At 45.6% G+C, this 139937-nt stretch overlaps 10 protein-coding genes across 17 annotated transcripts in view; 3 read left to right on the forward strand and 7 right to left on the reverse strand.

Moving 5' to 3' along the window:
- Positions 1–12577: 12577 nt before the first annotated feature.
- LOC131702928 (radiation-inducible immediate-early gene IEX-1-like) lies at positions 12578–13831 on the reverse strand. The gene has a single exon (XM_059005625.1). It carries the CDS (start codon positions 13727–13729, stop codon positions 13115–13117), a length of 615 nt encoding a protein of 204 aa, XP_058861608.1. The 5' UTR covers positions 13730–13831; the 3' UTR covers positions 12578–13114.
- An 11768-nt stretch (positions 13832–25599) lies between these two features.
- On the reverse strand, positions 25600–34220 carry LOC117964692 (torsin-4A-like). Of its 3 annotated transcripts, none has more exons than XM_059005624.1 (2): positions 34026–34220; positions 25600–27720 (listed from the first exon to the last, which is right to left on the reverse strand). In XM_059005624.1, the coding sequence occupies exon 2, from the start codon at positions 27654–27656 to the stop codon at positions 26460–26462; it is 1197 nt and encodes a 398-aa protein (XP_058861607.1). In that variant the 5' UTR covers positions 27657–27720; positions 34026–34220; the 3' UTR covers positions 25600–26459. The 3 variants fall into 3 exon arrangements, with proteins under 3 accessions (XP_058861607.1, XP_058861606.1, XP_034764947.1); XM_059005623.1 differs by lacking the exon at positions 34026–34220 and adding an exon at positions 33432–33783; XM_034909056.2 differs by lacking the exon at positions 34026–34220 and adding an exon at positions 31112–32132.
- An 8253-nt stretch (positions 34221–42473) lies between these two features.
- Positions 42474–51462, reverse strand: LOC117964666 (E3 ubiquitin-protein ligase RNF183-like). Its single transcript, XM_059005192.1, has 3 exons — positions 51402–51462; positions 45904–46102; positions 42474–43908 (listed from the first exon to the last, which is right to left on the reverse strand). Exons 2-3 carry the CDS (start codon positions 46093–46095, stop codon positions 43312–43314), a joined length of 789 nt encoding a protein of 262 aa, XP_058861175.1. The 5' UTR covers positions 46096–46102; positions 51402–51462; the 3' UTR covers positions 42474–43311.
- Positions 47760–49196, forward strand: LOC117396855 (RING finger protein 223-like). Its single transcript, XM_033995104.3, has one exon. The coding sequence runs from the start codon at positions 48600–48602 to the stop codon at positions 49188–49190; it is 591 nt and encodes a 196-aa protein (XP_033850995.1). The 5' UTR covers positions 47760–48599; the 3' UTR covers positions 49191–49196.
- LOC117396844 (WD repeat-containing protein 31) lies at positions 50182–55568 on the reverse strand. Its single transcript, XM_059005191.1, has 10 exons — positions 55105–55568; positions 54794–54995; positions 54547–54676; positions 53849–53923; positions 53408–53552; positions 52892–52992; positions 52491–52558; positions 52253–52394; positions 51915–52077; positions 50182–51514 (listed from the first exon to the last, which is right to left on the reverse strand). The coding sequence occupies exons 2-10, from the start codon at positions 54838–54840 to the stop codon at positions 51354–51356; spliced, it is 1032 nt and encodes a 343-aa protein (XP_058861174.1). The 5' UTR covers positions 54841–54995; positions 55105–55568; the 3' UTR covers positions 50182–51353.
- A 76-nt stretch (positions 55569–55644) lies between these two features.
- Positions 55645–105471, forward strand: LOC117964689 (exonuclease mut-7 homolog). 4 transcript variants are annotated; one of them, XM_034909044.2, is made up of 20 exons: positions 55741–55828; positions 60563–60646; positions 63895–63959; positions 64523–64873; positions 65166–65219; positions 65486–65625; positions 65734–65840; positions 66444–66517; positions 66994–67032; positions 67375–67541; positions 68370–68523; positions 69017–69218; positions 69776–69885; positions 70294–70477; positions 70718–70872; positions 71114–71311; positions 72103–72156; positions 72725–72856; positions 101299–101365; positions 104155–105471. In XM_034909044.2, exons 2-20 carry the CDS (start codon positions 60622–60624, stop codon positions 104481–104483), a joined length of 2607 nt encoding a protein of 868 aa, XP_034764935.2. In that variant the 5' UTR covers positions 55741–55828; positions 60563–60621; the 3' UTR covers positions 104484–105471. The 4 variants fall into 4 exon arrangements, with proteins under 4 accessions (XP_058861171.1, XP_058861172.1, XP_058861173.1 ...); XM_059005188.1 differs by lacking the exon at positions 60563–60646 and having other exon boundaries at positions 55645–55828; XM_059005189.1 differs by lacking the exon at positions 60563–60646 and having other exon boundaries at positions 55645–55828; positions 67375–67535.
- A 6434-nt stretch (positions 105472–111905) lies between these two features.
- On the forward strand, positions 111906–115676 carry LOC117973863 (notch-regulated ankyrin repeat-containing protein A). Its single transcript, XM_059005471.1, has one exon. The coding sequence runs from the start codon at positions 112490–112492 to the stop codon at positions 112826–112828; it is 339 nt and encodes a 112-aa protein (XP_058861454.1). The 5' UTR covers positions 111906–112489; the 3' UTR covers positions 112829–115676.
- Positions 115677–124635: 8959 nt separating this feature from the next.
- LOC117396862 (protein AMBP) lies at positions 124636–129350 on the reverse strand. Its single transcript, XM_059005524.1, has 10 exons — positions 129177–129350; positions 128802–128944; positions 128228–128304; positions 127850–127963; positions 127443–127544; positions 127283–127326; positions 126638–126713; positions 126037–126204; positions 125505–125678; positions 124636–124816 (listed from the first exon to the last, which is right to left on the reverse strand). Exons 1-10 carry the CDS (start codon positions 129279–129281, stop codon positions 124779–124781), a joined length of 1041 nt encoding a protein of 346 aa, XP_058861507.1. The 5' UTR covers positions 129282–129350; the 3' UTR covers positions 124636–124778.
- A 1718-nt stretch (positions 129351–131068) lies between these two features.
- Positions 131069–134254, reverse strand: LOC117396857 (prostaglandin-H2 D-isomerase). 2 transcript variants are annotated; one of them, XM_059005525.1, is made up of 7 exons: positions 134099–134254; positions 132794–132933; positions 132622–132698; positions 132379–132483; positions 132171–132272; positions 131776–131801; positions 131069–131319 (listed from the first exon to the last, which is right to left on the reverse strand). In XM_059005525.1, the coding sequence occupies exons 1-6, from the start codon at positions 134192–134194 to the stop codon at positions 131788–131790; spliced, it is 534 nt and encodes a 177-aa protein (XP_058861508.1). In that variant the 5' UTR covers positions 134195–134254; the 3' UTR covers positions 131069–131319; positions 131776–131787. The 2 variants fall into 2 exon arrangements, with proteins under 2 accessions (XP_058861508.1, XP_033850998.2); XM_033995107.3 differs by having other exon boundaries at positions 131069–131359.
- A 1080-nt stretch (positions 134255–135334) lies between these two features.
- LOC117396833 (solute carrier family 2, facilitated glucose transporter member 8) overlaps positions 135335–139937 on the reverse strand; it is a 7092-nt gene continuing 2489 nt past the window's right edge. For both annotated transcript variants that reach the window (XM_059005217.1, XM_059005218.1), the window contains exons 3-11: positions 139798–139937; positions 139513–139719; positions 139119–139218; positions 138767–138978; positions 138353–138502; positions 137995–138103; positions 137501–137677; positions 136843–136988; positions 135335–136191 (exon numbers count right to left, since the gene is read on the reverse strand). The exon at positions 139798–139937 is cut by the window's right edge and continues 23 nt beyond it. In XM_059005217.1, the coding sequence (XP_058861200.1) occupies positions 136051–136191; positions 136843–136988; positions 137501–137677; positions 137995–138103; positions 138353–138502; positions 138767–138978; positions 139119–139218; positions 139513–139719; positions 139798–139937 (1382 nt within the window). In that variant the 3' untranslated portion in view covers positions 135335–136050. The remainder of the gene's footprint in view (positions 136192–136842; positions 136989–137500; positions 137678–137994; positions 138104–138352; positions 138503–138766; positions 138979–139118; positions 139219–139512; positions 139720–139797) is intronic.

Consider the following 139937-nt stretch of genomic DNA (forward strand, 5'->3'; position numbering starts at 1 on the left):
CCTCCCATCGTTTAAACGGCGCGTTTAGTTTACTGACGGTAGTTTACACGTTTACAAATGTTTTTTTAAGCCTTACTCTTAATTGTACAATGCGTTCCTTGGTTTATTCCCAGAGATCAATCAGCAACAGCGGTTTCAACCTAAATGATAAGCCGTGTTTTATATGGGTCGAAATCTTTACCATAAGAATGTGAAAACAATACAAGGCCGTTCATGTACTGTACCCACCTACATTCTGAATTGCTTATACAGTACCAGGAGGAATGGTCCCAGATCATACACAGCTGCGCAAACTCTCAGTGTTCCTAGACTGCCCCGCCATCTGGTGGTACTGCTCCGGTATTACATTCAAGCCTCAACGCAGTCTGTTTAGTTTTATTTAATGTTTTAAATTATAGTTATACTATCACTAATCCAAACCAGCTGGGACAGAATCGTGATTTGTTTATAATCTAGTGTTTTTATTTATGTTTTTGATACTCAACTTTTATATGATTAAATAAAACAGTGATACAGGTTTGGAAAAGAAAACGTGACTATCCTTTGCAGACAGAGAAAACAATTTCAGAAAAAAAAAAGTTACTGTACTGTGTATCCCAAAACACACACACAGACCCTCACGCATTGAAACAGCGCTGTGGCAATGACAGAGAGTGGACAGCAGGTGGCGGCATCGCACCACAGCAGCGCTGCGGCTGAAGACGCTTTCAAACACAGGAAAGAGGATGTCGCTTCAAATTCATTTGGATAACTGATTTAGTGGTTCCTATCGCAATTATTCAGCTGCTATATTTTCTGTTTGTTTAGGATGGTGACGCCTTTTAGTTCGTCAAACAACTGCAAATGTGTCTTATCCGTGGTTAATTCATATATAGTGACTTGTTTAGCAATACCAGACAACTTGATCGCATTAGCACACGTTGTAATATAATACACAGACTGCAGATTACCCGTTGCACCGGCAGTGCTGTCAGACTGACGTTTACTGGACATGCAGTTAGTTTAAGTGCAGGTAGTATCCATTGAGGTAGCACATTGTGAAAGGGGTCTAGCCTCATGTATATCACAAACAGAGGCAGAGAAACCTGAATTGCAGATTTCAGGGTTGAGGATGTGAGAGGTCTAGAGATCCTCTTATGAGCATCCTGTGCAAACCACACTGTGAGCACATCATCCACTGCTCCGTGCGGCTCCCTGTCTCCCCATCAGGGTGACAGCTAGGGCTGCTTGAGCTGACAAGACAGCCCTTAAAGGCATCGCAGCAAAAGGTTTTCAAAATCCTTCCATTCGCTCCCGCTGAGCTGTCTTCACGAAGCGGCTCTCCTTTGTGTCATTTTGTGTTTTTATTACCCAGCAGAGCTCTCTGGATCATGTCTAAGTGCATCTGCAACACCAGAGTGTGACCGTTAACCTGTCCCCACTGCATTAGGGACAGGTTCATGGTTACACTCTGGTGTGCCAGATGTACTTGGGGGTTAGATATGGTTCTGAGAGCTCTGTTAGGCAACAGGGGTACATTAGATTTTTAAAAAAGTAAATTAAACAGAAATTCAATCTAAACAACAAGAACAACAGAACTGTAAAGATAACTCAGAAATACCATGTGCCTGTCCCTGTCTAAGTCAGTGTGTCTCTGCTGATATGATTATCCTCGCGTGCTGCATGTCCAGGCCTGCAGCACTGCCTGCTTGGAGAGTGGGTGTTGATACTCTGTACACAGGCACTCCGGGTTAGGGTGTGAGTCAGCGTGAGCTCAGGGAGCCCCAAAGGACTCGGCCTCTCCCCCATGTAGAGATTCTCTTTCCTCCAAGTAATTACCGCTCCAGAGGATCCAAACAAAGTGCTATTTAAAGTTTCCTAACAAGCTCAGACACCCTGTAATTGAAAGGCTTCTAGATAAAAGAGTCCCCTCCGACAAGAGGAGAGGCAGAGACATCTCACACAGGCTATCAGATCTACACTGCAGCCAGGCTTGAGAAAGAGGAGAGGCAGAGACATCTCACACCATCTACCAGATCTACTCTGCAGCCAGGCTTGAGAAAGAGGAGAGGCAGAGACATCTCACACAGGCTACCAGATCTACACTGCAGCCAGGCTTGACAAAGAGAAGGGGTAGAGACATCTCACACCATCTACCAGATCTACACTGCAGCCAGGCTTGACAAAGAGAAGGGGCAGAGACATCTCACACAGGCTATCAGATCTACACTGCAGCCAGGCTTGAGAAAGAGAAGGGGCAGAGACATCTCACACCATCTACCAGATCTACACTGCAGCCAGGCTTGAGAAAGTGAAGGGGCAGAGACATCTCACACAGGCTATCAGATCTACACTGCAGCCAGGCTTGAGAAAGAGAAGGGGCAGAGACATCTCACACCATCTACCAGATCTACTCTGCAGCCAGGCTTGAGAAAGTGAAGGGGCAGAGACATCTCACACAGGCTATCAGATCTACACTGCAGCCAGGCTTGAGAAAGAGAAGGGGCAGAGACATCTCACACCATCTACCAGATCTACACTGCAGCCAGGCTTGAGAAAGAGGAGAGGCAGAAACATCTCACACCATCTACCAGATCTACACTGCAGCCAGGCTTGAGAAAGAGGAGAGGCAGAAACATCTCACACCATCTACCAGATCTACTCTGCAGCCAGGCTTGAGAAAGTGAAGGGGCAGAGACATCTCACACAGGCTATCAGATCTACACTGCAGCCAGGCTAGAGAAAGAGAAGGGGCAGAGACATCTCACACCATCTACCAGATCTACACTGCAGCCAGGCTTGACAAAGAGAAGGGGCAGAGACATCTCACACCATCTACCAGATCTACACTGCAGCCAGGCTTGACAAAGAGAAGGGGCAGAGACATCTCACACCATCTACCAGATCTACACTGCAGCCAGGCTTGACAAAGAGAAGGGGCAGAGACATCTCACACCATCTACCAGATCTACACTGCAGCCAGGCTAGAGAAAGAGAAGGGGCAGAGACATCTCACACCATCTACCAGATCTACACTGCAGCCAGGCTTGAGAAAGAGGAGAGGCAGAAACATCTCACACCATCTACCAGATCTACTCTGCAGCCAGGCTTGAGAAAGTGAAGGGGCAGAGACATCTCACACCATCTACCAGATCTACACTGCAGCCAGGCTTGAGAAAGAGGAGAGGCAGAAACATCTCACACCATCTACCAGATCTACACTGCAGCCAGGCTTGAGAAAGAGGAGAGGCAGAAACATCTCACACCATCTACCAGATCTACACTGCAGCCAGGCTTGAGAAAGAGAAGAGGCAGAAACATCTCACACCATCTACCAGATCTACACTGCAGCCAGGCTAGAGAAAGAGAAGGGGCAGAGACATCTCACACCATCTACCAGATCTACACTGCAGCCAGGCTTGAGAAAGAGGAGAGGCAGAAACATCTCACACCATCTACCAGATCTACACTGCAGCCAGGCTTGAGAAAGAGGAGAGGCAGAAACATCTCACACCATCTACCAGATCTACACTGCAGCCAGGCTTGAGAAAGAGAAGAGGCAGAAACATCTCACACCATCTACCAGATCTACACTGCAGCCAGGCTTGACAAAGAGAAGAGGCAGAAACATCTCACACCATCTACCAGATCTACACTGCAGCCAGGCTTGACAAAGAATTTCGAATAGGACTTAGAACAGACTAGGGCTCATTATTAAAATGCAGGGTAGAGTCAGCGCTGCAGAGCTGAGAGTGGAGTGTGTAGACTCGTGTTCATTATTATTAAGGTGTTGGTAATGACAGCGCTGGAGAGCTGAGAGTGGAGTGTGTAGACTCGTGTTCATTATTATTAAGGTGTTGGTAATGACAGCGCTGCAGAGCTGAGAGTGGAGTGTGTAGACTCGTGTTCATTATTATTAAGGTGTTGGTAATGACAGCGCTGCAGAGCTGAGAGTGGAGTGTGTAGACTCGTGTTCATTATTATTAAGGTGTTGGTAATGACAGCGCTGGAGAGCTGAGAGTGGAGTGTGTAGACTTGTGTTCATTATTATTAAGGTGCTGGTAATGACAGCGCTGCAGAGCTGAGAGTGGAGTGTGTAGACTCGTGTTCATTATTATTAAGGTGTTGGTAATGACAGCGCTGCAGAGCTGAGAGTGGAGTGTGTAGACTCGTGTTCATTATTATTAAGGTGTTGGTAATGACAGCGCTGGAGAGCTGAGAGTGGAGTGTGTAGACTTGTGTTCATTATTATTAAGGTGCTGGTAATGACAGCGCTGCAGAGCTGAGAGTGGAGTGTGTAGACTTGTGTTCATTATTATTAAGGTGTTGGTAATGACAGCGCTGCAGAGCTGAGAGTGGAGTGTGTAGACTCGTGTTCATTATTATTAAGGTGTTGGTAATGACAGCGCTGCAGAGCTGAGAGTGGAGTGTGTAGACTCGTGTTCATTATTATAAGGTGTTGGTAATGACAGCGCTGCAGAGCTGAGAGTGGAGTGTGTAGACTTGTGTTCATTATTATTAAGGTGTTGGTAATGACAGCGCTGGAGAGCTGAGAGTGGAGTGTGTAGACTTGTGTTCATTATTATTAAGGTGTTGGTAATGACAGCGCTGCAGAGCTGAGAGTGGAGTGTGTAGACTCGTGTTCATTATTATTAAGGTGTTGGTAATGACAGCGCTGCAGAGCTGAGAGCGGAGTGTGTAGACTCGTGTTCATTATTATTAAGGTGCTGGTAATGACAGCGCTGCAGAGCTGAGAGCGGAGTGTGTAGACTCGTGTTCATTATTATTAAGGTGCTGGTAATGACAGCGCTGCAGAGCTGAGAGTGGAGTGTGTAGACTCGTGTTCATTATTATTAAGGTGCTGGTAATGACCGTGCTGGTGTTCAACTCAATCACCTGTTTATTTGTAGCAGTGAAAGATCGAAATCTGTGTTGCACTATAATTGTTTCAAGGACAGATGTGTGCTTGCGCAACCTGACTCAAAACCACAAACAGAAGCAGAGTGATCTCATTTCCTATTTCCTGGGTAAATTTGGTGCCATTAACCTTGAAAACAAAAATACCTCCACAAATCAGCTGAGAAAGTATTTCTGTTCCAAACCATTACTGGTACAGGAGAACAAATAAGCCCCTCCCTCCCTCCCCGCACACAAGATATCATTTATAAAGACTTTATTAACAAACAGATGAACTGTGTGAAGATGTGATGGACCCATCTGTACGTTCTAGTACTCAACATACATGTGTTTGTGTGCACTTATAAACTTCACCTATTCAAAATAAATATACGCTTCTAAATGTGTGTTTATGCCAGAAAATAACCCATCCACCCCCAAACTAGAAACAAGGTTACAGTAAACGGATGTGGTTACAGTAATTAAGCAATGAGGCCACTGGTCTCATTCCCTTCTTGCAGGAGTGACGCAGCACTCATAGGACTAGCTGTCAGAAATGACAAATCAAAAGTCATTAAAAGTGTTTTAAGTTGATAAAACCCCTTGCAGTTGCAAAATGAAAAACATACATACAGCCTACCAGCACTTAAAGTCATTTGCACGTTGCAGTATTAAGAGCCTCCCCGCACAGCGTTATCTGCGTCATCTGTGGCTGGCTAGCAAAATGTTTCTGCAGATTTCCTGCTGCTAGTGTTCTCATCATAGGAGTTTCAAATCAGCTGCAGCCTGCACAGTGTCTCATCAGAAGACCCTTCAAATTCCACTGTGCGTCACTGAGCCAGCTGAATCATGATTGGGATCCTGTAAGACCCGACTTGACAACGTTTTGGGAGCAACCAGCGGCTAGGAACCGGACGCGCACTGATGGCCTGGACGACCTCCTATTGTTCTTTCATTTTATTTTGTACTAAGTTACCAATAGGAAAGAGAAATGGAGACCTTACAGACCTTTACTACACTATGCAACCGCATACCACCCTGTTTTTTTAAATTATTATTCTGCTGAGTATATTAGGATCTCCAGTCTTGCAAAAGCATTGGTTAAAGCGGTGAAGTCCGATTTCACTGCATTGCATCACTTCACAGATGAAATGGGGAAATCACAAATTCATTGGCATGTCCTATTGCGACTTTAGCGGTTTTGAAAGCGGGCATATCAGGGTCAGATTTTACTGGAACACAGGACAGGAAGTGGGTTATCCTGATACAGTATGTGCTTTACAATGGAGGGAATGCTGCTCTTAAATAGTGACACTCTGTGGATTCCGATTCTCAATCCACCGTTTGATTGTTTGAATGCAGTGCTCATTAAAAACTTACAATGAAATACAATCATTTCTTTTTAACATTAGTCCAAACACAAAATGAACAGTAATATTTGTAGCAAACAAAGTTTTATATGTAGCATTTCTGATTTTAGGGTTTATCAGATAAAAATGAGTACTTCAGTGTTTATCCTGTGTTTACCCTAAATTGCTTCTAATTGTGTAATCACACACACGTTCCTGAATGAGGGACTGTACAGTACACTGGGATTCTCTGTTTTTTGGTTTGAGCAGTTCTGAATACCTCAACACATCTAAACGCTAGAACCTTACTTTTTGGCAGTAGAACTTTCATCCACCAATCAGGAAGCTCCATTGCAGGCCACTATTGCGGAACTTTCAGAGAGAACGTCAAGCGAGACTGGAAAGGTACAGGAACCTGTAAATCAGGGATTTGAAACGTGGAACACTGAAAAGCACTGAACTGTGGCCATTTACAAACAGCCTGGACATTTCTAAAAATAAACGCTGAAAAACAGAAGCCCTGTGTTTATACAAGCACAGGTTCTCTTGAGAAAAATGCAAGACACGCATACCAAAATGTGAAGATCTATGTCATATACACTCAGCACATGGGCGTCCACGGAATTAATTCTAGGGTGTGTGGGGGGGGGGGGGGCAAGGTGTTTAAAAGTAGTCAGGTAACATGGTTTTGTATTGCATAATAGTCCTTCTAAGCCTCATTTACATTAACAACTCAGACTTAAGCTAAAATCCGATGAAAACCAATACTGTAAATGTGCCTCCATTAGGGTTTTTTTTGTGGATTCTGGGGGAGGGGGAGGCCCTTGCACCTATCTGCGGACTCCCATGCTCAGGCATGTATGAAAAGTACACATCACCCATTCAAGAAATAGTTGTCAGAAATATCACTGTCGCTCTCACACCCTGAACCAATACCATATAACTCATGGCTGGCATTTTTATCTAGTGGTGTTGCACAGGTAGGTAAATTTGATTGCCTCATGACTGATCAGAGTGACACAATCAAATCAAATACAGAACATTTTTCAATGCTTGTCTGACACTGATATGCAGGGTGCGAATGACTTTGAAACCAGGAATGCCCTTGCTGGCCGTTAGCCCGGAGTCGGGGCTGCGTTGAGCGAGAGCTTGTCCGATAACGATCAATATTTCATCAGCACAGTGAGGGAAGGCTGTTGCACGAATCTCGGATGCGGTTTTGATTCATTTCTTTTGAAGGTTGAGAACATCTCGGGTTGTTTTTTTTTCTATTTAAAAACAACAGATAAAGTCCAGGGTTGCTGTTTGGTCTCGCCCTCGCGCTCAGTGAATTTCCACTGGAGAGTTGATCCGGTCACACCCTGTTTCGCTCCCCCTCAGGTTATTGCGTTTACTCACAGTACACCTGCATGGCCTCGCCCCACTTCACTGCTGCCACTTCAAAATACCCAGCATTTCTCCAGGCAACGGATTCCTTTGTGTCGGTTTTGAAAAGACTCGCCCTCCTTGACCCCCGTCTTTCGCTGCCATTGTGCAAGCCGAACAGTGGAAAGGTCACAGAGGTTTTGGGTATCTCGCTCGCTCGTAATTCTGTTGGATCTTTTCCATTTCAATGTCAAAGCAGATTAAGGTCATTGCCAATGCAAGGCACACAAGAGCTACATTTCTTAAAGCTGCTGAACTCAATGAATAGAAGTAATTAGGAAAATAGTAACCTGGGGAGCAGACACATCTGTTGTAATTACGATGAATCTGAAGTAATTCAAAGTTATTTCAAGTAATAATAATAATTACTACAAGCAATTAGTAAGTGGTTTTCAAGTAATTCTAAGTTATTTCTTTGCTTGATTTTAATACCAATCTACAAAACTAAGGCTGGATGCTTCTGTACCCTGAACTGTGTCAAAATGAAAAGCTGGACCATTCTGGAGAACAGACTTTATCTCCCTCAACTTGAGCTGTAGGCTGTAATCATTGAGGAATGATCGCGTATTCCTCCAGAAGAATTCCAGCACCTTGACGCCCTGGTTGTCCGTCTCATTGACACTGCTATGGCAGGTCTTTCTATATTGCTGTCCGACTCCTTTGTGTAATTATTTGTATAGCGTCCTGTGTGCTTTTCTTTGTGTCAGAACTAAACCAAAAAACTAAACAGAGTTTCGTTTCAGAACTGAGTGTGACTGAGCACTGGGCCTGGCACGCCACCCAGTCCTCTCCCTGTTCATTCCCAGTTTGCTGAGTGCCAGAGGTAAGGGAGGAAGGGAGGATAAGGGATATTATTTAATGACTGGCCTCCTCCCCTCCACACCCTGGTCCCTGCAAGACAGGACAGGTCCTCTCTCTCTCTCTCACGCTCTCTCTCTCTCTCTCTTTCTCTCTCTCTTTCTCTCTCTAACTCCCTCCCTCTCTCTCTCTCTCTTTGTTTTGGTGGTTTCCCAAGGCTCAGAGCTGGATTTCTGCGGTCTTCAGAATGCCGAGTCATTCCTTGGAATGTGAGACACTGGAATTCAGAAGAAAAAATGAGTGAGAGAGAGAGAGAGAGAGAGAGAGAGAGAGAAGGGGAAGAGAAAAGACATGAAGGGATTCCCAAACTTTCTTGAATCTATTTCTGTATGTGCTGCGCCCCCTCTGAAACGATCCTGAGCCCCCCTCCCAGGGATCCCCGTGACCCAGTTTGGAAACCCCTCACTGACTCCACTTCCGACAGCGCTGCCATTACAATATCATTGTACAAAGAAGAGTTCATCACTAGGACACATTGCCAGTACCAGGCATGGCAGTATCTAAATACCTTCTGCATGCTGAACCGATACTGCTGATACAAGGGCACATGGAGGGTCATGTTTACAAAGCATTCACTCCAAGATGCTCTTAAAGTTAAAAAAAGAGAGAGAGAAGAAAGGGAGCTCCTGTAACATTTGGAAAATCTGAGACAGGATTTTAATAAGAGAAAAAAAAACACATGACATGATGAGGTCCGTTCCTCTATGCTGGTAACGTCTCTCCCATTTACACCATACATTATCGTGGGGGACTTCTGATTATCACAAGGCTGTTTCACATTCATTTTGTGAGATTCTGAGGTGTTGTTATATACAGTTGCCTAGGTTTCAGGACCCTGCTGTTATCTAAAAGGAAGCCCAAGGTACAACCATTGGTATGAATGAAAAGCTAAAGCTTTCATGTATCACAGAAATTTTGTAGTCTTTGCTTAGTAGAGAAACCGGCCTCATATTTCTTGAATGAAGCTGATGGCTTAGACTGGATTTATTTCTTCTCCTCTCTCTTCCAGTACTCAAGGTAATTAATCATTTAAAGATTCTATTTAATCTGAAATAAATAAAGGAGAGAGAGTTTATTCTGATATAATATAATGTAATATCATGTAATCAAAGAAACTACAAAATGGTATCACAAAAGTCTACCGGAAGCCATAATAGCAGTGGAGTATTTCATGTGAGATTTCGAAATGTCAAAGCGGTGTGTAATTCAATATGATAATGTAACATTAAGTCATTCTATAGGGTGATCCAAACCTTTTGGCCAGAGCTGTGTAATCGTTAGCAGTGCTTCTCTCAGGCACATGTTAAGGCATGTTCCAGTGGCATTACATTGGTGTGATTTTAGCACAAGGATGACGTGTCTGTTCTGATTCTGCAGTTTTTCTGAGAATGGGTCGGTAGCAGTCCAGGGTTCACACAAAAGGAATCCGGCACTTTCAGGGAAGAATTAATCCCAAGGTGTGTCCCGTAGCCTTGAAATCAATGAAATGGCATCACAATTTATATAAAACCACACAGCTAGAATAGTTTACATTGCGTTACTGTCGGTGTGCTAGTATTGGTTTTGATGTTGGCAGATGAGATACATTCTTCCGCCCTGATTTTAAATGTATTTATTTAATAGGTGACCGTGACTAGGTGGAACTCCTTATAGGCAAACATTTGTTCAACAAAAAGAAAGTTTTAAGTTGCCTACTTAAATGCATTACATGATTAAGATTTCTTATAACGTACAGACACACACACACACAAACACTCTCAATCACAGGAACACACATTGTATATGTACTGTGATCTACCCACTCAATAATAATAATAATAATAATAATAATAATAATAATAATAATAATAATAATAATAACAAGAAGATTTTGTCTGTCCCTTTTGTGTTATAAGACATTATGAATAATGTATGAGAAATCAACTAATTGCCGCTAAGCGGTTATCTGAATTCCAGCACATCTTGTCCTGTGTACAGATATCATTGTGTGCACAGAACATACATCACAATTCTAGTTAATAAACAGCAACACTGAGAGACATTCTTTCACACAGTTAGAACTGCTTTGCTTTTTGATGCTCTCGCCCAAACTGCCCGACATCTCTTTAACAATAACCCCCAACCCAACCCACAACAGAACTCTTTAACAATAACCCCCAACCCGACCCACAACGGATCTCTTTAACAATAACCCCCAACCCGACCCACAACGGATCTCTTTAACAATAACCCCCAACCCGACCCACAACAGAACTCTTTAACAATAACCCCCAACCCGACCCACAACGGATCTCTTTAACAATAACCCCCAACCCGACCCACAACGGATCTCTTTAACAATAACCCCCAACCCGACCCACAACGGATCTCTTTAACAATAACCCCCAACCCGACCCACAACGGATCTCTTTAACAATAACCCCCAACCCGACCCACAACAGAACTCTTTAACAATAACCCCCAACCCGACCCACAACGGATCTCTTTAACAATAACCCCCAACCCGACCCACAACAGAACTCTTTAACAATAACCCCCAACCCGACCCACAACAGAACTGTTTAACAAGAACCCCCAACCCGACCCACAACAGAACTCTTTAACAATAACCCCCAACCCGACCCACAACGGATCTCTTTAACAATAACCCCCAACCCGACCCACAACAGAACTCTTTAACAATAACCCCCAACCCGACCCACAACAGAACTCTTTAACAATAACCCCAAACCCGACCCACAACGGATCTCTTTAACAAGAACCCCCAACCCGACCCACAACAGAACTCTTTAACAATAACCCCCAACCCGACCCACAACAGAACTCTTTAACAATAACCCCCAACCCGACCCACAACGGATCTCTTTAACAATAACCCCCAACCCGACCCACAACGGATCTCTTTTTAAATTCAGTTTTCTTTTAGTGCTACTGAATGTCCTATGACTGATTGCTAATAGTACTTAATCCTTTTACATTTTATCACAGACCCACCCACAGAAACAGCGATTTAAATATTAGAAAGCACTTGTATTAGTGAGCAAGCTATCCAGTGTAGGACTTTCTGAAGCTGAGTTCAGTATCGCATTTGGAGCAGCTACACCTGGGCAATCTTCATTGTTTATTTTACATACCGCGCGCAATTCCTGCACGGACTCCCACTGGTCATACTGGGAAGCTGGTCGGAAGAGCTGATCATGCTGGTTTTCAGCTGGTCATACTGGGTAGACCATGAGAAAAGTCAGGCCCTAAAGTAAGGACGTAAGAAAATGTTCGGACCAGAGGAAGCCATTCTAGTCATAAGAGCTCGTCCGTGTCCTAGCAGCTGACTGTCTCAAAACTAGAAAGCGGACGGTCAGGTACTGGTTTTAAACCTGGACTTGAACTTTACTGTGGGGTTGAACAGCATGCCGCATCAGGTCCAGCTTGGTATTTTCTCGCTCTTTCTTTCCGTGTCTGTGCTGCTTGGATGACTGGGTTATCGTGACTGCAGAGTCCACAGCCCCGGTGTGTGAGCCACCCCACTCTCGCAGCTCTGAGCCCCGCAGCACAACGTCACTCCAGCCTGGGGAGCTCCCCCTGCGCTTCCAGCTAGCTGAGATCTGAACCGGGGGTTTCGGGGACTCAAACCCAGATTTCACTTAATGTTTCCAAGCTGCAGAGGCTACATGCTAAGATTTAATTAGATGGTACTTTTTTATTTAAGGAAGCAGTTCTTCTTTGTTTTTTGTTTTTTTTAATTTAAAGCCAAACCCTTTATTATTTACTAAAGTTTGCACCATTTTTGGAAGGCTGAAAATATGCAAGATCCTTTAACTAGAGGGTTGCAGGCTGGCACTTGGGGAAGCTGTGTCTAAGCCAAGGGGCTAAACAGATGGATAAGACCTATACATACAGTGCATTCCACACGTGTGTATACCTGCTTGATATACATTATTAAGATTTCTTATAGTGTACAGACGCACGCACACACACTATATATAGATATATATGTAACTCGATCTAACTACTCAAGGTTGAGAAGTGAAACTTATGGAAAGAAAAAAAGAAAAGAAACCAGAAGATATATTTAAACATGTTTTATTCATCAGCATTTTCATTTCTTTCAGGTTGGAAATGCACAAACACAAAATCATTATCATCTCAATCAATATTATTATAATAAATATGAATAAATAACACAGTGACGACAACAACAGTAGATGCAGTTTGTATCGTTAAATAAATATACAATTAATAATAAATAGAACAATGAGGATTCCCCTGAATGAATGAACGTCAGCAGGGAGTCTTGCTCCTACACAGTAAAACAGCAACACCAGTCACACCAGTGCTCAGCAAGCAGTGTTGACTTCAAGTATGTGTGTCTCTAGAATAAGAGAAATTAAACAAAGCCACCTGAAGCTCTTTTTCAAGGCTCTTTGCTTTAACAGTTCGAGTCAGTTGAGGTTCTGTCTTCAGCTTTTTGTCTCTGAACAGTTCTGATTATGCATGCAGGAGCTTCCGCCTCTGCTCTGAGGGTCTAGCTGCTCTCAGCTCGTTTCTGCAGGTTCTTTGTTTTGCTCTCAGGCAGTAGCAGGACCGTGCACGTCCAGGCTTCCTGTTTTTCACAGCCTGCTGTAGACCAGGAGAACCATCATGCTCCTGCTCTGGGAGCTCAAGGGAAGGGCCCCAGTGTAAGGGTTCAGGCTTGGACACGTGGTCTTGGCAGAGTTTTGCAGCTTTGGGGCACTCTCTGCCTGCTGCTGCTGCTGCTGCTGCTTAGCCTGCCTGTCTGAACCTTGTTGTTGCCCCGTGGGGTAGATTTTCATCTCGGGGACCTCAGCGGAGAAGAAGGGCAGGAGCTGGTACTCGGAGAAGGAGAGGTCTTCGGAAAGTGGGGCGCCGGTCTGGGCGGCCTCCACAGTGCCCGTCGGGGTCTCCAGGGTGGGATCCTCGGTGTAGATCTGCAGGAAGAGCACGGCGCAGAGGACCAAGAACAGGCGCTTGGCCGGGCTCTTCTCCGCTGGGGGCAGATACTTGCGCACCTTGGAAGGGTACATCACCCGGGCCGGTCTCCGCCTCGGCTTCCCCAGGGAGCTCCGGCGCACCTGCGGTGGAAGCTCCTCAAAGGTGAAGATTTCAGGCTCTGTCCTCCGGTTCACGAGCCTGTAGGGAAGTGAATCAGGGTGAGCGGCCTGTGCAGGAATGGACAGGATCATGCTGTTGGATCTGGAGTACATTCTGTAGCTTGTGTTGGGTTGTTGTCTAGCAGTAGCAGTGACAGTGTTGGAGATCTCTTTTCAGTCCGTGCTCTCTTTGCAGTTCTCTCTGTGCTTCTAGTGAATCTGCTCTCCCTCTCGCTCTACCTCTTCTATATATATGCAGCTCCCAGGGGGAGGGAACGGTGACTCGTTAAACTGGATCTGTCTGCTCTCTCTCTCTCTCTCTCTCTCTCTCTCTCTGTTTATTATGTTAACTCTTTGCATGTCCAGGGTTGCTTAAAACAGGAAAGTTGCTGCTTCTGTTTTTTTTTTTTTAAATCACAGCATAACAATTTCCTCTGGTTTCAACATTGTTTATCTTTGAATTTTTCCACTGACAAGTTGTTTTATAACAGCTGTATCAAGTGAGTGTACAGATATGGGGGCAACCCTGGTCCTGGAGAGCCATAGTCCAGCAGGTTTTATAGATAACCCTTAATCATGAATTTCTAAAGACCTGGAACAGTTTCATTTGGACTAGTTAAGCAGTCATTTTTTTTTTTCAATTTAAGTAGTAATTTGTTCTATTAAGAAATTTAGAGATAATTTGAAACAAAAACCTGAACACCCTGCAGCTCTCATTGAACTAATTAACCAATCAAAAACTTGCATTCTTCAGAAATGGATGATTTAAGGGTGACCCATAAAAGCTGCTGGCTGGATTGTGGCTCTCCAGGACCACGGTTGGCCACCCCTGCCTTAGATGAATCCCTCGACCACACAGATGAAGAAGGCACGTCTGCTTGACTGCATTCACTTTTATCTTTTCAGTTCGTGTAGCGTGCTTTTAGTTTGAAATAAAACCCTCACCCACTCAAACACAATCTCACGCACATGGGAGATATCAAAGCTTGCAGAGTTTTTAAGTAAGTCTGGATAATTGAAGATGTATAACTCCTCAGGACACAGATAAGCTCAAATTATCAGTAATAACCGTTGGTACAGACATGATAATTGTCAGAAGGTTCTTTGGTAGAGGAAGCAGTGAAAACAACCCTCCCCCAAAAACTGCCCACGGGCAGAAAGTCATTTTCTACTTCAGCCTTTTATTTCTACGTTCACACAATACACTTTTAATTGCATACCAAGTCATAGACTTCTGGTCTGTCGCCTCTATATTATCTACTGTAGAACTGCCAGCCTTGCAATTGATCTCTCACGCTTTTAGCCACAAGGGATGCCAGGTAGAAAATAAAAGGTATACAAGTCTCAAACTCTGCTATACCAATTCCAACTTCAAGCCTTATCTTGACTATGCAAGTCCGACGTCTAGTCCACGCCCCACGCTTTAAAATATCTTCTGAACCGATTTTGATGTGGCTTAATTAGATTATCAGGTTTAGTACTCGATAGCAGATTTATAATAATAATAATAATAATAATAATAATAATAATAATACAGGAAGATGTGGAACAAGTTTGGTTTATTTTTTCATTGATTTATGTATTTATTTATTTATGAATTTGTTCGTTAACGTTACCTACAGTCGTTAGACATCACTCAATACTGTACACAAAATCACTTTCAAGACCTTCATTCAGAACGGCAAAGACTTGATGAGCTGTCCAGACAATCTGTTAACTCACACAACAGTAAGAACAGACACTGGATAGGACTGACAAAGCTAGTTCTGCTTTTACCCAAAAAAGGAAAAACAATCACACGCAGCACAGCAGCAAACCCGCTGTGCGCTGAGCACCGTCTGGCATCAAGCTGTGAAGGGCCTGTGAGCTCATGTCGGGGTCCCTTTCACAGCGCTTTGTTATTTGAATATTAAACCTTTGAAGGAATGTCCACTAGGCGGCACTAGCGTGCTGGTTTCGTAGCGCAGTGTCAAAGCTCTTTGGAGCAGGGGAAGCTGAGGTGAGGGGATGGAGATTTCTCATCGCTGTGATATCAGACCTCGTGTTGTGCTTGGCTTGTGCTAGTTAACAAGGCAGCCGTCAGTTCCACATATCCTTGATAGCAGGGCCTCAATGAAAAGAAACGCAGCGTTAAAAACTGGCCTGAAACAACTGGAGGCTGTTAGGGAACTTCAGCTTGCACTAAACTAATATCATCCATTGGGTTTCTTTTCACTTTTAGAAAACTTGGCAGAGGAGCAAAAGCTTTTAACCGCTGTGCAACCCACCTACGCACGAAACACACTCGTCAAAAAAAAAAAAAACTAAAAACAAATGCTCCAGGTATCAGATGCTTGGTAATGCGACCCGGTTGTTTTGTTCAGCATGACTTTCTAAATTCTGCATTACTCGGTCCTAACCTTTAAAAGAATGTTAAAGTACATATTTAGACACCTAATCTGGGTTGAAGAGACTGATAGCCATACTTCTGGACCAGTGACTAAAAAAAGATTGTTTCAACGCTGACGTCGTCTCTGACATTTCGCTGATGGCGTGGTCAGGTTGCTGTTTACACCTTTTGTTGTTCTTTAATATTTGCAGTCTCCATTGTCACCAAGTCCTTCTCAGCCAATCACAGGAGCCCTAAACTTGTCACGAACATTCCAAGAGGCTGTCATTACATCTCACTCAGCGCCACAAACACCCACGACTCTCAGGTTTCAGTCAAAGCTGTCAAGTACCAGGTTTGAAAAATGTAATGTTTTAAAGCTGCCACAATAACTCAGGTTGTTCATGGGTTAGGGCCCATCTCCAAGAACTACTGACTCTGTATATTCCTCTTTGTTCTTTGAGATCACAAAATTCAGAACTCTTAGTGGTTCCAAAATCTTAAATCATCTGGAGCCGGAGCTTTGTGCTGGTGTGCTCCTCATTTGTGGAACTCTAGTCCGGTTGACTTTAGACAGGTTGAAACATTGGATTCTTTTAAGTCTAAATTGAAAACATCCTTTTTTGAACGTGCTTTTATTATTATTTGTTTATTTAGCAGACGCCTTTATCCAAGGCGGCTTACAGAGACAAGGGTGTGTGAAATATGCATCAGCTGCAGAGTCACTTACAATTACGTCTCACCCAAAAGACGGAGCACAAGGAGGTTAAGTGACTTGCTTCAGGGTCACACAATGAGTCAGTGGCTGAGGTGGGATTTGAACCGGGGACCTCCTGGTTACAAGCCCTTTTCTTTAACCACTGGACCACACAGCCTCCTTTATCTAATTGGTTGTAGCTGGAGTGTGGTGGACACATGAGCCTCTGTACAGCGCTCTGGGATGCCACAGCGTGAAAGAAGGGCGATATATAAAAATAAATAAAGTATTGTATTGTATTGTATTGTATTGTATTGTATTGTATTGTGTTGTATTGTGTTGTATTGTGTTGTATACGATTCTCAGGTGTTTTCTCTTACATCTCTTACACCTTTTCAACCCAATTCTCCAATAACAGCTTTCTGATTCTCTATCAATCAGGGAGCCCCCAAGGTCCTCACAGGAGAATTGTGCCACGAAGCAGGACATGACATGTGACTCACACCCTACACGCACGCACTCAGCATTGTTTAACCTGCCCACTCAAACAGGCACAGTTTAATTCTGCTATTCATACACAAGGACATTGAAAGTCATCCCCATAAGCTGAAGTTGCGTAATCAGCAGGTTACGAAATGTCAAGAAATCAACTACAGATGGTGTATTCTGGTGGTGTGATCAGGATATAAAACATTACTGTATGCTACATGACAGCCTGAGTCCTGTTCTCAGCAATCACAGCGCATTGGTCTAGACTCTGCGATCAATAGAACAGTGTTCGGCCTCACCTGTTTTATTTTCTTAACACCCCAAGAGGAATTCAAGCTATGTGCGCTATTGCAGATGAAACTCACTTTATGAATGAACCAGAGAAGCATGCCACCTGCATGATGAGCATTCTTAATCTTGGGAACCGAATGAATCATTGGCATCCTCCACTGTCCGTCATTGTCTCTCGTCCTTTCATCATTGACACATGTCACTTCTGTCTCCGGCTGATGTCATGAGCTACAGGGGCACGGCCAGGGCAGCTCCAAGCACACAGGAATTGGTGTTTTATTCATAGGGTTACCAGGACGTCCCGGGAAAACTGGGGTTGATGATACAAAAAATACAGACCACACATAGTATTGGTTTCGAACCATGATTTTTATTGCATATACATTAAAGATCAATATAAAATTAAACGCAATTAAAAAACAAAACAAATTATAATGACGTTTCTTTGAGGATTCCCAGACGTTTATAAATACTGTAAATCTCCAAATGAATACCCACTACTAAAATAAACATGCATGTTTTTAAATAATACATTCCATGATCCGGTAGAAATTTAATATTTAATATGTACAGTAGCTTGGCCGAAGAAAAAACAACATCATATCTTCAACATAATCAACCCATTTGTTCTGTCATTCACTTGCACTCATTATTATTATTATTATTATTATTATTATTATTATTATTATTATTATTATTATTATTATTATTATTATTATTATTATTATTATTATTATTATTATTATTATTATGTGTGGGGGGTTGTTATGTAACTTAAATTCTACATTTAAATCACATAGAAATATTTTCTTTTTTTTGTTCACTATTGACTCTGTTATCAATGCATTCATTCATAAAAAAAGAAATCTGTAGAAATGACCTGAATCCTATCCTAGTGCACGGTTACAGAATAAATAAATAAAAACAACAGCTGCTTTTCAGAGTGTGTGGGAGTTTAAACAAGTGCTTTGAAATGTTTCCTGTTTGTCAAGGAATCAATACACATAGAAATGATCAAACTGCACGCTGGCACGCTAGCCTGACTGATTCACAGATTGAAATAATATTTACAAGCGCTAAACACACACACACACACACACACACACACACACACGTACGTGAGAGTCAGTGACGCTTTGCGTTTGCTTTCAAGGGTGGCAGGTTATCGCACAGTCATGGTGGTGACTGAGTGAGTTTCAGTGAAGGTTTCTCAATGACTGTCGCTTTTCATTTTCTAATGGGACACAATCAACCCGGCACATGCAGATCTTTTTCTGTGATTTAGTCTGCAGTTGTTCTGTAGTGGACAACCGTGTCCAGTTCAACCCTCTTGGAAACAGGGGTCTCAATTGGCTGTAACGCACCTGGTCGACACCTATCCAGTTAAGCCAGTCCAGATCTCCACTTGTAGGACAGACTGGTCAGAAGATCAGAGGGGTAGCTGGAAGAGTTTGAAATGTCTCTGTGTGGGCGTCTTACTTGGGAAGAGGCAAACATTTCTTGTGTATGAAACCTTTGAATCGTCATCTGCTGCTGCTGCTGGACTGGGATCCAAAACAAAGTTGGGTGAAGCTGGCAGCTATCCGGCACGCCCCTCCTGTCTGGGACAAAGCTCATCAGTCCACGGCTCTCCAAAGCCTCAAAGCTGGGCAGCCGCTCTTCCTCCAGGCCGTCCTCGGTGCAGATCTGCAGGAAGACCACAGCGCACAGAGCCAGGAGCCAGCGCTTGGCGAGGCTGCCCTTCTCTGTGCGGGGCAGGTACTTCCTCACCAGGCGGGGGTACATCACCTTCTGCGTCCTCCGACTCCTCAGCCTGGGGCTCCGGTGACCTGTAACCGCTGAGCTTGCTGGATGGGTGGCTGCAGGATTGGGCTGCACCCCTCCATCCCAGTCCTTCATCTCCTCCCCCTTGGACTGGATGAGTCCGGCACAGTGAATGCTCATGGTAGCAGAATAAAAACCAAACCCTCCTGAAACCAAAATCAACTAGCAAGCCCACCTTGCACACTCGGACAGGTTGGGTTCTTGTTTTTCCGCTTCTCAGTTGCAAAGAAACAGCCGCTTACACTGCCCTGAGTTTGCAGGTAACCTGTTTGCTCAGTGGATCAGAGCTATCAGCTTTCTCCTTCTGCACACAATGGATGAATTCAGTTTAGCTGCAGGTCTTGCTTCTCTTCTAGATTCTGCAGTTCTGCCTCTCTCTCTCTCTCTCTCTCTCTCTCTCTCTGTGCAGTTATTTTGCTGTCTCGCCTCCACCTGCCTCTCTCTGTCTGCTCTCCCCATCTTTAAATAGGTTGAGCTGAAAGCTGGGAGGGACTCCCTAGCCTGTGGGGTCACACCCTCTCTTTCTCAGTACACCTCTCTGCCTTCCTGCCTGCTATAGCACGCTTTGCAGTCCTGCACAGAACTTCTCAGTAAAGGAGATCTAAATGACCTACTGGTCACCCATTAGAGATCTAGCCCTCAACATTACTGCTTGTCTACATGAGCGGTGGTCTTAAAACTCTCCAGCACTGCCATTACCCTGAACCTTAATAACGAGCACTCATAAAACCCATTTTAGCTTACCTGCACTGCTGCCCAACTATCTTAATTAGCAATAACATTCTCTCTCCAAACTGAAGTCTTTATTACAACTCAGTGATTTCAAAGAGATGATTTCTTGATTCGATGCTCTACAGGTCTCGCTAACTGGCGGGTATTTTGAAAGAGGTGTTTTAGCAATGACATCGTCTGTTTCTGTTGTTCCCCTCTGATTGACAGTGATATACATCAGGGCGCCTTCTAATCATCTCCCACAGTTCCTTTTTTTAAATATCATGTGTTGATGTTAAATACGGGGTTCGTGAAGACAAGATAATTGGATCCTTAGATTTGTGGGCTTGCTCAATAAATGACATCACCTGCAGCTGACCCTGTAAACTACGCAGGCTAAGAATATACCTTGTGTACCTGGAAGCAGAGTCACGTTCATTGTCTCACATATGGCCCTCTCACAAGCCAAAGGCAAGCCTTGATCCCAGGTAATCTCTGAAATTAGCCTGCTTTCTACAGTGAAGTAATTTAGAGAAGAGAGTTAATTACAGGAGTTAAAACCAAATGAAGAGGTGCAAACCAAATCAGAATGCTGACTCATTACTTTGTATGTTTGATCTGCCTTTTAAAAACAGATTTGCATTGCTGTTTAATTCTTCTAAGTTGTCTTGCCTCAACTTGCCCTGCGAGCAACTCACGGAAAATGAATGTGTTGTATCCTAATGGGATAAATATTTATTTAAAATAACATATGTTATAAATGAATGATATATGAGTTGGCAGTGCAGTCATTTGATCATTGAGCATATGCTTCTGGAGTATCATAATGATCTGGTCCAGATCCACAGAGGTACCATTACAGGCACTGCTGTGTTTTCCCATGGTTCTGGTTTTCTCCAAGAGAGGACCAGCGACTTCGCTCACGTCAAGCGAGCGTCTTAACCGCGGTGCAGAAGAGCCGTGCTCGCCTGCGTTCGTCGTTACTGAGCTTTTAACCTCATCTCATGTCACCAACAGGGGGCAGAATCCGAAACGCCAGCGTATCCCACAACACTGTCCTTTACACTCCAGCATTGCAGTGGAATCGTTCCAATTTAAAAAAAAAAAGAAATCTCCCGAGGGGTAAACACACAACATTGTCAGAACCTTCGGAGGGCGTTCTGGAAGCAGCAGCATTCTTATTTCAAGGTTCCATGGCAACCCCTGCTTTTCCCACTAAATATTTACACTAATGGAGAGGCTTGTAGAGTCTGAATGAGTCCTAAATCCTTCTGTGCAGTTAAATATAGCGTGTAAGCATGTGCAAGGACACATTAGTGAGGTGTTCACATAACCACACGTTTCAGACACAGAGAGCTTTGTCCAGCCTAGTTTCCATTCTTTGTTTTGGCCTGAAGTGCTGTGCGCCATTAAAATACTGCCGAGTTCATGGATTTATTACTCTGAAGAGCTTGAAATCTGTTTTTTTTTCCTACTTTTTATTGGGAAGGTCTTGATTTATGGTACATCTGCAGAATTTCAGATCAGCTAAAAATGACTTGGCTGCAGAGATAATGCATTGGTTTTTTGGGGGGATTCAATCTACCTGGTTGATGGATCTGCTGGTTAATTTAGGTCAGAAAGGGAGCAGAGACTAACATTAACATTAACATCTTCTTGACAGTCATTGTATCTCTGAGAGCCCCCCCCCCTCCCCCCCACCCTGTACAGCTCTGGGAATCATGTCTAAGTACATCTGGTATTGATTACTGATGTAGTTCTTCCAATAGAGCCACAGTTCTGCAGGGCCAAGGGCATGTTTATGCTTCCACAGATCTACTTAGACATGATTTCGAGAGCTCTGCTGAGGCAACAGGGGCGCTTTAAACAGATCGCTCAAAAAGGGGCTCAAAAACAACAACAATAATAATTTGGCAAGTTAGCTAGTTGTTAAGAGATCATAAAAAAAGTGAAAATACAGTAATGGGTGACCTAATGCACAATTAGTGTGGTAATGACTGAGCTAAACCCGAGATCTTTTTTTTAATTAATTAATTAATTTATTTATTTTAACCAATAAAGTATGCAAGCTGCGGGGTTTCCTTTAATGTATTAAGACTGTGGTACTTTGCCACTAAACCCAAATTCGGCAGAACGAAGCTCAAGCAGAAGCCTGGCCAATCAGAGTGCTTTCTGCGGTCACAGGAGACTCTTCAAACTCTCAGTACCTAGCCAGCAGGTCCCTGAGGAGTCATGGCAGACGGATCAGCGCAGAGGGATGTTTGATGGCTTTTTAAACATGCATTACAGAGCGCTTACCTGCATGAAAACAAACCGTATCTATACCAACAGCACGATGTTTCTGCTCAGTATTTACAGTAATTAACCATCACAGTGGCTTAGAGCTGGCTGTATCCACTGCAGGTGAAGATGACAGCAGAGCCCCAGGCCAGCGCACACCACCACCCTGGCAACTTAATAATAAAAGACAGGAAACACTGTTTTAACAAGGGGGCTCCTGGGTTTTACAGGAGCAGGATAGATCGAGGATTAGCCAGCAAATGAAAAGCAGCAAAAATATATTCGAAGCTTGAAACCAGTAAGGGTGTGTTAGTGGAGGAGGAAGGAGGGCTATAACAAAGACGGACTGCATAATTTGTATCCTGGATACGCAGTTGGTTTTGAGAAATATTTAAAGTAGCCTTAATTATATGAGTATCTCTTTCCACCATCCTGATCGCGGCTTCAGGATGTTTGCGTTGAATTTCTTAACTGAGCCCCTGGAAAAGTTGTCAATGTTTAGTTCTTACCACTGACTCATTCCTAATGCATTGTGGGTGGAAAATGATACACAGTGGGGCTAATCACATTCTCCATGCTGTTATATAATATATAAGCATGTGTGTGTGTCTATCTATCTAACTATCTATCTATCTATCTATCTATCTATCTATCTATCTATCTATCTATCTAACTATCTATCTATCTATCTAACTATCTATCTATCTATCTATACATATCTCTCTCTCTCTCTCTCTCTCTCTCTCTCTCTCTCTCTCTCTATATATATATATATATATATATATATATATATATATATATATATAATAAAATAAAATATGTAGGACAGACAGGTACAGCATTATATAAAGTAATACAGAATCACCTGTCAAACATACATAATTAAACATTGAACCAGCGGTTCACGACTTCACAAAATAAATGTAGATAATGTGAATGACCTCCAATTTGTAGTTTGTAAAAGAAATAACATCGTAGCCAATGACATCACAAGCACATTAACAGATTTAAATAGAAAGAAGTGAGTGTGGTTACCATGGCATCAAAAGCCTATAAGCACCTCCACTGTTTGTTTTCAAACACGCGTTCCCTTGACGAAGGTGTATTCAGTTTAGGAAAGTTGGCTCTTTTGAGCTAAAACTTTCTATACATAATGAAGAAGAAAAGCAGCTGCAACGTTTCGGCATCCGCCTTCAGCAGTTTAGCTCTAGCGTTTCAAATCAGATTTAAAGGAAATTATATAAAAGCTTCATGCAAGTTTGACCATGTGCCGCTGCACCGCTTCCACAAAGACGTTGCACAGAGGTGAAGAGAATGAAATACAGGAGCTTTGAAAGGAGTTTGGTTTGAGACGACCACGTCCGCCTTCTTGGACAAGTTAAAGCATGCTGCAGGAGCACATTCACCTGGAGAGGGAGTCTGGAATGTGGGAGGAATGCTGCTCTCTCTGCAGAGCTAAAAATAGCCTTGTTAATTAAAAAGGGCTGCCTTCAGGGGGCCGTGCCATTCTGAGTCTGATCTGTTGGCTTAACGGAGGAGAGTCTTAGTTGAACATGCAAAGGTTGGGTGGGGAGCATGCTTCAGAGGGAGTGAGTCACCATGGACTCACAAAGCCTTTTATAACACTGCAATTCCACCTTTCAGTGCTTCGAAGGGTGATATCGTTAAATAACCCTGATTAGGGCATTACCTCCCTGCCAGTTGACCACGTTGGGGAGTTCCGAGGTAGGCTACCCTACAGACCAGTTTAACTACCAAGGGAATGCCCAGTAATCCGGGTTTAAACTGGTAAACAGTGAGCTTATTATTATCTGAAACATTTAAAATCTCGAATTTAAAGAATTTAAAGTTGTGTTTTCCTTTGCAATGTTTGGCCCCTCCTGCTGTTTCGCTAGACGTTCTGTCTCAACGTTCCGTGGTCAGCTACAGTGTGGTCGTGCCCTGCAGCGAAGCGTCCTGATTGGTGGATGAAAGTTCTGAAGTTTTTAGTTCTAATTCTATCTGCCTGACGCAGTGCGGACTTTTTTCGTGAATGAAGTTGGAGTGTGTGTGAGACAGTGCAATGTGTATCATTGACATCTCATATTTACCCTCACCAAATGAGAACAAGCTCTGCAATGGAAATGCATTGAATCCGTGCTTAGGGGCAGCTACAAAGACAAGGAAGTTGCCATTGGTAGAATATGATTGCTTGCTAATTATAATGATTATTATTCATCACGCTACTTTATAATTAGTACCCTGCTGTATTAAGCGGATGAATGACATGATAAATGGTGAAAAACTGCATGACTCACCCTGACGCATGGTTTATTTGAATTAGAAAGTATTCAGATAAAATTCATTCTTTTTGTCGGTGGATTTGTTTATAAAACGGAGTCATCTCTCTCTCTCTCATGTTACATATTTTTAAATATACTATTAAACTACACTATTTTATATATTGCTGTGCAGTGTCGCCTGGGCTGCACCAGGGGGCGCTGTGACAGTGGTCATGTGCCAGGAAAGAATGCAGAGCAAATGGAACTGCTTCACGCTCAGCTTCAGATTCCAGAACATTCCAAACAACTGTAAGCTGGAGTACAGTAATATTCAAGCAGCAGCTGCTTCTGAAAAGACTCCCGAAGGCTGACTGCGGGTGGAGAGGTATTTACAGCGCACAGCACGACGGTACTAATCTCCCCCAATTCCCCAAAGTGAGTTTTTACAAAGCATTTCTTACTGTAATAGTTAGTAAGCATAGCTGATAATGATCTAAGCAGGAAAAGTGACAGAGAACCATACTGCACACACATACTAGGATTACAACGAAATGCTAGGTCCCTATATATATATATATATATATATATATATATATATATATATATATATATGCATACATATACACACATATGATATTAGTGTTCTTGATAGAACCATCTGACTCGGAATCATCTTGTATTATACCATAAAAGACCAGGGATCTAAAATCAGAGTTTTATAGCTATACTTGGTAATGTGTGGCTGTTTAACCCTGTCTGCTGAATATATGGAGTAATAAAGTATTGTGTGCATGTGGGCTGCAGTACAGTGTTCAGTCTCAGCGGTGTCCTGTTTTGACATGTTGTTTAAATGCCTGTCCAGTTCTGTCGTTCGCGAGGTGGTAACAGTATACATGGGTGTATGGCAATGTGAAACGCCAGCGCTGTTCTGCACTGCGTTCCTCAGACACAGGAGTCTTCACTCAATTCAAGCGGACGCCTCGTATGAGTTTTTGTTCCTGTTGCGTTCGCCGTGCAAGGTGCTTGTTTGTGGGAGAACTCTCTGAAAAAAAACATTCCACAGTTTTTGATTTCATTTATTTATTTAAATATTAGAACAATCATTTTTTTAAAAAAGCCACACTTATTTATTTACACTCGTCAAAAAAAAAAAAAAAAGTTAGTATATATTTCAAATCGTATTACATGAAATATCCCTAAATCTTTTTCTTTAGCTGGTTTGTGCATATATAAATAATGCTGAACATTATGAACAGAGGAAGTGGCTAGGAAGGAGATACTGTAGCTGTCTTAAGACCTTGATTTAATCAGGAATGAGACTTGCGTGCCATTACACACCATGTCACTGTTGCAGCTCAAAGGCTATGGCAGTGCTGTAATTATGAATGACTATAAACTGGATCTCCACTCCACAGGCTGGGCACCATCTCACTGTTCACATTGCAACACAGAACCAGACTGCAACTCTCTGCATAGAAATGTCTGCCTCTGGAGATGTAACCTCTGGTACTAGCTTTGGGAATGGTTCTGGTAAAGACAGTTAAAGCAAAAACACATTCATGTTGGTCTATATCTTCCACTGCGTCCAATTAGATGTTTTAATGCAGTTATTTTAAGAGTGATGGGGATGGTGAGGGGAAAGCACCCCCCCATGCATTCTCTGCTCTTTTCCTTTTAGAATTGCCCCTTTTTGTTCCCGAAACCTCCAGCGTGTCCATCCGCTTCAGCAAGATTCCCGAGAATGGACTGGTCCCACTGCAACCAGCGCAAGACGTCCTGTGAATCTGTGCAAGCAGGATGCAGGCGGGAGGAGGCACGATCATGTGGTTAAGGAATCTCCTGTTTCAAAGGGTCTGATTTTTTGGTGGTTTTTTTGGCACTCCTTTCTGTACAGAAACTAAAACCCCTTGTCTCTTTACTCAATCATAAGAGGTTGACCTTGGCCACCACTTGCTTGCATCCATTCATGGAGTACTCTTTGTCCCCGGCCGTGTAGTAGGATATCTCCCCAGCCAGATGCTCAATGTGTGAGCTGTCGGGGTAGAAACCTTCTTGAGTCATCTCGTCCAGAAAGCAGTCCATGATGTGGGCCTTCTCCAGCAGGGAGAAGGGCACGATGTCTGCCTCCTTCCAGACAGGGTGGTACTTGGACAGGGAGGCCTTGAGCTGCTTCACCAGCTCGTGGCTCCCCCTCTGCCTCCCGAAGGGGGCGCTGCTGGAGGAGTTCTGCAGGACGAACTTGGTGATCTCTCCTTGGCCGATGTTGCTGATGAGCACGTAGACCGCGTTGAGGAACTCGTTGGTCTGGTTGGCCTGGAAGCAGCTGTGGAGGAAGTCCAGGATCTCCTTGTGCATGAACTCCACCTCGTCGAAGATGAAGACCGGGATCCTCTCCTCCGATTCTCCCCGGTTCACCATCTCCGTGATCCTGCTGGCCAAGTCCTGGACGCACATCGTGGCCTTCTCCTCCAGGGGGCAGTGGTGCAGCATGAAGTACTGCAGCACCAGCTGGTCACGCGTGACCGAACGGAAGTGACGTGCCAGGATGCGTCCCAAGTGGCTCTTCCCCACCCCGATGGGCCCGTTTAAGGAGAGCACCAGCGGCTTGTTGTGGACGTAGGTGGAGAGGTAATCAGTCAGGAGATCTATGATATTCTCCATGGCCGCCTTCTGCCCGAAGACCTCCCGTTTCAGAGTCTTCTCCAAGCCTTCGAGGTCGTACTTCTGGAGGTGGTCGTCCAGGTTCTCTATAGCGTTGTAGACCTGGAGGAAGACTATGATGCTAAGCAAGAAGAGGCAGCTCTTGGCTCGGTTGCGCTCTTGGACTGGCAGGTACTTCCGCCCGCTGTTGGGGAACATGACACGGGATTTCCTCTTCTTCTTTCTCCTGCAGACGCAGGGGCTGGCCACGGTGCCGGCTGCGGTGGTCTCGAAGGTGAAGATCTCGGGTCCGGTGCTGCCGTGGTGCAGCATGGCAGTCCTGGACTGCTCCCTGGCGAGCTCGGCCCGGCGCGCCTTGAAGGCCTGGTACTTGCGTCGAATCCGGATCATGGCCTGCAGCTTGGAGGTGAGGCTGGACATCCGCGCCGGGGCCTCGTCCGTCTGGCTCTCGCCCTCCATCTCACTTCCAGCAGCATCCAGCTCCGCAGATAAGAATGCCACCCCCGCTGGGCAGCTGCAAGACCTGCAAGACAAGGCCACTCCGTTAGACCGCTGCGGTCTGGACAGTGCATCACTTAGGAATGCTTTTTATTTTGTTTAATGATTCTCTTCTGTACAGATAAATACAAGGAACTGAGTTACATTTCAGTGCATTTTTCTAAGGGTGAACATATGGCTTTCTCCACTCTGTGCACCTCACTTCTCACACACACCTGCTCTCACTGTACATCCGCCTACACATTTGGAAGTGCTTGTGACGGCTTCACACGGCCACTGCGTTGAAGCCACAAAGCTTTCTCCCTTCGTTCTACAGTTAGAACTCAATGAACTCACCACAAATTCCCAGCCCTTCCAATGTGTGTGTGTGTGTGTGTGTCCTGTATTTGTGTGTGTTCTTACAATAAAACCTGTATCTTACTATATGATGGCATCCTAAAAGGCAACAGGAAAACAAATGCAAATCTCTCATGCAAATCCCTCCACTGTGGCTACAGACAAACATAGCCCCCTGGCACAGACAAATAGCATACAGACAGACATATATTGTGTTTAATAGGAATAGAATTATAGAATGAACACACCACAGCAGCCCACCGGTACATTACCAGCCCAAGGACAAAGAGAGACATCAAAGATTGTGTGATAATAATTATTTTGATACAGTAGTAAGTCATGACAGCTAAAGCTTAAATCAGAAACAGCACCAGTGGATCATTCAGAACTGGGTATTAAAGAAACAGCAGATGAGATACAACCCAACACAGCTCTGGCCAAATGTTTCGCATCTCCCTATTGAATGAACTAATTGTGCTTCATAAAGTCCAATGAAAACTTTGTAGTTTTCCATATACTTAACTAAAAACACTGAAAAATGTGACATTTCGAAATCTAACATGAAATACTGTACAACCTGTGTACAAACTGCCCCTTTCATACATTGACAAACAACGAAACTTAAAACCGTATAAAGACCAAAAACTTAAGAGTTTATTAATACCCCTATACACACACACCAAAAATATTGCTGGAAAAATACCTTTTTAACAACTCCGAATCCTTTTCTCTGGCACGCCCAGTGTGTTTGCTGTACCAACTGCCTAACACCACACACACACACATGCACACACACGCATGCACACACACACACACACCCCGTGAAACAAACAGAGCTGTGAAAGTGGTTCTAGGAAACAAAGCACGCCGCTCATTTGCATAGATACACACTTCAGGTCACACGTTACTTTTTTTGCATTTTTGGGCAGAAAAAGAAAAGTCCCCTGACAGTTTGGAGATTGCAGCTCTCTTGCTGGTCGCTGTGGGCTTGTTCAGAGGGCAGAATCAGCCTCTCTCAGAGCGCTCCTGTGGGTTTTCATTGAGGAGAGCTGAGGTGACTGCAGCATCGAAAGTGGTTAAAAAGGACTTTAGTCCGTAAACCCTGGTGGGCCCTTAAACACAAACGAATCACAGTTTCTCTTAGGGGGTGAGGGAGCAGTTCAGTCTACCCTGGACTGGAGGAAGCACCCTTTCTCTTAGGGGTGAGGGAGCAGTTCAGTCTACCCTGGACTGGAGGAAGCACCCTTTCTCTTAGGGGGTGTGGGAGCAGTTCAGTCTACCCTGGACTGGAGGAAGCACCCTTTCTCTTAGGGGGTGAGGGAGCAGTTCAGTCTACCCTGGACTGGAGGAAGCACCCTTTCTCTTAGGGGGTGAGGGAGCAGTTCAGTCTACCCTGGACAGGAGGAAGCACCCTTTCTCTAAGGGAATGAGGGGCCAGTTATTGACCATACTCTCTTTTTGAGGCTGTTGCTCACCATTGGAGAGCAATAAACAGCCCACGATCACTGTGCTTTTCCGCTGACATCGCACGACGTTGCGAACACGTTCTCTGGGTCATGGTAAAACGCTGATTGTGCCAGGGTATTTTTGCACAGTCATTAGCTTTGTCAAGCAGCTCAGAAATATACGTAGATGTCCAGTCACATCAGGAGAAATTCTGTGTTATTTACAGGATGAATCATTTGAACTCGGTGACAGTATTGGAAACTCAAAGCAATATCTCACAAACCACAGCCATCTTACAATGACGTGCAATGAGTCGAGGAGAGGGCTTCAGAGAACTCAGGTTCCAAGCCACTGGACAAAGTATTAGAAAGACCCGCAAAGTGTTCAACCCGAGTGTCACCATGATTACAAGTGCTTCCACTTTTATTACACTTTGCCGTGCTTTTATCTTTTAAGTAGGGAGAGGTTTTTTTTTTTTTTTTTAAATAAATATTTACATTGTAGAAGTCATAAATATAAACCCAGTCTTTCAAAAGAGGCCCACAGCCATTCCAGACATTCTGAGAAATTTGACTAGGACTGGAATGTTTACATGGTTTACTGAAGGATTATTGCTATGGCATGCTCTCTCTCATGCTCTCTCTCTCTCTCAGTGATAGGGCTGGGTGTGATGTTGCATCCCCAGACTGCCAAGCCATGCTCCCAGGGACACAGCCAGGGATGGCGTCACACTTTCCCTTGACAGAGACGCAGGGAGAGACACCGTCCAAGTGCGCAGGAGAGACGTCAGCCTGTCACGTCAAACACAGACCCCAAACAAAGCATGCATTGCCATGCTATAGCTATGCTGTACCCTCCCCCTGTGCTTTCATGTTATTGTATACAGTACTGCGTGTCTATTTCTGAACATTGCCCTTTTTCTTTTGCTCCCTGCTTTTGAATAATAAAGCGTTCCCAATGCCATCGGTTCCTGTCTATTAGAACCTGTTCGATATTCAGTGAGGAAGCTGGTGGCTGATTGCAACTCTACAAATACGGTAACGACACGCTGAGATGCTGCTTGTCCCGACTGTTTGTTTTCAAAACCATATAGGGGGTATAAATGCGATGGACACAGAGCCCACTTCAATAGACACCACTGCATTTCAAACAGAGGTAACTGCATGGCTGTAGCCAGCTGTTTCAGGGTATAACGTTGAGCAGGTATGAGATGCATGCATCATTATTAGGTGTCTTCTGCGCCGTTACAATAGTTATCATGGTAACTGCGCATTGAAATCACGCAGATGCGCTGTACCATGCTTCTAAAGTTCATTCATGGCTTTTGGAAGCAGATCTCTATAAATACCAGAGCAGCGCTAATCTCTGTCCTGCAGTCTCTTTCAGTCTCCCTGCACGACACAATGCATTCACCGGCACACACTTCCCCATGCTTCCACTTGGTGATGCCTTCACCAGGGCACACACCGTAGTCAAACTCACAGCTAACCAACATCCTTACAGTATGCGCTCAGCGCTTCCTGGCTTTCAGAGCTCAGCGCCGGTCCCAGCAACAGTAACACATGCAAACAGAGAGAGAGAGAGAGAGAGAGCGAGGGAGAGGAAGAGATTCCCTTTTAAAAGCACCGGCTTACCTTAGCAAGGGCGGAGTCTCACAGCTCTGGCTGCTCTTGATACTTCTGTGCAGGACGACAGGCCTCACACACACTGAACAACTAGCAGGGCACAAGCGCTCAGCAGCTGCTACCTCAAACAAATAAGTAGCTGAAAGTGTCGAAGATGCAAAGCAGAACTAAGCTCTACTTCCCCCTCTCAATCTCCCCACCCCTTTCTCTCTCTCTCTCTCTCTCTCTCTCTCTCTCTCTAAAGCCATTTCAATCATCTCAGAGTCAAATATTTGTTTTCTCACAGCTGGCGTGGCAGTTCCCCCCTCAGGTGCATTAGTGAGAGAATAGCGATGCGTTAGCATTTATGGGATCTCACTGTTTACAGAGGAATAAGTACTGTTTGAACGAGAGCTGGTTCTGAAGAAGGGAGGAGCTCTGATCAACTTTTCAATCTTCCACACAAATCCTGTCCAGCCGGTAGGACCGACAGTGGCTGGCCAGGTTTCTGTCACCGATCCTGGCAGGGTATATTCCATCCTGGTAATCCAGCTCACCTGGTTTCTCCAGCAGCACTTAGCCAGGATTAGAAAGCGTCTGACCTTTAAATAGAAATGTACCCTCCTCTCTGTCCATTTTCAAACCACTGCCTTACGGGTAAGCTGTTACCTCTGTTTCTTCTAGCAGGATGCTCACTCATACACGTTCTAAACAGGGTCAGGAGGTGGCAGGACACCAGATCAGATCTGAAATGAAAACGCTCCTGCAGAGCTACATACTGTAACTGTCAGGCTTACAAACCTAACAAGGCACCGTTAAGCTGTCTCTCAACAAGACTGACTCCCACTAATTATTTTTTAATGCTGCCAAGTACAGCTGTTTCTAGTCGGCGCCTGCAGATCAGAAAGGCACAATGCCGCCAAAGTGCTTGACAGATTAAAAAAAACACATGGCAAACCATTTACTATAGTAAAGGAATGGGAACCTGCAAAACTACTGTGCAAAATCCACTAGCTACCACCAAAAACCTTATATTTAGAGTTTAGCATTTGAATGAGCTCTCTCTCTCTCTCTCTCTCTCTCTCTCTCTCTCTCTCTCTCTCTCTCTCTGCTCTCTCTCTTATCACTCAATGTCAGGCTTCCTCCTGCACACAGGATCCGAACCACTCTGTTTTTATAAAGCAACTGTACCAGCCTACTTCCAAGTCCTTCTGTTCTAACCACTTGGCCACACCGCATCCCAGCCCCTGAGTGCTAACCACTAGGCCACCCCATCCCCCAGTCTCTCAGCTCTCACCACTAGACCAGGGGTAGGGAACCTTGGCTCTTCCGAACCATTCCATAGCAAGACTTTGTTTCAACCAGGCCCTTAGCTGTAACCGGTAGGCCACTCCCACTATAAAAATGTGATTTTATTATTAAATCTTTGAACAGCAAAAAAAGAGCAAGCTTGTTCAGCCACGACTGGCTCAATAAACCAACTAGATGCTGATCAGCCCAACTTTCTTTTTATCTTTTTGATGTAGGAAATAGCCCTCCCTTAAATTATATATATACACAGTATAAACCAGTGAACCTTATAGTACAGCTGCCAGGCAATATGCATCCACTGTTGACTCAAGTTGTGGTCTGCCTGCTTGTAACCCCCCCCCCCCCCCCCCCAAATCCCTTATGGGTCCCCATGGATTTAGCATTTGCAAATGAGTGCCCCCCCCCCCCAATGTCTGGAATGTGAACTGAGTCCTGCGTCTCACTGGATCACAGAACTGCTGCAGAAGTTTACTTCCATAGGGGATGTTAGCCAATAAAAACAGTTCCTGTTTCAGATTTTTGAATTTTGCTGTGTGCAGCTTTTTTTTTGTTTCTTTTTTTAAACTGTAACTGACCCTGCCAGTAAAAAAAACCCAAAACGCACCATATCGAAAGCGACATAGTAAATACCATCCCAACAGCCTTGTAGCGTGTGTGTAACCGGCGCTGCAATTACAGCGCAATATCCCTTCACTTTGTACCTTGCCATTGTTATCTCACTGCACTGCCTTGTATATGAATAAATGCAGGCATGACTCAATGAATAAACACATTCAAATTTACAACATGTAAGTGCAGGACAACCTTTTGTTGTCCTGATCGGTGTCCTGATCCTAGCCTAAGCTGTGCAGCCATTAGATCCTCCGTCGATCCCTCTCTCTCTCTCTCTGGTCCGTGATACGGACAAGCCTGGCTGTACAAACTCACATCCTGACAAAGGGAAAGCGCCGTCGTTTGACATCTCACACATTCTTCTAGAAACAATGGAAACGTAAAAGTTTTCACGACAACAGGTTAAAAACAAAATCCAGTGACTTACTGACTGTCTGAGTCTGAACTGGCGGTGCTTCTGTTTCCTGAAGCGAGGTTACCAACTCAGCGAGCGGGCAGGCTGAAAACAAGTTTTTTTCTGGCCGCAGTGTCAGGAGTCTGTCTATCTCCTTGTTTGCCTGAGGGTCAAGTACAAGCTTGCTTGCTTTCTCTCTCTCTCTCTGAAATTTGCAGCTGTGCCTAGGGTGGGTAATTAATTTCCTTTCTGGCATCCCTCCTGCTGGATCCTAATGCCCATGCAATACATTCTAGTTTGCAATTGCAAACACTAGCAAGAGACCAATAGATCGAATGCATTAAATCTACCGCTCTGTGCAGCGCTGCCACCGACTGAAGAGAATGCGCGCTGATGTGCACACAGCGGAACTGTTTCATAAGTGTTGCAAAACGTTCTCTCGGTCTGTATAGTGGAGGCAGTGCCCATTTCTATCTGATTAACCGCCTGCTTCTAATACCCAGCTTATCTTATCTTGTACCGCAAGTCGAACGAGAGTGATGCGTTGCATGAGCGATCGAAGTCATCTCAATTTAAAATCATTCATATGAGTTCATTCTATAGGGTGACTCAAATAGCTGCACATACCCGTGATGATGGTCGATGAATAAGTCCTTTAAAGCAGAAAGCCAGCGGTGTTTTCTGAGGTGGCAGTCCCGCTTTTACGATGCTACGAGATGGGATCGGTTTTATAAGCAGGCGTTAATGATTTGGCATTCGGTGCTTTGCATGGATGTTACCACACAAGCTATATACTGGAAGCAGCAGCTTGTTTGCCTGCTATACACTATGGGGAAATACATGGGAGGCTGTGGTAACAAGGCACTGTGGGCATTTAACGCGGGTCATTCACTGGTCACGTTGATCTTATCTGCTATCTTTTTAATGCATCACCTTATTTATACAACCTCCAAGAAATGGTGTAAGGGATATAAAGCATTCCTTTGAAACAATGCAGGGTTGCAGCTAACAGTTAACTGGAATTAATCACAATCAAAATAACCATTTGATAAGGGGAGAAAATGAACTTTCATTTTGCAAAAAAAAAAAAAAAAATAAAATGAAAACATGATAGCAGATTTTGATGTAACAGAGTTATTTAAAAGCAAGCGCATTATTTTTAAAAAAGGAGACTGTATCATTTTCATGCCTGCAGACCGCATGCAGTCTGTATCTATAACTGTGTGCTGTCACAGACTCTTCTGCAATTACTGCTGTGAGGAAGTCAATACTTCTTAAAACAAAACCAAAAAAAAACCCCAAAAGGAAGTCCACAATGATATGCCAGTAGTGTGTTTCTCATTCACTTATTTATAGAAAATGCATACACAGTATACAAGAAGTTCAGCCCTCAGCAGTGCCATACCAATTAGAAAGGCACGGCTCATGCCAGGATCAACATGTAAGAACTCTACAAGGAGGAAGCGCAGAGAAGAAAGGACGGCCTGCATGCCTTGCACAGAAAACATGCCCTGGTTCTGCTTGGATAAAGTAAGGCAGATCACACGACGAATTTGCAAGATTTAAAAAAAAAACAAACAAGTGTAAGCAAGTTCTGTGCGAGGCGCGCATGCATGATCTTGCTTGTTTGGGGAACTGTTTCATGGCCTGATTACGTTTTTACAGCCTAACATCAGAAAGGCTGTGGATTGTATCGGGTGCAAGACTTTGCATGCTCTTTAGGAGGCTGGAAGATCGATATTGGGATGATCTAATTACAATTTGATCTAAAAGGAATCAGAAGCAACGTAAGACTGCAGTAACGCCCCTCAGTGAAACGTCAGGGTCGTTGGGACCCGGTAACATCATTGGATAATAGCGTGGGACTGGAGATTTGGAGTACAAAGCTTTGAGAATCGAGTCTATAATGTGTCTTGCTTTTACACTGTTAACCAGATCTGACCCCCAGAAAGGATGACGCAGACTCCTACATTGTTTCCAGGTCTGTGAAGTCCATTCACACTTACATAGTTACAAATCCCTTTTGAGAACCTCAGCTTGGTAGACGTATGGTAAGAGAGCTGACTTGTTTTTAGAAGAGGTGTTTTTTTTTGTTTTACACATTTGCTCTCTTTTGTCACTGTCAAACCCGCTGATGGTTTTTAGTCACGGCCAGACAGTTCTGACTCACAGCTCTAGACCACAGTTTAACAGCTCCGGAAAACTACTCAAACTTGACCTACTGTTACAGTATCCTTTCTTTTACTCATGCCCGTGGATACCATCTGGCCCTGAACTTTATTAATGTAAATGTGCATGATTCATGAAACAGGCTTTTGGGGCATATAACCCTTTGCAAAGGTTTACCTCATGGTACTTGTGCAACCTATCATGCTGATATGATGCATTTGCATGGCTGCATGGTTGACAAGGGTGTTTTACAACGCTGGGTGTGCTTCAAGGCATACCACCATAAACTCTTATAAGTCAGGCTTGTTCATCTGAGTCCAGCCCTGTTCAGAGACGGGGGGTTTGTTGTTTCTCAGCTGCACTGTGCTTTGCGGTGGGGGTGTCACATCGTGTTAATTTTCCACTTCAAACCTGCTGAATCATTTGACAGCATTTGTGGTTATGTTGTGGGGAGGGGGGGGCCGGGGTCCGGAGGAATTCTAAGGAACTGTTAGAAAATGATTCCATCTCTTCTTTCTTCACCCTGTGGTTGAGAGTCAAATAAAGATAACGGCAGCACTCCTACTTGCTTCTCGTAACAAGTACTGCCTTTTCAATCTTCCACGCTGCAGCCCAGAGCTGTAACCACCGAGCTACTGAAACCAACTGCCTTCCACGCTGCAGCCCAGCACTCTAACCACTGAGCTACTGAAACCCACTGCATTCCACGCTGCAGCCCAGCACTCTAACCACTGAGCTACTGAAACCAACTGCCTTCCACGCTGCAGCCCAGCAATCTAACCACTGAGATACTGAAACCAACTGCCTTCCACACTGCAGCCCAGCACTCTAACCACTGAGCTACTCAAATGCAATATATTCCAGCATTCTCTAAACTTTCCAAAGTGCAGCAAAACTAGTTAAACACAGAGGCATGGAATGCAATGGAAGAAACCCATGCCAGCATCCACTTTCTCCTTTTACATCACTTTCATTGGCTGATTTATTCTGACGTAGTGTGGCTTTTACAAATTCAACTTTGATACAGTTGCATGCAACTTGTAGCTTGCACGTTACTTTCCACAGAAAGAGTATCCCTTTCTAAATTTTCCTAGCAACGCGTACACTGCTCTCCCTGCGGATGTAAACTAAACTGATAGGTTCCAGAACATTCGCACTGCCGGACAACCTTGCCTCCATTGGCTGTGCTGCGTCACATGGTTCCTGTAAAGTCTGCAGTTTGGCTCGAGTTACACTGGGTGTATTTAGACTCCTCTGCGCCTTCCATCAAAACTGGCGCCAATGCCTCCCTCTGCTGGCTCTAAAGAGCACTGCAACCAACAGTGACCTCAGAATTACTACGTTCTAGTCGTGATGAAGCAATAATCATGCACAAATAAATTACCGACCGCTTTTTGTTTTTTTATTGCGCATGGGGTCTATTCACAAAACGATTAACTCATGACACAGACGCAAACTTGAACTCACAAGAACATTTGTGTAGTTGGCACTTGCCTTGAGTTTCGCGCAGTTTTATCTGCGTAGGGATATTACTGTACTTCCAGCTGCTGGAAGTGTTGGTGTTTCAGACAGAAAGAAGCTGTCGTGTTCAGTGAATGACTCTGAAAACAGAATGTGTGCGAGCGGTTAGGCAGCGGAGAGGAATGATTAAAGCAAAAAAATAAATAAATAAAAACAACATCCGGTCAGCCCTTGTTAGTCACGACCAGAAGGGCTTTCTCCTGAGTCGCACACTCTCTCCATGACCACAGCAAGGATGATGAGCCAGATTCCGAGGCCGTGGTCTGGAGGTAATTTCCATCACAGAGATAAACAGAAGAAACCGTGCAGCCAAACTCATCCGCCATGAAACATCTTGGATCTGTCTGCCTGGGTAACAACGTCACACCGTGGCGATGCGACACACGACGCCCTTCTGGTGCGTGTGCCGCTGCCCCCTGCTGCCTATGTGAGAGAATTACATCGAGGAGCAATCGATTACTGTAAATACTCCAAACGAACCATTAGCTCCTGAACTATATAAAGAATGTGTTTTATAAATAAAATCAAATGCGATATCGGCTATTGGCGGTTTCACTAATAATGTTAGCAAGCCGTTTCATAAATACCAAACTTTTTTTTATTTTTTTATTTGTACATTTTATTTATAATCAGTATTTGTGATTTAGGGTGCGTGTGTCTTTTATTCTTTGATTTAATCTGCCCCATACTAAATGTCTTGCCTAGTCTTCATTGTATAATTTTTAATATACCATTTTTTAATATACTAAGGTGGCTGTGTGGTCCAGTGTGACCCTGAGCAAGTCACTTAACCTCCTTGTGCTCCGTCTTTCAGGTGAGATGTAATTGTAAGTGACTCTGCAGCTGATGCATAGTTCACACACCCTAGTCTCTGTAAGTCGCCTTGGATAAATAAAGGCGTCTGCTAAATAAACAAATAATAACAAATAATAACTATCTTAATATAATATGCTCACTAGTTTCTGTAGCGTGGTTCAGATTACAAGGCTGTTCAGAGACCAGGGCCCAGATTAGCGAGGGACCTGTAAAACACTGCCCTTTTTTATTATTAGTTTATTTAGCAGACGCCTTTATCCAAGGCGATTTACAGAGACTAGGGTGTGCGAACTGTGCATCAGCTGCAGAGTCACTTACAACAACGTCTCACCTGAAAGACGGAGCACAAGGAGGTTAAGTGACTTGCTCAGGGTCACACAATGAGTCAGTGGCTGAGGTGGGATTTGAACCAGGGACCTCCTGGTTACAAGCCCTTTTCTTTAACCACTGGATCACACAGCCTCCTTTAGATCAATTCTCTGCTGTATGTCTCCCGGGTGCTGCCTGCAGGAGATGGTGCGGGCCTGGTCTGTTCAGACACACAGTCCCCTCTCTCCTTGTCCTCAGCACAGACCAGACAGAGCAGACTAATTCCACACTGACTAACTTCCTTCTCCTGCCTTCTCTCACTGTTCCCACTGTGTCCACGTTGTCTCAGTGCGTTAGGCTAGGTAGACAGTCAAAAGTTGAAATTCTTCCTGTTTTAACCATGCAGACGCAGAGACGCACAGTCAACACTGCTAATGTTTTCCATTTCAATAAGAGCCCAAGCTTTAAAAAGAAAAAAAAAAAAACCTTTCCTGCCGTTCTGTTAAAGATTCCTGAACTTTATCGAGCGCGTTTTATTTGAAGAGAATGGTTCATTAACTGTTCACAGCGCACTCAGGAATACATCAGCGTTTGTGTTCAATAATGTCTTGTCTCTTCAGATCACATTTTCGGAATATTGCTTACAATTCTGTATTGCTGTTTCTGTATTGCTGTTTCTGTATTGCTGTTTCTGCTCGTTAAGATGGGTCTGTTTTAGACAGTTTCAGAGGGGGTAGAAGTCACAGCTGCACACTCCCTAGCACTCAGTTTTCATACCATAGCAGACCTGTTATTGCTGGAAGGGTTAGTAAGCCGGGTTAACCAGGACCCAAGCAGAAACCCATTGCTAATGACAGATCATAAAGTCTTTAGGACTCCTTTGAGACTGGATTGCACGACACTTCTCTGAGATCCATCATCCCTCTATACCAGCCTGCGGGTGCATTAAGTAACTGACCAGATCAGAGCGACAATTCTTCCGCTCTGATTACTGATGGAATCTGGCTGAGCTGCTTAACACACCCACTGAGTTCCGAGTTCCGCTGCAGTGATGTCATACTCGCGATGACACCAGGGGGAGGGGCCAGGGAGAACATTCACATGGGAACTCAGTCCTGCCACGCCATGACAGTGGCCGATGGCATTGTTCCTTTAATCTCCCTGGACTCTGAGACAGGCCTCTCCGCATATTTCAAAGATGACACACTGAGAAAACCTCAGCAGGTACGAATGGTAGCTCAGAGCTTATCAGGGATGCTACTGTAGGTTAGGCTTCGTGCTCCACACAATAGGCAACATGTTGCATCCACTGAGTCATGCTTCATGAATCATTCTCACATACCAGTAATTAGTGGTTGAGGCTAAACTGACGCAACCTGAATTCAAAGCCAAGTTCAGAAGTTCAGGAGGGAGAGAACGCTCAGCTGGGAGCTCTGAAAACCATCAGTCCAGTTACTTGAGGAGTTTCAGACAGGGCTGTGATCAGAGCAGGCGTTTGCAGGTTATTACCCTGACTAGATACTGAACTACGGAATCCAGCGATGTCATGCAAGGACAGTTTGGATATTAGTTGTTCTGTACAGCAGACCCTGTCTTCCAAGGAAATGTTTCTGATTGAAGAGGTTGGATTGAAGCAGCCGATGATGTGAATTCAGAAGACATTGTGACGGGAAGACCCTGATGTAACAGGGAAAATAACTAGTCACATTTATAGCCAGGCATATGTTAATAAATAATATTGATATTCTGTCGCCGGGCCTGAGTCCCTTCATTAGAGCTGCCCCCTTTTTAACTGCCCCCTCTTGTAGATCTCCACTCTGTTCTAACTTGGCTTCAGCTGAGTCTGAAGACGAGTCAGTCAGCTCACCTCCCAGGAGAAAAAGCTGCTGCTGGGGTAGGAAGAACCAGCGTTACTGTGTGGCTGCGTCACATCCTTAACACACCACAGACAAACTGAACTGCGGCGTGAACCAGGACAAAAGATAACACTGTTTCAGCAGCCGTATCCTGCAGAGAACGCCTGGCCCAGCCTGCGCTGTTTATGCCCTCATGTTATTTTAACACAGATGTTTTCACAGGAGCCTCTTTCCTGCTCCTTGACTTCAGACCAGTCAGTCAGCTCACCTGGTCACACAAAGGCGAGGGTCATGAGCTCCAAACCACAGTGGGAAAATCAGCTTCTCCACTCTGGTATCTCACCTCCAGCAGCAGGTTTCGGGTGATACTGCACAGTGTGTCAGTGCTGTTATTACCTGTACCAGACTACATGAGATGACAGAGTGCCCTGAGGAATCCGAATGCAGCTTTAAATACAATGGTATGTACAAGTTTGGGGATGCATGTGGTATCAGTTCGATCCCTCACATACGTGGGTTCTACAGCTATCTGTACTTTTCTACTTTCACCTCCGAATTCTCCTCCAAACCTGGCCCAGGACACTTAATAAACACAAGAGCGGTTTAAAGACTGTAAACAGCCCCTAACTGACACTGACAAGCACAGTCCTTAATCTGCAGTCTGAGATCACTGCCTGTCATCCCACCAGCGTCTGTATGTAGCAGGCAGGAATAAACCGGTAGGCAGCCAGTTCAAGCAAAGACAGACCTGCTTATCTTCAGGAAGCCCTGTGCCTCACACCATGCGTGTTCTATTGTGTGTACATTTATAAGTAGAAGTAACATCACAGTGATGCCACTGACCTCTATTTAAATATATCTGGGTGGTGATTTTAGATACATATTAAGGGTTTTAATCGTGACATGTTCTATCGATCGATTAATCATCCAATACAAAGTATTAACACAATGCGGTTTACTGCAAAGTTTTCCTAATGCCAGCTAATGTTTAATATACAGGCGTGTGCTTTGCCAGTTTGAGAATATTTGCTTACGTGTAACTGGAAGTCAGCCAGTTCAGGTAGACAAGATTAATCAATCGATTCTTTTTTAACTGATCAAAGGTGTGATTAATCAATTAGTCACGAAAATAATGAATTAATAAAATATGAAGCTTTACTTTTTTTTTGTAGTTTTGTTTCTTTGTACATTGTTGCTAAACAGCAAAATACCGATTGATGACAACCCCCTTACCTCATCCACAGCCCTGCTGCGCACCCACACAGTCACCAGTGCAGTCACCTGGGAGTAATGCTTTTCCTAACCAGAGCTATGCAGTGGCTTTATGTATTTTCAGCTGGGTTTACAGACCCTGTTTAATGCTGGTCTTGACTCCTTTACCTAAAGTAACATACCAGGGTGCCTGATGGTTTAAATAGAAAGGAATAGCAGATCGTTACATCATTATCCATGTAGTCAATGACATCACAAGCACAGTCATAGATTTAAATAGAAATACATGAGTGTAGTTGCCATGGCATCAAAAACTTACCTTGACAAAGGTATATATAATATATACGTTTTTGCTCAAAAGAGGTTCTTGGGTGGCAGTGTGGGGTAGTGGTTAGGGCTTTAGACTCTTGACCGGAGGGCCGTGGGTTCAATCCCAGGTGGGGGACACTGCTGCTGTACCCTTGAGCAAGGTACTTTACCTAGATTGCTCCAGTAAAAACCCAGCAGTATAAATGGGGAATTGTATGTAAAAAATAATGTGATATCTTGTAACAATTGTGTCACCCTGGATAAGGGCGTCTGCTAAGAAATAAATAATAATATAATTCAAAAACAGCAAACAGCTTGATATCTAAGGAGAATCAGGATCCTTATTAGTTCACTAGCAAAACTTAATGAAGGAGAAAAGTAATTGATAAGATGAAAACTCACTATTTTTATAAACAAGTAATTTTCACTGGACCCTGGAATGTGGATATGTGCTTTGCATATCAGTGCCCCCTAGCAGTCATTTGGTGTACTGCAGTTAACTGCCGGAATGTCTGGAATGTTTCAATGTACCGTACATTATTAAAGCTTACACTGCCATCTGCTGGTTGAATAACGTACCTGCCCTGTAAAAGTGATTATATATGGCATTATCAAAAGTTGGATTACACGGCAAAAGATATGGTATTATTTGTAATTTTTACAAGAATACTGTCTCCCCCTCCCCTATGTAAATCCATTTAAATGAACAAGTTCTGTTCATATATTCAGTCTTATTTCATTTAATGAAATTGTTGACCAATTGTTGCAGAAACAGGTCAGTCTCCACTTTAAATCCGATAGCTTTCTGGGCCCTTTAATAGGCTATTTATAACCCCCAACTGCTGAAAGCAGTAAAAGGAGCATGCATGGAGTTTACGTCCGTACCAAATACATTTTTCTTTGAAAAAATCAGAACACAATCTGTAGTTATGCAATTCCATACATTACATTTAGACAAAATTATTATTAATATAACAATATAGTTAAAGAGAACATTAAAATAACAGGTAGATACATGACAGTTAAAAATGCTCAAAAAAGGAGCCTGTCTTCAAACGAGGACAATGGCACTTAATGGGTTAAACAACCTTTGTCAAAAAGTGCACAGACAGCTAAACTAATGAATGTAGTTAAAAAAAAAATAAATAAAACAGTGCTGTTTCTACAGAAAAACAAAAAAATATCCTCACCTAAAAAATAAATAAAACACAGTGCATTAGAGCATTAATCAAGTACAATTCAAACACGTTCTAGAATACAGCAATAGCTATTTTGGCAAATAAATCCAGTAGGATGCCTTAAATCTAGTAGGTCTCAACAGCCTTACGGTGTATCCCCTTGGCACAGCCTCCCTCCCCCATCCTCACCCGCCTGCTTTACATCAAGGAGGAGGAGGAGGAGGAGGAGGAAGAGGAGGGATGCAAAGAAGAGTCTTCGATTGCACCTCAGATCTATTCACAGCTGTATTTGCAAGGTGTTGCCCTACTGGCTTCTGGGGAGAGGCACATCAAGTGCAGCAATCGCTCAACAGACCGGTTCAGGGGTAGCTTCAGGGATCACAGTATTCGGGTGCAGCAACAAAAGATCCGTTTTTTTTTTTTTTTTGGATAGACAACATTGGTTATGGCAACAGTATGCATTTCAGTACCAGACAGACTAACGTCTGCTAACAGCTTTCCTCACGGGACTGCAATGGGAAGCCCATCTCCCCATGGAGTTGCCTATGGGCTTTGCTTGGTAGCATATGGCGTGACCAGAATGATGCAGCAGGTGAGCAGGACCAAGGCCACCACCACAGATATTATGAGGAAAGTGCGGCAGCACGGTCGGCTGGAGAGCCACAGGCAGCCGCTGGTCTGGGAGGAACCCTGCGAGTCCTGGCTGGCTGGCAGCCCCACGTCCAGGCTGTGGCTGACCGTGCAGAGAGGGGGTAGCGACGAGGAGTCAGGGGGCTGCTTCACTAGCAGGCGGCCCTTGCTGCGGTTGAAGCGGATGCTGTAGACACGCTGCATGGCCTCAGGGAGGTAGGACAGGATGGCCGGGTCGTTGTCCAGTTTGGGGAGACCCAGGACAGGCAGGGTGGTGAGGTCCCGGCACAGCGGGCACAGGATGGTGTCCGGGGCCGAGGACTTGATGTTCATGCGCGCCAGGCACTCCAGGCAGAAGGTGTGCTTGCAGCGCAGCATCTTGGGAGCCCGGAAGACGTTGTTGAACTGGCTGAAGCAGATGGCACACTCCAGGTCTGGACCTTCCTCCCCCTCTGGGTGTTGGGGAGGATCACACTCCATAGTGAGAGCAGTCAGAGCCATCACACTGCACTGCAGAGACAACAGGGAAACGATATGAACATAATTTAGATCTTTTATTTAACATCATGTAATTAAGGAAACTACAACATGATATCGCAAAAACCATGACAGAAGCACAGTATTTCATGTAGGATTTCGAACATGGACAGCTACGAAGCGGTGTGTAATTCAATTTATTAGCGTAACATTATTCAGCAGGTTTCAGCAACGTGAATTAATTCCACAGGGTGATGCATAACCTTTGGCCATCGCTGTAGAAGTATGTATTCGAAATTCATGTCAGAAAAAGTATGTTGTAACAACAAGGCCAGTCCTTCTGTTTTCGAGCTGATTTGGATAAATATTTTTCAGCTGCTCTTTGCTGTGCTTTTACTGTAGTGGGAGAAAAAAAAAACACAATCTCAAAGCTGGATCTGCAGCTGTGTGCACTTTGATTGGATTAATGTGGACAGTCAGCCGCATCTCGATGTGACTGTGTGATCAGGAGCCACAAAGCACGAAGCTAAACACACAGGAGAGTTGCTGGGCTTGGGTGGAAAGCATGCAAAACAAGCTCACCTTGCTTTGCATTCCCCGAGCTCTGTGGTGATCTAGACATGTCAATCTTATACTGCTGAAATACTGACCGACGCCATCTCAAAGCATTGGGGCAGGGAGTCTTCAGGTACCTGTCCCTGTGCTGTAATATATACATGATGTGTGTGTGTGCGTATATAATATATATATATATATATATATATATATATATATATATATATATATATATATATATATATATATATATATAATTCCCAGTGTGTATAGGTAACAAGCTCGGGTGTGTATTATTAAACTCATCGATAAATCAGGCATGCATCAGACTGCTATGCAAGGGGAGTCTTATTGCCATCCCTGCAATAGGATCAATAGTGGGTATCTTTTTGTGTTATAATGACATATTGTCAGCTGACTCCATTCATTGGGCAGTCACTTAGCAATCCATTGATCACAATGCATTTAGCTGCAGTTCCAGCTAGGGGACTATAACTCAGAACCGGTCAGGCTACACTTTAAAAACACTGTAAAAAGGTAAAGGGAAGGGGAAACAGCCTTCATATCTATCTATCTATCTATCTATCTATCTATCTATCTATCTATATACACAGTATATTTATTTAATAACTCTTTTAAGCTAGTTACTTTTTAAAAGCCGAATTAATAACTGATTTTTGTTTTGTTCATTATAACAGCAAGCATGAGGAGAAGACACGGCTGTACAACGATTAAAGATCATTCGCGAGAAACTGCTTTAAATGTTAAATGTCAGAGCGCAGGGCTCAGAGAAAAGAGGAAACGCGTCTCTCTGCAGTGTTGTACTGCTCTGTCAAACATTTGCATGTTTCAGTTATTGAACAATACAAAGTCTGTGTTAGACTCCAGACCAGAGTAACTTGACTTTCGGCTGCATTTCGAATGTGAACTTTCCTCTTGCAATACCCTATCTGGACTGGGGGCAGCATCAATGCTTCTCCCCCTAAAAAACTTTACTGTGGCACACCATGGCAAAAGCACCACAGAGCGTCGCATACATCGTCACATTGTAGAGTGTACAATATAGACCATAGTTTACTTTTGCTATGCATTCATGTATGAAGTATCAAAGTGGACAGAGATATGTATTTGAAACCCATTTCAGAGATATGTATAGTTTTATTAGATAACTGGTTTATCGTGGACAGTGGTAAGCTTCTTTATAGGTGGTGCTGCCGTAGGTGGAGTTTTTGTGGGAACAAAAACATAAAACAAATAAGGGGCTGTGTTAGTTTGGTCTGCTAGCCTGAATCTTAGACCACAGAAAACAGCTGAGATTATTATTATTATTATTATTATTATTATTATTATTATTAGTAGTAGTAGTAGTAGTATTAGTAGCAGTATTAATCTTAGTAGTATCCTTATTGTTCTTGTTCCCTTTTTGAATACTCTTCAGTAATCGTTGTGCATTGCCAGCTGCAGTGTACTCACCCCCTCATGGAGATCTGTCTCCTCCACTCTCTGATCCGCACAGGTAGACGTCCTGGTGCCAGCAGGCAGGTGAGCTTCGTTACTGCCAGAGACAGCGGTGAGCTCTGAGATAAACAAGAAGCAGGACCTTCCTTCCCCTTCTCTCCCCTCTCGCCCCACCACGGCAAAACAGAGCCAACTGTTCTCTTCCATTTGAATACTGCCATCATTTAAGGAAACATAAACAGCATAGGCAAATGAGTGTCAATGACGTGAGCTGGTGTATTATAAACTAACACAGTGTGCTCTGAGATACCATCCCCTTCAGCATTTAAGGTACTCATATAATGCCCGTGTCATTTATTTACAATGTACAATGTCTAATATCTCACAGCTAGAGTCACTGTGGTCTGCTATCTGACTACCCAGTGTTTAACCTTCTCATTGAAAGGTAGATTGAAACAGAACCCAGGATCTGAATATCTTTTAATATCTGCTGTGCAGGGCTGCAAAAATCCTCCCCACTAGGCCATTCGGTTTTACTTCATGTTTGCATTTCTTTGGTGTTTTTAGAGAGTTGCATTCATCTGTAAAGAGGGTCAAATGGAGGACTCAGCAGACAGGGCTGTGGGTTTTAGGAAACTGTATTGTCATCATGACTATCGTGGCTGACAAGAACTGTGTGTAAATGCATTCAAATCATATTTATATAGAAGACAATGCAGCAGTCATGGTCCGGCACTGTGGAACAAAACACATGACAGATATAGTCAAGGAAGCATGCATTGACCACGATGTACCGTGCAAGATTCGATTGGGGGTATATTAAAATAAATCGGGGCTGCAACATGAACGTTATTCCATAAGCAGGGCCGGCAGTGGATTTGTTTCCAACCATGAGTGAAATAACCATGAACACTCGTGGAGCATTCTGAAAAGAAAGTCATTCGGCTGGGATCACAATTGCATCCAAATCCCATGCACACTGCAGTTAATCCTAGCATGTTAGCCCCAGACAGGGCTCGCTGTGCAATACTTGCTCTAGACCCATTGTGTTGCCATTGCTGGTACTGCTGTGGTCTGCTGATGGCTTTTTGATCTAGGATTACAATGGGAGCCTAATTGAGATTTCGTAGGTATCACTTCTTGGGCACAATGCTAACCGCACAATGTTTACTGTGTGTCTGTGGGGTGCAGATTGAAAGTGAACGTTGTAGTGCCTGTTTACAAAAGGTCACAGATGACTTATTTGGCATAATTAACAGCTATTGATTTTATCTGTGTTCTGTTCCCAATACGCAGGATGGGGACACTGGAGTTGAGGGTGTGTGGTTGCTATGTAGGAATGAGATACACTGAATACGCCAGGTCTAGTGAAAATGAGAGGAAAGAGTAAAGAAAGAGAGAAACAGGGGGTTGGAGGAGGGTTGGTTGAAAGGCGAGACTCTGTGTTGCATAATGGTTACCAAGCAAACAGCTCTCAAACAGCTGAAGTGTGAAGAGAAACAATGATCCAGTTTAAAAGATTGAACTCCAGCTCTGAGTGGACAGGGCGAGAGGACTCCCGGCACATGAGGGAACCAGGACAGATTCTCCAGCAGGGACCCTGAACCTCAGAAAACAAGACCGGTAGAGAGGCCTGGAGGCGTCTCGTTTTCATTCGCTGGTCTGCTTTACTCTGCTTTAGAAGTAACCCTGCCTCCTGTGTTCAGCACAACACAACGACAAAAAAAAGGATTGAATAACTACAGCAAGACTTCCATGCAGTGGATGTCGGAGGCTGCCTCTCAGGATGGCTCATTGATTTTTGAACGCCATCTTTGGGCTGCACTCTCAGCTGTCCTGGGCTCAGTCACTTACTGGGAGAAACTGGGGGGGGGGGGGGGGGTCAGATTTCCCAGTACCAGAGATGAACAGCTGCTGAAATCTCAACTGGAAACTCAGAGGCTACCCTGAAACCCCCAGAGCAGGATTGATCAACACACAACCTGGCTTGTTAGGTCTAAATCCATTGACAGAGCAAGGAAACGACATGGATTTAATACAAGCCTGACTGTGTGGAAATCTAGCGCAAGTCTGATTCAAGCAGCAACTAATTATGAACAGAGAAAAATACACGCGGCGATAAAGCCGAGCCGACTGGACAGCATGCAACAGAAAAGCCAAACAGAACTGGCTGGTGAGTGACTGTGTCAGAGGAAAGCGGTGAGCCGTCCTGTTTATAAGAGCTGCCTGGGAGACTTTACCCCTCGTTACTCCTGTTTACCAGATCCAGTTTCAAACTGTCGATCACTCACGGCAGAACAATGGCTGTTGTAACTCCTGGTTACAAGATGAGTATACTGTAAATACATAAAGGCTGTGCAGATTTACCACACATACGGACAGCACACAGGGAAGTGATTCTAATACTGTGTGTTCGAGTGCATTGAGATACACACAGACTGGTTGTTGAACTGGTATTAAGGGTGCCCTGTGAGACGAGATGAAATGATGGAACTTGAAGTTATATAGAGCTTTTCATCCCATCTGCATGTGCCTCTTGTGTAATTTGGAGTGGAGCCATTTCACAGCCAGCACTTTTCACTGCAGCTTTGACATTGGCACTGGGAGTCAATCAGTGTCAATCTAGTGGACAGAGAGGAATAACCGGCATCCTTTCACCTTCTCCTCCTCCCAACCCAGAGGGGGGGGGGGGGGGGGGCTCTCTGTTTGAGATGGCCGAACTCCAGCCCCCTAACCTCGAGTGTCCCATCTGCTTCGCCCCCTATGACAACGCCTTCAAGACTCCCCTCAAGCTGCCTGTCTGCTCCCACACCTTCTGCCTGGAGTGCCTGTCTCAGATGTGCCTCTTCCTCAAGCCCTTACAGATCTTCCACTGCCCCCTCTGCAGGGCCCCTGTCCCTGTCCCGCCTGGAGGGGCCCCCAGCATGCCGCCCAACATGGAGGTAGTGTCCCAGCTGCCCCCCTCCCAGCGCGGGCCCCTGCGTAGAGTCTGGCTCCAGGGGTCCCAGCTCTGCTACTGGAAGCTGCAGCCCCCCTACAGCGAAGGGCAGGAGGAACTCGGGCAGGACGCGGTAGTCCGGCTCCAACTGATCCAAGCCCCCCCGGGCCAGCCGAGCCCCCCCAGGCAGGCTGACCTCATCCCAGTGAGAGCTCAGCGCAGGCTGCTCTTCAGACAGGCCTGTCGCAACGTCTGGTGTCTGGGCATGGTGCTCCTGATCTCCACCATCATGCTGTTCTCAGCCATCTTCTTCCCTGTTTACACAAACTGGCACTGGAATAAGAACTCAGGCAGGCCGGGCTGAAAGGGACGAGGGTAAGGGAGGTGGGGGGGGGGGGGGGTACGGGTGTCACGTCCTTGGCTTGAGTTTTAAATGATAAGGGGGGGGGGGGTCAGATTTGGGGGGGTTTCAGTTGTGCACGGCTCTCAGATGACAGTGCCAGTGTTGGGCTAAAACCAGGCTTTTAATGGGTTTTTTTTTGTATATTATACAATACAAGAACATTATCCGAAAGTAGAAATATAAGAAATATTATTTAAAAAATCCAGGGGAAAAGCCCTTTGTTAGAGTAAGACATACATTTGTAACGACCAATTAGAAATACTAATACTTAATGCACTCGATGATTTTAGTGAAATCTGAACTATTAAATTTTTGTTTCTTTGTCTACATTTAGCGCTAGTGACTGTCTAATAGTTACGGATGAATTATGAATAAGAACCACAAAAAAAGCCTCTGTTTATTATGAGTCACAATCACAAATGGAGGATGAAGATAAACAAGGCTCTGGCACTGTGTAAGGACTGGCTTGGGCTGTGTTTTAGCTTGTTAGGAGACACACTGTGACAGGCTGTTGTTCCCGGCTCAGCGTGTGGACTCTGTACTCTAGCAGAGTGCCAGCAGACATGCCCTGGCTTGCTATGGCCAACATGTATACAATAAACTATTACAAGAGATTAGGAAACAACTTGAGTGAACTCGCTAGACTTGTAACCGTGGTTCTCAGTGACCAAGCTTGTTAAAGGACGGTTATTTTTCTGTTTTGAATGATTCAGTGGTCATCAAACTTTTCAAGACTTCTGTCAAGTTATTGAAATAAAATACGTAGTTTTCTATGGCAAAGTTTAATGCCCAGCGTGTCTGTGTGTTTCGTGGGAATATTAAAAAAAAAAAAACACTGTGCCCTATCTTTAGGTATGATTTCCATGCAATACCATAACAAAATAACTAAATGATAAAGAGCTGTTGTTTCCACAGAGCAATCCAATGGCCTTTATGTATATATATATATATATATATATATATATATATATATATATTTTTTTTAATCTTAATTTACTGTCGTCAGATATTTGTACAAAACAGAAAGGAATTACAAATGTGCAATTCTAACAGAGTGTTTCTCATTTGAATTATCTATCAGTCATTCATTCTCACCAGCAAATTCCAAAAGCATTTGCCAGGAACGAAGTGGCGGTACAGCACAGTGAAGGAAACAGATCAGCTGGCAAAGTACATTCTTCTGTTGTTTCAAGCTGATGATGAGTATTTTGAGTGAAGGGGTGACCGTAGTTTGAAATGCAGTTTAGAGCAGTAAAATAGAGCTCCATTCCTGCATGATCCCCTCATCTCCTTTTGTATATTACCAGCTGTATATTCCTTCCTTCCTTTTCAGTGTCCTTCTTTTCTCATCGTGTTTTTTCACAACCAGCCTTTACGCACCGCGCTCACCTACTTCGTTCAGGGGTCGTAGGTTTCTAAACAGCTAATCCCAAGATCCTTACTGAAACAGACTGCTAGTTCAGCACTCGGTTTGCACCATCAGGGAAATAAAACTGGCAATGGTACAAAACTACTGGGAAAACAGCTGGGACGCTTCATTTCAGGACTGTCAAGTTTCTTACTGGTGTGTTTTCGTTTCACAAAAATGGATCGCCCTTCAGTTAAGAGCTGCTGTTACAGCTTCCTTCGTGGCAAACCAGATTTTTTTTTTGGATTCCCCTTTGTTAGTTTCACATTTAATAGATGAAGTCAGATAAGCTACGAATATATTTGTATACTGGACAGGAAACAGCACCCCCTGAATAGCAGCCCTTTTGCATTTTAAAACAAAGATTATTTTTGGCATCTATTTTCTGGCTCAATTATTACTATTTTATTTTTATATATAATTTATTAAAACATCCCAAAAAACCCCCCCAAAAAACCCTTCACAGGACCTCGTTCTTATTAAAACACAAGGCAATCTCTGTTATTGCTAAGTTCATGGTCACAGTCCTTTTAACCCTGAGGTAGGTGTTGTCCTGAAGTGGCCCTCTAGAGCTGGAGCACTTGGCTGCATCTCCGTCCTGAATGCTGGTAGATAAAGCTATGCCTCGCTCACACATGTAATGATCTGCAGTCCCGATGGCTGTGTGAGAGTCCCTGAGGTTATGCTGTAGCCGTGCCTCTGTCCCCCCCCTCCCCTCAGAATCCAGCCACCTCCCTCAGCTGCAGCCCCCCTGAGCTTGTTACCCTGAGCAGGTGGATCCCGGTGTTGAAACTGGCACAGAGCAGGCTGGAGGCGTCTCCGGCTGCTAGAGAGGAAAGGGGCCCCGAGCCGTCTAGGGATAGCGTCGCCAAGCAGGCTGGAAGAGAGGAGGAGGAGGATGAGGAGGAGAAAACAGCCTGGGAACAAGCTTGTCTTTATTTGTTGCTGTTATTGTTGCGCGTGATACAAACCAACACACAAACATTAAAGGAACTGGCACAGAAACGTCATTTCTTATCGCTTCATTATTCCAGTGATCGTTTTCAACCCTCCTGGAAATCTGGCATGTTTAATAAAATCAGCAGCATATTTGACCTGAGGCACAGTCTCTGAGAAAGACTGAGCCAGGTGGAATAGGGGTGCGCCAGTAATTTATAGAGGAATACTTTGGAGCAAGGTGCCTGGATACCAACCCATTTAAACTAAGTACTGACTATCAGAGAGCGGGTAAGCTGTCCCCAGTCCTTTCCCCCCAGCAGGTTGGGAGCGCTGGGTACCTGCAGTATCCCGGTTCCAGATCTTCACACAGCAGTCGTGGGAGGAGGTGCCGATCAGGGGGGACGCGGTGAGGGTGGAGGGCAGGAAGAGGCAGCAGGCAGTGCTCTGCTGGTGACCCCGATATTCACACACCATCCTGCCAGTCTGACGCAGGTCCCAGAGCTGACAGACAAAACAAACAGTAAAACACAATACAAAAAAAAAACTGCAAGAGAGGCACGTCACCAGAGGTCAGCAGGATCACACTCGCTAAGCAACTACCGCAGTGCACAGAGCACACCGCGCTGGCATGGAAATACAGTAAGTGATTCACTAACATATGAAGCTTCAGTCTCACCGTGGCCTCACAGCCCTGTCCCCCGAAGCCATTGCTGCTGGTCAGACAGTAGTGCCCGTCCTGGCTCACATCACAGTGCATCTGGATGTAATTCTTAGGAGGAAAGATGTGTGCAACCTGGAGTTCCCGGCTGTCCCAGATTCTGCAAGAGCAAAGCAATGCAAAGACTAATAACCTTCAAATACACAGACACCTGCAATGACGGCTGAGCCGATTCACAGCACGCACTGTACCGCACCTGATCATTTTATCTTCCGATGTCTGGATGATGCACCTGTCCTCAGGTATCCAGCACAGGTGTGTGACCTGCAGAGCAGAGACAGAATCCTATTTATACTATTTGTGCTTAAGAAACGTGCTCATGTATAGCATGTAACTGTATTTCAGAAGTTTAGCAAGTTTTAGCATCTGATTGACTTGATCTAACATTGTACAATGGCTTGTTAAAAGAATTTTGTACACCGGATAGATTTTATTTGATCTCTCTCTTTAAGGATGAATTAAATCAACATATCTACTATGTCGTTGTTTTTCTGCTGAGTTCATTGGAAGCTGGATAGTAAAGTGTTTAGAGAAGTATTGACTGTAAAGTGCAGGTTGAATGCAGCACCCTGCCTTCCTCGTGGACGGCACTCTTACCAGGTTCCTGGAGATGGAGGTTTTCCGCAGACACTCTCCGGTCTCCACGTCCCAAAGACACAGGGAGTTGTCCCGGGAACCTGTGCAGAGCAGCGACCCGTCTGCAGCACAAACAGAGGAACAACAGAAGCACACTAAAGCTGGGGTCTAAACCGAAGCGACTTTGTCTGAGCAACTCAGATCCGACAGTCAAAGTGCGTTTTTATTTGATTTTTTAAACTAGGATACGTGTAACATGGTAAAAGCACGGCAGCAATGAGTAAAACATACAAATAAAAATAAAAAAAAAAAACATGTTTCATCATAGTGAAGCACATAGGGAACGCATGGCAAATTGAAAAACGTCACAATGCAAATTCACCCTTGAGGGTTAACAGCTTTTGTTCGGGAGCGTTTTCCAGTTCATGAATAACGATGAGCTTTTAGAAAGGACGGAAATGCATGCTTGACCCTCTTTGGCACGGCACTTCCCGCTGGGTGAGCTGGGAAGGTAAGACCACCTCTGCTGTGCCCCACCTTGACTGACTGCGAGTCCGTTCACCACCAGGTCGTGGCCGCTGAATTGCTGCACTGGCGTGGCATCACTGTCCAGAGTCCACATCAGGGCTGTCTTATCCCGAGAGGCACTGAACAGCGCTCTGGAGTTATAGCTGCACGCCACCTGAATCAAACCACAGGCACTTAGCAAGCCACAGGGTTGCAGGCTAGCCACTGCAGTACAGGGCAAGAAATCCTTTGTTTTTATACAGCATTTAAAAAACCATAGGATAGGTGCTTCTCTTGCTTGTTTCTCTGGGTCACCCAGAAACAAAGAATCTAAAGTTCCGGTAAGACATGACATTGGTTTATTCTTACTCTATTTGCAGATAATCAATCAATCCTTGATTTAGCTGCTGGATCTCTTTACACACGATGCCACTGCACCTGGGAACGTGGACACCTCTAAGTAAAGGTTACCTTGGTTACGTCTCGCGTGTGACCCTGAAACGTTCGCTGCATACAGCCGGATTTCCAGTTATAGACCACCACTGTCTGAATGAGAGAGAAAACAAGGAGAGAGAGAGAGAGACTATCGGAATCAAGCTCTCTGACAGCTGCACTCTCCCACAATGATGCCCTTCCCTGCTAGCTAAACTCATCTACCCCTCGTTAGCAGATTCGTGTTCGTACGTCACTGCCTTCCTTCTCGTAAAAACAGGAGAGGTGCAATCAGCAACCAATTCCCAATCACATACTGGGCAGTGTCTAATCTACAATAATCAATGCCTAGAGAAGAGTGTTATTCACAATCAAGAAGCAGAATAAATGTTTCCAGTCTTCACCTTCACATACCACGGAAAACATGCATGCGCTGGTATTATACTGTAATGTGTGTGTGCAGCTCAAAACAGGGCACCTGGGTCACTCATCGATCAGTGCGTGTTTGATTGATGCAGCCGAAATAAAAACTGATCAATCCATTTAAATTGTTGCTATAAAAAGGTTAGCATTAATAAATAAATAAGGGTCCGTCCTTCTTTGAGCCCCTCAGATTGAAATGAGTACAATGGGCTTCGCTGGGAGCTGGGAAGGGGGGATCTACGGATAAGCGGGTCTTTACAAACCGCTGGTTGGAAGGGTGAAGCTTGCAGTAAATAAAGTGATGTTATCCCTACCTTATCCAATCCTCCGGACACGCACAGGTCAGAGTTCAGGGTGGCTACAGAGGTCACAGCATCGCTGTGAGCGGAGCTGTACCGCACGACCTTCTGGCCAGGGGCGCGTTCCTCCACAACCGAAACTGCCCTGGAAGAACAGAGTTTAAAAGACATTTCAACACGCCCAATACTTAAGAAGATGCATGGTGATCAATAATAAACCCATCATTCTTTGCATCTCTAGAAGGTAGCGAGGCACCCCTACCTGTATATGGATGTGCTGCGTCTGGCCTTGCTCTGTAGCGTCCCCATGGCTGAGAGAGTCTAGAGGGCGCTGGTGGAAGAGTTCAGGTATAACTGTGTGTGCAGGCTGCAGGGGACACAGCTCAGCTCAGCACAGCAACCAGCAGCAGCACAGCTCAGCACCACACTGACCAGCCAACCCAGGAACACACAAACCTGTTCAACTAAAACAATACTAATGTCTCATTTATTAAAAAAAAATAATAAAATAAATAAAACTGTTACGTACATAGCAGCAAAACCAAACCAAAAATACAAAACACATTTACAAACCTCAGTGGTTTACTTTTTCCAGTACAGTCCACATCGATCATTTGTATTTTAAATACTGTGGCTCATTAAAGTCGAATCCTATAGCACTCATAACGACACTGTGGCGAACAGCATTCTCTGCAAAGACGTTCTCACCTAGCAGGGAAGAAGGATGCACTGCATGTATAATAACAGCTTTGATCTTATTAAAAACATTCATGCACCGTCTTTGTTTTTTGCACATATAAGAAAGTAATTTTATTTAACGTAAATATGCTTGTTTTTAACGTAACAGCGTACAAATATTATACATCTGTTATTTATTTTTAATCACGCCCCTCCTAACGCTCGGGTCCATTTCCTTAGCGACGCTTTAGTAGTAACCAGGGGGCGGGGCATCTAATTAACTACGTCATGAAGTGCCTCAGGGAAACGGCTAACTCGTCACATGACATGGGCGAGCGCTGTAGAGTAATTGCAAGGAAAGAAGCATGATCGAGGTTTTTAAAAAAAAAACAACTGTTGTACAAATGTTCCGCTTTGTGCAAAGATAATTTAGACATGGCACGGTCCGCAATGGCTTCACACAGCATGTGTCACCGTTTTAGACGTCCCCCCCCTTCTCCTCCAGTCGCTGCTGCGAGGTTCCGGTCGGGGGGGGGGGGGGTGGAGTCACATAGACGAGGAGCCACATTAATAAGATCACATCAGAGATTCACACAAATTACAGAAGCAGACTGGTTGGGTGAGTTCAAGCAACAGTTCCTGCTAGGAGAATGCAGCGTTAACATTAACACATGTGAAAGGAAACGTTAACGAAACGAACGTGTGTCACTCAGAATCTCGACGTACCCGACCCATCATTCCAAACGGAAGTTTGTCAAATTTTAAATGCGCAGTATTATAATGTTGACAGCATGCGCTCTGCTACGACTAGTACAGTACTGCATAACTAGTGACAGATAATAATATTAGTAGGTGTAAGGTCGTTTGTTTGCCAAGGAAACACCAAGTCGGAAACGTTTGTAAATGAAAAATGACGGTGCAACGCTGCTGTGGTGTAGTACAGACGCACGACTTTTGTTCATAATAGTTAGGAATGCAGTTTATTTTTTACATGCAAGTAGAGTTGACCAAGGTCTGAGTTGTAGTTGGTTTATTAGTTTGTTTCTTGTATTTAGAGTATTGTATCCACTCGAGTAACATGGCCCTCCTCGTGTAACAATACTTTTCAATGTACTGTTGGGACGGGTTTGCACTGTTTTGAACTACCGGTACATTTTACACTTCCTAAACTGTTTGAGCACTAGCTACCTTTGATGTAGCGCGTATATAATGTAACGAGAAGGTTTCCTGAACCACGTTTACTTTGCTGTAAATACTGCGCAAATGCAGGAAGTAGTACAGTGGTGCAATACAGCGAATAAATATAATTGTGACCAGCTGCCTTTTTTTTTGTGGCCTCGCTAGGTGTCAGTGTTGCCTCGATTGAGGTGCGCTTGGCTGACCGCTCTGTGCTACAGATGTGCGTAACGAGAATGTAGGGTTCACCAGGCCACGTGCAGTGCCTTGTGTTTTTGCTGTTCTGCTAATGCCGGGGTACCACAAAAAAAAAACACCTGTCAGGGGCCCCTTTGTCTTTTAAGCCCGGTGAATCACTGAACCGAAGTAATTGCCGTTAGGAATTGCACAGGTGCCCTGCCATGTGTACTGCATCATGCAAATATTAAGGTTTTAAACCCGGAGTCTCAGGAGTGTGTGACGTGTTGTCTCTTGGATTTGAACAGCTGGCTGTTTGAAAGTGTTTGAAAGTGCTGGAGGTGGAAGTTTACTGTAGTTTATCAATAGAAGCAGAGACTGAGGCCAGCTGAGCTAAAACACTTGAGTGCAGAGGAGTGCCCAGCATTAATCTGCCTGTTTGCTCTGCTTGTGTAAGAGCTGCAAACAGCCAGCCTGTGTTTCAAAGCCAGGAGCGTGTCTAGGTCAATTACGATGTGGGGTTTAATCGTGACATTTTAACAAAAACTGTAACCATGAGATTCCCTTCCCTCGATTTCAATGAAGTGCTTTGCAGTAGTTTACCAGCCCTGTTGTACCGCTAGGTCCCCAGCTCTCTAAATGCACAGCTTGCTGATAAGTTTTTACCTTGTCAATACCTTCTAAAAGGTTTTGACAAGGTCCACCCAGGGGACTTTATCGACCTGAAAAAAGAAACGAGGACCAGGGGTCACAAATGGAGATTATATAAAGGGACATTCAGAACAGAAAATAGGAGGCACTTTTTTACACAGAGAATTGTGGGATCCTGGAACCAACTCCACAGTAATGTTGTTGAAGCCGACACCCTGGGATCCTTATTCAAGATACTAACGAGCAAGATGGGCCGAATGGCCTCCTCTCGTTTGTAACCTTTCTTATGTTTTGTTGACCTCCTTCAGAACATCATGGCAGGACATCTGCTGTGTTGGAAAACAATGGAAAACAGGCATCACCCTGGCGTTCCACAAGTACCTACACTTGTGAAACAGCAGCGAGTGGAGGGGGTGAAAGGGAAGATGCAAGTGTATCTGTTAAGAAAGGGGGTGTGTGTGTTGATGTTTGGGGGTATGTTGATGCTGAGTCTCTCCCAGCTGGCTGCAATGCTGCTCGGATTGAGGAAGGGCGCGTGCCTCTGTTGTCTTCCTAATTGGAAGGCATTTGAATAACAAAAGCACGACATCAAGCCAGCAATCTGTGCCACAGTGTGCCCCCCCCCTCCCCCCCAGGAACTGAAGCGTGGAACGCACTCCTCAAGCAGTAATGCCCCCCCACCCTGGTCTGGAGCGATCGCTTTCCACCCCAGCGTCCCGCTCAACAGATGCTCACTTTGCTTCACGCACCCCCAAGCTCACAGACCCCTGAGCAGATGTCACAGAGTAATGCTGTTAAGAGAAGCCCCGGTTCAGATCAGAGCAGATCAAGCCGTTGATATCTGCAGCCCTCTGCCCTTCTGGTTTCCGATTTCCCCTTCCATCTGCCCCCCTGATCTGATGTCCTCCTCTCCTGTTCCTTTCAGTGGACGTGAGGATTGGTGTTTATAAACCACACACCGCAGGCAAAGTGGAATACCGAAGAGCCTTTGTACAGCAAACCATGAAAATATGCATTTTGGGGGTCGATCTGATTAGCCTGTATCACCGCCTGGGTAAAGTGGATTTTATTTGAGTGTTTTCAGCACTCTAAATTGCATCAACCATCCGCAGTTGTCCTATGATTTCCCCTAATGATAGGCGGTTGATGAAATCTAGGGTGATTCCCAGCACTGTAAAAATGCTTCAGTAAAATTCAGCTGTGGATTATCCTGGCTGGATAAAGAAAGGGGAGAGGGAGGGGGTGTATTTTAAAAATCATGTTTAAACTTTGTAATGACAGCAGAGTTATAGTTTGATGTTTAAAACATTTACAATGCAGTCTGTGCAGCAGCCCATTTAACCTAGCAGTTAGCCACTCTGTCAGGTTGATGTTTGGGCTTCTGGTTCAGCTCAGGTTTCCAACTCTTTCCTTGTGTGTGTGTGTGCAGGGCTGCCTGAACTAGGTAATTAACACAGCTATGGTTTGCAAGGGAAGTGTCTGCTTGTCAGTGTGTGTGTTGAGTAATTAACCAATCCATTCTCTTACTCGTTGAACAGACGCGTTAGTTGTTTTTCACAACTACAGTAGGACTTTGTAAGCATGCAGGGGGACAGGAAACTCTGAATATCAGTTCTCTAGCATTTCTGATTTGTGACTGTGATGAAACACTGTGCCTCTTTAAAGCTATCCTGATCTGAGAACAGAGATCAGAGAGCTGGAGTAAAGGAAGGGAATGTGCCAGCATGGCTAGGTGTAGATTTAAACTGGAGATTAGGGGTTGATAATTGAGGGTATTGGAGACCCCCCTCATTCACACAAACACCTCCCGCCCCAGGGAAGCTGAGCTGGGGAGGCTTGGCTTGGCCTGGGGGGCTCTGGCAGCTGGCTTGTGTTGTGTGCAGGCTTCGCTTCACATGCTGCTTGGGGCAGAGACTGGGGCATTGTTAACTTTAGCAATTCACTTTACCAGTTACAATTATCTTGTGCTCTTTTTCTGTACAGCATGCTTTTGTAGCGAGACAAGCACACAACAAGCTGCAACTGCTGGGAATCTTTTTTGAAGTCTCAGGAGGGCTGTGTTCATTAACTGCGGGTTTTCTGCATCATGCTGCATATATAGTACAGCCAAAACTGTGTCCATTTTCTAGCTCGCTGTCTAGATATAATATAAAAAAAACATAGAACTATGTGTCTTATTTGATCCCCTGCAGGGATGGAAATAAGACTCCTGTTGCATCACAGTTTGATCCATTCCTGGTTTTAAAGGCATCTAGAATCTTCCACAGTTGGACGCTTTAACAAAAGTAGTACAGTCAGTTAATGCAGACCTTTCTTGCGCTGTATGCATTGAACGGTGGTTGGGATATTTTTAGTGTCATATACAGCAGCTGTACACATACTAGAGGCTATAGCTGGATCAGCTGAGGGTAATTCCAGGGAATGTCCACCAGAGAGCAGCAGAGTACAGCCGAAGGGCCAGTGTTTTCCAGTGCTGAGTGACTGGGATAGTGCGATCCGGTGGGGAGCTCCCAGCCAAGAACCTCCCACTGTGTTAGCGGAGAAAGAGAAACAGCCGACTCCAAGAAAGCTAAGAAAACACCCTCTGGCTGAGCAGAAAACCTCTCTGTTCCAGCTGGCCTGCTGCCCCAGTCTCTGGCTGCCATTCCCAGGGAGAGAGCGAGCGAGAAAGAGACGCTGAGACTGGGCCAAGTGTGTGCTTGTGGGATTATGTGAGGCCACCGAGGGGGGACCCACGGCGGAGTTAAGGGGGGTGCCAGACACCCTATCCCCCCAAACCCCACTCCCCTATATCATTGTGGGTCTGGACAATAGTGCCGTACAAAGGGGCTCCATTTAATGTAACCTTTCAGTAGATAGCATTACATATCCCCAGTCTCTTGTCCCCACTCTGATGAATCCTGATCTCTCTGTATCTATATCAATATGCCATTGTAAGATATGGGCTCTAATGCCTGAGCTGATGACCTCCCTGGTACAGTGCTCCCTATTTTTCACTGTGGTCTAATGATAAGACATGACTTATTCAAGTTAGTCAAAAACGGATGCTGTAATCATGCAGTTTTCATGTTCCGTGATGTAGAGGCTGGACGAGGGGGGCATTTTCAGCACGGCATAATAAAGGAAAGCAAGTGGAAAAATCCAGACGCTCATGGCTGCAATTAAGCTCTGTGAAACTTGGAATGGATTCAGCCAGGCTGAGGGTTTCCCACGCAAAACCTAACCCAAGTGAAGCAGACCCGCGTTTCTGCCAAGGCGGTTGAGAAGGCTTCAGTGCACGTGGTGGCCCTGCAAAGGTGTTGCGCAGCCTGTGCCCTGTTTGTGATGCTCGTGTCCCTCCCTGTTCCAGACTCTGCAGTCGAGGGCTCTTCCAGAGGCGCAGTCGGGTCTTGAGGAATCGGAAGCAGGATGAGCACGGGGCCTGAGCCTCAGGGTGAGCATAGTATTTGGGGTTTGATTTTCAGTCGCTTGAGACGGTCCCTCGCACGCATCATCCAAATATGACATCATCAAAACCGTTATCAAGCAAGTTCACGTCAAGCATTGAAACATCACAGAAAACAGGAACAGCTTTCGGTTACTTCAGTATCGGTATGTGCTTCAAATCATGCAAGGATACCCAGATACTTGAGTTTTTTCTGTAGGTCGATGGTTCAAGGACCGAAGTCACGTACACAGTCGTTTCAGATGGCGCCTTCTTCAGTGCACGCCGGAGAAGGCAGCAGCCGAAACGTTTCTGTACTTTGCTGACTGTCGTTTGTTCTGGTTTAACTAGAAGGAGAGCACACTAGATTAGAAGGCATGCTGGGATTGAAATGACCTGCTGTTGCTCTAATTGAAGCGTGCTGTGTGCCGCTGTCTAGCTGTCTTGCTTAGGAAGGAAGGAGGCTGTGAGCGCAGCTGGAGGTGCAAAGGATTGAGGAACGTTTTTGGGAGACGACAAGGAAATAACACTTTTTTTTTTTAAGTCAGACAGCAGACGTGACATTTGTTTCACTGTTTTACTTGGGGGTGGAATTTGATATCTTCACCAAAAATAAAAGCAGGAGGAAGGTTGGAGAGCTAGCCATTTCACCCGGCGCTTCCTTCAAACGTCTTCTCTTTGCCGTCTCTCATCCCCTCTCCTGTCACTCAGTTAGTGGAAACAGACAGCACTAACCCTAACCTCCTCATCAAGCCCTTTGTGTTCTGCATTATCACAAGCCTGCAAGCTTCGGTGAAATAGCTTTAGGAGACAAACAGATGCAAAAATCTACTTTTTTTTTTTTTTTTTTTTTTAAATGATATTAGTGAAACTCTTTTTAATCTGTAGCCTCCCTCCCTTATCTGGCGGGTTTCACTGCACGGTACTAATCTCCAGTGGAAAGCTGTGTTTGAATATGGCTTGGTTGATTAACTTATACCCTGCCCCAGAAAAGCAGCAGCTGGATCTTGAGAATTTTACAGCGCTGGGAAATTGCCCTGGATTGCATCAACCACCTATCCCTGGTTAAAATAAATGCTGTAATCCAGGTAGATTCTCTGGTACAGCAAAATGCATAAATACCATTAATCATCCGAATGGGATTGGGGGTTGTATTGTCCTCGTCCCCCCCTCCTGTCCCCCCCTCGCTCTGTAGGTGTTTTGCTGCCTGATGTATTGATAAGTACTGCTGCCTGGAAATGCTTGCAGGCTGACAGGAAGAGGAGCTCCTTGCCAGCACTTCCTCCCAGCGCCTGAGAGAGACTGAGCCTGGGAACCAAGGTGGAGGAGCTGCTAGCATTGAGGAGGGGGGGTCTGTGTGCGTGCTTGTGTGTCTGTGTGTGTGTGAGTGTGTGTGTGTCTCTGTGTGTGTCTGTGTGTTTCAAGGTCCATGCTCACCTCTGCTCTGTGTGTCCAGGTTGTATGTCCCTCTTGGGGTGCACTGTTACCCTGTGGTGACCACATGGATCCCGTTTGGAGTGAGCTGTGCCTAATTGCTGTACGCAGCGCTGGCATGCCCAGTACACAATGTCTGCCGTTCACAACCCCTCCGAACAATAGGCTCTACGTAGGCTGTGGTGCACAGGAGGAGTGAAACGCAGCGCTGCCTTGCAAAGGAAGGTTACCGGAGTTCAGAATGACCAGAACGTATGGCTCTTTCCTGGGGATTTCCGAGACAAACACAGAGCTCTTGAGAAACAGGAGAGCGAAGGAGCAGAAGGGGGTGGAAAAGGAAACTCGAACACAGAATGAGACAGAATGAGGCAGAATGAAACAGAATGAGACAGAATGAGGCAGAATGAGACAGAATGAGACAGAATGAAACAGAATGAGACAGAATGAAACAGAATGAGACAGAATGAAACAGAATGAGACAGAATGAAACAGAAAGACAGAATGAAACAATGAAACAGAATGAGAGAATGGGGCAGAATGAGACAAAGACAGAATGAAACAATGAAACAGAATGAGAGCATGGGGCAGAATGAAGCAGAATGAAGCAGAATGAGGTAGAATGAGGCAGGCCTAAGCAGATGGGTCTACTCAGAGGAAGTTTGTTTAGTTTGGCTCTTCTCCCCATCGCTTCCCTTTCATCCCAAAAGCCCCGCACACAACCCCCCTCCCATCCCAATCCGAGCTCCCTTCTTGGATCAAAACAGCAGGATTTGATCGGAGCCAACACAAACACATACAAACCAACCCCCCCCTTTAAATATGAGGAACAGCAACACTGCCATCCTGCACACTTACTCATCTCCTTAACTACTCGTACAAACTGAGGAAAGGAGAGCTCCTTTCTCTCTGTACAAGCACCCGCTATCCTCTGTGTGAGTGTCGGGTCGCTACGCAGTTTAGTGTATAGATAACCGGCCACCCCATCTACGTACAGGGTGATTAGCAAGTCATGTGGAGGCTTTGAGCTGCTGCTGTGGGGCGATTTAAGGGTGCCCTTCTTCAATAAGTGGTTTGTGTCCCTCTGAATGTCAGTCGACAAAGGAGGATCTCCTCAAGACCATCGATGGCTGTATGGAGCCCTGATGCTTACAGGTGTCTGCTGCAGTGCGTTGTGTGGCACATGGTGGCAGATTGCAGGTGCTTTCGCCCCACCATCGCTCAGTGTCCAGGTGGGCATTTTAAACCCCTGTGCCCCGTTGAGTCCTGCTCAGGTCTGGTTGGGTAAACGAATGCCACCGCATTGCATGAGTACTGCGAGCGTGCAGCTGAGCATTGCATGAGAAACACTGTGGAGAAGCAGTCTGGTTTCCAGCTCTCCCCTCCCTTTCCCGGTTGGTCCTCTGATTTTCATTAGCTGCTGTGGTGAAGTAGGGAGCAAATGTGTTTTCTATTACTCATCGGGCCACAGCCTCGCAAGGGCTTTCCTACTTGAAAAAATGTTTATAAGAAAAAAATCTCTAAATGGCGTGATAAAGTGGGTTGACCGCAGACAATGTGCTCTTAATAACAATAGTCTGCGGACCCGCTGCGCTCCTGTCTCCTTTTAGAGTCTTTACAGGTTCCAAGGGAGAGCAGGGTGTTCTCTCTCTGTCTCTCTCTCTCTGTCTGGGTATGTGAGATTCAGACTGTGCAGTCCTAACACGCGTTTATTTAATTTAGTTTAGTTGTGGGTTATGTCTGACCTTGTGTGGAATGAGCGTGGTTTTTAAATCGATAAATAAAAACGAATCCTCCTGTCTCTCCCTCTCCTTCTCTTTCTCTAGGTGTTGACCCTCTCCAGTTTTGGGATTCCCTTGCTGCTCGCTGGTCAAGGAAAGAGATCGATGAGGTACGGAAGTCTGCAGTAAGATTTTCTCGGAATGTTTAAGTAGATATATCGAGACCAAAACAAATCATTTCAAAAGAAAACTTTCAGTGCATGAAACAGTATTTGTTTTAGCCCCCATGAGTCTAGATCAGTAAATGTGTGTGTGTGTCTGTGTCTCAGTGTGTGTGTGTGTGTGTCTGTGTCTCAGTGTGTGTGTGTCTCAGTGTGTGTGTGTGTGTCTCAGTGTGTGTGTCTGTGTCTCAGTGTGTCTGTGTCTGTGTCTCAGTGTGTGTGTGTCTGTGTCTGTGTCTCAGTGTGTGTGTGTGTGTCTGTGTCTGTGTCTGTGTCTGTGTCTGTCTGTGTGTCTGTGTCTGTGTCTCAGTGTGTGTGTGTGTGTGTGTGTCTGTGTGTCTGTGTCTCAGTGTGTGTGTGTGTGTGTGTGTCTGTGTCTGTGTGTCTGTGTCTCAGTGTGTGTGTGTGTGTGCATTGATATTATGTCTAGCTGCTGCAGCCCTGTGCATGGATGTGTGTGCATCCCTCTGCCAGCTGTGTGAGAGCTGAATCGATGTCTGCTCTCCTGGCAGGTGCGTGTGGAGGCTCGGGAGGGTTTCTCTGCTCTGCGGGACCCCCTGGAGGGGCTGCTGGTGGTCTTGGAGTACTGTCCGGAGGTGATGAAGTCGAAGGGGGGCTCGCTGGGGCACTGCGTCCTCTTTGAGTTCCAGCTCTGGCTCAAGGAGCGGCCTCACCTCCACCTGCAGCAGAGGGAGCCTGGGGCCAGGTTGCGCAGACTCCAGGTCCAGGCTTTGAGCCTCCTCACAGAGAAGCAGCCCAGTTTCCTCGAACCCCTGATCGATATCTACCAGCTGGGCTCCCTGGAGCGAAGCGTCCTGCTGGGGCACGTGGGCTACCTCCTGCACCGAGGCAGCTACAGGGAGGTGAGAAGGGGGTCGGGGCAATAGAATCGTCCCAGTTACCATAGGAATGGAATGTGTTATAATTGTATTGATCCAAATATGGGACAGTTCTTCTTGATACGCTCATGCAAACAGTTACCTTGTTTTATTTGCACAGTCGAATGGGATTCAAGACGATTCAAGCCAAAAGATTGATGGTTCATAGGTTTAAAGCACAGAAGGTACAGGCGCCTGCCCCTTCTAGATTGCGAATCGTCTGCTTCTAGCTGTGACAGAGTCTTCAGGAAGCAACTTAATCTTCTGTTTTCTGCAGGCGGTGCTGATGAGTATTAAACTGAAGCTGCAGCCAGACCTGGACATGGAGAAGGTGAGAGGAATAAGATTATCACAGCTTAGTTTGCAGGAAGGAGCTCATTTAATAGTAGTCTAATTATTTTGTAAGTCCTTTTCTTTTTTAGGGTCCTCGTTCAGAATGGGTACCCGAATGCACTGATCATGTCAGTCTGTGCATCAGTGCTTGTAGTTTTCTGTTAGTAATAGCGGGATTGTGAGGTTCTGCAGTGTGTGTGTGTGCAGTTCAGGTCCAGTCCTAGTTCGGTTCTCACGTTGCTGTGTGTCTGTCTCCGGATCCAGGTGTGCATTCCCCTGGTCCTCCAGGATAAGCTCCAGTTGGCAGAGGCCTTTGTGTCTGATTACCAGGACCTGCAGAACAGGCTGGTCAGGCTGCTGGACTCCTGGTGCAGCCCGGGCTTCCATCCCTCACACCTGCTCAGGTGAGGACACGGAACAGATTTCCTAAATTGAATTCGGTTTTAATAGCCCGCGGCTCGCTCGCTGGATTATATCCGAGCGAAGGGTGTAACTCTTTTTTTGTGTTCCAGCTGCTACCCTGGGATTCCGCAGTTCCACCAGAAAAGTGACAGGCTGGCTCCCAAAGTCCTGAGCAAGCAGGTGTTTCGACTGATGGAGCTGTACGGGGTAGACCCAGGTACAGCCCAGAGGCAGGGCGGCTTTGAGTTTCAGTGAGAAATCACTGGCTCACTGTAGGCATGGTCTCTCTTCCCATTTCTTCCATGAGGAAGGGACAGCACAAGCAAACGACTCTGTCTTTGCGATCCCTTTAAAAAAAAAAGTTTACCATAGTAAGAGCACAGCAGTAAAGCATATTGAAAGCATGGTAAAGCCCAGAGAGGTCTGGTAATACACAGGGGAAGAGCATGCGGGGGGAAACCTGCATAATTCCAGCGCACATTGACTGGAGGTCAGCTTCTGTAAGGGTATCCGAGGCTCTTTGTCAATTCATTTCTTTCTGGTTTTAGCAACACACAATCACACTTGTTCCATTTTAAATATTACAATGTCAGATTACAGTAATAATGTGTATGTGTGTTTTTTTATCATCATGCTGTGTGATTTTCTTCATCTTCGTTTGTGTTAGCACTGTCAAAGAGTCCCCCCTCTCAAGTTTGAACGGCACAGTGTTCCTGTAGTTGCTGGGAATGCACAGCAGGGGGCAGTGTCTGTATAGGGTTTGCAGTGGAGACTCGAGTGTGTGGGGGGGGGGGGTCTCTGACTCTCTTATCTGTTCCAGCTCTCTGCCCCAACGTTGTCACCCAGAGAAGACTGGCCTCCCTCAGGTTTCTCATGTATAAAAGGTTTGTGGAGGTAGGTTACTGAGGCTTAAAAAACCCTTGTCATACTTTTCAGTTTTCTTGCCTGCATGCTGTGCCTACATTTGTTAAAACGATTAATTTTCTTCCAATGCAAGTGGACGACTTGTAGAGACCTTGAATAAGGAGATACAAGGTTTTAGCATGCAGTAAAATCACAATGTTAGGAACCCCAGACTTACAAACTGACCAGCCAACCAAAGATACCTCTTGAAACCAGAGACAAGGCTCCTGGCTACTGGAAAAGATGGGATGCCCAGGTGGCAGGATCTGTGTAACGCGCTAAATCATTAAACTTGTGAGAACGACGGGTTTGTCACAAACAGGAGGTGCTGTGATTGAATCAGTTTGTTTGGCAGCATCGTTCTTGGTCCAGGTTACACATTCCAGGGCAGGCAGGGTTAACCAGTCTCCAGCACTGCTTTTAAACTCACACTGGAACAAACTGTCTGTATTTTTTTCCCCCCCCAGAAAAATATGTCTGAAGAAAACTGGGCAGACCATGTTCAGGTAGGTTAGCAGTTCTGGACCCATCAAAACCAGACCGTACATCTCAATCTCCTCTCGTTCCCAGTGTCAAACTGGGGCTGCAGCCGGTTCCACCTGCGGTCTGCAATCCAGACTTCAGCACGAGACGTGCTGGAATGTTAAATAGAAAACTGAGATTTTCCTTTAAGCTGATTGGTCAATTTGAGGTTCCTAATCTCTGGTAAAGGACCTTGTTTGATCTCTGTTCCAAATCAGTCCGCTGGAAAGAAAACGCCCTCTGAACAATGCCTGTCAATGGCGTTACAGTGATGAGCAGTAACCGGGCTGAGCAGAGTGTGGTTCTGTGTGTGTTCTGTGTTCCAGGCCACTGTAGGGGAGAGTGTGGACCTGCAGGTGGAGCTGATATTTATGCTGGTAAAACACAGCGGACTGGACTGCGCTGCCCGGTGGGCACTGCGATACCACGTCCCCAGAGACCGGCTTCCCTTCGGAGTGGGGGTTCGGAGAGAGACCATCCTAGAGAAGTCAGTGTAAGAATCGACAGCTTTTACCTAAGCCCGGGGTGGCCAAAGTTGGCCCTTCCACTCCTGGTCTTTGTTCCAACCCTGTTCTAAAAGCCCGGTTTTAAATTGTTTAATTGAACCAATTAAACTTCCGTCCTGACCCTGTTAATTGTATAATTTTAGCTGTTAACCCTGGAGTGGAGTGGCACTCCAGGACCACGATTGGAACCCCCCTGACCTCAGCTCTCAGCTGGTCTCTTTACTGTGGTCGTACAGTATAAGCATTTTGAAAAGCCCCGTTTAAACGCGGTGATATTTATCCTCTGCTACATTCATGCTCTCGTGTTACTTTTCCTGTGTTTTATGTTTTTTTTTTGATCCAGCGACCCCAGCCAAAACCCAGCCGGGCCTTTTCCAAATACTGTACTCAAATATTGACTTCCCCACACAGACAGACATGCCAGGCGCGCTGGGGAGTGTTTACTGAGCTCCCAGTTACACCGGCAGGCTCGGGGGCTCCTGACAGACACGCCGCGCAGAGCCAGTGTGGAAAGAAACGTTGTTTGAAACTCACGCTAGCCCCTCACCCAGGCATTTTGAACTTCTGATTCTTATCTAGAAAGAACTTTCCCTGAGGCCTCCCCGGCTAAGATTGCTCAACTTTTCAGTTTAGTAAAAAAAAAAAAGAGAGAGACCTGCCATGCATTTAATGAACCAAACCACCCTACCTCCCAGTCCCTTGCCTAACAATTCTTTCCTCCTAGTCCCTTAAATGCTACCACTAGGCCAAACTGCTTCCCTCCCAGTCCCTCAGCTCTTGTCACACACTGACCCCGGGTTCGATTCCTCCTGCAGCTTGGAGACAGAGTGTCCCGCAGGCACAGGAGAACCCTGGGAGCCCTCGGAGGAGAGCAGGAGGACATATTACCAGCTCCCTGTCCCCATGGAGAATGTCCACTTCCTGGACACAGCGGAGGGGCTGAGGCTGTGCCGGGAGGCTGTGCTGAAGGTACCTGTGTGTGGATTCTTCACTTCTGAGGTGTGATCCTGCGGGTCATTGCCGCTCAAGCTGAGCTTAGTGGGGTGTCGCTCAACCTCTTTGGCCAGTTTGTAGTATTTTTTTTGTTGCACTTGAAGCATGCTTTAATGATGATAACATTATCAGCCCCCACATGGGAAAAAAATGAGGTCTAAGGTCATCAACCTCCCCATGTGGGGTCATGGGCTACACAGCACACACACACAGCGCTTGCACTGTTTTCTCAGGCCCATGTGCTTTATGCATCATCATCACTATCAGCCACAAATGGAGGAAACATCTCTCAGAATTGTGTCCACTACATACATAAGTCATAAAATCTATGTATTTTTAAAAGAGTGACATTTAAGGTCACTGGTCAGACCCGAGACATAACAGATGGGTTGAAATACTGTGCTGTGCCCATTTGAATAGACAGCTGAATAACCCGTGTGAACACATACCTTCCTGCTTGCCCTGGTAGCCTGGTGTCCTGCTGGGGGTGGACATGGAGTGGAGGCCTGCCTTCGGCTCGGTGGGGAAGCCTCGCGTGGCTCTGATCCAGCTGGCGGTCCGAGACACTGTGTACCTGCTGGACCTGACGGAGCGCGGGGGCCCAGAGCAGGACCAGGAGCTCCGACACTTCATCAGGGACGTGTTCTCCGACCCTGCTGTCACCAAGCTGGGTGAGCACACACTAGACATGCTGTCCACTCCTCCCTTCCTTCTCTGTTGATGTCTCTGAGACCTCCACCGCACTCTGGATCGCAATTTAGACTATAGACTAATTATTACGAATTATTATCGGTCAGTTTTCAGTTTATCAATGACTTTTCTTCTTCGTTTAGTATGTCTAGTGATTGATGAGTATTCTGTTGGATCCATTGCACAGCAGTTTGTTCCATTCCTGGTTTTACTGTCAGTTTAAATAAGACGCACCTGAGCTTGTTGCCTATACACACTGCGGCTAATCAAGCTCGTAGCAAAACCTGGAATGGGTGAAACTGCTATGTGATAGGAGTCTTAATTTCATCCCTGTGTAATACACCAAATGAGCATTACATCTTCACCAGCTCTGACATAAGGCAGCTACACCCTCCTGCCTTCACTCTCCTACCTAGGCTGAATAACAAGGCCGTGTTTAGGCTGCAGTCCCCTCCTCCCCGCACGGGCTCTGCTGGGCTGTCTGCAGTGCTGTCTGCAGTGCTCAGTGTTTCTCTCGCTCGTCTGTGTTGCTGTGCAGGTTACGGGATGGCTGGTGATCTCAGCAGCCTGGCTGCCACGTGGCCCCAGTTCCTGGAGGAGCCCCTGAAGCCTGCTGGGATACTGGACCTGCTGTTGGTGCACAAACAGGTGCCAGATATTCAAATGCTAATACAGTGGTCTCCCCCTTAGTAAAGGAGGCCCTTTATATCGTGGAAGCAGTTGTAAGCTGTCATGGCTGTGGCTTCGCTTTGTCCCATAGTGCCATTCCATTAGCATTCTTGTTATAAGGCGGAACTCTTTCATAAAATTGCAATATAATTCTGGCTCCTGACTACAGCGTTATAAGGGGCTGGTACTGTAACTGCTTGCTTGGGCCCTGTGGTACACTATCAAGGAATTGCTATTGATTTCATTGATGTAAGACCATCTTGCATCTTGCAACAAGCTTGTCTTTTTCTCTAGTAATCCACACAGAGAACCGTTTACAAAGGGAAAGTGATATGAAATGCTCTGTGGTGTAACCAGCTTCTTGCTCTCCCCTCTGTGGCTCTGTAGATCCAGAAGGCTCACATTCCCCTGGGGGTCAGGGGTTCCAGATCGGTGGAGGGGCTCAAGAGCTCTGCGGAGAAGGGGCTGAGTCTGCTGGTGCAGCTGGTCCTGGGGAAGCCGCTGGACAAGACCGAGCAGCTATCAAACTGGGAGAGACGCCCGCTGAGACCCAGCCAGGTCTACTACGCAGGTGAGTCTGGGGAGGGACTGGGTGGGAGGCTGTGTGGACTAGTGACTAGAACCAAGCCTAGAGGTTACAGCTGAAAGACTGCGGGGGAGGCAGTGTGGTCTCGTCTTTTTTTTTTTTTTTGTTTAGTCGGGAACAGTAGGTGTCACAGGAGCTCTAGTTCTCTCTCTCTCTCTCTCTCTCTCTCTCTCTCTCTCTCTCTCTCTCTCTCTCTCTCTCTCTCTCTCTCTCTCTCTCTTCCAGCTGTTGATGCCTACTGTCTGCTGGATGTGCACCGGTCTCTTACCCAGGACCCCGGGCGCTTCGGGCTGGCACCAGATCTCAGCAACGCCCTCGGAGGCCAACGAGGGAAGTGCGAGGAGAAAGGGACACACAGGCCGAGGACTCGAAAAGCACAGGTCAGCGGGCAGGAGCACTGCGTGAGTGTACGTGGAGGGTGACTGCTAGAGCACAGTGACCCCCTGCCTAGCAGAGACGGAGCTAGTGGCGAGTGTTTATGAGGGGGCTCTTCAGTGCCAAACCCACAGAAACAACTATGGGAGCTGGAGATGAAGTGGATCACTCCATACTGTAGCCTGCATATGTGCGTGAATGTGTGTATGTCTCTCTCTCTGATGTAACTGTCTCCGCCCCCCCCAGGACCCCTGTACAGCCGCAGAGGAGGAGAAGCCCCACCCCCCCCCTGCTCTCCCTGGGGTGTCCCGGGAGGCCCTGTCCCCTCAGCAGTTCCGGGTGGTGTGTGACAACATGCTGCAGGGGCTGGGCCGCTACCTGCGCTGCGTAGGGGTGGACGTGAGGATGCTGGACAACGCAGATGACCACAGGAGGGCGGCCGAGGTCAGCACCCTTTTTTGAAGGGCCTTCGTTTAAACAAAATTGAGACCCTCATGCGCTAACTGTGTCAATCTGGCACAGTCTACATGGAGAATAGCTGCCTTTGCATCTCAGAAAGGGTTGACCATGTATACAGAAGGATCACTTTTTCGATGGTCCATTTGGGCACTCTTCATAAGCAGACCTGGCTTGATTGAGATCAAAGCACTCACCATGCCCTGCCAGAGACATCATAGGCAGGATGTCCCAGTGACACTGTGGCCAAAACCCTGCTCCCCCAATTAAGCCAGACTAAGTGTGAGTTGCAGGGGGGAGGTGTGTGTAGGGGGGGTGTAAGTCTCTTTGATTTCTTTGATTCCTGCCTCAGTAAACACAAAGGTGAGTGGGATCTCCTGTCTTTTACTCTGTAGTGAGATGGTGTTGGTCGTTATCTGGTCTAGAGAACTGTTAGCCGCAGTCAGGATACGATCATGCATTTCAATAGCTGTGTTTGTTTTTTTGTTTTTTTATTAGTACAATGATCACTCGGTCTACCAGTCTTTATTTGACCGGGATTGGAGCCTGTATGATCTGTATCTCTTTATTTGACCGGGATTGGAGCCTGTATGATCTGTATCTCGTTGCGGTTCAGTTGTCATTTTGTATGTCGTTTCCAGTTGTTGGATTGGATTGTATTGGATTGTATAGTACTGTAGAGAAATGGGTATTGCATGATGTCATTATTTTTCTTAGTTGAAACCGCCTGTGCCAGTTACCGGATTGTTGAGTAATTGCATTTTGATTCCTCTCCACAGATAGCGAGGGAGGAGAGTCGTGTTATCCTGACCTGCGGGCTGCCCTTTCAGACGGTGAGCTACGCCACTCTATTAGTGCCTTCACAAACACAGGTCTTTAATCTGACCAGGGCTGGACGTATTGCAAATACAGATCGCTGCTGACCCCCTCGATGTGGATTTGCAAGGATTTCGTTTTTTGGACTTCGCCTTGCAGCGATTGTTCTGGACCTTAGTGAAAGGCCTGTTAGACGTGACGGCCGAAAACGAAAAACGTGCAACGTGTTTCCCCTTTAATGGAACTACCACAGGGTGTATTTGCAGAACTTTTCTCTTGCCATGTTCTATATCTTCACATGTGAATCCTTTGCAGGTCCACTCATGCAAGTAGTTCCTAGTTTACGTCTGTTTTTTTAAACGTGAGCCCCATCTCTAAACAGCTTCGGTATGATGATGCTGTACGGTTACGAGATGGGATCAATATTAAAACACCATGTTGTTTAAAGATAGCGCGCACAATTAAATAATGGTATATGTGTGAGCTAGTGCTGCAGGTGCATCCGGGGGAAACCGTGTAAAGAAGAGCCATTCTGCTGCAGTTCGGCCACTGACGTCCCTCTCTCCCTGTCTCCCCGTCCCTCAGTTGAAGTCCCAGGTGGGGGAAGGATGCTGCTTGGCAGTGGATTGCTCGGAGAAGGCGCGGGACCAGGCACTGCGGGTTCTTAAGCATTTCAACATCACCATCACTCCCGCTGACATATTCAGCCGCTGTCAGGTAAGGTCCCCACAAACCCCCAACCTGCTCTCTTTTAAAATGCTGACACTGCCGTGGGTCAGACTGGGCAAATTAATCTGTGTGCCCTGGTGATTGTATGCCAAAAACAATACAGGACGACTCGGAGCTAACCTGTGTGCTGGCACTGGGAACTTTATTGTTTGGATGCTGGAACATTTAGTAGAGTCGGTACTGCACTGGTAAGGTGTGATAGGGATGCTTCGAAAGGATTTTGAGAAATGTGTGTGTGCATTATACAGGATTATATGTCAGCTTTTACAGGACTTTTTTTGCTGATTTAGAATGGAATTCCCTGTGTTAATGCGTAGTGTGTTAAAATTGCTTTGTTAAGGGGATTTGTTGTGCTGTACCATCTTTGAGGACAGATGGAGGAGTTCACCGAGAGTCCTGCAGTGCTTTCTTTACGTGACCGGGCGAGTCTGGGTTCAGTCATTTCAGTTCATGTTTATGCATTAGTCGGCGAAACTAATATTTCAAATGATCTGTGATATTTCATCAGGAAAGATTAGGACTAAATGATCCGGAACTGCTCTGCTGTGGGGAAGGCTGTGCCCTGGGGGTTTGCGTGACAGTCCCAGGCCACACTCTGCAGTGGCACGTAGGCGCACAGGAGCAGCAGCTGCAATGTTTCTGTGCCGCATTTTTGGGGAAATCGACCGCTGGGAGGTATTGATTTCACAGAATTGCGAAATGTTGTAATTACTGTTATGCTATGTCGAATTATTACCCAATCCGTGCAGTACTTGAGCACCATAGACATGCAGGCATAAAGCGTGTGAAAAAATAACTAGCCTGTGCACCACTGCACCCCAGCGTAGTGAACCTGCACCGAAAACTGTTTAAGGACTTACACTGGTATTGAGAGTCTGTGCTCCGTTTCAGTGGTAAAAAGCATAGCAAAGTGTAGTAAAGCCTTGCAAAAGCACAATGCAAGCATGGAAAATCAACTGTGGGAATGCTAAAAGAAAGAAAGGTAAACCATGGAAAAGCACAGTGAATGCGCAGAGCAGGCATGAAAAACAAAAAGGCAAAATCAAATCATTGTTAAATGCAACATTACTGTGATAACAAACTACTGGTAGCTTTCCCAAGTTCAGGGCACATTCTTTTCTATTCATACAAACTTTCTGTAATAAATATTTTATCAGATGTTGTATGCTCAAGTCACATGTGCGTGCTTGATGTAAACGGTTTCCATTAGCTCGTCTTTTTCAAGTGGTGCAAACTTGGAAACACGCGTCTCTTAATTGCTGCAGACTCTCCCAGCTTTACATGGTGATGACAATGAGCTGTGAGTAGTCAGGGCTGTCGTCCCCTGTCCTTTTATAATAACATGTTGAGCGGTCAGCTGGCCTGGAGCCTTGCTGGACTCGTGATGCCCAGTCTCCCCTCGCCGGTCCTTCATGCTCCACCAACTCCCTGAAGATACCGAAGGGCTGTGGGGAGGGTGCTCTGGGTTCTCAGTGGAAACAGTGATTAAGGTCTGTGTAGGAATTTGCTGGCCTGGTTCTGACCCTGGCCCCACAGCACTGCAATGGAGATGGGCAGTGTGGACTGAGCTGAGGAGCTGGGAGGCAGTTGCCTGGTTTTCAGAACTGGGGCTGGGAGGAAGGCAGTGTGGCATAGTCGTTAGAGCTGAGGGACAAGGAGGAAGGTAGTGGTCAGGGCTGCGGGACTGAAAAGGCAGGGTCTGCATAAAATCCTGACCTCCCGGAATGTGTCTGTCTACTATTGGTTTGATGTATAGAATGTGCTACACGATCGGGTCTCAAAGACTTGCAGCAAGCACTAGATACATCCATTGCTTTAGAAGACAAACATCATGATGTGATGGTATGAAGATATTGTGGGAGGGTGTGTCGTTGCTGAGCTGCCCAGTGCAGGCTGTGGAGTTCCATTCCACGGAGAGCTTTGTAATGGAGCTGTAATCCTCTCGCCCTGAGCGTGCATTTCTTTCTCTGTTGTCAGAAGGATCAGGTCCCTGTTTTGAAGAGAATCACGGAGGGATGAGCGCGTTTGCATTGTTACTTTTCGTCTGTGTTTTTCCAAGAGGGCACGCTAGACAAAATACAATGCAATAAAAACATATTAAAAAAAGAGCTGGTTTTGTTTTGTTTTGTGTGTGTGTGTGTGTTTTCTTTTTTTTTTTTTTTTTTAGAGACTACGCTCCAGTGATCTGAATTGTCAAACAACTTTCAAATCTGAATGCAGAAGGGCTCTTGTTTGTTTTATTTTTCTTTCTACATTCATAACATTTGCATGTTTAGTCTGAAAAAGCAAGCCCATGCCCTTATAAAAGTTTTTTACTCTGGTGATTTTGCACTTTTCTCATGCTTTACCCCTTGTTCTACTGTAGTCACCGTGTTTTTTAACATGTTTTACCTGTCTGGGCTTTTTACAATGCTTTGCTATTCTTTGATTATGGGGGCGTTCAGGATTGTCGAAATGTTTGATCGTTTTCCTATAGTTTTCAACCCAAGTTCAGATAGAGTATGTGTGCAATCTCAGGCCGTGTACTAAAATCAGAAGACACAATAGGTATGTGAAAGGAAATGGCATGCCGGCACTGCAGCCTCCAAGCTTTTAAAATCCCCTCTGAGGGTGCATCTCGTCTGGGCTTTGTCTCGTTAGCAAAAGGTAATGAGTAACGCACACAGTCGCGCACCCTGGCCTCTATTGACGGCGGAATATTCCCACTGTCCACTGTGACTGGGGGTCTTCTCTGAGGCCCGTGACAGAGAGCCCTCTCGTGCGGAGTTAACCCTTTGTGATTCAGCGGGCTGTAAAGCCCTGCACTGGTGTGGGTGGGTGGCTGGGAAGGTTAGATCTGTGTGGGGGGGCCCCCTTTCTCTCTCTGTTCCTCTCCAACCCACATTACAAGGGCTTTCTTTGGCTCAGATAAAGACAGAAAGGAATTCTTCAGCTGTGATCTCTCTCTCTCTCTCTCCTCTCCTCTCTCTCTCTCTCTCTCTCTCTCTCTCTTCTCTCTCTCTCTCTCTCTCTCTCTCTCTCTCTCTCTCTCTCTCGTCTCTCTCTCTCTCTCTCCTCTCTCTCTCTCTCTCTCTCTCTCGTCTCTCTCTCTCTCTCTCTCTCTTGTATCGGTCATTGATGGATTCAAGATGATTATTAACCCCACGACTGGCTCTTTACAAGCCCCTCTAATATCCTGTGAAAACTGACACTCTATAAAATCAATTCACATGGGAAGCGTTTCATTCTCCCAACAGCAGGAATTCCTTTTTCTTTTCTTTTTTCTTTTTCTCTTCGTCTTTCCAAACCCTTTCTGTTGGCCGTTGAGCTGCTGGTAAGATCTCAGCAACGTCTTCCTGGAAAGGGTTATGTTGACGGTGGAAATGGCCCAGACCTCACGTTAACCCATTACGTACCATTGGCTCTTTAACTATGTTGTTATTACAACTTTCTTTGTTGACCGCAAAAGTTAAGTCTAAATGTGGTATATCAAATGACATGAATAAATACAGCTTGTGTTCAGATTCTTTTCAAAGAAAAATTAATTTGCTACTTAATGGGTTAATGTAATCACAAATAAAGTTGCATCTACAGGACTATGTATGTGATGCAAGTACAGTATTTTGCTCTCTGTCTACAGGTTTAGCATCACATATATATATAGAGAGAGAAAGATTTGAACATAATCTTTTATTTAGCATCATGTAATCAAAGAAACTACAAAGTAATATTGGAAAAGTCTATCAGAAGTCATAATAGCAGTACAGTATTTCATGTTAGATGTCGAAATGTCACATTTCTTTTATTTTTGGTAAGTATATGGAAAACTACAAAGCGGTATGTAATTCATTATGTTAACGTAACATTGTTCAGCGTGGTTTCATTCAGCAAAATGTGTCACTTCTACAAGGTGATGCAAAAGTTTTGGTCATAGTTGTGTCACCCAGTTTTCTTTGTCCCTCTCCCCCTCAGCCCGCATCACCTGTCGCGGTACCTACACACTGCGACTGATCCAGCTCGTAGTAAAACCTGGCATGGGTGAAGCTGCTCTGCAATAGGAGTCTTATTGCCATCCCTGGAATTCTGTTTGGGTGCTGCTACGGCGTCCTCAGGGAATCAGTCAAAGTGACAACGTGTTTTTAAACTTCAGCATCATAATTAGTCCACTTAGATCCATCCAGACATTCCAGTCTATCATAATAAATCGCATCCTGTCCAAACAGCTGTGTGTATTTCAGATGCGGAGAAGTCGTCCCCTGGGCACAGCTCCTGGTTCCCACAGTGGCAGAGTCACGGGGTTATCTCTCACATGCTCAAATAGAAAACTAACACTCACTGTTTTCCTGCTGGCTCAGGAACCGCTTGTTTTGGCATCAGTCTCCTGACTAAGAGAGAGAGGGAGAGAGAGAGAGAGAGAGAGAGATGCAATCTACCCCTGCCAGGAGCGGATAGCAAGTCTCTTTTTTGAGTTTACTTATGTTTCGGTATATTTTAAGCCATCAGTGGAAGTACATGTCACTTTGAGTTGGCAGAAAGTCTTGTAGTAAAATGCCACTGTTTTTTTTAACTGAGTAATGAACCCTCGAAATAGCTCCCCCCTGCCTTATTTAAAAGGCTGTGATCTCTGATCTCCATTGTTATGCACTGGTTTGCAGGTGTGTATTGAGAAATAAGGTTTTTGTATGTTTTTATGGGCGTCAATATTTCACAAGTCAAACTGGCACAGTAATTGTAAATGCTCGATATTTATGTAAATGATTCAAGTTTTCGCAGTGTTGGAGTTTGGCACTTGGAGAGACAATTAGTGCCTCAAGAAACAGAGAAGAGGGGGAGGATAGAAGGAGATAGGGGGTGTCCATAGATTGGAAGAGGGGGGGGGGTGTAAAGCCCTCGGCTTTGATCTCCGACCACAATGAAAACACAAGCTGGAAATAAAACGACTGAATAAGTTTAAGGAATAAAAGCAAAGTTTGGGATTCACTCCAGCAAGGACAAAGGAGATGGGGGTTACTGTCTGCCTGGGTTTGGGTATAAATGAAGGGAGGAGGGGCTGCAGGGGGTTGTAAATAAGGGCTTGTCGTTTTCATTGGGAGCTCTGTAATTGTTGAGTGTGTGTACCACCTCCCCCCTCTTACATGGCTGTTCTGATGCTAATCCACTGGAACTTGGATCTGATGGAGGTTTCAAATGGTACGCTTCTTTCTAGGTGATGGGTTTCCCTTTGGGAATGGACGGGAGGGATTTGCACAGGAACACCAAAGCATTCCGAAAGGAAACAATCCAAAGGATTTCTCTGGGGGGGGTGGGGTTGGGGGGGGAGGTGGGGGTGCTGACCCTGTTGTTGGCTCGGTTTACTGAGTGAGGTGTGAGCACAGTGAGCAGTGGTAAAGTCAGCCTCCCACATTCCCCCGTAGAGTTGCAAGGTGGCAGTCTGCCTCGATGCTGCCTGAAAACAACACATTCTCCGGCTGCCGTGCAATCCTGGTACAGGAATCAACACGGCCGCTCTCAAACGCAGGCCTGTGCCGGCAGGTTTCCTTTTTGATTGTCTGTTTGTTTTGCATCTGAAACTTCCCTTATGAAAGTTTCCCACAGCAAAGAGTACCAAAGCATAGCGAAAGCACGGTAAAGCACAGGTTAGCATTGTAGAGACCAGAAAGGCACGGTAAAGCGTATTAAACAGGGCAAGCTGTGGTAAATGCATAGCATAACCATGAGGAAAAAGCTTTGCTGCATACTCCAGTAACAAAGTTGCATGCCAAAGAGCATTTTCTTTGTCTTTGACCTTTTTTTTGTTGTTTGTTCAGTATAAGGTTAAGGGGGCAGAGGGAGAAATGGACTCTACAGACAGTCAGCTATTTCTCTCTCTCCAATGCTGGTTTTGTGATGAGCATGTGGAATGTCTCCTGCTCCCACTCCCCCTTTTCCTGTCCCTCTGGGGATTTAAAACCTTTGACCTACTCGGGGATTTTGTGGTAATGGTGTCATACTGAGCCGGGAGAGAGGCTCTGATTCCTGGCAATCGGGGAGGGGAGGGGAGGGGAGGGAGGGGGCAATGCTGGTCCCGGAGAGCCGCGATCCAGCAGGTTTTATAGTTAACCCTTAAATCATCCATTTCTGAAGAATGTAAGTTGTTGATCAAGTTAATTTGTTCAGTTGAATCAGCCGTGGTCAGCTGTGGTTCATGGGAGCTGCAGGGTGTTCGGGTTTTTGTTTCAAATTATCTCTAAATTTATTAATTGAACACATTTACTACTTGCATTGAAAAAAAAAACGACTGCTTAACTAGTCAAAATAGAATAGTTCCGTCTTTAGAAATTGATGATTAAGGGTTGCCTATAAAACCTGCTGGACTGTGGCTCTCCCCCCCCACCCCCCCCTCCCCCCGTCCTGTAGCCGTCTCTCCAAAACCCTCCTGTGACCTTTTTGGGTTGTTCCAAATTCCTTTCTCAGGTTTTTTTGTTTGCAGATTAATTCTTGTTTTTTGTAGGAGGAAGAGGAAGAAAAAAAAAAGTCATTCTATTTGTGAAATATGCTGCCTGACTGGTTTCCTGCCCCTTGTACAGAGAATTAGAAAACATGGATTTCTTCTTGACTTTTCTTTCATTGCTGTCTGCATGAAGCTCTTTAGTAACAGCTTCTGTCGCGCACGCCTCTGATAAGCGCTCGTCTGGTTTCTTGGGATTCACGGTTTTTGCGCCCAGGTGCTTTGACGCTGAGGCGAAGAGATCCTGCTTGCAAAGACCAGCACGTCTCAGGCATCTGCTTGCGTTTTTATCCCTTTTCTAGATCAGTGTAAAGTATGCAAACCTGTGCCGACACATACAGCAGGTCATCCTAATCAGTCATGTATCGGGATTGCAGACAAACATCTGCTTGACGTCTGGGGGCAAAATCAAGACAGTTGTCGGGTTCACCGTATACACTAGGTACCATAAATGCTGCTGGCAGTTTATTTGAGAGCTTTGCACGTGACGCTTCAGTTCTGTGTCTGCCGCTGCTTGCCTGCAAGGCTTGGATAACTGGAGGTTGCACAGTTTGATCAGTTTCCCAGGAGAGGGGAGTCGAGATCATTCACGTGTCATCCAGTAAGCGCGGCCTGCAATGGCTAAATGCGTCGGAAAAGAGACAGAAGCTGCTAATTTGAGCTGCGTCTCCAGGGCCAGTTATCTGCTGCTGAGAATTCGAATCAGTGTCTTCCTCTAAAGAATGATGTGACCGTGGGGACTGCCAGTTAGAGTGATGCATTCACCCCACAGGTGGAAGAGTGCAAAAGGGGTTGTATCTGTGGTTTAGAGTGACTGAATGCAGGCTACTGCTACAAATTCAGAAACTTTGATAGATTTATAGCAGAGCTTTGTCTGTGTCTTCTTATGTGTCGGAAACAGAAGGGGAAGTTGAAAGATTTGTGAGCAATCGATCGTTCATGCGCTCACTTAAAAGAAACGTCGAGGTTCAGTAAACCACGTGGCTTTACACTGCCGCGGGCATCGTGTCACGTGATCAGCTTAATTTGCATCTCTGAATCCGATTGGGCAGCCAGGCTGCTTTGCATTTCAGTGTTGTTTTCTTTTTTGCTCACGGTGTCTGATGTCCCCTATTGTCTGTGAGCCGCTGGGTTTCTGTCTGCATTTTCCTGCCTGCGTTGCCTCCCCCCTGGGACACCTTGCGCAGCAGATGGGGATCTCAATGGGTCTTTTCCGACTGGCGTTAACAATGAATAAAAACCACGTCATTTCCTCCACTCCCTTCCCAGCGTCGGAACCAGCGGCACTACCGAGATGCAGGGTGTGTTACAATACTGCTCCAGAGCAGAATGAGAAAAGACGAAAACAAGAGGGTTCTCATTACACGACTGTAGCCAGATGCAACCCTGAAAAGTCTATGGGAGGCTAGGCGAGTGAGATGAAAGCTTGGCGATGATCAGTACAAATTCAAGGTGGTTATCGAGTTCACAGTGTAGAGTGCGACGGACGCGATCAGCGCTCAAGGGTCTCCATTTTTTGAACCCCCCCCCCCCCCCCCCCCAAGAAATGCAGAAAGTTCCAATTAAACTTAACAAAATGATGCTGTACATCTGTATCTATCAGCCGAGCCACATGTCTCTGTGCTGGAATGTGAGGGTTAAATAGTTTCTCTGGTAGCGGCAGTGGTTAGCTGAGCGAGCAGGAGAGAGAGGGAGAGAGAGAGCTTCCTTTTCTGTGTAAACAGTTTCGAAATGTTTCTCGCTTGGGACCGGCAGCGCATTCCTTCAGTGATGGTGATGTCATGAGAACAGCCCTTGGGGCAGACAGAGCTGTTTATGCTCTCCAGAGCAGGAACTCAGAGCGGAGGGGAGGGGGGGGGCGGGGGGACGGGACTCTGCAGGCATTTAATGAGGGAGAATAAGAGCGAGAGAGAGGAGACGAGGGAAAGAAAATATAGAGAAGGGGAGAGAGGTGAGAGAAGAAGACAGAAGGAGGAAGGACAAGAGCCAGAATGGATTCCCAGGCCTGTAGGTCCCTGAGTCACTCACACACAGTTTGATCCATTCCTGGTTTTGCTATGAGTTTAATAAGACACAGCTAGGCTTTGTTCACCCATGCACTGTGGCAAATCACGCTCGTAGTAAAACCTGAAATGGATGAAAGTGCTGTGCAATAGGAGTCTTATTTCCATTCCTGTGGTATGTGTAGGGCCCTTCCCTCCCTGTGTCCTGCGTGTTTGTGTGTGTGTGTGTGAGTGCTTGTGTGTGCGCGTGTGTGAGTGCTTGTGTGTGCGCGTGTGTGAGTGTTTGTGTGTGCGCGTGTGTGAGTGCTTGTGTGTGCGCGTGTGTGTGTGGTTGTCTGCAGGGGAGAGGAAAGAGCACTTTAAACACAAACACTTCCACAGGCAGCTGCCGGGCTCGGAGACACCAGACAGATGAGCCGGAGAGACTCCTCGCTTCCTCTCATCATGGCTGGAACAAAGAGATTCCAGGGAGAGGAGGGGTGGAGACAGCGATCGTCTGAGTCTGTCAGGATGCTCCACACTGCACAGTTGTTTTGAACCTCTGTAACTCAGTAAGTTGGTTCAATGGCAGAATATGTGGTACTAAAAGAAAGTCATTATTATTTATCTTAAGTGTTATTTTAAGATACCAGGGATGGAAATAAGACTCCCCGTTGCTGGTATTACTAGGAGTTTAATAAGACACACCTGAGCTTGTCACCTTTACACTCGTAAGAACTTGGGAGAGGGAGGCTGTAAGGGAGAGTGTAGTGTGTGTGTGTGTGGCTGTGTACAGGGTCGGTATTCAAGACTGAAGCAGTGTGTCGCAGTCAGACTGACCAGCCCCTCCTGCCTGCCCCTCTCCCTGCCATTTCCAGCCTGTTGCTCATCCAGACGCTAAAGCAGAGCAAGAGCAGGAAGTGAAGTGAAATCCGCAGCAATTAGAGAGCAGGCCTGGGAACCGGAGAGCAGACTGTGACAGCATCCCTCCGTCTCTCTCCCTGTCTCTCTCCTGTGAGCGTAGACCGCACAGCTGCCCTTTCCAGCACCAAAAACAGCAGTCTCATGATATAAGTTGCCTTGTGTGTTTTTCGTGCCTCTTGTTAAAGATGTCATCTACTATTAAACCAAAAGAATAAAATCTTGTTGTTTTTTTTTAACTGAATAATTATTCTGTGTGTTCCGTGCGTGGGTTGACATCTGTACACAGAGGATATCTTGCTGAATCCTGTTTTGATAAACACTCAACCTTCAGTTGAGAGCACTTCGAAGTTTTAGCATACTGAAGATTAGCAGGTTCCGTTCTATAAAGACTATGGGGATGTAAAAGCCTGCAGCCGAGTTGTGTGGCAGGACTCTCTGATGGACCAGCTGCTCTGTTCGTGTGCCCGTCAGGTCTTTGGGGGGGCTAGGAGAGGAGTGGGCTCTGGCTCCTGTGGGGGAGTCTTGGAGGCTGTGCGGACTCATCCCTGGATCCCCGGCCACACTGTTGAGTCCCAGCCCAGCACAGATTGCTCAGCCCTCTCTCCCCTCTGATGTGGGGTGTAAAGGCGGGAGCTTGGCTTCTCTTTCATCATGGCTGGTGGGGTTTGTGTGAGTGTCGGAAATGCTGGTTTAAGAGAAGATCATGGCATGGAGCACAGACCATGGATAAGGGAGGGGTGGAGGGGGGGTGTGTTGAAAAAAAACAGAGCCGAGAGTTACAGAATGCATGCTGACTGCCCAGCCCATAGTCATAGGCATCTCCACTAGCTGCTTCTCAGGGGTGGGATTGGATTTTAAGTTTACATTTGTTGGAGGTGTTTAAAGATTGCAAATGTGATTGCGGAGCTGGCATTGAGTTTGAAAAGGTACGGTATGCGGAGTGACTTTTATAATGCGTTATTTCTCAGTAGTAACACTGAAAGAAGTGTTAGTGTTTTATAGTTATGAAGGAAGCTCATCGTTACGAGCTCCTAGAGCACATTTAAAAAGTGTGACTATTTCAGACAGAGCCATCACTGAAAACGTGTACGGTATAGAAAGATTGACTGCTGTTGCAGATTGTGGTGATCAAGTGTTGCACAGAGGGGTCAAAGGAGTGGCCTGTAGTGTGTTAAAATGCACCAGCATTATCTGGATAACAGCAAGTAAACAGAGCCCACTTTCTTCTCTCTTTCCCTCGCCTCTGCCCCTCCCTCTCTCAACTGCCTAACCACAGCGTCTTATCAGCAATCGACAGATAAAGATGCAATTCTGTTGCATCACGCTGGAATTTGACCGTCAATATCATGACTGCAAGTGTAAGTTACTGGACTGTACTACCTGGGAGCTGTAATCCGTCAAAGGGAATGTCGCTTATCAGGGAGGGGAGCGCCCCGATGAAGCGCGAGAAAGAGAGCAAAGACAGAGCAATGTCTATCTGGATTGCATTGCCAATCTGCAATGTCTAAAGATTGCTTTTGGACATACTGTACAGGGCTGGATTTTCCGCCTTGTAAGTTTGTGTTGAAAAACCCCAGACATTTAATTGCGGATAAATATTCCAGTTTCAGTGAGATGCAGTATTAAAATAAATGAAAGGGTATTTGGAGAACGTGAAACAGGTGTAATAGCAGAAAGGGTGATTTTAGCATCTTGTTTGTACTCTACTGAAATAAATAAGGCATGCCTTAGGGTTACAGCACAGTGGACCAGGGGTGGAAATCAGACTCCTATTGCATAGCAGTCTCGCCCATTCCAGGTTTTACCATGAGCTTGAGCAGCCACAGTGTGTTTAGGTTGCAAGCTCAGGTGTGTCTTATTAAACCCATAGTAAAACCAGGAATGGATCAAACTGCTATGAAACAGGAGTCTTATTTCCATCCCTGTCCCTTCAATATGCCTGGAAAGGGTCCAACTTTGTGGCAATAAGACCATTTTCAGTGTTTATCCTGGGATACAGCTGAGCAGTGGCTATAGACAGATGTGTGGATAGACATTACAGAATCAGAGCAGTAAGAGGGTTGGGTTGAGTGTGCATCGTCAGCGATGAAATAATGCTTCATGCTCACTGTCTTTACTGCAGTGCATGAGAATAAAGTAAACCTTAAGAAAGCCTTCTTGCAATCTCTGTGAAGACACACTGAGCCCTCCCCCCCCCCCCCCCCCCCCCCCCCCCCTCTCACACACACTTCCTGGAGTGCTGCTATCAGACCCCGGCTGCAGAAATGCTAATTAGGGGATTAAGCAGACGTTAAATTGCCGGGGCCGGCTCTCGTGAGATTGCTGGGTTTATCTCGCCGCTGCTCCCAGGACCTCAGAGATTAGAGATTAGAGACTGAGCGATCCCAGCAGCCCCCTCTGTGAGAGAGTGAGCGCGACAGACTGAAGGAATTAAAGGTCTATGGAAGGAGGGGGAAGAGTGCGTGCCGCAGACTCCCAGCGGGTTCCACTCTGAAAAGTATTATTTAACGTCATTGGCCTGAAGTGACCCCCCGAACCAGGCTGGAATCTGGCTAAACCTGACTTTGATACTGATACGTCGCTATTGCCGGGGCTGCAGAATGTTTGATTGATGTGTTTCCTGTTGCCCCCCCCGGGGACCCCCTGGAAATGAGACGCTGCTGGGGGGGTTATTCCCCCGATGCCTTGGTGCGAAAATAAAAATGCATTTTTCAAAGGCCGCAAGAAAATGCTCGCCCAGACGCAAAACTGCTTAAAACAACAGTGAAGGGCCTGTCTCCTTCAGTGACAGATCTTCATACAGTATGCTGGTGATTCAGCAATGCCTGGGGAGGGTACATCAGATAAGGGCTGTCCATTGGGAGGCTCTTCAAATCCACTCTTCATTTGGAGGGGTCACCTAGAAGGCTTTTAAGGTGTTTCAAAAAGGAATACAAGGAACGTTCTCTGTCTTCAGTGGACGCCAAAACAGAAAGCAGTGTCTCCCTTTCATCTCATTGCTTTGCTACTGCACTGTAATAGTCTTAGTAAACTGAACCTGTTTTTTTTTTTTTTTTTCTGGCTGTTTAGGCTCTTTCAGCTGAAAGGTTTGCTCAGCTCTGTGACTGGTCCATGCAGGAAGGCAGGCTCGGGCTGGTTTTGTTAATTCCTCATTAGTGAGTCCCTCATTAGGTAAATCTCTCATTAGGTAAATCGTTAGGGGAACAAAGTAAAGATAATTAGCACAGAAATTGGAAGCTGACCATCTCTTACCAATCTGCTCTAAACGTTTTGGTGATTGAAATGTGGAGGCTGGTGTGAGAGTTTGGGACATATTGACAAAGCATTTACGAATGGGCCTAGTTAACACCAGTGATTTTCCTTTGAAGAAAACTATATTATGTTATAAAGCTCCAGCTAAATCATGACCTGCACCTTCGTTATTTCTTGCCAGTTCTGTAAGAGCAGCACTTTGATTTTCATTCTTCAAAAAGGAAGCAAGCTTAGAAAGATGGAACATGCTCCCCCCCCCCTGCAAGGTTACCTGCGTTCAGGTAGTATAGAAACAGCTACGCCCGCAGCACACCTGCATTGTATTGTTCCGACTGTCTGTGCAAGATAGAAGAGGCTTTCTGAGCCCACTGTCTGAAGAGTTCACTTGTATTTATTTAAAGGGTGGTCCTGGAAATGTGAGAGGTATTTTTTTTTAATGTTTGGTATTCAGGGTGCAAAGAATGTAGACACACATTCTGTTTCTCTGCACCCTGCTTTAGGGCAGGGCGAGAGATATCACAAGGCAGGGATGTCTGATCTCCAAAACAAAATTCCATTGAGAATTCAGACAGAATGGAGACCTCGGAACTGTGGATCTGAGAGCCAGCTAATTCAATACAGTACAGTATAGAGAACTCTGTGCTGGGGATCTGAGAGCCAGCTAATTCAATACAGTACAGTATAGAGAACTCTGTGCTGGGGATCTGAGAGCCAGCTAATTCAATACAGTACAGTATAGAGAACTCAGTGCTGGGGATCTGAGAGCCAGCTAATTCAATACAGTACAGTATAGAGAACTCAGTGCTGTGGATCTGAGAGCCAGCACATTCAATACAGTACATTATAGAGAACTCAGTGCTGTGGATCTGAGAGCCAGCTAATTCAATACAGTACAGTATAGAGAACTCAGTACTGTGGATCTGAGAGTCAACACATTCAATACAGTACAGTATAGAGAACTCAGTGCTGTGGATCTGAGTGCCAGCTAATTCAATACAGTACAGTATAGAGAACTCAGTGCTGTGGATCTGAGAGCCAGCACATTCAATACAGTACAGTATAGAGAACTCAGTGCTGTGGATCTGAGAGCCAGCTAATTCAATACAGTACAGTATAGAGAACTCAGTGCTGTGGATCTGAGAGGCAGCACATTCAATACAGTACAGTATAGAGAACTCAGTGCTGTGTATCTGAGAGCCAGCTAATTCAATACAGTACAGTATAGAGAACTCAGTGCTGTGGATCTGAGAGCCAGCACATTCAATACAGTACAGTATAGAGGACTCAGTGCTGTGGATCTGAGAGCCAGCACATTCAATACAGTACAGTATAGAGAACTCAGTACTGTGGATCTGAGAGCCAGCACATTCAGATAGCTAAGTTGGACAGCAGTGAGTTAAATAAAGTCTGAAATGCATTTCCGTTGCTGGGTGATGTTCTGGGGCGAGTGATGCTATCGGGGTTGACTGTGTGTTTGTTTTGGGAGTGCTGGGGCAGTCATGGCTGGAAAAGGGCGCTCAGAGCCCCCCTCTTGGGACTGGGGGGGGGGGCACTAGGGAGGTCATGAATGTCATTTTCAGGAGTCTGGGAGAGCCAGCCCAGCAAATCCATGGATAAAAATGGAATGGAAAAATAGCCGGGTTTAAAAATACAAGAGGAGCGTCGACCTTCCCAAAACGTTTTCTCACAGAAACGGCACGGCCACGTTTAACTCTATAAACAGCGGAGAAGAGAGCAAAAATCACATCAACATCTCTCCCGGGGTTTAACCACAGAGCTCAGGCTCTGCTGCTGTTTGGAGGAGGGGCGGCCGCTGAACCTGGGTTACTCGAGCCCATTTATTAATTTATTAAAAAAAAAATGAATAAAGAAAGAAATTCTATTTCCTTGTTTTCTTTTTTTTTGCAGTCCACAATACAAGCAGTAGGATTGCTTGCTTGATCGACTGACGGATTGATTGATTGATTGATTGATTTGATTGATTGATTGACAGGTGCTTGTGTAACTGATATTGAATTAGATCCACTTTGCTTCTCTCCCTGTCTGCGTCTCTCTGGACCTGCAGTAAGTTCCCACGGTGTCTTTCCCATGCCTATCAGCGCTGCGCAGTGAGATAGCGGGCTCACTCTGAGCTGGAGAGCGGGGGTGAGGCGCTCTGTTCCCACACTTATAATTACTGGGTCACAGGAGACTCAAAGGGACCTGCCTCTGGCTCTAGGGAATTATCTAGGTTGTTGTTGGTGCGGGGCTGGGGGGAGTGTGGGGCTGGGGGGGACGACACGACACAGGAACTCTCCAAGCCTTTTATTCTGTTGCTACCTCATTGCTTTCACACTAGAGGTGACCCCCACCCTCCCTTTCTTCTTCTTCATTTTTAATCCCTTTCTCTCTCTCTCTCTCTCCTCTCCTGTTTCTCATAAAGGTCACCAGGCTGCCCTTCTCCCCTCATTGACACCATTTTGCTGGGAGGCTTTGAAGTCAAGCCCCAGGCCTCGTTACTGTGCAGTGGCTGTTTGATTCTTTTTCACTTTCAATGCTTTTTCTCACTTCTTCCTAACATCTCTCTCTCTCTCTCTCTCCCCACCTGAAACTTCGTCCTCCCACCCTCAACTCTCAGTGTTGGCATCTCTCTGTTCAGTGTCCTTTTAACATACTGCCTAGTCCCTAAGGACCGACAGAATCTCCTAGAGAAGGGAAAATACAAAAAGGAAAACCATTTGTTTTCAATGGACAACCGGGAATGCCAGGATAGCAGGCACCGTGATAGACTCCAAGTACTTGTTACATCAGTGTGGCGGATGAATTAATTCAAATCGGGCTGTTATCTCAGCATCCAGAATTCACGTTCATGAGCCACAGAGTGACCGATGAGAGGAGCTTGTCAGATTCGCGTGAGAAAGTCTCCCTTTCTCTTTCTCTCTCTCTCGCCTCTGCTGTTTCTCTCAGATACGTGTTCATTATCTCGAAGCGATTAAAAAAAAAAAAAGAAAGAAAATGACAAACCGCTTTAAACTGCTTTATCCAGACACCCTGTTTTCCTTTTTGGTCAGAGAGAGAAAAAAGAAAATAAAAAAAGCCGTTTTCTCACATCATTTATTTTTGATCTGTTATCTTCGATAACAATGCACTGTTCCAGAAATGTGCACTCTCAGTGATTGTGCTAACTGTTCCCAGGACACAAAGCAGAAGTTGTCCTTTTAGTCTTGCCAGGCAAGGGAAGAGGGGTGGCTTTGGGCACCAAGTGCAGCCAGTGCAGATCGCTGCTGCTGTACGAGGACTCGCCAGTAATCACTAGTGAGCTGAGGATCACATTTAGGTGCAACAGGGTAATGACAGAGCTGGAGAGCTGAGATTGGAGTGTGGAGACTAGTGCTCAGTATTATTAAGGTGCAGGGTAATGACAGCGCTGGAGAGCTGAGAGTGGAGTGTGTAGACCATGTTCACACACACGTACGCACGCACGCACACACACACCGGCAGTCTGTGTCAGGCTTGTGTGTGAAGGCTCCTGTCTGCTGGGTCGCACACCCTGGTAACACAGCAGAGAATCTTTTTTTTCCGGGGTGTTGTGTTCCACCACAGCTTTCAGGTGTAGTCTTGTGGCATCTCTTCTAGGAGTGCTGCAGTGAACCGCAGCACAGTTGCCTGTAGATGAATGCCCTGATAACCCAGTGCTTTTGCAGGGTTGAGCTTAGGGTTTCACCAGTGTTAATATTGAGAGCCCTGTGGTTTCGAATAAACTTCCTGTGAACTTCAGACTTTAGAAACCTGAAACAAACAGAAAAGACCGCCTACAGTAAACCGTGAAAGTAACATGCAGTAGAATTGAAAAGAATATTTAGGATGTGCTGGAGAGACGGAGGGAGACGGGCGGGGAGAGAGATGGGGGGGGGGGGGGGCAGATTTTTCAGTGCCAGCCATCTGTTAGAATCCGAGTGCTTGAGATGTCTGACAGACCTTTCTGTGTGTGAAACGAGCCCAGCTTTGTGAGTCCAGCTTCGACACACAGACACACGTGCTTAGGCGAGCCCTTGTCCTGGCGACCCGTCTGGGTTGAAAGATTCCCTTCTTGTGTGTTCAGTCCTGTTAGTCTCTAGTGAGCTGCAGTGTGTTCAGTCCTGTTAGTCTCTAGTGAGCTGCAGTGTGTTCAGTCCTGTTAGTCTCTAGTGAGCTGCAGTGTGTTCAGTCCTGTTAGTCTCTAGTGAGCTGCAGTGTGTTCAGTCCTGTTAGTCTCTAGTGAGCTGCAGTGTGTTCAGTCCTGTTAGTCTCTAGTGAGCTGCAGTGTGTTCAGTCCTGTTAGTCTCTAGTGAGCTGCAGTGTGTTCAGTCCTGTTAGTCTCTAGTGAGCTGCAGTGTGTTCAGTCCTGTTAGTCTCTAGTGAGCTGCAGTGTGTTCAGTCCTGTTGGTCTCTAGTGAGCTGCAGTGTGTTCAGTCCTGTTGGTCTCTAGTGAGCTGCAGTGTGTTCAGTCCTGTTGGTCTCTAGTGAGCTGCAGTGTGCTCAGTCTTGGCCGCTGTGTCCCGCTGGCAGGATCCCAGTTCCCATGCTGGGAGACATTCTCTTTGGGGAGGGAGGAGGGGGGTGAAGGAAGGAATTCCTGGAGGGGCCATCACAACTGGAGCGGTTAGTAACAAATGAGTTATTTCCTAAGGATCTCGCGGCCCTCCGTATCGCACACACATCGCTGACATTGTTTTCCTCTCAAACCAAAAACAAACAGGAGACGTACGAAACTCTGGCTCTCCTCTTTCTCCGATTTTACTTCCTTTCACTTTCTCCCTCCCTGTTCTCCCACCCCTTTTCTTTTTCTTTCTCTCTCTCTTTCTTTCTTGTCCAAACCCTTTATAAGCTCTCTCCGTTTCAAACTTTTTCTTCTTTCTTTATTCCCCGTCCCCATCTCTCTCGCTCTCAGTCTCCCAGTCCCTCTCTGCCTGCCTTCCTGCTTGTCTGTGTTTTCCCACTGCACTGCTGCCTGTGACTAAGTGAGCGTGCGACCCGTCCAGCCTGCCCATCCCCCCGCTTTCCCACACTGCTCAGCAATCGGCAGGTTCTCACAGCGCTGTCCCAGAGACAGGACTGTCCGCCAGGGAACTGCAGCGCTCTCCCTCCCTCTCTCTCTCTCTCTCTCTCCCTCTTTCCCTTTCTCTATTCCTTTCTCCCTCTCTCCCCTCTTCTATTTCTTTGCCTTTCTCAATTAATTTCTCCCTTCTCTCCCTCTTTCCTTTTGTCTATTTCTCTCTCCATTTCTCTCCCCCTCTGTCCCTCTCCTCCTTGCGCTCCCCCTTTCTCTCCCTCTCTATCCCTCCCACCCTCTCTCTCACACTCCCTCTATCCCACCCCCCCTCTCTCCCTCTCTCCTTTTCTCATCCTCTCTCCCTGTCTGTTCACCTGCTCCCTTTCTCACTCTCTCGGGTTTATTTTAATATGATAGAAACACTGCACTCCTTTAACTCTATATAAAGCCCAGTGTTTAACAGTGGAAAGAGGTCAGCTATTGCGAGTTGCAGAGGATCAGATTCCTTTGCAGCAGCTTAGGCGGTTTTGTTCTTTCACCTGCAACCCTTAGTGGAAAATATTGACTTTTTTTTTTCCACCTGGTAAAGGGTGACCGATAAAAGGTTGTAAGGAAGACGTAGACTTTTTTTTTTTCTTTGTTGGTTTGCTAGGAGCGGGTCTTTGTCGTGAGAGGGGGGAGATAAAGGGATCCCATCCTCTAGGGAGACAAAAGCCCAGGAGGTGGGGACTGAGAGCGTTCTCTCCTCTCTAACAGGGAATTCCTTTGTCTGCTGGGACCCTGAGAGCTTTAGTGTGGGTGGTCCACAGGTATGGGCTTGAGTACAACACTGTGTGTGTGAAAGAGAGAGACAGAGAGAGTGTGCGTATGTGCGGACTGATTTGCCCTTAGTTTAGACCAGTGCAAAGAGGTAAAAAAAAAATGTAGTTATAATAAATAATCTTAAAACAAGTTAAATTAACATCCAGTTATCTGAGGATTAGTGCAGGTGAATACTCAGTAGGGTGTGTAAGCAGAACCGTTTATTGCCGTTGTGAGCTTGTTTGCACAGGCACCGTGTTGCAGACATTGCAACATGCAAATGAAAGAGGGGCTGCAAAGCGATGGTTAAGCTGCATTTGGTTAGCGAGACTTCACTGGATGTCAGTTTCTCATTAGAACAAAGCTCCCCTGCACCCCGCTGCTGTCAAATAGGTGTTCCCATGCCTGCCTGGTTCCCACACCTTTCCCAGGAACTTAACTCATGCCCAGAATTTCAAAAGTCAGTATGTAGAGTCGGGGATGAATCACGAAGCATTACAATAACATTCCCCAAATACTTGTGTGTGCTTGTGAAAATATATTGTTCATTACGCAACACGGCCTGGCACCTCTCCCAGAGGTGGGTGCAGAACCTGTCTGAGAGAGGGAGAGATGGAGAGAGGGAGAGAGGGAGAGAGGGAGAGGGATGGCTGGGATCAGGATGTAAACATCCGTATGGCAGCAGCACAGCGCTGTGTGCATGAAGCTCTGAGCCGATCAGCGCAAAGCCGGACATAAGGCAAATGAGCATGAATTCATGAAGTTAATTTGCTAACCACTAGAATGCACTGCCCTCCACTCCCTCAGCTCTAAACACTAGACCACCCTGCCTCCCTCCCAGTTCAATACCACTAACCTAGACCACACTGCCTCCCAGTTCCTCAGCTCTAAGCACTAGACCACACTGCCTCCCTCCCAGTTCAATACCACTAACCTAGACCACACTGCCTCCCAGTTCCTCAGCTCTAAGCACTGGACCACACTGCCTCCCTCCCAGTCCCTCCAGTCTAAGCGCTAGGGCACACTGCCCGTTTCCCAGGCGCTGTGAGCAGCCTTGCCGGTGTTCCACAGAGTCGGTTTATTGAGCCAGTCCCTGGGGACCGGATCTTGCTGTTGATTGCCAGGTTAGAGATTGCCAGCGCTGTGGATTGGGCAGTAAACACGGATAAGATTACATTAGGAAGGTCAAGTGCTTGTTGTAGACTCTTAAAGTATACTGTTTACCTTTCATCCCAGCCAGGTTACTCAACGAGGGAGGAGTTATTGGCACCACAGTCTATTGAAATCACTGTTTTGAAATCCATGTTCTTACCTTCTTATTAGCTCTAGTAATACTTTAACTGTTCCTTGCGTTCTCCTGTGGAAGAGCTGTCTGTTCTGCATGTATTTCTTACTGCAGTTTGGAAGAAGTAGATATTTCAAAGACAGTGCTGTAGATAGTGCTGTTAGCTGTTGCTTCGTGGTACCTGGTAACCCAAAAGACCCTCGGCACAATGAAAGGGGGACCAGCAACGATATCAAGAAAAAGAATAAGGTGCAAGACCAAAAGTTTCAGCAACTTGGTAATATTTTAAGTAGTTCGCTTTTTTTTTCCGCTAAATGGAATGTAAAGTGGTTATTGAAGTATATTTTCATTTAGACTGTGACTCTAAGGATACAGAATACAGTTGCAAGGCAGATATTCAACCAAGGTGTTCAGGTGTTGCCATTAAGTGCAAACACACCAGAGGCAAGAAACTGTTTGTGGACTTTATCCGACATCCTGAGATTAAGCTGCTGTCTGTCCTGCAGGCACCGTAACTCAGGGGTTTATACGGCATAATTGCAATGCCTTTGTTTAACTTGTACATTTTGGATTGAAGCCCTTTTGTTATTCCTAGCAGTCAGACTTCACAGCCCCCCCCCCCTCCCCCTCCTCACACCTCCCTCTAAATGACAGGATAGTGCAATGGCATTCCCAGCCTCCAGAGGCATCGACGCCTGGCCTGTCCCTTTCCCAGCTCCCAGCGTGTGGAGAGTGGCACCTGCCCTGAAGCATGGGGAGCCCCCTCAGTGCCAAGAACAAAGGGCCAGGAACAACGCTGTCGTTCTCTGCAGTGCTTTTCTCTTTTATTGTATTTGGAGGGGTCTTTCGTTGCAGTTTATTTGAGTGATGCGTGGCCCAGCGGTTGGAGCTGGGGGACTAGGAGGCTGTGTGGCAGAGACTGGGGACGCAGGCAGGCTGGCAGTGTGATTTTCAAACGTACAGTGCAAGCAATGTTTTCTGCAGGTTGCAAAAGCTATGTTAAAGCACGCAAGGGATCAGATTTCTCTGCATATGGAGATTAAAAAGTACTCCAGTGGGTTCTTCTTGTTCCATTGTTTTATTTCAAACACGAAAGCAAGCAGAAGCACAGCATGCTTTTAGAGGTGCAGTCAGCAAGGAAAGAGTTGCTGTCCGTGTCTCCCAAGTAAAGCCACGTTAATTTAATCATGCATTGATTGATTAAATCGTGCACATGATCATTGAAATCTTTCCAAATTAGCTCTGGAAGCCCTTCCCACATTAACAGACTGGGAAAATGTTTTGTGTCCTAAGCCTCAATCTGACAAATGTGTTCACACGTTCAACTCTTTCATCTTCTCAGTTACTCTTATTATTGCTGTCGGCTGCCTCTCTCTAATTGAGTGTCTCATCCTGTATCTCCACTCCTTCACCTGTTCAGTGTGCAGACAGGCTCCCCGGAGTCTCTTTGAAATGGGGGCTTTCAGGCACTCATGTCCATCATGCTGCCCACTTGCCAGTGACGTGTCAAACTGCGTTAACACCCGGGCAGGTCCCCCTCTCTGCATCACACTGACTCCAGGGTGGACTGGAGCTGTGATCCCGGAGCTCAAAGGGAAGAAGGGAGACGTTCTCTGAGCTGAGGTGTCAACGGGCCTTCACACCTCGACTGCCCAGCCGTGGGAAGAGCTCAGCGCACAGTCAGAGGGGATTAGCAAGACAGCCAGCTAGTGTAGCACCTGTATGTGTGATCAACCATCCGTCTGTCTGTCTGGTCACATGGCCCCTTCTACCATGAACACCCAGTTGAATACGTGATTGCATTTTTAAAATGTACTATCAGTATAATACACGATTATAATCATACCGTGGAAACCCTCGGTCAGCATATCTAAAGGTCTCAATAGAGAACTGGTCCTGTAAGAAGACCCTTCTATTATTCCAGCACTGCCCCTAGCGCTCTGCTAGACCAACGCGCTTTCATTTGCTGCTTGTTGTTGTGACGAGCAGGAGCAGAGTCTTGTGAACAGATGGCACGTCCGCTTTTCTTTTTAATCCTAGTTTTCTCGACGCACGCATGGCATTGCTATGCGTGATCATGTGCACACGCGGCATGCTTTTTCAGGTCTTCTTTTGCTTCTCAAGGCATCGATTTATGTCCTGCCCGATTTATTCAGGAAGGAGATTGTTTGCTGATCGCACCTCTGATAGCAGTACAAGATGTGAGCGTGGGAAGCAAATGAGAAGATCAATGGAGAGACAGACAGCCACCCTTCCTGACACGCCTTCGCTGCAATTGCGTGCAGCTAGAACATGTATTTAATGCAGAATAACCATGTTTGATCCTGCCAGCGCGCGTGTGGGGGTTCAAACTCTGTGAAGGAATGTGGGCATAGGGCGAACAAATGGGGTATTTGAGGGAAACTTACTGACTACATGGGGAGTTCAGGGGAAAAACTCATTGACCAAGAAAGGGTTCAGAAGTTCCAGACAGCCAGTTCCAGACAGCATAACCCCCCTATATAAAGTTAATGAATACATGGAAATGATTCTTAGTAATGCTGTTATTGCAGCCCTTTTGAAACCAGACCGGGATGAAACTCCAAACCCTGGGAAGCGAGTTCCCGTTGTGAGGAGTCAGCAGTGATAAGGAATAGAAAGTCTCACGCTTTGAGCGCTCCGGTAAGGCTTTGTTTAACCCGCGATTGTGCTGCGCTGGGAGCCAGGGTTGAGAAGGGACCGGGTGCTTCTCCTAGCCGCGGTCTCTCTGTTGTTGGCCGGGTTTAAATGTCATTCATTAAGCATGCTACTTTTCTTTCAGTCTGATCCTTGTCGTGTGTTGTGCATTGTTTTTTTTATTTTATTTTCTTCTATTCAGTCTGGTTTAGGATGATCGTATTTAACAGTGTGAGCTATCTCTATATCTATAATCCCGAGAGAGACATGGCCAGACTGAACTGTACAGCATTTTCAAAGGCTCTTCTCCTAGTCAGACACTGTGAATCATGTCATTCCTCTTGTTATTTATTTTATTATTTTTTTGTATCGGATATCCAATGGTTTAAATTCTTGCGGCCAGGCGATTTCTCCAAATCAGCTGTTCAAACTGTGGCATGATAACTTATTCTGTTTTTATTGTTTTCAACAACCAAAAAAAATGAGCTTGTTCACGTCAAAATCTTGAGGAGACTCTTTTGTGTATTTATCTGAATGTAGCTTGTTGTTAAGAAAGTAGAAGGGGTTGTTTTACTGTGGCCTGTGGGTGTCAGTTTCTTTGATTCTCTTTTTATTATCCTCTAATTGAGTGTCTACCCCAGGAAGAATCAGCTTCCTCTGAACTTCATTAAATATACCCTCTCACACCTTTTCTCCCCTCTCTCCCAGGCTTCTCTTTAAAAAGGTGTCTCTTGTCCATCGCACGGCTCTGCAGATTGCTATCTTACTGTTGCTGTTGTGTTCAAGGAAGATCTGCAATCCATCCTTTTGTTTGCAGTCTCACCCCCCCCCCCTCTCTCTCTCTGCTGTCTCTAGCAGTCTGCCCCCCACTCCTCCCTGTGGGAATCCCCACAGACCCCAGCCTGGGATATTAGGGGTCCCCTCTCCCTATACACCGCACCTGTCTCGCACGCGGGGGGGGGCACTAAGTGCACAGCCTCATTTCCAGTTGATCTGAAAATGCGAGGATTAAGAGGAGAAGACAATGACCACTTCGGCTTTCTTTAACAAAGTCCAGGAAGTGACCCAAGCTGTTCCCATGACCCTGAGCTGGTTAAACAGGCTGTCCACTTTTACCCGAATAAAAGAAAACCACTGAGCTCCCGTTTCTACCTCAAATTCAATTTAAAAACATGAATCAATAAATAACTTGATGCTCCTTAAACGTTGGGGGATACAAACGTGTCAGTCCTAACCGAAAACTTTTTTTTTTTCGCTTTTGAGTTGAACAGTGCAGGGCTGAGATCTAACAAAGTAATATTATGCTGTTAAAATGCTGGAGATTATTTTAAAGTTGAATGAATTCATGCAAGCTTGCAGTCAGTGAACCTTTTCCAAATGTGTTAATTCATTTTTTTCAAAGCACTGTTTTACCTTGGAGAATGTTTCTAAAGGGTCTTTTAAAGTGTGGTGAACACGGTGTGTCATTTATTCCAGTGCAGCCGGTCCCCAGGCAGCTACAGGGTGAGGATGGGAGGTGCGGGCCCTTTAACTGCTGTTTCCCAGGGCCTGCTCCATTCTGTTCCAGGGCAGTGCCCTGTGGAGTGTGAGAACCAGCGTGCAGCGATGCAATCAGCCAGCTCTCGTTCCCAGGCCTGGGGCAGCCCGCCCCCCTCTACACAGCCAGGTAGAGCAGCGGCTAGGGTCGCCCCGAACACCAAATAGTATCTGCTGCTGCGTGCTCCTTTACATCACCTGAAAATGAGATTAGCTAGAGAGAAAACGCTAAATGCATATAAAGAAAGAGACGGGAAATGAGAGAAAGAAAGAATCGTTTTAAACACTAAATTTCTGTACAGAAAGAAAAAAGACAGACAGAAAGAAAGCAAGTCTTCAGCCAGAGGGGTGATTTTAAGAGGATTTGCGCTGCCTGTCACTTTGCTGGACGGCTGGAGCACACTGGGGTGGGGGGGGGGGGGGGGGTCGTGCTTTTCATGCTGCTGAATTGTGTTCAGACGTCCCCGTCAGATAGCAGAGCTGCAGTGAGTGCCGTGGGTCAAGAGGACCGAGCGTCCTGCAATAAGAGGAGGGCAGGAGTGTGCTGATAGCTGCTGGAGGAGATTTTACATTGCCTTGCACTTTAACCTCTAATCATGTAGGGCTTCTGCATCGGAGGCATGCATTCAGTAACACAGTGAGAAAAAGCAGTGTCAAGTACTCGACAGCACAGGGATAAGAAAAATCGGGATCTGTGGAGTCCGCTGTGCTGGTTTGTAATGAAATAAAGGGGGCCTGCTGTGTAACTGCTGCAGATTTTTTTTTTTTTTTTCTGTCCTCTCTTGGTTGTGTATCGTTGTAGGTGAAGCTAGTGGGTAAAAGCTTCCTGGAATGAAGAGGTATTCCAGGCCTGGGGTACAGTGTTAAATATTGGCTGTATTGCAGAGAGAGAGAGAGAGAGAGAGAGAGATAGAGAGCAAGCACGCAAGTCAAGGAAGCTGCCCCCCCCCCCCCCATCCCCCACCCCCCAGTGGGAATGCAGCGCTAATGGGCGATTGATTGATGTGTTAATCCCCCAGGCACAGACAATACAGTGCAGAGAGAAGAGGCCAGTGAATTATTACTCTGTTTAACAGCAGGATGCAGCACTTTGAATATTCACAGCAGAGAGAGAGAGAGAGAGAGAGAGAGAGAGAGAATCGTTTCTGTTCTTGGAAACGTCTTCTCAAGTCTGCTTTCTCACTTCATTGCTTCCCTATCCCAGATATTAGGAATATATACTGTAATACGGTGTAGTTCAGAGGGGGTTTGATTTGAGGATTTTTCCCGATAATGCCCAGTTTTTATTTGTGAGAAATTAACCTCAGATGCCTCCTTTAAAGGTGTGCAGCCTTAATAAATTCAGGATATGTTAATCAGTTAATTCTTGAAGTGCATGAAATTAAGGTATATTCAATTTTATTATATCCATGTTAAAAAAAAGAAAGAACAGGATTTCACTTGATTTCTCTCTTCTTGAGAGAGCATTCAGCACTGGGGTGCCCTGGTGTTTTTGATGTGCTGTATTTGCATAGCGCCCTGGAGCTGCAGAGGCAGGAACACCCAGCCGGTTAAACTCACTGTGACTGAGATCCTTCAGCTGAAGTTTTGCATATTGCCCTGGAAGAAAATGTGCATCATTTTAAGAACTCGCACAGAGAGACCGCGCTGTCCCCCGTGTTTGCTCCCTGACTTTGGGGCTCTGCTAACGAGAAAGGATGGGGTAATACCGGGGCGTGCATGGAAAGGGGCTCGTCATAGTCGCACTGTTGAAAGAGCTAAAGCGGGGAGCAGAGGCACTCTGCAAACAAAAGACTGCAGCACAGATTAAACCCCTTGTTTCTGGACAGCTTTGTGTGTTTGCTTCGGATAGGCTTTCCTCCTGCTCGATTTAATAAAGGCAACGAGGATGTCAGACAGCGGTTTAATATCAAACTAAAGAAAAAAAAAAGCATTTTCAAATCATGCATTCAGATTATTATTTTTTTTAAGACAGGAAAATTTTTTTTTTTTTTATTTGTTCTCAAAAACATACATCCTGCATGCATATCAACAGTACCAATATTGATGTTGGACGCCTCCGTGGAAATTAAGAATTGTGCTTAAGATAAAATGATTTGCTAAAGAATTGATAAGACAGCACTGTTGCTGGAGCCTGGCCTGTGACATGGCCAGTGTTGTTCCTTTAGCTTTGAGCCCCCTCTGTTTTAACCCCTAGTGTCTGTGCTAGGAAACAAACACACAGTCTACCGCACTGCAGCCCTATTCAGGGATGGAAGTGAGGCTGCTGTTGCATTGCAGTTTCACCCATTCTGAGTTGTGTCGTATTAAACTCATAGCAAAACCCTTATTGTATGAAACAGTGCTATGCATCGAGAGCCTTATTTCCATCCCTGCTGTTTTTAACCATTTCTTGGCAGCCCAAGGTGTGCTGCTGCAGAATGGGGCCAGTCACCCAAAGGGAGCAACAGTATGTATGTAAAAGAAAAATCTCTGAAATAAGACAACAGTTATTTCAGTGAAGCACCTGTATTCAGATGCCAGCGTGGTGTGACAATGGCTTTATTATCCCGCTGAACTGGTGGGGCAGTGTCGGAGCAGCCTGGAGGTCAGGTCTCTTGAAGGGAGCTCTCTGTGTGCAGCAGCGAGCTGATGGGCTCGCTGGTTAACCCCTGTCAGAAGTGACAGCTGTTCAGCGCAAAGCCGACAGAGAGAAGGCAGCCCTTGCGAAGCTGTCCGTGTTGTTTTTGCTTCACGCGGAGCTGGAGGCTGTGTTGGGTTCACAGGGCCCTGTGAGTAAGCAGTGAGTAAGGTATGTGGAAGGTGAGTTGGCAGCTCTGCAGGTATGTGCGGTGGGAACAGCAAGGTGTGGCTTCGTGAGAAACTGGAGCCGTGGCAGAATGCCAGTCCCTATTTGTGAACCGCTGGAAAAAAACGAATTCAATCATGAAATTATACTTAAACTGAAAGGATAAAGGAGGTCATTCAAGGCTACACACACTGAAAGAAGGGTGTGTAACTAACCAAGGTAGGGGTGTTCAGGATAAGGGGGTGGGGGGGGGGAGCAGAAATCTTTACCACCGTTTCCCTTTTCACCTTACAAAAAAAAAAACAGTTGTTTCTTTTAACGGATTCCCACGCTGCTTTGTCCCTCTGTTCACCTGACACCACTCTCTGTTTGAATCAAATCACTCTCACGTCATTGGCTAGCAGCCCGACCATGTGACCTGGCAGTTGCCCCCCCCCCCTCCCTCTCCACTCTCCACCCCGGGAATGTTTTCCCAAAGGGAAGCCAGGGGCCCAGGATCGACAGTCTGCTTCCCAGGGAAAGACTTTCTGTAAACCTCTCTGCTTCAGACAAGAGAACTGTGACCTTGATGTCACTGCCCTACAGCTCTGGGGACTCTGTGCTGCTTAATAGTAATAATAATAATAATAATAATAATAATAATAATAATAATAATAATAATAATTATAATAATTATAATTACTTTTTTTATTATAGCACTAGGGGTTTAATTGGAGTGTTTCTGCCCTCATTTGAAGACAGGCTACTTCTGTCATTCTTTGGAGCATTTTTAACTGCTATCTACCTGCTATTTTAATGTTCTCTTTAACTGTATTGTTATGATAACTTACAAACGTTAACCCGAAATGTAATGTGTCAGATGACATACATACAGCTTGTGTTTTCAAAGAAAAAGCAATTTGGTGCTTAATGGGTCAATAAGAATTGAAGCTCAGAAAACCGCACTTCGTCAAGAGCAAACCCGATTAGCACAAGCTTCAGTCTCTAGATATTGAAGATGATTCACAATAATACATCTAATCAGTGAACTCCTGTACAATCCTTTTCGGTCTCTTGTGATTAGCAGGGACCGGGCGTCGCGAGATCCTGCTAGACAGAGCTGCCGTTGTCTCAAAAGATGCGCTGTGTGAGAGAGAGAGACGAGGCAGTACAGAAAGATGAACAGATTGGGAGATGAAAGGAGATATCCGCTGAAACAAACTGAACGATGCAGCTGAACGAGGAGATAGAGACAGAGATAAAGAATGCTCTGCGCTCCCAGCCCCGAGCATTTTAACATTCTGTGAACTTTGTGATTTAGCACTTCAGTTACACTTAGAGGTGTGTGTGTGTCAGTGTGTGTGTGTGGGTGTGGGTGTGTGTGGGGTGTGTCTCCTCCGTGAAGAACACCCACACACACACCCTCATTCTCGAGGCGTTTTCGCAGTTGATAGTTTCTCTTTTTTAAGCGTTCCCTGGCCACCACTAATCATGTTGAGAGTGTGTTTCTCACACACTGTTGTATGTGTCGGGCGGGTTTGTCAATAATTACAGGCAGCCACCGAACACTATTATAAATGTATTAGAATTCAATCAGTAACACGTTCAATCTACATTTTAAAAAGCTGATGCAGTAATGCGTTGTATTGTAACCGTTTCGAATGTTTCAGAGTGCCAGGTCTGCGTTTGCTGATCCGTTCGAATGGGGACGTGTCTTCTAATAAATAACATGCCTCTCCCCCTTGCATCAGGTGTGTAACGGGGACCAGTACCTGAAGGTGCCCAGGCAGGAGATGGAGCGACTGATGAAGATCAGAGGTTAGTAATCCAACACCTTCCAGGGGGGTCTGTTCTATACCAGCTGAGTTACCTGCTCCAAAGAAACTCCCTCCTTCCATCCCCAACAAAGCTATTCCAGGCATTTCCCTCCCTTCAATATGAACCTGCATGCTTGCCAAGGCGCCACTCCCCATGTCCGTCTGTAATTCCAATGCAGACCGGGATGTGAAATCTCAATGCGTTCTACTGGTTTGTGTTCGTAAACACTCTGGGTGCTTGTAATAGTTGACTGCTTTCCCTTTGCAGATGTGTAAGGAGGTAATGTGAGTGCGCGAGTCTTCATTCACGGGCTGGGATTTTGAACCCTGGCTTGCCCGGGTTTTCAAGTTGTCTGCTGCCCCCGTCGGCCCGTGCAGCAGTCTCCTAAACTTGCATGTAGATATGCAAGAGTTAATCCCAGAAGTAGTTAATCAGAGCGGGAAACGTGGGAATGGCTTTACGTTCTTTTTTTTTTATAAAAAGCCCAGCTCCCTTGTAAAGGTTGTTCACCTGCACTCGTGAATGCATTCTCACATGGCGGGCCCCTGAGAGGGAGAGAGAGCGAGAGAAAGAGTCTGTGTCGCCTGATCCCAGAGATCACCCCTCTTTATGTTCTCCAGCCCGTGGGAAAGTCCCCACTGCCCTTTTTGCTCTTGGGGATTGGAAACCCTATCTGGTAGCGGCAGGAGAAGCCACAATACCACATGAAACAGAAGGAAAGACCACCCCTCTGTTTACTGTTACAATCCAAACTCTAAACACACCCATTACCAGGGTTCTGTCCTCAACACGGGCCGGTGCCTGCATTCCCAGGAATGGCCTGACCTTTCACCTCCTGGGCCTCTGCAGGGGAGGGCAGGGGGTGTCATGGAATTTTGCCTGTTTCCCAGCGACAAGAGACCTGACTGCTGGTGTCAGCGAGGCCCAGGGCTTCTGCTGCCTGCACAGCGGAGCACAGCTACCAATGCTGCTGAAACTCCACTCTATGGCACTATAGTTGATGGGGACATTTTAAAGCAATTATTAAGCATGTGAACGCAAATTCTAAACAATCTTGATTGAATCTGCCTAGGAAAAGTTGCCTGGTGTTACTCGTCTATAAAATTGAATTAGAAATGTGCAGAACTAACACAGGCCGTTCATACTGTGGCTTGCTGACCCCTCGGACCGCGGGAATGTCACTCCTGGTCCTTCTCCTCGGGAAAAGATGAAGGCCGGCCAGTCGGATACCACGATCCCTCAGCCTTCCTGCGTTCCGGGGAATCGCGTCAGATTGCACGCTTACCACGTCACGATAGGACGGTGCACATTATTGTGTGGGGGAAATTCTGCATGGCCATTGCACGTAATCAGATGTTGCATGATTGCATGTCAGCTTGCAAAATATTGCAGGCTGTTGTAGTCTAAAGGTTAGTGCAAAATTTTACAAAGCCCAGTTTAGAAGGGAGGAAGAAGCAGGGCAAACTGGTGTGAGGGAGCAAATATTGATACTGAGATAGATAGATAGGTAGATAGATACAGACAGACAGACAGACAGCTAGAGCCAGCCAGATAGAGAGATAAACAGCTCGACAGACAGACAGACAGCTAGATAGACAGACAGATAGAAGGAGATATGGTTCCACTCTGACCACCATACCCTCAGTCTGCTATCTTTCCGCTCCCCGCACCTGTTTGTCACACAGGCACCCGTGTGACCGCATTTCCGTTTGCCTTGCGGCTGAGGCGTTCATCTCCCTCGTGTTGCATTCCTGGAGGTCACATGACTGCGAGAATCACAGTGTCCCCTCCTGGTTGGCGCCTCCGCTCCCGAGTCCCACTGTGTACCCAGTCTCTCTCTCACACAGATAAGCCAGGCTCTGTTTGTCCTGGGGTGGGTTCTGTGTGTGTGTGTGTGTGCGGCTCTTCTAAAGAAACTCTTAAAAGAAGTGCGAAACTCTTTCAAAGTGCGGAAAGGTTGAGCCGTTCACAGAGCCCTCTGTTCACAATGTTTGTCCATCTGAGCAGTCAGGGAGAGAGAGAGAGAGCGGCATGTTAAATAAAATAAAAAAAGCAGAGTCTGTGAAGGGCCGGAGGAATGTTGAAAGGCTGTGAAAAGAATTCTTGAAAGACAGAGAGGGGGTTTTAGAGTCTAGCCCAGGGAGAAAAAAAGGGCCGGCTTTGAAGTGCCTTTTGTTATCTAATGATCTTTGTTAAAATATTTTGCTGCTGAACTTTAGCGTGTTTGAATGGCGCGGGACTTGACAGCACTGGGAACTCTACCCAGAGGGCAGGTACTGCACAGTGTGTAAACAGCCATTGAATGCTTGTGAACTCCCAGACTGACGGTCCTTCTGTCCATGGCTGTGCTCCGCCTGACATGCAGGCAGAGATGAAAGGGTTACCAGAAGCTCACTGCTTTACCTGTTTGGTGGGTTGTACGCATCGCTGCAAAATGTTTAGCATAATTATCCTGATTTTTTTATTTTATTTATTTATTTAGATCTTTATTCGTGCATCAAGCAGCCGGGGAACAAAACTGCATGAGGCTTTTTAGAAGTTGTTTAAGATGCCTAATTAAAGCACAAAGCAGCATTTTCATCAATCACCGATTACTGACCGACAATTGAAATTCTCACCCCCAGAGGTTTTTATAATAAATTTGCACACTGCTGTAGATCTTTCTGTATGTCAGTCTGTCCCAAGGGCAGAAGAGTAACAGACATCCTAGCCTTCCGATGATCAATCCAGGGGGAGGATTTTAGATGACAAGAGCTGGGAATTATGTGTCATTCATTTTTCTATTTCAGGATTGATATCCGCAGAGAGCCGGTCCAGATCGGAAAGCGAGTCAGCGGACTGCGACACCCCCAGCCAGCCCCGCTCCCTCCCCTACTCCCCGAAGTGCCGCTGGGCCGCGCCGTCTGGCCTGGACCCCGACTCGCTCCAGTTCCCCGGGGGGGCGCCCCTGCAGCTGGACTCTGTCCCCCCTGGGATTCTGAACAAAGTGTCTCTCTTCTACTGCTGCACCAGCTGTGGAAAAGTCTTCTGGGAAGGGTCTCACTTTGGACGGGTCATCTCCCAATTCCAAGAGGTGCTGAACATCTCCGACGGACAAACCATTTACCAGCACCAGTAGGAGAGGGCTGAACTGAAAGCCTGTGCGTGGGGAGGGGAAGGAGAAGGAGGAGGAGCCGGAGCCGGACACACCGCAAGAGCTAGACGAGACTGGCCTGGCTGATTTATGTTCTTCTGTATAGCTGTTCCATAGACACTGGTGTCTGTTTTAATGATTTAAATGGAGGGGTGATCTGAATAACGCTGCTCTTTAACTGTGTGTGAATCCAGCTGGGGTTTAATGACCCACTTTTTGATATTATCTACAGAATATAACCATGAAATGAGGCCCGTGGAAAAATCCAGTTTATATATTTTTGGCAAGATCCCAACACTGTCGATATCACTAAAGGGGATCTCGCTGTCTCTTATAAAAAGGTCTTCTCTTGGATAGACAGATAGAAAAGCTTTTTATTCAATGCAGCTCAGTGTAAACCTGCGTCCTTACTCCTTTTAAAAGGAGAACAGATGTTTTATTGTTTTTATTTTATTTCTTTAATTAAATGTTAATTAGCCTTCTTGTTGATGTGTGACGGTTCTTGTTGAAATGATTTTAATGTGCATTAATAGAGCCGTGTTGCTGGCTGAGAGCTACCTGATGGTTATTTGTCCTTATTTTAACAGCAATGGTTTTCACTGCAGTCCTTATGGCCCTCTCTCCCTCTGTGAATTTGCTGGGCTGTCCTGTTGCATCAAGTTCATATTTTTCCACACAAAATGAAAAGCTCCAGCTTGTCATTCACCCAGTGTTTAGCAGACGACTTCCTCGTTCCTCTGTCTCTTGGACTCTTGAGTAGAGTGGCCAAAATAAAATACCTGTCTGTCTTAACAAAAGCAGGTCTTTCTCGCTGTATTCACAAGTGTAAGGCTGTCGGAGTGTATCAGGCTAGCCAAATGATTTTAACTTGACATTTGAGACACGCATTATGCATTATGAATATCTTGCCACGTTTCTTTTACGTTTTGTCAATAGGATCTGTCGAAATAAATGTCAAAAAAAAAAAAAAAAACAATACAAAACCTAAACGCACACAACAGTGCAATTTCTAAATGAGTGTTATGAGGATTCTGTTGAAACAAGGTAGGATTTGTGTGGTCACGCCAGTTTGTTAAGACGCTATCATCTTGCAATGTAAAACTCTTCTTGACACATGTTTGACCCTGTAGGGGTGCGGCTTGCCTGAATATACATTTTGTCATCGTTCCTATTGTGCTGATTATAAATCCCTATCGGAGAGTTGCTCCGGGTTATGTGGGCAGGACTCTGAACGGTCACAGGAGCTCAATTGCGCTCACCTGTTTCCAGAACTATTGGACTTGACCCCTTCCCTGCTGAAACAAAGCATCTGCAGTCTTCCCCCTCTCCTGTGACTTGTTCTCTTGCTCCTGCACAGAAGGACTACCTGCCTGTAGTGACGATTACAAATCACCTTTGTGGAAGAACCTTATAGTGAGACGGTCCGCACAGTGCCAGTGTTCGGTCACCTGCACATAAAGACCCTGTGAGCGGCTGTTACATAAACGGGTCAGATTGCATTGACATATGACAGATCTGTCATCGTTGCCACCCACATGCAGCGACACTAAGGAATGTAACAAACACCTAGCTCCGTGCATGTGAACCTGCAGTCTGTGTGCGTGTGTGAGCGTGTGTTCTTGTAATTACACAACGTGCTTGTTTTGCATTTAGACTCAGTGTTGGACATCCATCCCTGGATGTTCAGGAATGCTAGATTCCCCCATCTCCCTTCCTGTCCTGGCTAGTCACGGTCCTGCAGGGTGATTCCTCTCCAGGTTTAACAGCTCAGATGAGATCATTAACCACTTCAGGGTCAAGTAAGCCATTTAGAACAGGGTTGGAACAAAGACCAGGAGTGGAAGGGCCAGCTAGAGGGACCGTGATACAGTATACCCATGAGCTTCACGTTCCCTGCGTCCTATTGAATTGACAGAGCTACCAGTGTGCGATATCAGTACTTGACAGCAAGATCTCATCCAACTAAAAAAAAAATGAATTGAAAATTCCAAACGTAGAAAGGATAACATCTCAAATCAAAAGCTTAGGGTTGTTTTTTTTTTTGCTCTTGGAAAAATAAAGCGCCACTGAAGCTGTGCTCTGTTCTGCACATCAGTGCCCCTGCATCAGCATCCAAGGGTTGCTTTGCAACAGCGCGTAAGCGAAAGAAAGAATATTATTATTATTATTATTATTATTATTATTATTATTATTATTATTATTATTATTATTATTATTATTATAATTATTATTATTATTATTATAATAATTATTATTATTATTATTATTATTATTATTATTATTATTATTATTATTATTTCATAGCAGACGCCCTTATCCAGGGCGACTTACAATCGTAAGTCGCCCTGGATAATTAATTAATTACTTGATAATTAATTGAGCGCAACATCACTGACGCTTGGCCCTGCGCGGTACATGCCTGCATGCTGTCGGAATCTGTCATTCGCCCTTAATTGATTGCAGACTAATCTGTATGCGCTGAAATTAAATTGATTAATTAGCATCTGGGGAGCTCAGCTGGAAAGCGCTACCCTAACCGGAGAGTGGAACAGACTGCGCAGGGAACAGGGGGGGTAGTTTGGTGAGATTCACTATGTTTTGTGTTTTCTAGTTAATTTTGTTGGGGTCGCCTTAATAGGTCGGGTCGCTGCGCAGTCTGATTGCATAGACGCTACTGTTTTATTTGTCTGTAGTTTGAGACTCACTCTGTGAGACAAACGCTGTTGAGTTGTGTTTTTTTTTTTCTTTCTTGAACAATACAATATGTTGAAGTAACTCGGTGTCATTGTCCGCACACGATCGCATTGTAGAACTCCTCTGTTTGTATCCTGGGACACGATCACCCTTCATGTAAATGTGCTTTATTTTGCTCTTATCTGCCCCTATTTTACTGCATTTAATCCTGTACTGCAGAATACTGTAATCTGCCAAGTGTTTAACCTGTAGTACTATGTATTTAATCATATCCTGATGTAACTATCACTATTTAATCATATCCTGATGTCACTATCACTATTATCTGCTGTATTATTGAATTGTGGTTTGTCACACTTGAACAAAAGTTATTGTATTTCTTGCTCTTATTGTATTACTTGTATTGTAACACTTGAAATGTATTTCCTTACGATTGTAAGTCGCCCTGGATAAGGGCGTCTGCTAAGAAATAAATAATAATAATAATAATAATAATAATAATAATAATAATTGATTAATGCGACCTGCCACAGTCACTGGAAGATAGCGACCCTACCCCGTGCGCGGATCGTGAGAGGATAGTGCAGACGGGCCATTGCAAACTCTTAATAGAAACGTGTGGTTTTACCATTATTATTTTGAAAAAAAAAAACTGCTCTTAATCTACGTCATGGTGTAGTTTCACTTCTGCAAAATTATTAGCAGATGTAACTGTACCAATAGGACTTTTACTGGCAGTAAGGCAGCCGATTCCGCTGCTGTCAGTAGCTGCACAAAACAATTTGTTTTAATATAACCACGCGTTTCACTTTCTCTAAGTAAATACAGTATAAGTATCTCTCTTTGTTCATCCCTGATGGTGTTGCACTACTGGCAGCAGTCTGTTTGAGGTTTCTCACTGGCAGTAGAATTTGTACTGGTAATAGGAAACCTCAGAAAGGAGCATGCTAGTAGATTTTATACTGGTGCTAACTCTGGTATTTAAGATTCTTTTTTTTCAAACACAAAACGCCTTTTATTAAATCGGTGTATTGTTAAACGATCGTGTGTGTGTGTGTGTGTGTGTGTGTAGGGGTGGTGTTGCGCTTGCTGAACAGCGATCTAAATTGAAATACAATAATTAACCTGAACCCCCCCCCTCTAAATCCGTTAAAGTTTTCCCTCTCTTTTTTCAAACTTCAAATACCCCTTCTTTTTTGCAACACAGTTTTGCGTCCCCGTCTATATACCAGCAAGTTATTTGATTTCTCTCTCTCTCTCTCTCTCTCTCTCAGCGCTGGGAATAAAAGCTCGCCTCTTTCCCACGCTCTTAACCCACGTGTTAATGAATTGGCCCCGCCTCCCCGACAGTCAGGACACGCCCACTCTACACATAACCACGCCCCTCCCGCTGATAACCCCGCCTGGTCATCGCTGGAGCCAAATTACAGTTGGTTGTAATTTACAACCGGTTTCAGTGAATATTGACAGCCCAACATAAATATAAGGTAGCTGGTTTTATTACAGTAACATTACGCCACAAGCACACTATATAGGCTGCTACAACTTACTTCATTGTATTTATATTATTATTATTATTTTTTTTTTCTTTAAAATACTAAACGTTTGATTTATTTTTTGGGCGCGGAGTGCTGCACAAAACAAAATTAAACTTTACAAAAATGCGAATATTTAGAATTTGCATTGGCGCCAGACAAACGGGACACCGCTTTCTAAAAACAAAAATAATATTTCACTTTTTTTTTAATTCCTCTATTAAACTGTTTAAATACAGATAATTAATTCATGCGTTAAGAAAAACAAAAATATTTGAAAAAAAGGGTACGTATATATGTAATATATTTAAAAAAAAGGTTATGAAAGTTACCATACCAACGATATATGTTGGTGTGCATGTTTATTTTCTTACTGTGTCGGATATACTGTGTCGGATACACATTTAAAATGTGTTTATTAACCGCGCAGCCGCAGGTTAATTGTGCGCCGCAATTCATTTTTGCTTGTTTGATTTTAGTTCCGTTTACCAAAGCAGTACATCTGGCGGGTGTCCTCCAGTGTTCAATAAAGAGGCCGGTAATGAAGCTGTTGTTTATCTTAAGGGAGTGTGTTTCCCTGCTACACTGTCAGTGCGCGCCTTGAGATGAACAATAAAGCGTGACGCAACATGAATGCAAACAAACTATATTGATTTGGCAAATCTTCTTTGTTTAGTTTGGCTATTGAAGAATTATTTGTTTTACACGTGTAATTAAAACCGCGCATTCTTCACTCCAAAGACTATACACTGCTAAAGCCCTGTGGTCAGAAATAAGGGAGCGACTCCAAATTTTGTGGGAAAGCTGAGTGATAGTGGGTGCCATTATAGATGCACATTAGGCAGACTCCAGACTGAGTTAAGACATCTACATCACCCGACTGCAGTTTACTGTGCCGTATTTATTAAGATTATACATTTTGAAAAAATATATATATATTATCTCAGTGCAACGTTGCTGCATGTAAATATGATTTAGTGTATTCATAAAGCTGCAAATTCCACTGGAATGATGCGCGAGCGCGGTGACACGTCCAGTCACAGAGCACTGCGCGGCGCTGTGTGCAGGACTATTCAGGGAGAGGGACAGCTTCCACTCGGAGGAACGCACTTCTATTGAAATTGTGTTTTTTGTGCTCGTCCTTTTCCTGAAAAGTCGATATGTAAATGTTATAAGCCCTCGAGGCCAGAAAATGTGAATTTGTATTGTGCCATTTCTGACAGAGGCCCGGGACCAGGAAACGCAGCAAACGTGTTAAACAACTCAGTGTGATACGAATGCCAGTCCAATTATTTCACCTCACGCTAACGGTTCATTGCTGTATAATATATCATGCGCATACTGGAAAATCACTGAGGAATACGACAGTGTAACCGACCGTCTTTAACTCTACAAGACAACCCATTGTCGAGTTGCAAATAAAAAAACACTGCTACAGTACATAGGCATTGTAACGCTTGTATCGCTGTCTATGCCACGCCTATACTTCACGCAAGTTTGTGCGGTGCTATCTTCATGTTTAAAATGAGTTGTTTTCTGTGGTTCTCTTATCTGCAGGCCTCCTTACTCCTCTTCGCGTACTGCGGTTCCATTGTGTGTGTGTGTGTGTGTGTGTGTGTGTGGTGGGGGGGTTAATGACTTTGCATCCCCCCCTCTCCTTCCACTTTACAATTGTAATATGATATTGTTTTCATTGGGTTGGGCATCGATTTTAAGATGCTGAACGAGTATCGAATATATTCATGGAGTTCTACAGGTTTGCTCAAATCACTGCTTTATACAAAACCGTATGACATACTGTCGCTTTCAATAACAAAGCTTAAACCATCCGCGGCACATGCAATGCTTTTAAATATAGTAAAATAATGTAATAATAATAATAATAATAATAATAATAATAATAATAATAATAATAATATGATGATATAAATAAAAACGTCACTGGTGCATTTTGGTGTTTTTTTATGAGCAAACAGGCCTCAGTTTTCTGGTCATGATGCGGATTGCTGATACTGTGCAGGTTAGGGTGACTGCCTCCTCCACTCGGTATCGTTTCCAGGTTTCTGTGATTAACGACCGCTGATCCGTTCAGATTCCCAGCGCAGATTACAGATTCGGAATATTTAACCCTATGGGTCGCTATTCAAACAAAACAAAACAAAACAAACAGATTCTGATCTCGCAATACAGTTTGTGCTTGGATACAAGTTGGGTGTAGCAGAACTCATATGGGAGGGTGCCCCTCATTCCACACACGATAACTGGGGGTACAGACAGTGCCGTCCGCTTTATCGAGACCCGGCTACTGGCGCCCCCTGTTTGTGAGCTTCGGTAATGCTAAGCGATTCAATAATCAATCTTAAACCTCATGCGGGTCTTATTCTCCGGCATTTCCAATATAAATGTTTGCCGTATATAATATATATATTTAAACGTATTATTGAAATTATAAACCATATTATAAACGTATTATTTATAACATTCCAAAGGGACAGAAGCTGTAGGTGGCGGTGTTAACAAGTCTGTTTCTGACTGATCTTTCTGCATGTATATCAAACCAATAATAATAATAATAATAATAATAATAATAATAATAATAATAAAGTCCTTTGATTTTCACTCTGTGCGTCCAGGTTCACCAGCGATTCAGCAAATCCCTGATATGTAAAAACAAGGTGAAAAAAATAAAGATAACCACGCCCCATTTAGTGCGCTCCAAGGACAGCGCCCCTCCCCTTTTCAGCATTTCCAGGTTCTGATCACGCCCACACACGTGGGATAACCGCCAATCCGTGTCCCCGGTCCCGCCCCCTTCTCTCTGAGGTTCGTTTCGAGCGCCCCATTGTTATGCAAATAAAAGGCTTGTAAAAGGGACCCCTCGGCACAGACCTGCCGCAGAAACAAGCTGGGACGGGAAAGCAAGTGTAGGTGCGCGCCATCGGATTAATGCGAAGCAAGAAGGATCCCGGGTTTACATTACAACACAGGCAAGTGAAGGAAGGACCGCAGTGCAACGCCTTGGGACGTTTAATATACTGAGTGATAGAACTGTGCAATAATGCATACAGCGGGGAGTCATGCAATCGTCATGTATACATAGAAAACGAGCCTGGCTTGCTTTTTATGATCTATTTAAAGAAAACGCTGTACTAACTTGGCTTTTTTTTATTTCCACAGAGAATTCAAATTGCAAACGAGTTGCAAAACTGAAGCCATAAAAGAGGCTCCGTGAAGGGGTGGGAGAAACGACTTTCAAGAAAAGAGAAGAAGAGGTAATATAACTAAACCCTTCCCATCCCGGTGGTGGCGTGCAGCTGAACCCGAATCGAGGGATTGTGTTTTCCAAGACGCACCGATTCCACAAAGCGCGTAAAGTGTGCAATTGTTTCAATCAAGGAGAGCGACAACACTGCTGCTTTCAGGAAAAAAACAAAAGCCATTGGCTCACTCTGGGGAGAAATCAAGACACGTAGTTGGAACAATACGAATTCTAATAAATAACACCGACAAGACCCTGTAGAATCTCGTACATTGGGATTTCCAGCCATTAATCAACCGCTGTGCGCGCATTGTATTCCAATTATTTTGGAGGAGTTTTTTTTTTTCCTTTCAAACTTGATTCCTGAACTAAATCCGCAAAAAAAAAGTCTATTTTTTGCTACTCCTACAATCCTGGATAACATAACGTGCCCAGGTTATTTCGACACCACAGCGGAGCCCTTAACTTCTGCTCCGGCGACCGCTTACCACAGCTCCTCAGCCATGAGTCACACCGAGATATCGCCCTGCAATGCGCCGCAGAAGGTGTTCCAGGAGGCGGTGAAGCAAGGCAACACCAAGGAACTACATTCCCTCCTTCAGAACATGACGAACTGCGAGTTTAACGTCAATTCTTTCGGCCCCGAGGGGCAGACGGCGCTGCACCAGTCAGTAATTGACGGGAATCTGGAATTGGTGAAGCTGCTGGTGAAATTCGGAGCGGACACCCGACTAGCTAACAGGGACGGCTGGAGCGCCCTACACATCGCTGCTTTCGGGGGACACCAGGACATTGTCTTATACCTCATCACCAAGGCGAGGTATTCCTCCGCCGCACGGTGATCGGCGCGCAAAACCGCCACCTACGCAAAGAATTGCGGGCAGGTAAACGCCGGTAAACCAAACGTTCAGAACTAGCGTTTCAGATTGCGTGCGAAGACAAAGAAAGTCGATCGCCTGCTATAAGCAGAATGAAGGTTGATTACGCAGATGCGCGCAAATTCATGTTGATATTTATTACTGTATAATTAATCTAGGAGAATACAAAAGTAGTTTTTTTTTTTTTTTAATTGTATTTAGTTGCCCCGAAGTATTGAAAATGAACGCAGTTCAAACACTGCGTCGGTACTGAACAGTTCAAACACTTCTCAAAAGCTTCCCAGTGCGCTGTCTGTGTAACAACCTGTTATTACTGTCTGCTTGCTGTTCATGAAACGCTTGTTTATTAACCTTGGTCTGGCGCGCTGCCCCGCACACCTTTTAGGCCTTTTTTTTTGTTTTGTTTGAAAGTTTTTAAAAGATGAAACATGCGGATATGTTTATTTGTTTAAGTGAAACATGAATTCATTTGTTAAGTGGGCTCATTTCCATTTATATCCAGGCTGCATGCTGTAATGTGTTTTTGTGTGTGTGTGTGTGGTGTTTTTTTTTAAAACCTATATAGATTACAGTTTAAATTATAGCTAAGGAGTGAGCAGATGCTATGTGAATAATGTACCCGTTTTTCTTGGTTGGTAGCCCATATTTTCTTGAAACGGGCTTACTTCAGAATGGATAGCGTTTATTTGCAAGTTTCGCTTCAGAAATACTCGCTGTCTCCATATTTTTTAGTCTTGTATTTGTGGTTTTTTTTAAATCTATACAGGTTTAAAAGAAACAAAAAAAGTAAATTAAGTGATTTTAAGTTTTGATGAACGAAGCTGCTTCCTTTTCAGTTTGCCGTGGAACGTGGGAGGCCCACAACACACACGTGAACGACATTGTAACTATGTTTGTTTTAAAGTTAATTCCTAAAAATAACTCTCGTATTTTTTTTTTCTACTGTATTTTGGTTTTCTTTGCCATCTACCTCGACTGTACACAGTATTCGTGGTTTTAGCAAGAGATCTGCAGGGGTTTGACTCGGAAAAATGTTCACTAGATCCTCGCGTCATCAGCGTTGCAATGTCTCAACTATTTCGATTTTCTTGCCATTTCACTCCCAGAAGGATACCTCTTCATGTTTCAGATGTAAACAAACACAGAACAGCCTGCTAATGTATCACTGATTTAAATAACGACTACGGTTTATAATTTCAATTCTAAAATATATTATAATGAAGAATTTTTCACATACCCCCCAACACATGTATTTTTTTTCACACGATCTTTTGCTAAAACCTTACTTTGGGATTTTTTTTTTTTTTTTTTAACACGACCAAACATAAACTGTTGCGCATCAATCTCTTTTTCAAGAGGTATTATATTTTAATATAGTTTTGGGGACTTGTAAAAAGTTAAATGCATGACTGATTTTAGATTTAAAAGAAAAAGTCAGGGCGTTACTGTTGCACAAAAAAAAGGTGGATCCTTTCGCGCCCCCTGGTGGATGTTTTGGAAACTTTCAGGCGCTGAGGCCAACGGATTTTACTACTGAACAGGACTCGGGGAGGGAGGGGGGAAGAGAGACTTTTGGGATTCTCCCTCCGCTTCTTAATGCCACGCACGACCCAAGCAAGAAAAATAGAAACCTCGGATAACAACAACATAACAGAACTGGCTGCATTTTGAAGTCACATCACCTAGTAACATTTTTGCAATGCTGCTTTTTATAATTATGATTATTGTGTATTGTTAAAGTTGAAAGGCTAACCGAAGGACGATTCGAATCGGACTGTATTGCAGAAAGATATCGAGGTGCCCACTTTCACACTAGGTGTGTCTCTGCGTGCGTGTGTGTGTGTGTGAGAGAGAGGGAATGCTCTTTCTGTGGCGCATCTGCTGTCGTGTGTTTTGTTTTATTTGTTGTGAGCTGTATATGTGCCTCCCCTCCCGTCATTTTTTTTAAAGCTATTTTTAGTCGAGAGTCAGTGAACTGTGGATGAATCTACAAGCGTATGTGTGAATGAAAGCGAAGAAAAACAAATGGTTTGTTTTTAAAACGTAAGAAAATATATATGCATAGCTTGTTTTAAACTTGAGAAATCAATTTTATTTACATTGCACTGATAACTGATTTTTTATGAACTGTTGGTTTATACCAACTTTTTTTTTTAATTGATTTTTCTGAATAGAAAAAAAAAAACACAACGAAATACTATTGTATAAAAAAAAACAAACAAAAAAAAAAGAGCTCCAGGTTTTACTTATGAAATGGGTTACTTTTGCAAAACGTAATGTTTTGCAAAGACTTTGTATCTCTGTGATCGGGTGTGGAAAAATAACGGCAAACACTTTTTGTGAAGTGTGTCGCCATATTGTTGTACGGCGGGCAGGGAGGGTGAGACCATTGTTGTGACCCCAAGTTGCACGATGCCCGGATGTCTGGTGGGAGATTTACTGGAGCATGTCATAACATTTATGACGTGTCAGTAAAATAAATAATTACTAGATTAAATAAATGAAAAATAAAGTGCTATATTGGTGTTTTATTTTTTTAAAAAAGAAAGTTGGACCAAGTTGTGTCAATGTCTTTTGCTTTTACATTCAGCACGAAGATCGACAGGACCATGCGAACACGGCTTGGTTTGGGAGCGAAATGAAAGAAAGGCCGTTTGCAAATTGACGTCCCATAGATATATTATTATGTAATGTTGTAACGCTGTGATCAATGTGAAAAAAAACAAAAAAAAACATGTATGCTGTGATTGTGTACGTTTGTGTACAAGGCAGTGCCGAAATCATTAAACCTTTACTCGTGGTTAAACAAAAATGTATTTGTTTCTGTGCGTTATTAATATTGCTTTTGCTTTCAAATGAGAACACTTATTTTATTTTAATAAACTTGGAGCACAGTTCTGCTCTGACCTCCCATGCCAAAATGGAGAGACGGGAGGGTAGGGGGCTCTTTTGTGCATGACTCGTCACCATTTTTTACCGTCAAACTGTACGGATGCGTGGATGATGTGTGAGAATAAATATATTATAAAGACAACAACACCAAAGAAAATAACGAGCAGGTATTGAAGAATGGGTTGCAGAGCCGAGAGCAGGGGATTTGCTATGAGCGGCAGGTTGCTGATTCAAACTGGATCTCAATGTTGTGCAGTTCCTGACTGTTAGACTCGTGCAGCTGGACGGCTGCCAGGTTTCTAAATCCGTTTTGCATGGGGTTTACGGTTTTTAAATATCATTTTAAAATAATGAGCTTTATAAAATTATAAAATAGCAACGCATATAGGAAACAACGTGGTCCAATTATACACGCAGTGACAGAAGGGGTTAAACAAAGAAAGCAAACACACGACGAATCCTATGAAAGGGCTTCCCTTTCCTGCTTAGCTGTGACGTTACACAAAACCACACTGTTTGTTTGTTCGTAATAGCAGTTCATAAGTACAGCGCTCTTTTGACGTGTTGTATACAGTAACGTCAATCACGCCGCACGGTTTGTGCAGCTACAGTGAAACTGCTGGAACGATAAAGGGGGCGCTCTGCACATTTCGTATTGCGTGCTTTTCCTGCAGAACATAGATATTAATTGCTGTATTGTATAGGAACCACTTGCTGTGCGGCTACTGCCGCCCAAAAAGACTAATCAACGAGACATATATATATATTGCAATGTGTAGTTTATGGGCTTTAAAATATCAGAGCCATGTGGGTTTATCAGATCAACACCACGCACTGCATAATTATTATGAGCACTAGTATCATCACGTCATTTTAAATCTGACGGCACTAAATACAGGGGCCAAAAAGCGTGTTGTTTTCTAGTGAAGAGATCACAGCCCAGCCACTCTCACTCTCTCTCTCTCTCTCTCTCTCTCTCTCTCTCTCTCTCTCTCTCTCTCTCTCTCTCTCTCTCTCTCTCTCTCTCTCTCTCTCTCTCTCTCTCTCTCTCTCTCTGGGTTAGAAGCTCAGAGTTCGTGTTGATATTTGATCCTCAATAAACCCACACAGACACTGGTTTTGTCTGCTTTTTAACTTGAAAGTGAAAACCCCGAGAGGTCTGTGATATACATGGAAACTACGTATCCTTCCCAACAAATTCAGGGTGATAGAGCCGATTGCACGGGCGTCCGCTAAAGCTGAGGGAACACAAAGCCATGTTGTGCTGTGCAGGGGCCTGAAACCTAGACTCCTGATACCAAGTTTCTTATGACAACAAAATTCTAATACACTCATTATCTCATTTTCCTTATGATTGTTATTGATGTGTCCCAGAATTCAAAATAGAGCAGCCCATGGGCTTGGAACCTGGTTTCAGGAGACTAGGTTTCAGGTCACGTCAGGGCACACCAGACTTGAGGTTGGATTCTGCAATGTTGCCTCAAACTAGGTTGCCTAAGAACAACAATAAGAGCCATCCTGCTGACGGCATTGCCAGCCATAGACACTCTCTGTTTTTATTTTTTGCTTATTTATTGTCTTTTGTATAACTTGTCAGAACTAACTTGTAATCAGATGAAGGTGTAAAAAAAATAATAAAAAAGTGACTTTTGGCATTTTTTTGTCAAGACTCCTTTATTGAGTCACAGGAACTGCCTGCGTGCCTCTGTCTTTTCAGGTGCAATACAACGGCATACACCAAGAACTGTGCTATGAAGTACAATCCTTACCAAACCACACGTAGATCTCCCCAAGTCATTTAGGATTCGCAAACACAAAACACCATCAAGCACAAAGTCATCCAGTCAGGCAGGTAGACTAGGGGCTAGCATTCTAGTCTTTAAGATAAAGTCGCTTGGTATAAAACATGGAAAGATTACTACATCTCCTCTTACTGAGTGCACAGCTGTACTGGGTTAAGTTTCTCTAGCTATGCATCTATTTTATAATGCATAGAAGGGTTTATTTTTCAAAGTTTTGGCAGGGAAACTTCTCAAACCCATAAAAAAATTAAATAAAAAAATCATGACCCGAAGGGGATATCAAATAAAGCAATAAACAAAGAGCAGAAAATATTGCTGCCCCTTGACTGACCCACCCAGTCCTGGCGCTCTATCCCCCCGCCAGACCCACCCCACCCCGCCCCGCCCGAGCGCTGCGTCCGCGCTGAGAGACAGGTGGTCAGTCAGGGTTCGGCTGCCCTCTGCTCTTTTTAACTTTCTTTCATTCTTTCACTCCGTTCTGCGCCTCCACCTTCCCAACACAGCCAGCCCCATTCAGAGCCCCATTCTTCTCTCCTCTCCCCTTTGTCCTTTCACTTCAGCTATGTTCCCTCTCTATTCATTCCCCCAGACTGTGTTCCCATTGACTCGCTTCCCCGTTCCCTCACTTGGCAGCTGCTATGCTAATGAACCCAGAGAGGTTAGAGAGGGAGAGAGAGAGGGAGGGAGGGAGAAAGAGGGGGCCCTCTCAGCTCTCCAAATGCTCAATAGATGATCCAAGGTCTAAAACAGCAGCCCTTCCCAAACAAAGAGCCAGCTTCCCCTCCTCCTCTCCCTTCTGCCTCCCCTCCCCTTCCACCCCTTTTCACATTCAAATCCATTAAACACTTAGCAGTAAAGCTAGAGGCATTCATCGCATTGAATTAAAGCAGACTGGGCCCATCCGCCAGGCACTGCTAGCCCCAGGGGCAGCCCCGGCTTCACTCTGTGTAGGGAGGGGAGGAGAGGAGGTCTCCCGCTACCCTGTCACTCCGCAACCACACGCCTGCCCGGGACCTGACACCTGTCACTGCCTCACCTTGTGCATACCCTCGTTCACACAGTCCTGCACAGCCCCGCATGCACACAGTCCCACCGTCCCACAGTCCATCACACACACACACACACGCACACACAGTCCTGCGCAGTCCCGCATGCACACAGTCCCACCGTCCCACCGTCCATCACACACACACACACACACACACACAGACACACACACACACACACACGGTCCTGCGCAGTCCCGCATGCACACAGTCCCACCATCCAACACACATACACAGACTAACACACACACACACACACACAGACACACACACACACACACACACACACAGTCCTGCACAGCCCTGCATGCACACAGTCCCACCGTCCCACAGTCCATCACACACACACACACACACACACACACGCACACAGTCCCACCGTCCCACACACACACACACAGACACACACACACACACACGGTCCTGCGCAGTCCCGCATGCACACAGTCCCACCATCCAACACACATACACAGACTAACACACACACACACACAGACACACACACACACACACACACAGTCCAACACGCACACACACGCACACACACAGACTCGCACACACACACTCGCACACACACGCACATACACGCACATACACGCACACACACAAGGAGTATGTTGAGTTAGGTGATTTTAACATGACTGCTCTGAAGATCTCACACAATACAACCCTTAGCTTAAGGATTGCTTACAACAAACTGCTAATGCATGCGTTATAAAGGATCAATTAAACAACATTCTTCATATTAATTCTGAAATACTGAAGGAAACTCAATAAAATGAACGAGAAACGCCAGGGGGGATCTCAATAGTAATCACCGGGAGGGAGTGACACTACACTGTTATATAACACGAGTGGTATTGTTTTTCGATGCGCCAGTTTACCATGTAGATTGTGCACTATTTGTATTTGTCCCTAAATCATTCTGAATTTGAGAAATGAATCTCCATTTCCAATTTCAAGCACACTTCCGAAAGTTATATATTCTACCTATTAAATATATAATTATTATAATAATAATAATAATAATAATAATAATAATAATAATAATAATAATAATAATAATAATATTTTCTTAGGGGTTCATTTGGGTATATTATAAGTTGGGTTTGTGAGTGCTTATCTAACACACTCGCTTGCAGTGCGCAAGCAGACGATCACTCCCAGAATCCCGGCCGGGGACTCGGAGAATGCGCGGCTGAACACATGTGTTCATGCAGCGCTATGCGCCCCGTTCACACACTCCGTGACCCCGATTCCTTTGCATGAAAATGCCGGCAGATTTGACATCTGCTTGTATCCAGGCAGGTGTTGTAGGAGGGTCCGTAGGGAGCTCCGTGTAGCGCACCGCAGCGTTACCGTATCGAAACCCAGGAGTATGCGTGGGGCTTTTGTGTTGTGGAGACAGAACAGTGCACGCTGAGAAAGAGCAGAACGCAGCGACACAGAAAGAAGAAAAAAGATTGTTTAGTCGTCTTAATATAAAAAAAAGGGTTACTTGGAAATGACTTCCTAATATTATAACATAAAGATATATAATTGCGATAGAATAATAATAATAATAATAATAATAATAATAATAATAATAATAATGACTGAGTGCTTGCAATTGCAATACTAATAGAAAAAATGAATACAAGGTGTCATCACCATTGTACATACAGTATATCAATCAATCTTACTTTATATTATATTCCAGGTTTTCCCAACCCTTCCCCTGCACCCCCCCCCTGCACCCCCCAAAAAACTAAAGTGAACTGTTTCCCCTCTGAAAGCAATTAAATACAATAAAGCAACAGTTGTGTCCCTTTTTTCTTGTTCTTTGCATTTTTTTTTTTTTTTTTTTAACCTAGAGGGGGTCCTGATTTTCTGTTTGGCTGGGCACACTGAATGGGGCTATTCAGGGCTGTCTTGCTGCCACCTTTCATTTCACCCATTGTCCCCCCTCCCTCCCTCCCGCTCTCGTTTTCCTGCAGCGATCGTGATTTCTGTTGGTCGGAATGCCTGAATGAGGGAGCGAGAGAGCGAGGGAGCGAGGGGGGGTTAGGGGCCTGTGTACCCGTGGTAATCTGCAGCCCCCCTCCCTCCCCGAATTAAGGGTTTATCAGCTGGGAGAAGGAGAAGAAAAGAAAGGGGAGGCGGTTGTTTTTTCGTGTGGGACAGAAGGGCAGATCTGCCTCACCTCGCCCTCCCCGTCCATTCAGCCCTGCTGCATTCTTGCATTGTCAAGGAAAGGAGGGAGGGGAGAGAAAGGGGGTGGGAAACATGCCGATGGAAGCTTTAGCGCTGCCTCTGTTAAATCTGCCCTGTAGCAAGCTGGGTCTTCAGTGTGATGGGGGGCGTTGGAGAGAATGGGCAAATAGATAGAGCTGAGGGACGGGGAGGGAGGCAGTGTGGCTCTAGTGGTTAAAGCTGAGGGACTGGGAGGGTGGCGGTGTGGCTCTAGTGGTTAAAGCTGAGGGACTGGGAGGGAGGCAGTGTGGCTCTAGTGGTTAAAGCTGAGGGACTGGGAGGGAGGCAGTGTTGCTCTAGTGGTTAAAGCTGAGGGACTGGGAGGGAGGCAGTGTGGCTCTAGTGGTTAAAGCTGAGGGACTGGGAGGGAGGCAGTGTGGCTCTAGTGGTTAAAGCTGAGGGACTGGGAGGGTGGCGGTGTGGCTCTAGTGGTTAAAGCTGAGGGACTGGGAGGGAGGCAGTGTGGCTCTAGTGGTTAAAGCTGAGGGACTGGGAGGGTGGCAGTGTGGCTCTAGTGGTTAAAGCTGAGGGACTGGGAGGGAGGCAGTGTGGCTCTAGTGGTTAAAGCTGAGGGACTGGGAGGGAGGCAGTGTGGCTCTAGTGGTTAAAGCTGAGGGACTGGGAGGGAGGCAGTGTGGCTCTAGTGGTTAAAGCTGAGGGACTGGGAGGGAGGCAGTGTGGCTCTAGTGGTTAAAGCTGAGGGACTGGGAGGGAGGCAGTGTGGCTCTAGTGGTTAAAGCTAAGGGACTGGGAGGGTGGCAGTGTGGCTCTAGTGGTTAAAGCTGAGGGACTGGGAGGGAGGCAGTGTGGCTCTAGTGGTTAAAGCTGAGGGACTGGGAGGGTGGCAGTGTGGCTCTAGTGGTTAAAGCTGAAGGACTGGGAGGGAGGCAGTGTGGCTCTAGTGGTTAAAGCTGAGGGACTGGGAGGGAGGCAGTGTGGCTCTAGTGGTTAAAGCTGAGGGACTGGGAGGGAGGCAGTGTGGCTCTAGTGGTTAAAGCTGAGGGACTGGGAGGGAGGCAGTGTGGCTCTAGTGGTTAAAGCTGAGGGACTGGGAGGGAGGCAGTGTGGCTCTAGTGGTTAAAGCTGAGGGACTGGGAGGGTGGCGGTGTGGCTCTAGTGGTTAAAGCTGAGGGACTGGGAGGGAGGAAAGCAGTGTGGCCTGGTGGTTAAAGCTGTCCTGAAAAAGCCAATGAGAAGTCACTGAGCTCCCTACACAAGGGAGGAAAGCATTTTAAAAGCTCTGCTAAACAATACCTACAAACACACAGGACAGTGAGACGTTAAATAAATGACGTCGCATCCTGATTTTGTAAAGTTCAGCTGGTCAGAAGGAACTTACAGTATTTATTACAGAGAAGCTGTGGGAGGAGCTGCTTCACTGGGACCCTGGTACTGAAATGAGAGGGGGGGCACAGAGGGGAGGGGGGTGATGGGGGGGGGACACAAATAAAAGGAATATAGTCATGCGGGTAGTAAAGGGAGGGATCTGTTTTATTGGCGCTGCAGAGAGGTACGCTGTCGAGTCAGGGCTGATTAGCAGCTGAAATATGCAAATCCTATTCAGGACAGAGTGAATAGATGCCCCCAGTAGCCGGCTGGGGTTTCAAACCCTCGCGTTGAATAATCACGCTCTCTCTCTCACTCTCTCTCCCTCTCTCTCTCGCTCTCTCTCTTTCTCTCTCTCCATCCTGAACTTCAAACACACACGACTTCAGAGGTAAAACTTTGAGAAGCTGAGTGAAGTGGAGAAAAGGCTGCACATGTTTCAGCTCTCATTCTCAACACACTTCTATCTGTATAGCAGAAAATACCTAGGCAATCCATTTCAATTAGTTTAGTTACATGCTTACTGGGCTGTATCAGGTCTGTTTGACCTAGTTTCTAACTGCGTTTTTAACATTAAAAGGTGTTCCAAACTCTGGGCCTGTCTAGGCTCGTGCGTGCCGGTGTATTGTCCTGCAAATGCTAAGAAACCCTTTCTGCAGCCTCCTTGTCTCACTGCCTCTCTCTCTCCTACAGGACAGGAAGGCTACCCGATACAGACCCACGCACAAAGGCCCTGGGATAAGAAAGCTGTTTATTGAGGTTCCTGTGAAAGGAATTCCTTTGTACCTCTCTCTCTCTCTCTCTCTCACTCCCCCTCCCCCACTCAGAACCGGTTCTTCCAGACTGACAGACACCCCCCTTGAGGAGGACCCGGGGAATCCTGTTATAACGCCACTGCAGCACCCTGTGCAACCCTCAGCTGAGTCAATACCACAGTGTTGCCAGTAATTGCAACCACAATACAGTGCAGCAGACTCAAGTCTACTGGACACCTGCCTGCGTATTTTCTTGTTTTTTTAATGTATGTTAGACATTGTGTTTCGCAGGCTTGCAAAGGTTTGGAACGGTCTGCGTTGTGCTTCGTAAAGAAAGCAAAGCTCAGCCCCAGCAGTGCTTTCTCAATCAGCTAACCAGACTGCTTACACACCCCTTAGAAAAGTGGTCCATAGGTAAAGCAGAGAAAGGTGTAATAAAGCATGGTAAAGCATAGGTGAGCACTGTAAAGCTTAAACTGCACAATTACTATGAAGATGTACCGTGGTGAACACATTAGTCTGATTACTCTTGCTTTGACAATATATTCCCTTTCTACCTGCCCCTGGGGCTCCATCAGTGCTTATTGATCTCTCTGTTTTGGCCGGTGTTAAGATGTTGCTGAGAAAGCAGACTGGATAAAGATCCTTTAAAAGTGGAAGCTGTGGAAGGGACAGGGCTGCCCTGGGATGACATTCCGGTTCCAGTTTTCCCTGATCCCAGCTCTCACAGATTCCGGAAGGACCGCAGGAAATCTCCTCAGTTCCGTTTTCCTTTCCCGGATGCTGTCAGTGTTCGAATCTCGGAACCCGGAACCCGGAACTCGGAACCCCCCACGGTGCAGGGAGCTGAGAAAGGAAGCTGCAGACCGGAGCCAGGTGAGGCAGGGAAGTGAGTGAAGCGAGGACGCCACCTGCTGGACACAACCGTCTCTGCAGGGCAGTTGAAAACCACGCTCTGTTCTGTTTCTACAGTTGTTCAGGGTCTGTCGTTATGGAGTCTATATCATAGTTCTCTCAAATCTGTCTTTACCTAAAGCAGTTAAAATAACATTTGAAGCTTCTTGCTGTTCAAATGGCATGATCTTTATATGGGGGCTGGGAGACAATATACTACAAGTGTGAGTGGCAGTGCATCTCAGTTTAGTCTATTGTTGCATGTTGGCAGCGCATAGATTTCTGCATTTCCCTTTTCAAGACACCCGCATGCCTACGGCTGCACCTGGATATTCACACTTGATACGAGCAATTCAAAAATAAATAAAGGTTGTTCGCTGGCATTGTGTAGCTCACCCGCAGCGGAAAGCAGACGAACTGGAAAGAGCTGTTTGTGAACAGAGAGCACAGAAAGAAGCCCCTCCAGCAGCACAGAGCTACACTCCCAAGTGTGGAAACGACAAGACAAGCGCTGGGGAGTGTATGGCCCATTTCCTCACACTCAGACCCCTTACTTACTAAACAGCCTGCTGTCTCTGAGTCGACGCTACAGAGAAATATTTTAATAAGCAAGACATCTCACAGGTAGGACGGTTCCCACGAAATGCTTTTCCTTCACCTAGGAAAGCAGCACAGCTGGGGGTGGGGAGTTTGTTTTCGGATAACTTCACTCAGACCACTTGCTCACTAAATATCTCCGTGTCCCGGATTTAAAATAGTCTTGCTGTGAATCATTTGTCGTTTCCAACAGCACACCAGGGTCAAAAATAAATACAGAGTCATGCTTTTCATCGTCTGGTTATATATATGTATATCGTTTTTAATCAGACTGAATCATAGACAGTATTACAGGCTGACAATCCGTTGAAAGCTGGATGAATTCTGGATCCACTTTCTTCAGCCCTACAAGGATCAGCATCCGCTTTCTTCAGTTCTTTTTCAGCAGACCAAGGAACTCCTCCTCACCTGTTGCAGAACACGTGGAAAACATGAAGCAGCGATTTCAGGACATTGTAACCCGTTTTGAAAGATCTGAGAGCACTACTTAACCCTTGAGATGAACCTGTGCAGGCCCTGCGGTCACAAAGTGAATCAACTGAACAAGTCAACGAAATGTCCAAAGAGCAGCTCTCTCTGCCTTGTTGGTCCATGTCTACTGTGTTACTGGACAGAGCGTCTCTTACTGTGTGTTTACCTGTGCGTCATAGACCTACCTGGCTGTCTCACAGTGTCAGTAAAGCAGTACAGTTTGCAAACTGAAGACATTGTCTTGGGAACTGGCCAGCGAGAGAGAGCAGCAGTGAAAACAGTTAGGAGGCTCTCTTGCAGGTTTGGTTTGAAAGCGTTTAATATACACCTTTAATATCTGCTAACTGCTTTTGCAGCCTGCCTGTTTGTGGTGTCTTGCATGTGGTTGTACCTGTAAAGGCCTCTGCTGCCATCTAGTGGTTTAATATTGGAATAACTCATTTAATTCATCATGGCATTCCCAAGTCATTGCTTTCAATGATAGAAACTGATAGAAAAAGGATGCTTATTTTAACTCACATCCAAGTGCATTCGGGTATCTTTTCCCCTGTCTCTCTTTTCTTCAAGAGATTCAGGACTACAAGTACCAGGATGCATTGCGGCGAGAGTTTAAAACTGCCCCTACCATCCCTCAGGGTCCCGCAGTACTCCTCACACTCCTTCTGGGTGTAGAACCTGTTGCCGTTGCCCTGGCAACTGCTGTATTTGAAAGGGACGCACTTCCCGCTGGTGGAGTCGAAAGCCCAGAGCTCAGTGGATGTGGTGCAGGAGCCACTCTGTATGGGCAACCGGCAGACAGCTGAGAGGGGGAGAGAGAGGGAGAGAGGGGGTGAGAGGGAGGGAGAGGGGGAGAGGGAGAGAGAGAGAGAGCGGGAGAGGGAGAGGGAGGGAGGGCGTGAGAGGGAGAGGGAGCAGGAGAGGGAGAGAAGGGTGAGAGGGAGGGAGGAAGGGAGAGGGAGAGAGGGGTGAGAGGGAGAGAGAGGGGAGAGGAAGGGAGAGGGAGAGCGGTCATCATGCTTGTGCCTGCTAGTCTTCCACACGTCCTCATATAAAGACTAGAAGAGTTTTCTTTATGCATGAATGTGTCAGTGAGTGGAGCTGCGAGGTCAGCTTCATGCAAGCCTGCAGTATTCAGATCCACCCTGCTGTTCTCTCACCCTCGGTCCTGCAGCTCTGCAGACACTCCTTCTCTGTCACAAAGTTGTTCTCGTTGCCAAGGCAACCCCCGTAGGAGAACTCCTGGCAGGTCATGAGGGTGGCATTGTAGAAGAACCGTGTCTCATACCCGAAGCAGGGTCCCTGGTCCTGGGGCAGCTTACAGGAGTCTGTGTGGAGAGTGGAGGAGTCTCGCTTTACACTCTTAATACCCGGGGGCAACAAAAAGGAACAGCGGCACAACTCAGGAACAGGGAGAGCATTTATACACTGACTGCTTATTGCCATTAGGAATGTTACCACTATTGCCACAGTTAACCAAGCCTTAACACTGAACAGAGAGCTAAGCAAGGCTTTCACATCCAGCCTCTATAGTCTAATCCCTGCCACACCTGTTTACACAATACAATGTGCAGTATCACGTTTATAGTATTACACTTCAGTGGGGTTTTTTCACCTTATCTAAGGCATTGGCTTAATGGTGTTAAGTTGCTTTTTTAGGCTTAAGAAACACTTAGGAAGGAATTACAGAGTAGGTGATTTCATGCAACTGGCCAGGTACCAGTATGTATACCAGTATGTATACCAGTATGTATAGCTGACCTTCATTGCGGAAAAATGGGCTGTCATCGCCTGATCCCTCGGGAGGCTGGGCTTGACCGACATCCCTGCGGACTTTCTGAGAGAACAAAGAAAGCCTGGAGTTACTGACACTGCCCCCTAGCTGCTAGGAGGAGAAGGCTGCGCTAGAAACAGTGGCGTCATCAGCGATTTGTTTTAAAACGAAGAGCCAGGAGGACATGAGGAGCGTCTGGGAGCGATCAGAGGCTGTTTGACCCATCAAGGCTCCTCCGTTTTGTTAACCGCAAAAGTCGAAATGTTGCTGTTAATCCTCCTTCAGAGGATTCTTATGACCTCTCAGTATACTGAAGCCTAACAATGATCCATTTCTTGTTGTGCATTCCTCCCCGCAGCGATGCTCATTTTTCTATGCGTTGAGCTTCATAGCCGGCGTGAGATTTCAACGTATATATTCCTGTCCCGGGATATATATACATTGTAAATCATTTTACACTTCTAATACTTTCAGAATGCTAGCATATTGATTTAGACTGTATCACACTGCATTCATACAACGCGTGTCGTGATTTATTTTTTTTTCATAGAAAAATGTCTCTGGTACTTAATGGGTTACAATGTATCGCAGGAAGAGAGGAGTGTGGGGGACCGTCCTTCTGTCTCACTCACCAGCAGCACAGGCTCTTCTCTGATCTCGCTGGGCTGGCACTCCTCTGTTTGGGGAGAAAGGGCGAGAGGGTCAGGGTCAGGTTCAGCGATACTAGGAGGAAGACCTAGTGAGTCGATGCTGGGAGGGAGACCTGGTCAGTGATTATTAGGAATGTCTCACCTGTCTTTGGTAGAATTTGGAAGGTGTCCTCTCCGAACCCCTGCTCCAGAGCGAACTGTTTGAACTCGGCCAGCAGGCTGGGGCGCAGTTCCTGGGTACGGCCTGTAGAGGGGCGGGGAGAGCAGATTTGAACAAATTCCATTGAGCATGCCTCCTTGGGTGAATTAAATACGGTTTGCAAAACGTAGCTGGGCGAGGTGGGTGGGGTGGGGTTAGATGCTTAGATTACTCGAAGGAAAATGACAATGAAAAAGGAATTGGTTATAAAAGTTATGGTACGGGGAGGTGTTTGGAACGCATGTTAGTCTCGGGGTTGGCTCCCTCTGTTCAGTGTAGAAAACGTGCTGAAGTTTTCTATGGGTGACTCGGGAGAGCGCTGAGACAGGGGAGTCGGGGCGTCTCCTTACCGTACAGTTTGGCGGTCTTGGTGACTTTGCCTTCCTTTTGTGTCAGCATCAGTACCATGGCGTATTCATCGTAGTTTGTGCGAACGACATAGACATCGACATCCGCATTCCACCCTGGAAATGCAAAAAGAGAGAGAGAGAGAGAGAGAGAGAGAGAGAGAGAGAGAGAGAGAGAGAGAGAGAGAGAGAGAGAGAGAGAGAGAGAGCTTGTAACCAGCATATTAAACAGTGCTTCGCAAAATGAAAATTCATAACAACGCTAAAACTACTAAAACCATGCTTTGCAAACTGCAAGCAAGCTCGATCGAATTAATAAAAATGTTCTTTCAGGGCTGATTTCAGGAAAGACGTGCCAGCGTGTCTGTTGAAGGGACTCACGGCTGACATGATACTTCATGTGTCCCGGGGTCTCGGTCTCTCTGTACACCGCAGTCTTCTCCGTGCACTGGCCGTTCCTGGTGTAACACACAGAAAAGCGTCTCTAATGACAGGGTATTTACACAGCAGCTACTTGGTAAATGCATGTGCACTTACATATCACTACAATGCTATTAATGTGGAGCAGTGTGGAGTAGTGGTTAGGGCTCTGGACTCTTGACCAGAGGGTCGTGGGTTCAATCCCACGTGGGGGACACTGCTGTTGTACCCTTGAGCAAGGTATTTTACCTAGATTGCTCCAGTAAAAACCCAACTGTATAAATGGGTAATTGTATGTAAAAATAATGTGATATCTGTATAATGTGAAATAATGTATAATGTGATACCTTGTAACAATTGTAAGTCGCCCTGGATAAGGGCGTCTGCTAAGAAATAAATAATAATAATAATAATAATAATAATAATAATAATAATAATAATAGTTACACACACGCTGAATCTACCTTCTCTGTATCCGCTTGCTGTTCTCTGAGTGTAATAAAGTTTCAGTATTAATCTGAGCGGAGGGACTCACGCAGTGAAGGTGACGGTTGCGTCAACCTGGCCTCTCTCGTTGGACGGTTTCAGGACCAGGGTGCTCATGGACATCTTGCTCTTGCGGGCAATCAGCCAGGGGCAGGTGGAGGCCAGTCCGAGGCTGTACCACTTACCCATGAACTGCAACAGAAACACAGGCCGTGACTCCCCTCAAACACACACACAGCAGCAAACACGCACAGCAATTTAAACAAAACAGAACCATATCTAGCCACGCATCTGCCCACACTGTTGCTTTTTCAATAATTGAAATGCAGCGCTGGTGCGCGTGTTTGGAAACGCGTGCACAGCTCTCTCTCTCGATGTAATAAGAAGGGCGTGCGTATTTAAAACGGAGAGCTCTCTTCTTTACCCGGTCCTGGTCGAAGTTTTCTTGAACCTCATCGGCAGGCTCTCGAGGCAGCACCAACCCCGTCACGAGGGGCAGCGCGAGGAGAAGGCTGAGCGTGCCCTGCATCTTGGTCCTGTCCTGTGATGAGTGAGCGATCTCTCTGAGTTGCGCGGGGGTGAGGAACACATGCCACCCCTCTCACATGCACCTCTCTCCTATATGAATTAACTCGCCCTCAGGGACACTGACCCTCAGTGTACTGCAATCTCTGCGTTTGCTTAACCCCGTCGGTAAATACAGCAAGGGGAGGAAAGGTCTCATGGATCTGCAAGCTCTGAGACTTGTTTTATATCTACGGCATATTTAGGGCATAGCTATTTGTTTTCAGTTCTGAAAACGCCTTGTATCGTTCCCAGGGGTGCAACTCGTTTTGAAAATGGTTTAGCAGCAGAGGCCCCTGGTGTGGGCATGTCTTCGGGGGTGCACAGTAGCTGATAGTATGGTAGAGCACTTCATTGGTCTTGTCAGGGTCTGGAGGCACGGAGACTGTGTGTGACTCACCTGTGTCCCGTGGGGTGCTGGCTTCTCTGTAACACAGCGTGCCCCTCTCCATCGTCAGGGTAGACTAGCAGCATACATAACAAAGCTTAATGATACTCTTTTAAACCCCGCTGCCTCCACACACACACGCACATCCTTTCCTTTTAATGAATGGAGCTCTTATTTCCTTTGATAATGTTTCACTACGTTCAGGTAATTGCATTGCATTCAGTTTACCTTTCCCGTTCAGTCTAGGGTAACTCCCTGCCTCGTGACACTGTTGTGTAATGTGGGTTAATGTCCACTGGGGGGAAACTGGGACCACCAAACTCCATGTACAGGGTGTTCTGTAACGCAGGCATCATAGCTATCTGTGATACGGATTAGGTGCTCTCTGCTGACGATCAGCACCACACGTCTCAATGATCTAAATCAGCTCCTCTTTGCTTAAAAACATTGCAGTACAGATGCAGAGGTTTGCCTGGGGCTGTACTGCAGAGTCCAGCCAACACATGGGGAGGGATGATTGCAAAGAGAGCACAGAAACTGCATGACTTCATGATTCCACCCTCCAGAGTCAGCTCTGTGAGGGGTCCCAATCGGGGCTGGAAAACAAATCTGGCTGTAGAATCGCCTCCCTCCCCTGATCCAGCATCAACACTGGGGGGTCAGGGACAGTGACCCACAGAACACGACACATTTACACAACCTCGCTGGTAAACAGAGAGAGTGGGGATCTGTACTCTCACAGAGAGAGACCGACCAAGACTAAAAGAAAGATTTTCATCCTGTTTAATCATTCAACAAAACAAACATGTAGGAGGAGAACAAATAACCAGGAGCAGGGAAGGCTGAAGCAGCCAACGGTCCAGGATTACAGGCATCCTGGAGCACACAAACACCAGGGCTGCTGCGTGTATTTATTTAAAGGCTCAGTGCAAACAAACAGGGTCAGCACTATTGGTTCCTGCCGTTACGAAATGCTGCTAGAAGATAACAAGTGACTCTGCAATAAAAAATTGATCAGAGCTGTCCAAACTAAAAAACACAAAGCTCTTAAAAGAATGAGAATATGTAAGTCTGTTAAATCAGAGTTCACACCCCTTCGGGAGTTTGTGTTCAGTAGACATGTTATACATTTTTTGATTCTGCATCTTGCTTGGACAAAAAAAAAAAAAAAAAAAAAGCTACATACAAGCGCCATACAGCTCTGGTGTATTGGGTAAGTCACTGGTTAATTGGAAATACAGTGGGATGACTCCAGCCCTCCCCAACAACTGAAAGAGATACCAGAAAAGTGCAGTTGTTGAGTTTTGCTGTTCATTCAGAGAGGTGCAGGACAGTCCACAGCCGTTTTAAAAGAACAGGACACGTTGTTTATTTAATTGTATTTATTCATTAAAAAGGTTACATTGCTTAAAAAGGTTTGTGGAATGAAATAACTTGCTCGGAATGGGGTTTCCAAGGTTACAGAGCTTGTAGAAGGCTCTGCATTCCGTTTGGGAGGAATGTTCCGTTTGTTCGATTAGGACAAGCTTTAGGAAGCCAGCGGACGACTGTGTCGATGAATGTCAGGAAGAGCGGCTTTGCGTGTGGATCAGGTGCTGCGATTCAAACGAAGTCTCTGAATTAAATAAAAGCAACATGGTTTGAAGCAAGGACTCCTGCAATGGAAACAAATACAAAAAGTATAATTTCATTTATTGTGACTTCTGAATATCCAGCCTGTTACCAAAGGAGTCAACGCAGCTGGGAGAGAGACAATGGCACGGCTTTGGTAGAACGATCCCACGGTGGCTCTGTTCTCAGATTCTTTAGCTACCATGGCTTACCCTGCAACAGTATGAATCCACACACATGCTGGCAATCCACTGCAGTAGTGATGCTACCCTATCAGCACAAGGCAGAGTGCAGCAGCACCAGTGGCTCTGTGAATGCTCTCTGCAATGCTTCTTCTCTCTGCAAGAGTTTCTTCAGGGTAATGCACTGGGATTACGATGGGATATCCCGTACAAGAGGCTGCTAAATCGCCCAAATGTTGGGCTTGTCTTTCAAAACGTACTAGAATTGTATTGCTCACCTCGATTCCACCTTAAGGACAGTCCTCTGAAAATTAAGAGAAATTTAAAATTACATTAGATACATACCGGTATGCAAGAGACAGTATTTGATATGACGACTGTCATTTGAAATCGTCACAACACACACATGTGAAAAGCAGCAAGCACTAACCTATACTGAAAGTGAACTCAAGTCAGCAGGCTCGGGATCCTCAGGATTAGTTTAGAGGCGTTATCTTTCTTGTACTACGATTGAGGTCTCTGCCTCGTCTCATCTGGTCTGACCAGCAGGGGGCGCAGTGGTACGGCGAGGTGAACCAACCCCTGGTTGCTTTCCCTGAACCTACAAGTTCCCCTTGACTGTGAACTGCCGACAACGTTAATACCAGCTTATCTGAGGGGGGGCTGCGTTTACCTGCGGCGAGTGGAATCACAATGGAATCCTCTGGTAAGCCCTGGGCCAGCGAGAACGCTTTGAATTTCTCCATCAGCTCTGCCCTGAGCTTCTGCTTCCTTCCTGTAAAACATGAGAGAGAGAGAGAGAGAGAGAGAGATACAATATTTCCCAATTTAAAAATAATTAAAATCTATTACACAAACACTATTTTTTTTGCTGCACCTACCATACATGGCCACCTGTGTGTTCCCTGTCGGATTGCTTTTGAGGACCAGAGCGTACTCGTCGTAGTTGGTGTCCACTATTGTGATGTCTTTCAATGCATTTGACCCTGGAGATCACAAAACGCTCATTAAACTGGCCTCACTTAATCCATCTTCCCAGTCCCTGGACGCTAACCACCAAGCCCCGCCTCCGACCCCGCCCCCAACCACCAAGCCCCGCCCCCACCCCCAGGAGTTCCACTTACTTGTGCTGAAGTACTTGAAATGACCTGGCGTGTCTGTCTTCTCATACAGGAAAGTTACACTGTGACAACCAGAAGACCTGATTACAAAAACACAAACAACCTTTTTAAAAGCCTGCATTAAAACAGCCGGCCCCAGTGTGCTGCAGGGATTGCACCGCAGAGAGACACTCACTTGAGCTGCCACATGGTCACGTTGACACTGCCAGTCTCCGTGGGGACCAGCACACCCACACTGATCTTGAGGCTGTCCCGGTACTGCCTGAACCAATCCGAGTTGTAGGCAAGTCCGACCCGGTGCCACTTTCCTGCAAACTGAACACAGACATGACGGCTCAGCACCGCGTCAAATCAATACAAAACTGACACCGTTTTGTTTAAATTTGTATTTATTTATTTAATGATAGCCTAAATATTAAATAAAACGTTATATAAATGAGTTTTTTTTTTAATCAATGATTCAAATATGTACCTACACCTTTTAGAGGTATATATATATATATATATATATATATATATATATATATATATATATATATATATATATATATATATATATATATATATAAACACACGGACATCAATTCTATAACGTTTTATTGAATATTTCAAAGCAGCACCTAGGAAGCTGTGTATTCGCGTTACCCTACAAATCACACCGCTGAACTGAGCGTGTAGCAGATGCGCAGCCACAATGTAACGCACGCCAGAATAATATTGTGACACGGTGTTACACAATGTAACGCACGCCAGAATAATATTGTGACACGGTGTTACACAATGTAACGCACGCCAGAATAATATTGTGACACGGTGTTACACAATGTAACGCACGCCACAATAATATTGTGACACGGTGTTACACAATGTAACGCACGCCACAATAATATTGTGACACGGTGTTACACAATGTAACGCACGCCACAATAATATTGTGACACGGTGTTACACAATGTAACGCACGCCACAATAATATTGTGACACGGTGTTACACAATGTAACGCACGCCAGAATAATATTGCGACACGGCGTCATTTACATCGCGGCGGTTGCTTTTTTAAAATGCTTCAACACCTTCACAAACAAAAATGTTGCAAATTTTCCACTGAAATTAGACTACATGGATTCTAGATGTTTTGTAGCAGACCTTATTTTCAGATTCAATGTATCTTACATTCATAAAGCGGTTTTGTTTTTGCATGGGTTTCCATTCCGACACTTTTAAACACTGAATCTGCATCCTCATACTTTTTATGACCAACAAGCTGATCTGTTAATTGCGGTAAAGGAGGAGCGAAATACCATCATGTAAATGAGCGTTTCCAGTACGCCACCGATCGTGAATCAAATCCCAGCGACTCCGAAAGGCTTACAAATAAAACACATACAGATCACCCCACGCAAAGTCACGTTTTGCACTGAAACTCAACATTATAAAAGCTATGTCATTCTAACCGGCCGATACATTGGCAGAACTTACCCTTTGTAGGTCGAAGTCTTTCTGTGGAAGGATGTGCGCGCCCTCGGTTAAAACGCAAAGGGCTCCGAGAACCGTCAACAACACAACAACCTTCATTTCTGCAGCGTCAGACGTCTCTCTCCAAACCAAACGATGCCCTGCACGCGTTACTGCTGCTTTATAAAACAGCTGACAGTCATGCTTTCAAACCCCGGCCCCCTCTCCCATGCTATTAAACCCCGCCCCCTCTCCCATGCTATTAAACCACGCCCCCTCTCCCATGCTATTAAACCCCGCCCCCTCCCCCATGCTATTAAACCACACCCCCTCTCCCATGCTATTAAACCACGCCCCCTCTCCCATGCTATTAAACCACGCCCCCTCTCCCATGCTATTAAACCACGCCCCCTCTCCCATGCTATTAAACCCCGCCCCCTCCCAGTCAGTACCGACACAGTGCGTGCTGGTTTCTATAGCTCATGACCTGCACCCTGGGGAGCAGCGTGGAGTGCCAGTGGGTGCGTTCACGACACACAGACTTTCGTCATTCTCGCAGAATCGGAGCAAGTAGCCAATGAATTTTCAGAATCTTTGCAGAATCTGCGCAGACTTAGCAAAGTCTACCTCTCGTGAACGCACCCAGTGTTTTAAGACAGGAAGTGATGCACTCCTGCATTTTTCCCCAATTCAATTCCATCACATTGTGCAAAGTGGCCATCGTTTGAGAAGCGAGCGAGTGCAGAATGACAGCTTTAAAAACCTTCCCCCTCCCACGCGGACACGGCCGGAATAAAGGCATTGGCACCTCAAGCTAGTTCATTCCATTCTGCAGCGGCAGAAACGGAAAGGAATTCACAGTGATAATAATACAAATAAGAGCGAGATGTGGGAATACTCTGTGCTTGTAGGACTGAGGCTGTTAAAACTGCAACGCTAATGAAGTTCCTACCTTCCTCTCTGTTTGCACACTGAAGTGGTGTGAACACACACTGCCAATTTCACTGATACTGGATGCCCTGGGGGGCTGGGATGCTGTTTTTCAGAGCTGTGGTGCACTAAGGGCTGTCAATTAGGATGGTTTATACGCTTGTGTGGCAGGTGTCACCCTTAACGTGTTAACAGAGGACAGGGAGGGGAATAAGAAGTGACTTCAGTGTTTGTGAAGGACTGGAAGACCAAGGAGGAGATGGGAGTGGAAAATCAGAGATGGACAACCATAGTGAAAACAAACACAAAAAAAAACACACACGCCCAAACATCTGCTCTTCCATGACAAGCTGGTTTATTTGCTAATTAAAAGGTTTAGAGATCACAGTATATATTATTCTTACAGTTTGATTTTCCTTAAGACGGTTACAATCACAGATATTAATGTTACGCCTTTATCCACTGAGGGGAGTTTCATTTACATACAGTGCACTGCACAGCTGAATCGCAGCCTGTGCCAAACATGATCCTCTTATCTGTCTGCTACAATATGCAAGCATGGGCGAGGTTTTAAAAACAAACTACAACAGTCTTCATCTCTGAATTCAGGAGTAGCAGCTCCTTCCAGTACTGGAAGGGCGGTCTTGCATTGACAGAGCAGAGCAGCTTTTGACCTGAGCGGTGGAGGCTATGCAAAGACCCAGACAGCCCACTGGACCCAAGCCACCTCCTTTACCCACACTGTGACCACATCATAACCAATCATTCAGTCTGTGGACTTACTCCATGCTTGGTACACGGAGTTATCCGCAGCACAAAAAGGACTAGATCCCATCGACCAAGCAGTTATGGAGCTGGTATGCCTTTTTGGCTTGTGAATTAATACAATCACCGTATTATTATTAGTGTTAGTTTTAGCCCAGGAAGAGGATATTACTTTGCCCGCTCTGTTCAGCAGTTGTGGTAAAGATCTCCTTCGCTGTGTACACAGGGGTAGGATCGTATTGTCCTGTCAGTAACACTGGCCTGTGCGTGCGACCCCAGGGCTAGGAGGAACCTCTGAAGTGCTCCTCGATTTGTTCCAGAGATTTCCCCTTCGTTTCGGGAACAAAGAACACGGTGAACAGGACGTTTAGAACACAGAACCCAGAGAACAGCCAGAAGGTTCCGGAATTAGCAAGGAGATTCTAGAGAGGGAAATGAATGGAACACAGGGGTTAGGAGTCAGTGGAATACATGGGGGTCTACTGGAATGATCTCAACACCTTGAATTGCTGAAACCCACAGAAAGAGGACTTTGTTTCCTTTTTTGTTTTTGGAGCATTTTCGCTTGGTGCGTGTGGGGGGGGGGGGGGGGCCTTATTGCTTACCCGTAACTCACACACATGTATATTAGATCAGGGATGGAAACAAGACTCCCGTTGCATAGCAGCTGGATCCGTTCCCTGGTTTTGCTAGGAGTTTAACACATTAAATGCCCTTGTCCTCATTTGAGGACAGGCTACTTTGTAATTTTTTTGGAGCATTTGTAACTGGCACCTACCTGTTATTTTAATGTTCTCTTTAACTATATCGTTATGAGAACTTAATCTAGTTTTGTTAACTGCAGAAGTGAAGTCTGAATGCAATGCAGCAAATTACATAAATACAGCTTGTGTGTTGTGATTTTTTTCAAAAGAAATGAATTCGGTTCTAAATAGGTTAATAAGACACACCTGAGCCTGTTACCTATACACTGTAGCTAATCAAGCTCGTAGTAAAACCTGGAATGGGTGAAACCGCTATGCAATAGGAGTTCCACCCCCGTTAAACACATTGCGGTTGCATTGGCTGCTTACCAGGAGATCATGAAACTCCTTGGTGATGATGAAGGCAGAGCCCCAGTTGGTCAGCACACACGCCCCGCTGGCGAAGCCTCGAGATTTAGCTGGGAAGATCTCAGACATCACCAGCCAAGGGATGGGACCCCACCCCAGTGCAAAACCTAGGAGCGCAAACACAGGACCTGCACACCTCTGAACACACACACACACACACACACACATCCAAACAATACAGGAGCAATCACAGAGCAGGGGGGGGGGGGGGCAAATCACAGAGCAGGGGGGGGGGCAAATCACAGAGCTGAAGAGCCTCGAAGGGGCTTCTGGCTTTCATTCCACCCGACTTCTCGACGACTTCACTCAACTGATTATTCTCTTAATTGGTCAACACTAACATTTTCTTCCAGGTCTTTAGCCATTGCTGATTTAAAAGATACCCAGAAAACCTGCAGGATTGTGGCTCTCCAGGACCAGGGTTGGCCCCCCTGTTACCGATGTTACATACAGGGCAAGGTTATTACAAAGGAGCTGCTTCATGCAAGCCCACAGGTGGTCTTTCTGGATGTCCTTGAGTGGGGTATCCACTGCATCATACATTATTAGACTGCATCATATGGAGATCTCACTTGTAACACACAGCCCTGTGTCTGCCTTCATTATCAGGGATTCTTACCTGCTATAAACATGCCCATACTGCCCAGGGCAAGCCAGGCAAGGGCTCCCTCTGTCGAGCCACCAGGACTTGGGGTGGTAAAGAGATAAAGACCGTGGATAGAGGAGTTGCTGGGGTCTGCAGCGGTGAGTTTAAAGTAGACTCCGAATACCCCTGTACTGATCGCCATGGTGACCCCTGCGAAGAGAGACATGAAAGAACGCCCAGGACTTCACACACTGCGATCACGAGGAAACCATTCTGTAGACCTCCTGGCAGTAAGGCGTGCAAAGTTGTTTTAATCTAGTCAGGTACCAAATAAACAGCTGCCCGAATCTCTGTTTCTTTGAAAGCGGAGACCTACTTAAAACAGCTGTGCACAACATGTTACATTTCCGGCATTATCTAATCACTTTAATGAGCATTTATATCAGTTGTTAAAAAACAAAAAGACAAAAGAAAAAGATAAACCCGCGGGCGGCGCGTGACACTTAAGAAGGGAGAGAGATTCTCACCTGATATGATAAGCAAGACTTTCCTCCCAGCCCTGTCCATGATCAGAGCTGCCACTGCGGTCAGGGAGACCTGAACGGCAGCTACGATGACTGTAGCCACACTGCTGTTCTGCAAGCAGAGAAGCACAGGAAAGGAAAGGAGAGAGACACACATCACCTTGATGTTACACAACGAAAAACAAAGACAGCGCTGAAGAGGACCTGAAATATGTAACTTAGTTGTTTGGTGCTAGTTTTGTAAAACTAACTGGTGTTAATTAAAGACTGGAGTAAATGCTTTGAAAAGATCCAGACTTATTTTTGTTCTTTGAATGGCACTGTTCAAAAAACTTTTTGGGCAGGTTTTCAGCGATTCTACCTTAAAGTTTGCTTCTTCAAAGATCGTCTGGGCGTAAAACATTATGGCATTGATTCCAGTCATCTGCTGCAGAAACATCAAGAGCACCCCGATAATGAAGGGCTTGTAGATCTCGGGCTTCTGCAGGTCCTGTAATTGGAGTCTGCTTCCCTAAAAAAAAAAGATAGTCCAAAGAATGGAATAAAAGAAGACTCAGGTTTACGATCTCGAGCTCTGCTCTTTTTAACCCTGTCAGGGCTGAATTGTTTTTGTCGAGCTGAAGAATAAACTCCTTCATTGAGCTTGCATGAGAATGGGACTGGAGTGTTTTTACATATATTTCTCCACTACCTCAGACTGGGATTTTATGAATTTCAAGAGCGCCTCCTGTGGGTGCATTTCGTAACTGCGATTTTTGCACCTCCCCAGCCTCACCCGCTCCGCAGAGCTGTCCTCAATCTGCCTGCACTCCCACTCGTGGTCCACCTCGGGGCCCCTGAGGAAGCGCAGGGCCACGCATGCCTCCGCGCGCCGGTTCTGTGTCAGCAGGTACCTGGGGGTCTCCGGCATGAAACACATGAGCACCAGCATGAGAGCGGGGGGCAGGGAGCAGACCACCGCCAGCCAGCGCCAGTCCAGAACCAGACCTGGGGAGAGGAAACCAAGACACACGCCAGGGGTGAGAACCCACAGCACTGCCAACCAGCCAGCATCACTACTGAACCAGACCTGGGGACAGGAAACCAAGACACGCGCCAAGGAGTGAGAACCCACATGTCGCCGTTACCTGCTATGTACGCCCCCATTATGCCCGTCACCACCATGAGCTGCACACAGGACCCCAGTGTCCCTCGAACCCGGGTATGAGCCGTCTCCGAAATATACAGCTGCAAGATCCAGAGGAGAGAGGAGCTTTTCAGGGGTTTAACTTAACATTAAATCAAGCTCTATAATACCAGCACGATGACAGACAGGAGAACCAGTAAGTGGCTTTGCAATTTCACAAATGGACTGCAGGTGTTAACTTGTACGATTCATTGATTAAAAACGCCTAGGTGATCAGGAGATGTGAAAATAACGGTATCAGACATTGTGACTGCCCGACTGTTCCTTCACAGCTGAGAAACTCCAGAGGTTTGATCACAATTGGCCGAGCGGTTCTCAAGATCTCAACCACTTACAGGCACGACCAGGGAGGTCACGCCACTAGCCAGTCCGGTCAGCACGCGCCCCAAATACAGCATCCAGATGCTCTGTGCAGAGATGATGATGGTGAAGCCGAAGATGAAGGGGATGGAACACATCATCAAGCTCAGCTTTCGGCCGATCTTATCCACCAACCAGCCCCCGATTACACCTCCCAGGGCAGCCCCGAGAGTGACAACAGACTGGGGGACAGAAGAAGGAAAGTTAGTCATGCTTAGCCCTTTTCATGTTTGCGACTTTTAGGGAACTGCGATGCTCACCCCAAACCAGGAGGCCTCTTCGTTCCCCAGTCTCAGATTGGGGTCGCTGATTCTCTGCAGGTCAGGGATGGCTGGGGAGCTGTATCCCAGGACAAACCCAAAACTAAGAGGCCCCAGGACAGCGGCAAAGGTGGCCAGGT

This window comes from Acipenser ruthenus, chromosome 31 (genome assembly GCF_902713425.1).
Source record: "Acipenser ruthenus chromosome 31, fAciRut3.2 maternal haplotype, whole genome shotgun sequence".
Classification (NCBI taxonomy): Eukaryota; Metazoa; Chordata; class Actinopteri; order Acipenseriformes; family Acipenseridae; genus Acipenser; species Acipenser ruthenus.

Coding starts and splice junctions, on each gene's coding strand:
- LOC131702928 (XM_059005625.1), bottom strand. CDS start 13,729: ATGTACTCCAGATCCAACAGCATGATCCTGTCCATTCCTGCACAGGCC.
- LOC117964692 (XM_059005624.1), bottom strand. CDS start 27,656: ATGGAGGGCGAGAGCCAGACGGACGAGGCCCCGGCGCGGATGTCCAGC.
- LOC117964666 (XM_059005192.1), bottom strand. CDS start 46,095: ATGGAAGAGAACAGTTGGCTCTGTTTTGCCGTGGTGGGGCGAGAGGGG. Junction 43,909..45,903: donor AGACAGATCTCCATGAGGGG/GTGAGTACACTG, acceptor TTGTCTCTGCAG/TGCAGTGTGATGGCTCTGAC.
- LOC117396855 (XM_033995104.3), top strand. CDS start 48,600: ATGGCCGAACTCCAGCCCCCTAACCTCGAGTGTCCCATCTGCTTCGCC.
- LOC117396844 (XM_059005191.1), bottom strand. CDS start 54,840: ATGGGGACGCTACAGAGCAAGGCCAGACGCAGCACATCCATATACAG. Junction 52,559..52,891: donor CCTCCATCTCCAGGAACCTG/GTAAGAGTGCCG, acceptor TCTGCTCTGCAG/GTCACACACCTGTGCTGGAT. Junction 52,078..52,252: donor GACAGGGCTGTGAGGCCACG/GTGAGACTGAAG, acceptor TTTGTCTGTCAG/CTCTGGGACCTGCGTCAGAC.
- LOC117964689 (XM_059005188.1), top strand. CDS start 55,645: ATGGCACGGTCCGCAATGGCTTCACACAGCATGTGTCACCGTTTTAGA. Junction 67,033..67,374: donor ACTGGGCAGACCATGTTCAG/GTAGGTTAGCAG, acceptor TCTGTGTTCCAG/GCCACTGTAGGGGAGAGTGT. Junction 72,157..72,724: donor GCGGGCTGCCCTTTCAGACG/GTGAGCTACGCC, acceptor CCCGTCCCTCAG/TTGAAGTCCCAGGTGGGGGA.
- LOC117973863 (XM_059005471.1), top strand. CDS start 112,490: ATGAGTCACACCGAGATATCGCCCTGCAATGCGCCGCAGAAGGTGTTC.
- LOC117396862 (XM_059005524.1), bottom strand. CDS start 129,281: ATGCAGGGCACGCTCAGCCTTCTCCTCGCGCTGCCCCTCGTGACGGGG. Junction 127,964..128,227: donor CATGAAGTATCATGTCAGCC/GTGAGTCCCTTC, acceptor TTGCATTTCCAG/GGTGGAATGCGGATGTCGAT. Junction 124,817..125,504: donor CTGCGGGACCCTGAGGGATG/GTAGGGGCAGTT, acceptor GTTCTGCAACAG/GTGAGGAGGAGTTCCTTGGT.
- LOC117396857 (XM_059005525.1), bottom strand. CDS start 134,194: ATGAAGGTTGTTGTGTTGTTGACGGTTCTCGGAGCCCTTTGCGTTTTA. Junction 132,934..134,098: donor AAGACTTCGACCTACAAAGG/GTAAGTTCTGCC, acceptor GTCTGTGTTCAG/TTTGCAGGAAAGTGGCACCG. Junction 132,273..132,378: donor CACACAGGTGGCCATGTATG/GTAGGTGCAGCA, acceptor CATGTTTTACAG/GAAGGAAGCAGAAGCTCAGG.